Source organism: Piliocolobus tephrosceles, chromosome 9 (genome assembly GCF_002776525.5).
Source record: "Piliocolobus tephrosceles isolate RC106 chromosome 9, ASM277652v3, whole genome shotgun sequence".
Taxonomy (NCBI): domain Eukaryota; kingdom Metazoa; phylum Chordata; class Mammalia; order Primates; family Cercopithecidae; genus Piliocolobus; species Piliocolobus tephrosceles.
The window spans coordinates 66,992,164-67,135,391 of record NC_045442.1 but is presented as its reverse complement, the minus strand read 5'-3'; the positions used below and the strand labels follow the sequence as shown (position 1 = coordinate 67,135,391).

The 143,228-nt window shown below is 45.3% G+C and overlaps 4 protein-coding genes and 1 pseudogene across 14 annotated transcripts in view; 3 read left to right on the top strand and 2 right to left on the bottom strand.

The window, feature by feature from the left end:
- The first annotated feature begins 24,433 nt into the window (after positions 1-24,433).
- PCBD1 (pterin-4 alpha-carbinolamine dehydratase 1) lies at positions 24,434-29,454 on the top strand. Of its 2 annotated transcripts, none has more exons than XM_023205011.3 (4): positions 24,434-24,684; positions 27,321-27,452; positions 28,020-28,100; positions 28,923-29,454. In XM_023205011.3, exons 1-4 carry the CDS (start codon positions 24,472-24,474, stop codon positions 29,019-29,021), a joined length of 525 nt encoding a protein of 174 aa, XP_023060779.2. In that variant the 5' UTR covers positions 24,434-24,471; the 3' UTR covers positions 29,022-29,454. The 2 variants fall into 2 exon arrangements, with proteins under 2 accessions (XP_023060779.2, XP_023060780.2); XM_023205012.3 differs by lacking the exon at positions 24,434-24,684 and adding an exon at positions 24,965-25,367.
- A 2,367-nt stretch (positions 29,455-31,821) lies between these two features.
- SGPL1 (sphingosine-1-phosphate lyase 1) lies at positions 31,822-111,654 on the bottom strand. Of its 6 annotated transcripts, none has more exons than XM_023205015.2 (16): positions 111,515-111,654; positions 93,627-94,232; positions 92,908-92,977; positions 67,160-67,325; positions 60,615-60,682; positions 57,014-57,161; positions 54,183-54,259; positions 52,376-52,504; positions 44,890-44,978; positions 43,438-43,543; positions 41,853-41,951; positions 41,014-41,163; positions 39,415-39,653; positions 37,472-37,618; positions 36,372-36,492; positions 31,822-35,840 (listed from the first exon to the last, which is right to left on the bottom strand). In XM_023205015.2, exons 3-16 carry the CDS (start codon positions 92,932-92,934, stop codon positions 35,700-35,702), a joined length of 1,707 nt encoding a protein of 568 aa, XP_023060783.1. In that variant the 5' UTR covers positions 92,935-92,977; positions 93,627-94,232; positions 111,515-111,654; the 3' UTR covers positions 31,822-35,699. The 6 variants fall into 6 exon arrangements, with proteins under 6 accessions (XP_023060783.1, XP_023060781.1, XP_023060784.1 ...); XM_023205013.2 differs by having other exon boundaries at positions 93,655-94,232; XM_023205016.2 differs by having other exon boundaries at positions 93,659-94,232.
- On the top strand, positions 108,704-109,048 carry LOC111537890 (annotated as a pseudogene).
- An 8,228-nt stretch (positions 111,655-119,882) lies between the features above and the next one.
- Positions 119,883-132,030, top strand: TBATA (thymus, brain and testes associated). Of its 4 annotated transcripts, XM_023204762.2 has the most exons (11): positions 120,701-120,920; positions 121,236-121,471; positions 123,531-123,680; positions 124,637-124,713; positions 125,419-125,514; positions 125,935-126,114; positions 126,876-126,936; positions 127,991-128,072; positions 128,901-129,045; positions 130,693-130,745; positions 131,810-132,030. In XM_023204762.2, exons 1-10 carry the CDS (start codon positions 120,913-120,915, stop codon positions 130,735-130,737), a joined length of 1,080 nt encoding a protein of 359 aa, XP_023060530.2. In that variant the 5' UTR covers positions 120,701-120,912; the 3' UTR covers positions 130,738-130,745; positions 131,810-132,030. The 4 variants fall into 4 exon arrangements, with proteins under 4 accessions (XP_023060533.2, XP_023060532.2, XP_023060531.2 ...); XM_023204765.2 differs by lacking the exons at positions 120,701-120,920; positions 125,419-125,514; positions 126,876-126,936 and adding an exon at positions 119,883-119,954; XM_023204764.2 differs by lacking the exons at positions 120,701-120,920; positions 125,419-125,514; positions 126,876-126,936 and adding an exon at positions 119,883-119,954 and having other exon boundaries at positions 124,634-124,713.
- A 7,205-nt stretch (positions 132,031-139,235) lies between these two features.
- The window catches only part of ADAMTS14 (ADAM metallopeptidase with thrombospondin type 1 motif 14), an 88,110-nt gene continuing 84,117 nt past the window's right edge, over positions 139,236-143,228 (bottom strand). For both annotated transcript variants that reach the window (XM_023205021.2, XM_023205022.2), the window contains exon 22: positions 139,236-141,317. In XM_023205021.2, coding sequence (XP_023060789.2) covers positions 140,824-141,317 — 494 coding nt within the window. In that variant the 3' untranslated portion in view covers positions 139,236-140,823. The remainder of the gene's footprint in view (positions 141,318-143,228) is intronic.

Here is a 143,228-nt window from a genome sequence, read left to right as displayed (position 1 = left end):
GGCCTCCTCCACTAGTTCCCCACAATTGCACTTCTGGATTTGAAACATCTCCTGGGTGCTCAGCCCTGAGCCAGACCCTAAGGCAGGGAGGGAAGGAGAGGCAGCTCAGATGGTTGGGGAGAGCCGCTGGGCCAGGTACCATCCCGAGCACTTTCCATACACTAGCCGGGTCATCCTCACATATCCAAGATGGGTTTCAGCTTCCCCATTTTACATGCAAAGAAACTGATTCACAAAGATGCGAGGAGACCACTCCAGCCACACTGCGGCTCAAACCCAGGTCTGCCTAACTCCAAAGCCCATGCACTTTCTTACCTCCACCTCACGGGCTGAGAATGTCAGCCACCTGGGCTAGGTGCAGCCAGGATTCAAACCTCCAGCCTTCAAGGTGCATTCAGGCTGGTTCTGAGGCAGAAGATGCTTGTGAAGCAAAGACCACCGTGGGGACCATGCTACGCCAAGGGCCAAGCAAGAAGCCCAGGCCCAGGGCAGGCTATTCAGGCTGGGGTCGTGGAAACCTTCGAAGAGATATGGTTTGGCTGTGTCCCCACCCAAATCTCATCTAGAATTGTAGCTCCCATAATCCCCACGTGTGGTGGGAGGGACCCGGTGGGAGGTAATTAAATCATGGGGGCGGTTTCCCCCATGCCATTCTCATGATAGCCAGTGAGTTCTCACGAGATCTGATGGTTTTATAAGGGGCTTCCTCCTTCACTCAGCTCTCATTCTCCTTGCTATCGCCATGTGAAGAGGGGCATGTTTGCTTCCCTTTCCATCATGATTGTAAGTTTCCTTAGGCCTCCTCAGTCATGCTGAACTGTGAGTCAATTAAACCTCTTTCCTTTATAAATTACCCAGTCTTGGGTATGTGTTTAATAACAGCGTGAGAACAGACTAATACTTGGGTCAAGAGGAAAAGGTCCCCCAGGAGGGCAAGGGAGTGAGTGAAAGCCTGAGGTGGGCCTGGGAGAACCAGGAGAGGCAGCTGAGCCAGGCTGGGGATGCCCGGGCAATGTCAATGAAGGGGTCTGGTCTACAGGCTGGGGAGGCAGATGCTGAGGCCCATTGCCCTCCCCTCAGAGGTCTGGGCTGCATATGGATGGCCCTTGGAGGCAGTAACCTCTGATTTGATTTGAGGCCACAAGAAATCACCCATCCAGGTGAGAAGAGCCCTGGACGGACTATCACACAACCATGGTCCTGACTAGCTTGCTTCGGACCTACTGTGTGGCTTCAGACAAGTTACTTACCCTCTCTGTGCCTCTCTGTAGGTTTAAGTGGTGGAACCTGATGGAGTCTGAAGGCCCTCCTGCCCTGACATCCTTTCAGTCCCACAAGGGGCCAGGAGGCTCTGGGAGAAGATGATCCTGATAAACCGAGATGGAGCTTTGGCTAGCAGGGATCTCAGGCAGGGGCCCAGATGAGCACACATTTGTCAATGGGGAGACTGAGGACTGTGGGTGAAGCTGAGTCAGGCCCAAGGCTGTGTGGGAACTGAAGCCTTCCAAGTACTGCCCCCAAAAGCCCCTTCAAAGGCTGGACTTGGGGGTGCTGCCATGAGCGGTTCCACCTGTCTCTAGGCAGCATCTAATGCCAGACACACCTGCCAGGGCTATGGGTGGTGCTATGGGCCCTTTGGCTCTCGGCAGGACTATCCCTTCCTTAGGCTGAGTCATCTGGGGTCTTCCAAGAAATACCTCTGAAGGATAAAGGGGAGACAGAGCAGGAATAGGCAGCAGAGCCTTCAGACCCTGGCATCCAGCTGTCACAGCTGCAAGGATGGAGGCAGAAAAGAGAATTGGAAGGACGAGCCTCAGCCTGCACTGCTCTAGGGATGCCTCAGCCAGGTGAGGCAGAGACCCAGGCAAAGACTCTCTCCCAGAGACCCAGGCAAAGACTCACTGGCTATCATGAGAATAGCATGGGGGAAACCGACCCCATGATTTAATTATCTCCCACCGGGTCCCTCCCACCACACGTGGGGATTATGGGAGCTACAATTCTAGATGAGATTTGGGTGGGGACACATCTACAAATGACCTCGCGGGCTCAGCCACCAGCAGGGGCAGTCCAGGGAGAGGAAGCATTGGGAGTGAGTACCACAGTGGGGCCTGCAGGTGCGGCAGCTGGGATGGTCAGCCACGTAGCTTGGCGTGGCCTCTCCTGAAGGAAGGCCTGAGAGGTGTCCTTCCGTGGCAGCCACTCTGACTCTTTGGGGCCAGAGTCCTTCCAGGTTGAACAGGTCCACTCCACATGCTGTGGGAGCACACCCAGGAATGTGAGCCTCCTCCCACACGCTTAGTCCTGCTGAGGCAGCCCTGGCACAGCTCAGCAGCCTCATCTTCTCTCCAGGGACAGACCTCAAGGCAGTGTTGCTGATGGACTGGGCAGCTGGCCTTGAAGAGGACATGGGGTTCCCGGACCCGCCCCCAGCCTCAGGCACACCTTCCTGCAGACACCAGAAGGAGCCCTGAGACTCACCGCAGTGGACCACAAGCAGTAGCCCACTCAGGGTCTCTGGTCACCCCAGATCTCCCCAGCCTCAGCCTCCTACACCACATCTGCTGATGGCTCCCTCCTTAGGGAGTGACATGGTCTGGATGTTGGCTCCCTCTAAATCTCATATGCAAATGTGATTCCCAGTGTGGGAAGTGGGGTCTGGTGGGAGATGCTTGGATCATGGGGGCAGACCTCTCAAGAATGGCTTAGTGCCATCCCCTTGGTGATGAGCGAGCTCTTGCTCCGTGAGTTCACCTGAGCTCTGGTCGTCTAAGAGTCTGGGACCTCCCCTCTCTCTCGCTCCTGTTCTCACCCTATGATACGCCTACTCCCACTTTGCCTGCCATCATGACTGGAAGCTTCCTGAGGCCTCACCAGGAGCAGATGCCAGCACCATGCATCCTGTAGAGCCTGCAGAACTGTGAGTCAATTAAACCTCTTTTCTTTATAAATTACCCAGTCTCAGATATTTCTTTACAGAAATGCAAAATGGCCTAACACAGGGGGCACCCACCTGAGGCGAGGGGTGGCGGCAGGCCCACAGAGTCCCCCTGTCCCCACCTAGCTCTGGATGCTCTCTGCCCATAAGTCATCAAAGAGGGAGTGGGGGTGGAGGGATTGAGACTGTCTGGAGGTGGGTGGACAGAAGTGTTTAGCTGAACAACGGCCCGGAGACGTTCAGCTGTTCCTGACATAGCCCTCACCCATCAGCAAGAACTTCTGCTGAGGCGGCTGGAGCCATCCCAGAATGGAGGGAATGGAAGGAGGCAAGAACCTGTGACCGACGCCTTCAGTGTACACCGGGGGCATGTCGTCCTGAAAGCCAGTGGCCAACTCCACGTGTGCTCAGGGCCCCTGGGCGGTTCCCAAGCTGCCGTCCATGCCTCGTTTCACTCAACAACATTTGTTAAGTGCCTGGCCTGAGCCAGAGGCTGATCGGAGTTCAGGGGATGTGACGGTGAAAGCCCAGATGTGGCCTCAGCCCTGCAGCAGAGGTATCCTCAGCAAGGCCCACCTGCCCGTGCCATGGGCTCTCACGGAGGGTACCCAGCAGGGTGGGCCTGGCTGAGAAGGAATGGGGTGGTGGAGGGAGATGGGAGCCTAGAGGCTGGGACCGTGATCTCAGAAAGACATGGGGTGCCCTGAGGTAGGTCAGTTGAGAGAAACAGGCTAGTTTGAGAGGAGCTTTGGGGGTAGAGTTGGCAGGATGTGATTACCAAATGCTCAGGATGATGGGGGGACATGAGGACAATTCCCAAGTCTTTGGCTTCAGCAATGAGAAACGCCGGCTGTGCACTTAGTAACACTAAGCTACTTAACCCCTCTGTGTCTCAGGCTCCTCACCTCCAAGTCAGTAAGACTACCTATTGCACAGGTTGGTTTTGAGGGTTAAATGGGTATGTGTAATGTGGGTGTAATGTGGGTTAAATGTATATGTGTAAATTGATTAGAACAGTGTCTGGTACCATGTAAGCCCTCGATAAACATAGGTTATTATTATTATCATTGTTGTTAGGAGGACAAGGAGGTGAAATGAATGGGTGAGTGAGTGTGTGGATGGATGGATGGATGGGTGGATGGATGGATGGATGGATGGAACATTACACCATGGTGGGTGTAATGATGGAAGGAAGGAAGGAAGGAAGGAAGGAAGGAAGGAAGGAAGGAAGGAAGGAAGGAAGGAAGGAAGGAAGATGGATGGAAAGATGGGTGGAAAGATGGGTGGAATGAAGGAAGCATTCATCGCCAATTAGAAAACCTTGGAAGACAAAGGACAGAGAATGAGTTTTGTTTGGGACATGTTGCATTTTGAGGGCCTCCACAAGGCATCCCATCAGAAGTGTCTAGGGGTAACTGATAGCACAGGCCTGAATTCCAGGAGCGCATTCTGGGCTGCGGACTTAGGACTATGACCAGCCATAGGACAGGGGAAGCCATAGAGTGGAGCAGGGCGGCGGGGCAGAGGGTGGACTGGGAAGAGAGCAGGCGGCATCCCAGCAGAACAGTCAGGACTTTTTCAGTGTCAAATAACAAACTTCAAATGGCTGAAGGGAAAAAAGCCTCAGTTCATGGAACCGAAACATCAAAATCAGGGAATGCTGGGTCCAGGTGCTCAGTTGAGAGCTCGGGAATCTCTCCTTCTCCATCTGTCACTTGGCTGTGCTCTCCTCCGTGTTAGCCTCTGCCTCAGGCAGGCTCTCCCTACAGTGGCCAAGACACCCAGGCAGCTCCAAGTTGATATCTTACCACATAATCAAGAGGAAGACCCCTTTTCCTATCTGGCAGAAACCTAGGCTGGGCTCACCCTGGCCTGGCCTGGAGACAGCACACCTCTGAAGCCGGGAGGTGGATCAGCTCCACCCAAACAATGAGGTGAGTGAGTGGGGAGGGGGTCCGAGGAAAATCTAGGTGTTGGCAGTCAAAGAAGGTGGAAGGGTGCTGGGCAGGCACCCCCACAGCTGCCCACTTCACCAGCCAGCACCAGCGTTAATGGGGGAATTAAGTGTCCCCGACAAACATGTACCTGGAAGGGTGTGGACTCCAGGAAAAGGTCCGGTTTCCAGAAGAAGTGAGAGGTCACCTGTGTCAGCCGCCACTAGCTGTCAGGAGGGATCATGGCAAGAGCAAGTGCTCCGACCAACTGCTGCCACTGAGGAGAAGCCACGGGGACAGGGATGGGGTCTGCGAGGGTCCCTTGGGAGGGGCAGCAGAAACAGAAGCAGATGAGGGGCCTGGGCAGAAGAGACCAGAGGCAGAGAGAGGAGGAGAGGAGCAAGCAAGGAGGCAGGCAGGACAGGAGGGCTGTGAGGAGCCTGGGGAGGGCAGACGGCGAGGAGGACCTCCAGAGGAGGACCCAGAAAGGACATGAGACCAGGGAGGAGGACAGAGGAAAAAACACCACCCGGTCTCCCTTCCTCCACCTCCCCCAAAGCCCAAAGTTAAAAATAGGCAGTGTGGTGAGCGGGAGACAGAATGAGGGCAGTTGTCTAAAGAGAGAGAAGGCAGCGGAGCCGGGGATGGGGGAAAGGCCCTGCAGGCCTCGGCAAGGATAAAAAATGACAGCGGCAAGGCGCGGCCTCTCTCCCACTCAGGCAGCCTCCCTGCCACCCGTGGGTCGGCCTGCTGGGCTGAGGACCGTCCCACAGCTCAGCCTGGGCCCTGCGGAAGGACTGCAGAATCATAACCCCACCCAAGGCCGCGCAGGTCTGACTCCCTGCACTCAGGATCTGGGCACTCCTACCTGGCAGGGTGGGGACAGGTGAGAAACAGAGGCTCAGAGAGTCCACGACGTGCTACTGGCTCCTGGGCACCGCCAAGGTTGTGGCCACAGAGACGACCCACCGCGGGATTCCCCAGGCTCAGAGTTAAAGTGCAAAGGGTACCCCCTGTGCCAACACCAAGCTTCCAGCAGGACAGAGAAGAAAGGGGGAGTGGGCAGGTCAGAAGGTGATTTGAGGTCACACATCCGTAATGCCTCCCCACATTCCTGCACTGGCAGCCCTAGTGGGGTAACTGAGGCCCAGAGAGAGAACGCTATCTGCCCAGGTGCTCAGGACAGCAAGCAGCAGAAGTGGGCACTGAGAACCAGGAGAACCTTTTGTTCCCGGCCCCACCCGTCCTTACCTGGCTGGGTGCCCGGGCTAGACGCCGCTTCCTGGGGCTCCAGCTCTCGTCATCCCCTGCCCTTCCTGCCTCCCTTCTGGGCACGCCCACGGAGGAACTAATTTGTGGTTGGTTTGTAGAGGCAAAACTCCACATAAACAGACACAGAGCGTTATGAGCCGAGAGGAAGCCCCGCTCGGAGCCGCCGCGTGCCGACATGACTGCTCTCCATGCCCAGCTTCACGGGGTCATTACTTTTGTCAGCAGACAGCATGATTATTGGATAGTGTTAATAATCTCTCACATTTAGAGACGGCCTTTCTTCTAAGGCTCTTAAAGCTCTTCTACATTTGACTTCCCCTTGTTGCCAGGAGGTCGATACCACAGCAGAGAGAAGCATTTATCTCCACGTTTTTATGAGGCCCAGAGAGGGTTGGCCACTTGCCCGGGGCTACACAGCAGATCAGCAACATAACTGGAATTAGTATTCTGGGGCCCAGGAAGGACCACTTTCGGGACATTCTCTCTGGCCATCTCAGGACAGGCCCACCCTTACACTTGTCCAGGGTTTTTATCCAGATTTGACTCCATTTGACGAGGCAGGGTTGTTGGAATTATCCAACAACCTCTGTGCAGGCTCAGAGAAGTGAAGTGATTTACCGAAGATCACACAGCGATGAGCAGGTTGAAGGCTCGAATCCTGGTCTCTCTACTTCCCATCCAGTGCTCTAACCAGGGCAGCAGCTACCCTCAACCACCCCAAAGCTGAGTTGGGAAGGCTCCAGAAGGAGCACTGAGGTAAGCCCAGTACCTAACAGGAGGAGGGAGACTTTTTCGTGTTATACCTGCCTGCAGGGAAATGGGGACAGGGCAGAGCCAAAGCCACTCTGCTCTGGGATCCCACTTCCTGGGGCAGCCACGGTGGCCATCTCCCTCCCTTGGCCCACAGGTGGTTGGAAAGGAGGAGAATAAGAAGAAATAGGACGGCCCCCATGGACAGGAAATCTCGGTGGGTTCATGGACACGGCAGACCCCTCCTCTCTCTGTGCCCCACACCTTCCACTGTCACATGAGGATGGGGCTGGACACGGTGGGATCTAAAGTGCTCTCTGGCTCTGAGGTAGCTGAGGTCTCCGAGAGTTGGGGTCTGGCAGCAGAGTCCAAACCACCAGAGCCCCTCTAGGCATCTCAGGCCGGGGACCCCCATCCAGCCCTTGTTTGTCTGGGTGCTTACTGTGGAGTGAGGGGCCCAGGCAGGCAGGATGCAGGAAGAGGACAGCAGCAGACTCCAGCCCTGGCCCACCTCACCCCCAGCTGGCAGTGACCTTGGGCAAGTCCTTCACTCTCTGGTTGTCTGTCTCCTCTAGAGGATAAGTGAATCTTCCTAGTGGGCTTTCTGGTCCCGGTATGGCTATGATTCCCTGTGGCTCCCACAGGGGCAGCCCTTGCAATTCGGGCTGGTTTGGGGTGTGCAGGAGTCTGATTCAGACATTGAGAAGCATCGATTGCTGGGCCTCATCAGGGGCCACTGGGCTACAAAGAGAGACCAATTAGGCCGTGTCCATCTCCCTTCAAAGCCACAGGACCCAGAGCTCCCGCCCGGGGTGCCCAAGCCTTGGGCAGCTCAGGCGGGAAGGGCTGCTCCTCCCAGGCCCCAGTGAAGATGAACGAGCCTGCCAGGGGTGGAGGGGAGGTGGAAGGTGGGCAGGGCTGGAGACTAGTGGAATTGTTCATGGGGCAGGAGCTGGAGAGGAAGACGTGATTGATTCTCAAGAAAGATGAGGAAAGTGGCTGAGGCGGGGAGGGCGATCCCAAGGCTGCCTCTCAGAAACCTGCTCCCAGGCTCCACAGGGCTGTAGCCGAGGGTGGAGCTACCCCACCTCAGCCCTCACATCGAAGCAGGCGTCAAGTTCCGTGGGCGCTGCCTCTGGACCAGCCCTGCACAGGTGCCTTCTCCCATTCTGTGGCCCCTAGGCTGCAGGAGGCTGTGCTTCGGAGCTGTGGGACCACCCAACCTGTTTGAAGCCCAGTGCTGCAACTTTGCTCTGTTATTTTTGCTATGTCGCCCCGAGCGATTTCGTCTCTCTGAGCCATAGTCTCTTTGTCTGTAAAAGGGGAAGATAATAGAATCTCCTTCGGGGGGCATTTGTGAGGATTAATTAAGACAATGTGTGCAGAGTGTCTGGCACTCGGTAAGCTTTCCACCCCTCCTCCCTCCACAGCTCAGCCTCAGCCAAGTCCACGTCCTCGCTGCTTCTCCCCCAGACCCTCATCAAAGATTCCTGCGGACGCCCTGCCTCGCCCCTTCTCCCCCGGCTTCCTCCTCCACGCCCTGCCAGGGCAACCCTCCTGCAATGCCAATCTGAACCTGGCCATTCCTGGGTTTGAAATCTGTCAGTCCTGGTACGGCATGGCGTGAAAGGATGGCGTGCACATTGTTCAGGTGTGAGCATAGTAGTGCAGTCTGTGTTTTTAAAGAACCTCTCAGTTTTAGAGATTTACACTGAAATATTAAAATATGAAATGCTATGTGATTTGCTTCAGAATAATCTGAGGGTGGGAAGGAGTGGGCGGCCAAGACCAGCCTGGAAACTGTTCCTGGTGGAGCTGGCTGGTGCGTCTGGGGATCATTATGCCAGTCTCCCTACTTCCGTGTGTTTAACAATTTCTGTCTACAAAAGGTTTGTACAAATGTGGAGGGAGAATGGATGAGAAGCTGTTAGATCCTTGTTGGTGCCAGGTGCTGGGTACATAGGGGTCCATGAACTCTTCTTTGTACTTGGCGCCTATTTGATAGTTTTCATAAGGAAATGGTTTTTTGTTTTTTAAAAAGGAAATTCTGTCTGTTCTCCCTGCTGCACCAGGATGGAGCTTGTGTGTGTGGCTCCAGGGCCCTCCACGAGCCATGGCCGGTCACCCCAGCCCCTTGCACCCTGTGCTCCAGGATCCAGGACATAGCCAGCAACCAGCCACGCCCACGGTCACACCTCCATGCCGCCTGCTGCGCCCCCTCAGAGTGGCACACCTCACAACCCTGTCAGCCGAGAAGGCAACTTATTCTCTTGCTTCAGCTCAAGAGTTGCCTCCTCTAAAGAGCTGGTCCTCATTTTCCTCTAGCCTCCCCCTAGGCAGAGCTGTCCACTGCCTCCTCGAAACCCCCACAATCCCTTCGGCCTGGGACACTGCGGACACAGGCTGCAAGGGGTGGGGCTCATCTTAGTGCACCCAGGTCCCGGCACGGGGCCTGAAGCTCAGTACCTGTCCATGAGGATTGAAAGGTCTCGCCTAACTCAGGACTGAACCTTGGCTGAGTCCCAGAGAATGGGTCTGGTTTCCTGAGGTGGCCCTGCCCCCTTCTGGTGGACAGAAGTGTTGCAGGGAGGGTGGGAAGCAAGTTGGCCCAAGTCCAAGTCTTCTTCCTTCATGGAGCAGAGCTGGGAACTGGGCTCCCCAGGGGAACCTACACAGAAACATGCAGAGCCTGTTGCCATGAGCCTTTCCAGCCTCTTCAGTGCTCTCAGGTCTTCGCTTAGAGAAGCACACCACACCCTCGCAGACCGGCTGGCCTTTGCTCAGTCACCTTCTCTGCCCGAGTGCCCATCCAGGTCATCCTCCACGCCCGATCTTGCCTCTGCCTGGCCAGCTCCTAATGAATTTTCAAGCTTACTCTAAGCACCCCCTCCAGTGTGAGTGCTTCCCATGTGTAGACTTGCTGTCACTCCACTGCAGCCTGGTCTCATGGGCTCTGTTAGAGCACTTGTCACCTGTAGCACTAGTGTGATCATCTCCTTCCCTAGATCAGAAGGTCCCTGAGAGAAGATGGCAGGAACACACTAAGAACTGAAGTCATGTGTTGAGTCTCTATCACTATTGCCAAAAGCTCCCTCTGCCCTTCTCTGATGGGAAGGCAGTCTGGCCCATCAGAGAGGAAGAGGTGGCAGGTTCTGCCTCCCTAAGGAGGAAACTGGAACTTACCATTTCTAATGTCTAGACCTGTGCTGCCCAATAGGGTAGCAGCTAGTGACTTGTAGCCATTAAGAACCTGAAATATGGCTGGGCGCGGTGGCTCAAGCCTGTAATCCCAGCACTTTGGGAGGCCGAGATGGGCGGATCACGAGGTCAGGAGATCAAGACCATCCTGGCTAACACTGTGAAACCCTGTCTCTACTAAAAAATACAAAAAAAAAAACTAGCCGGGCAAGGTGGCGGGCGCCTGTAGTCCCAGCTACTCGGGAGGCTGAGGCAGGAGGATGGCATGAACCCGGGAGGCGGAGCTTGCAGTGAGCTGAGGTCCGGCCACTGCACTCCAGCCTGGGCAACAGAGTGAGACTCCATCTCAAAAAAAAGAACCTGAAATATGCCCTGTGACTGAGGAATTTATTTTGATATTTTATTTAATTTCAATTCATTTTAATTTACATTTAAACACTGATAAACAATTTGACATGTAAATCTACTTTTTCAACCATAAATTTTATGAAATCTAAATGCAGATCAAGTGTTTCCAATAAAAATTTAGTGTTCCAATTAAGGTGTGCCATAGGGTAAAATACACAGTGGATTCTGAAGACTTATATGAAAAAAGGGAATGTAACAGCTCAATTTTATATCAATTACATGTTGAAATGATAACATTTTGGATATATTGGGTTAAATAACATTCAATAAATTAAAAGCAATTTCATATATTTTTCTTTACTTTTTAAGAATGTAGCTATCTGGCCAGGCACGGTGGCTCATGCCTGTAATCCCAGCGCTTTGGGAGGCCAAGGCGGGCGGATCACCTGAGGTTGGGAGTTCGGGACCAGCCTGACCAACATGGAGAAACCCTGTATCTACTAAAAATACAAAATTAGCCAGGCGTGGTGGTGCATGCCTGTAATCCCAGCTACTCAGGAGGCCTAGGCAGGAGAATCGCTTGAACCCGGGAGGCAGAGGTTGCGGTGAGCCGAGATTGTGCCACTGCACCCCAACCTGGGAACAAGAGTGAAACTCCATCTCAAAAAAAAAAAAAAAAAAAGTAGCTATGGGAAGTGTAAATTCACATGCGGAGCCTGCATTTGTGGCTCCCGTTATATTTCTATTGGCCGGTGCTACAGTGGACCAGGGCCCCACCCTCAGCACTCCCGGTATTTCAGGCTGAACAACTCTTCCTTGTGAGAGGCTGTTGCATGCACTGTAGGATGTTCAGCAGCGTCCTTGGTTCACTCACTAGATAAGAGCAGCACTGCCATCCCCAGTTGTGACAATCAAAAATGTCTCCAGACCTTGCCACCTATTCCCTGGGGGACAAATTCACTGCCACCCCAATGGAAAGCCATCGCTCTGGGCCCTTCTGATGGGCAGTCGTCACAGTCCCCTGTGAGAGATGGGTGGAAAGAGCCGGGGATGCAGGGAGGGGAGCAGCAGCCCTGGGCAGCTCTGTGGGCCCAGGAAGGGGGCCAGACGTGGCTGGTTTCAAGGTTCACAAGGCAGGGGCTTGACCCTGCTATCCTGATCCACAGGCTCTGGGGCCGATGCCCTGGGAGAACTGCAGAGAGGGCCCCTGAGGAGCAGCCTTGGTTGCCAAGGGATAGGGGCCCTCTCTGGGGGCAACTGCATAGAAGGCTGGCGGCTCAGAGAGCTGCCACCCCTGGACAGGAGCCTGGGAGACTTTCCCTGAGCAGAGGCACAACAGGACCTGATGGCGGCAGCCTAGCAAAGGCAAGGACAGCAGTGGGGAGAGGCAGCGTGGCTCTGGGTTCCTTGAGAGTGGAAGCCCTCCTTTGGGACTGGGAAAACCCTAGGGTTCACGAACCATTTAGAGAGATGGGGTAGGAGGCCCCCAAGGGTAGATTGTATACATCCAGCCCATAGCAGGGCATGGGGGTTCGACCACATTCTAGTTTGAGACGATTTAAGTAACACTGCTTGCCTCCCAAGGGTGTGGAGCACTTCTCTCTGCAACAATCATCGTGATCTCTCCCTCCCCACCTTCCCAGAACCTGACACAGAGCTTGGCAGGTAGAAATAACGTATAGTTGAGGAAGGAAAGGAAGGAGGGAGGGAAGGAAGGGAACGTGGCTTTGGTCGTTATGCAACTGGGAGACAGTGCATGAAGCAGACAGGCACCGGAATTGTGAATGTTAGAAGTTTAGAATGGGAAGGGATCTAAAGGCTGTCTTGTCCAAAGCTCTGCCCCATACACACGGCAGTCTCTACAGCAGCCCTAACAGGATCTGCGGATTCAACAGCGGCCATCAGCACTGCGGAGCTCCTTGCCCTTCCCTGGAGGCCCATCCCGTGTGCGACAGGCATGACTGGTTCAAAGTTTTTCTAATCCACTGACAAATATTAGAACTAAACAGAGAGTTTATCAGCATGACTGGAGACAAGACACCATATCAGAATCCACACTTCTCCTGTATACCTGCAAAGGCCAATTAGAAATGTAATGAAGCAATCATCCCGTGCACAGCAGCCAACTCTAACTATAAAACACCTGAGAATAAACTGAAGGAGACATGTCCAAGTCCTGTATGAAGAACACAGTAAAACTTTACTGAAGGGCATAGAGAAGGCCTGAATAAATGGGGTGATATATCACACTCCAAGATGGAAAGACCTGATAATATGAAGATGTCAATTCTTCCCAAAAATTCAGTGCATTCGCAATCAGAATCCTAAAGGGATTTTTACAGAACTTGACAAGCTGATTTTCAAGCCCATCTGAAAGAGTAAACAAGCAAGAATAGGCAAGAACATTTTGAAGAAGAAAAATGAGATTGGACTTGACGTACCAGATATCAAAATGAACTATAAAGCTAGAGAAATTAAAACAGGATGAAGTTGATGGATCAAAGGAACAGAACAAAGAACCCAGAAACCAAGCTATGGGGATTATGGGAAATTAGTATATTACAAAAGTAGCATTTCCAATCAGTGACGAAAGGATGGCCTATTCTTTGTATTTAAAAAATAGTATGAGATTATTGTTTATCTATTTGGAAATAAAATAATTGTTACTTTTCTTATTCTTATTATATCTCACATCATACCCAAAAGTAAATTCCAAAGAGATTAACAAATCTTTTACCAACTTTTTACCAACTGAAAAAGTACTAAGAGGCAATAGAGACAGCTATTTGTTAATCTTGAGGCGAGAAAGTCCTTCCTAAGCAAAACCATAAGGAAACCATAAAGGAAAAGTCAGGCAGACTATCTAAGAACTAAACATTTCTTCATGTCACCAAGCTAAAAACCAAACGAGATTAGGAGAAAATATTTACAACATAGATAATCAACAAGGGGTTGTAATTCTACAAACCAATAACAAAAAGACAACCTTTAATTAAGAAGAAAAAAAAAGCAGGTTAGGATAGGGAGGGAGGAGAGCTGAGTAAGTAAGCACGAACGAGCAGGTTATCACTCAGTCCTGCTGGGGACCCTCGGAGCGATGGTGGAAACACACCAGAATCCTTCCACCGAGGGGTGAGGAAGTGGATATGCATCCACCAACCCCCATCCTACATTGGTTGAGAGTAGGGTCTTAACTCCCTGTCACCTGCAGCCTGTCCAGCATGTGGGCAGAGCATGTTCGATGGACAGAGAGGGGCAGAAAGTCTTGTTCTTGAAGATCACCTTCAGGGTGGGGTTGAGAGGATACAGTGGGCAGTGCCAGACACTCAACATGAAATGTCTCATTTAATCATTACAACCTCACACAAGGCTGCTATTGTTATTATCCCAATTTTACAGTTGAGGACACTGATATTGCAAAAGGCTAAGTAACTTGCTCAAGATCCCACAGTTAAGTAGGCGGAGGAGCCAGACCTCAGGGCAGACGCTGCCTCCAGAGGCCGTGGTGACCTCCGCCTGGCGACCTGGGGTGGGTATAGAGCAGGGTGGCAGAGGGGGTTTTTACCTTTCTCTTTATACCAACCATATGGGCCCACCTTTTTTTTCTTTCTTTTTTACTATCAGTACATGCTCCTTCTATAATTCGAAAAAAATATTTTATAAATCTTTTTAGATCCTTATCGTGGGACCTGGCAAGAGATTATACTACATAAACGTTAGTGTTTCAGGGTTGCACTGTTGAACAATATTTCTTGAATACAGTTTACATGGTGCTGAGTAGCTATCTCAGCTCCCTGCAGAAATACACAAACATGAATTTGGGAAACATTTGTTGAGAATGTATTAAGTGCAGGGCGGATTTCCAGACGCCCTGGGAGATTCAAAGATATGTCATTCTTCACCCTTCAGGAGCAAGGGAAAAAGGAAATGAAGCACTGAGGAAAGAGACCTACAGGGTGGGCAGGAATCGAGCGGGTTCAGCAGTGAAGGCTCCCAGGCAGGAGTGGGATTCCTGGGAAGCAAATAAAGTCTGAGCCTCAGGGGCCTTCACCTGAATGGGTCCTGCCTAGGAACCAACATGGTCATATACTTCTGCAAAATTTTCCACAGAAAGATACTTTCAGTGTAGGCCCAGTGACTAGGTCGGGCCCAGTTTGTTTTTCCACTCCAACTTTCCCCATGTCACACCCCTCCCGTTGGGTGGTATCCGAGTAGATGCCAGGCATGTTTGCAGACCTGGCGGAGGGCCAGGTGAGTTGAGGATATACTTCATTTGGGTTTAGAGGGATACGTTTATGACATTCTCTGTCACTACCATATCTAAGTTTGTTGCTAGCCATCATGGTTATAGAAGTGCCTTCTAGGAATATACACACTTATAAGATATGTCCCATGGCCTCTGGCAGAGAAAGATGAGTAATGCAGGGAAACAAGGCTCCATATGTACAGAGCTGGCATCGGACCTCTGGAAAATTCTCCCAGTTATCAGGTGTGCAATATTTCTAAGCAGACAGTTTCATTTTCATCAACACCTAGTCAAAATAGATGGTCCCTCTTATTAGGAGTATTCTTTTCTTTTTAAAAAAAAAAAAAAAACAGATTCTCACTCTGTCACCCAGGCTGGAGTGCAGTGGCGAGATCTTGGCTCACTGCGACGTCCACCTTCTGGGTTCAAGCAGTTCTCCTGGTTCAGTCTCCCACGCAGCTGGGATGACAGGCACCCGTCACCACGTCTGACTAATTTTTGTATTTTTGATAAAGACAGGGCTTCACCATGTTGGCGAAGCTGGTCTTGACCTCCTGACCTCAAGTAACCTACCTGCCTCAGCCTCCCAAAGTGCTAGGATTACAGCGTGGGCCTGGCCAGAAATATTCCTAATAATGTAATATATTCAATGGTAAATACACGATCACTTTTTTCTTTTTTTAATTGCACAAAAAGAATGTATCAGAATTTCACCCTTCATTAGGTCCAACCAGCAAGCACGTATGTGTGTGCCATCAAGTTTACACAATTCGAACTATCAATAATAAAAATAATCAGTCTTCCTTCTAGCATTCATTTCCTTTTCTGATTATCAAAATTTACCATCCTATTCTCTCTTTAGAAGTGTTAATGCCCAATCATCATCATATGAAGAGGCCATGAAAATGTCACCAAAACCGTAGGAAAGGAAAACTTACAGGTGTGTGTCAGGCAGCTCGTAAAAATATTATTTTTCTGAACTTTGTGATGTTTGTAAAAGTTCTTTTGAACTTACAATTTGTTGTTAATTCCTTTCTCCTTCTAAGTAAATATTTATATTTGTACTTTAATTTGTTTTTGTAATTTGTGTTCTTTCTCTTAAAGAAGGCGTCCAAAATTCCATTAAGCATCAGGCTCATACAAAATTCTGGGTCTGCCCCTGCCCCTCGGAAGAGGTGACTATTTAATTATTTTAATGGAGAGGCAAAATTCTAGGGGATAGAACGGGATGATCAGGAGATGGCCTAAAGAAATCTAGATATTACCAGCCTCTAGACTCCACTAGGGTGGCCCAGAACTCCCTTGGGGGACAATAGTTTCCCTAGACCAGACCACACCCTAGAGCTTCACATGGCCCATGTCCCCATTCCCACGATGTGTAGCCTGAAGGGTGACTTCTCTTTCTACCTGGGCCAGCAGCAGATTTCACTAGGTGCTTCATCACAGGGTAGTGGCTCCCTATGAAAGTCCTTCATGTCATTCATCAAATGCAGAATTCCAGCACTCGGCTTTCAGGCACATGGTAGATTTGCACTTCCCCACTCTCTTTGAAGCTAGGCACAGCCATGTGAGCTAAAACTTAAGATCCACTGCTGCTAACCCCCACATGTTCCCACCCCACTTTTGCAGTGATTATGCAAATATATGAGAGATGAAACCTCCATCAACCTGGGTTCCTGTGTAACTACAAGGCATAGGGTCCCTCTGTCTACCTGTATCGAACATGTTATAAGAGAAAAAAAGAAATTTTTGTTGTGTTGAGCTACTGAGATTGGGGGTTACTTGTTACTGCAGCATTACCCAGCCCATCCTGACAGACAGAGGCATCAAAAGAAGGAAGTTGAGGCTACTTCAGCACAACATGGGGCCCCAGACAACTTGAACACTCCTGTTCAAAAGAAAAAAAAGGGAAGACTGCACTTAGCAGTTTTGGGCCCACGGTAATTCTAAAATCCAGCAGGGCACATGTTGCCAGTTCCCCAGTGATTGATAGCCCAGTCCTGCTCCCTGGAAGTGATTATAGCTCTTGGCTCAAAAAGCCAAGCTCTTATCTCTGAAATCTGACTTATCTTTTCTTTTAGATATGTCCATGTTTGAAGTGGAGTAGCTTTTCAGTCTGATTCTGAAAGGTAGGAGGTACAGTGGACTCTTTTTGTTTTGAATTGTCTCTGTCTTTAGTTCAAGTTGGCAGTGCCAGTACCAATACAATTCTACTAAAAGCTTTGTGAGGTTCCTATAGACCTTATTGAGGTTCCTTCTATTGGACAAGAATTACAGCCACAAATCTCTTGAAGAGAGGCCCCTGTGTACCTTGGTCCAAGAGTCAGGGTGTTGAGAAACAAAATTCTTAAGGTCTTTAACAGCCCTCCTGCCTGGCAAAGTTGGTCTAGGAGGCATATCAAGAAGATTCAGAAGCCCTATTGTTTACCTGAAAGTATCTGTAAGACAGAATCTTAAATCTTTCTAAGGTCATAACAGGAGCCTTACAGCTTTCCCCTTGACTTGATCTTTACCATGAAGCCACTTCTTACCTTTAGAATCATTTGCTAACTGAGAAGATAAAAAGGCTCTCTTTTTAGTTCATTGCTCTCTGTCTTCTCAATGGTATTCTAGGCTGCTAGAAGCCAAGCATGAGTTCAGTAGGTACCACTCGTCTCTTCCAAGTTACTGAAGAGACAGTGTTCCTACTTGTTCTTGAATCTTTTTTTCCAATAATATTTTCTCACTGTCTTTTAAAAAACTTTTATTGAAATATTACCTATATAACAGTACATTATTCATAGGGATTCAGCTTGAAGAATTTTTGTAAACTGACAGACGTACATACCCAAAGACCAACTTTGCCAGATGAAGACACAGGGTACTACCAGAAACCCATTCATAGTCTCTTTCCAGCACTAACTCCCCAGTGGTAATAATTATCTGCAGACTTAGCATGATAGATTAGCTTTCTTTTTAAAGTCAGATTTGTTGAGATATAATTTACATATTCATCTTTTTGACAGAGGCATCTAGTCATGTGATCATGCCACACTCAAGATACATAGACTGTTTTGATTAATTTCCTTTGTGCCCCTCTATAGTCAACGCCTTCCCTCCCATCCCTTCTTGCCCCTTGCAATCACTAATCTCTTCTCTCCCTATACCTAGTTTTGTGGCTTTCAGAATGTCATATAAAAAGAATAATATAGGCCGTGCACAGTGGCTCATGCCTGTAATCTCAGCACTTTGGGAGGCTGAGGTGGGTGGATCACCTAAGGTCAGGAGTATGAGACCTGTCTGGCCAACTTGGCAAAATCCCATCTCTACAAAAAATACAAAAATTAGCCAGGCATGGTGGCGCATGCCTGTAATCCCAGGTACTCAAGAAACTGAGGCAGGAGAATCACTTGAACCCAGGACGAGGAGGTTGCAGTGAGCTGAGATCGCGCCATTGTACTCCAGCCTGGGCAACAAGAGAGAAACTCCGTTCCCCCTCCCGCCCCCCTCAAAAAAGAAAAAGAATAATACAGCACATAGCCTTCTGTGCTGTTACTCACAGCATAATGCTTTTGATATCCACCCATGTGGTTAAAGGTGTCAGTAGTTCATTTCTTTATATTGCTGATTAGTATTCCAGTTTATGGACATACGACATTGTGTATTCATTCATCTATTGATGGACATTTGGATTGTTTTCAAGCATAGCTGCCACAAACATGAGCATTAGCACATAGGCTTTTGTGTGGATGTGTCTTCATTTCTGTTGGAGTGGGGTTGCTGATACATAAGTAAGTGTCTGTTTCACTTCATAAGAAATTGAAATTGCCAAATGGTTTTCAGAAGTGGCTGACTTGGCTTCAGGTGGGACCTCTGACTCAGCAGATTGTCTTGTTTTTCCAGCAGCTGAAGCAATGGGCTGCCACTGCTGAGTGCTACCGTGATATCAGCGGATCCTGACATGATGGGCAGCTGCAGGCTCCAGTGGCCTTTGGTGTTTTCAAGAGTGACCGGATTCCAAAAGCTGCAGCAGAGAATGATTTCAGTGAAGAATGTGCTCGTGGGCTCTGGACACGGAAAAAAAAGGATGTAGAGACACAGGGAAGGAGGACGTCTTCCATGTGAAGACGGGAGCAGAGATAGGAGTGATGCTGTCACAAGCCAAGGAACTCCAGGAGCCACCGGGAGCTGGAAGAGATGAGGAAGGGCTTTTCCCTAGAGCCCTCGGGAGAAGCATGGCCCTGCTGACGCCTCCATTCGGACTTCTGGCCTCCAGGATGATGAGAGAATAAGCCACCAAGTTTGTGATCATTTGTTATGGCAGCCCTAGGGAGCTAACACAGCAGACACTAGTCAAATAATCACAAAATATATAGAAAATTTAACTGTACTAAAAAAAAAAAAAGTGGCTGAAGCATTTTTCATGTCCACCAGCAAAGTATGAGACTTCCAGCAATGCCACCTCCTCATCAGCACATGGTAGGGTCAGGTGGTCTTTTATCCAGTCGTTCTGGAGGTGTACAGTAATCTCTCATTGTGGTAGTAATTGCCATGTCCCCAGTGGCCCAACAGGAAGGTGTCTTTCTTCAAATTTTCCATACTCTTGCCCTTCTCCTGGTGGTGACTACCAGGTTTGCTGCCCACCGTCAGGTTCGTGGTGGGGAGGTAAGCATAGGCTCTCAGATGCCCGGGATGCTGGATCTTTCTCAGCCTTCCCACCTATCCGCCTCAGTGCAGTGGACCCTGCCTTATATCCGGGGCAGGTCCTTCATGGGAGAGCTTCCCACTCTGCCCCAGAGGAAGCTGACCTGGAATGATATTAACATAGGATCTTGGTCCCAGTACAGTTTCCTGAACCTCCTCCAAGGGTAGGGGAGTTCTCCTACCAGAAATGAAGCCACCATGGGGCTGTGCCCTGGGAGTGACAGGGTTTGTTGGCCTCAGCTTGTGGCTTAAGACTTTTGCATCACTGAACAGGGGACTTAGGACAGGGGTTTGGGCACTTTTCCCACAGCAAAAACAGCCCTTTCAGCCCCCACACCACTGAGTGGGTCCCTCTCCTTCCCTTATCCTTCCCCGCTCCCTCACTGGAGGAGCACCCTGCGAGCATGCACACAGAAGAGGCGGTTAGTGTGTACAAACTCTCACCTTGTCTGGGCCCCCTGCTATCTCAGACCGACATGCCAGCCCACACCTGGCTCCCAACAATTTGTTAAAACTGAACTGATTTCTTTCTTCTTACCCACTTTAACGAAGGCTGCCCCTTCCTCCAAGTGCCGCCCAAGTGAGCCAGACTGCACATCCTGCCTCTCCTTGGAGGGACCTGCCCTCTTGGAATTCAGGATACTTGGTTGCCCTGTGAGCTCAGCTCCCTGGTGAGCTCAAGAAAAGTGATGCCTTTGTAGTGCCTGCAGTCTTTTCTCATTGTTAAGTATGAGAGCAAGGCTTTCTGCCTCCTGGGTGGAAGGCGAATACTTCTTGCTGTCCTTAAATCTTTCCTTCCACTGTCACCACCCATTCTCAACCTAATGCTACATGTTTTAGGTTGCTTTTATGGCAACATTCCACTTCCAGGCACCAATTTTTGTTCCTGCCATTTGCTCCTATTGCTGCAGAACAAATCACCATGCTGAGTGGCTTAAAACAAAAATTATGATTGCTCATGGTTCCATGGGATAACTGGTCTCACTTGCAGCCTCACGTGGGATTGAAGTCAGATGTCTCCTGGGGCTGAAGTCATCTGAAGGTTTGGCGAGTCTGGGCATCCAAGAGGCTCACTCACATGGCTGGCGAATGGTTAACAGATCCCAGGGTTTCTTTGGCCTAGTCTTAGAAGTTATAGCTGGGTGTGGTGGCTCACACCTGGAATCCCAACATTTGGGAGGCCAAGGCCCAACATTTGAGCCCAAGAGTTTCAGACCAGACTGGTAACATAGAAAGATCCTGCCTCTATAAAAAATTTAAAAAATTAAATTATCCAGACATGGCGGCTACTTGGGGGAGCTGAGGCAGAAGGATCGCTTAAGCTCAGGAGGTCAAGGCTACAGTGAGCTATGATTGTACCACTGCACTCCAGCCTGGGTGACAGAGCAAGACACTATATCAAAACAAAGTTGCATGGTGACATTTCTGCCATATTTGATTGGTCACACTGGGCCATCCCAGATTCAACATGGGTGAGAACTATGCAGGGTGTGAATATTGGGAGTTATAGTTCATTGGGTGCTATCTTTGGAGACTAACATCCTGCCTAACACTACATACCAAAAGGGAACTTTCACATTTAGGTCTTAAATCTAGCTAAATATAAAGTCAACAAAAGAAAAGGGAGTATATTTTTGTAGCAGGGTGAGGAGAGGACTTATCAAAGAAATTTTCAAATGCACAAAATTATAAGGCAGAGGGAAAAAAGATAAATCTTATTACACCAAAATATAAGATTTCTGCCCATAGACATCATGGATCTCATGGAATAAGTTAGTATACAGATGGCAGAATGGGAGGAGATATTTGCAATATCAAAACTGACAAGCAATTAATGTCTAGATTTTATATAAACACCCACAAACCAACTATAAAAAGAGAGCACTGTAAATTCTCAAAAATTGGCAAAGGATATTAAAAAGCAATTCACAAATAGTAACCCCCAAATGGTAACAAGCATATGAAGAGGTCCTCAAACTCATTAGTCATCAGAAAACAATGTAGGGTAAAACAATCGAGAGTAGCAGGAGGCAAACAAATACCTAAGCAGATAGGGCGGGTCCCCAGTGAAACCCCACATTCAAGCCAAAAACAGCCTGGACTGCTGGTTTGGGATGAAACCCCTCAACCCAGGGTGAGAACTTCTGTTCCTGTTTGCCCACTCTTTCCTGATTGGTTCTTTCTGAATAACACTTTTTAACCAATCAAATGTTGCCTTTTCTAATACTACCTACAGCCCCCCCGCCCGATCCTGTGCCTATAAAACCCCCTAGACTCAGCCACACTGAGAGAGACAACCCGACCTTCTCGTTCCCTCTCCACTGAGAGCTGTTTCATCACTCAATAAAATTCTCCATCCTCATCACCCTTCGATTGTCAGCATGACCTCTTTCTTCTTGTATGCAGGACAAGAGCTCAGGACCCACCAAACGGCACCCACAAACGCTGTAACACTGGCCCTCTGCCCTCACTGGTGGAGGCAGCTGCCCCACAGAACAGAAGCAGCAGCAGGGCCAAGCTGGTCCTGGAGCCACAGGCCAGAGTGGAGAAAGGGGCTGACAGAGCTGCTAACATGCTGCTGTCCATCAGGCTGCAGGTGGTGGAGCTAAAAGAGCTAATTAGCTCTGTAACACTCCTCTCTGGGGCTTCAGGCACTCCTGCCTGGGTGCTGCCACAGTCTCCTTGGGGTGACACACCTGGTCTGGCTATGGGCGCCGCATGGAGCCTGCTCCCGTGTCATGGCTCGATGCAGCTGGCCAAACCCTGCATCAGTCGCTCACATGCCAGGGGCTGAGCATGCAGTTGCGGTGGCCATGTGAGCCGTGGGCCGGAATGCAAACCAGAAGTGGCCTGCAAGCTGAATAGATAGGGCACTCCCTGCTGCAACCCCAGCAAAGGGGTCAAGAAAAATCCTGCATCACAATAAACTCTCATTTTATAGCTATTAGCCTGACAAAAAAAAAGCTGGCTAACAGGAAGTGTGAGTATGTATGTGTAAGGTGCATATGGAAATAGTACCCCCTCACACTGTGCGGGCGAGAATGAGGACTGCTGTCCCCATTCTGGACATTATCTGGAACTATTTTGAGATACACACCCATGGGGGGAATTGCTGGATTCATAGGGTATGAATATACTTAAGAAACTGCCCACAGCCCCGGGAGCTATTAGAGATGTCCACCACAGCAGCATTGTTGTTTAACTCTGTGTGTGTATGTGTGTGTGTGCCCACATACTCATGGGTTTGGGAGGTGGTGGTAGCAGCAGAAAGTTGGAGGGAACCTAAGTATCCATCACTGATAGAACAAGAAACCATGGCAGACTCTCATTACAAAATACTAGGCCGCAGTTAAAAGCTACAGATTGAATATACGTATAGCGACATGGGTAGATCTTAATTTTCCACTAAATACTCTGTTTTGTAAGAAACAGACTGGGAAATGTAACATATTTACATAATACCATTTACATAAATTTAAAAATACATATAGACGAAACAATACCACACATTTTGCAAGAACATGTGCAAACAAAAATACACATTAACACATTAGAGAGGCTGCTATGGGCGGTGGCAGCAGGCAGGGGGGGAATAAAAATGGAGTACAAGAATAAAAGTTAATAGAAAAAATGTAAAATGTGAGAGGACTTTTCTAACCTGACTCTAAGACTTATTATAAAGCTATAATAATCAAGACAAGGTAGTGTCCTGTCATGATGGACAAACAGATCAATGGAACAGAAGAAAGGGCTCAGAAATAAACCGACACATATATAGTCAATTGATGTTTTACAAAGGTGCGAAGACAATTCAGTGGAGAAAGGAATAAATGAATCTCCATGTGCAAAAGTGAATCTGGATCTATAACTTGAAGCATACAAAAATATTTACTCAACGTGGATCACAGACTAAATGTAAAACCCAAAGCTCTAAAACATAGGAGAAAACTTTTGTGATCTCGGGTTAGGCCAAGATTTCTATGCGTACAACATCAAAATAGAAATCCATCAAAGAAGCATTTGATAAATTGGATTTCATCAAAATTAAGAATGTTTTCTCTTTGAAAGGCAGCGTAAGATAATTCAAAGAAAATATTTGAAAATCACTGCCTGATCATGTCCTTATATCCAGAAAAAAACACCCTCAAAACTCGATAAAAAAACAAACAACCCAATTTCTTTTTTAATGGGCAGGAAATTCAAACATGCTATTCACTAAAAAAGACTTATCCTTAGCAAATAAGTACATGAAAAGATATTCAATATCATGAGTCATCAAGGAAACTCAAAACCGCAATGAGATACTGCTACACACCAATCAGAATGGCTAAAATTTAAAAGACTGACTATATCAAGTGTTGGTGGGGACATAGAACTGCAACCCTCATACACCGCTGCTGGGAATGTAAAATGATACAATCACTTTGCAAAACAGTATGGCAGTTTCCTAGTAAGTTATAAAAGTCCACCTACCATATGACCCAGGCATTCCATTCCTAAGTGTTTACTCAAGGAAAATTAAAACGTATGTACTTTCGAAGATTTGTGCACCATATTCATAGCAGCTTTATTTGTAACAGCCAAAAGGTAAACAATGCAAATGTCCAGTAGTGAATCGCTAAACAAATTGTAGTCTATCTGTACAATGCAATACTATAAAATAAATTTTACTTGGCCATAAAAGAAAGAAACCATTGATAGAGGCAACAACATGGCGGAACCCCAAAACAGTTATCCTGGGTATATACTGTATGGTCCATTTACATAAAATTCTAGAAAGTGCAAACTAATTTATAGTGACCTAAAGTACATCAGTGCTTGCCTGGGCAGGGGGTTTCGAGAGGAAGGGATTACCAAAGGACATGGGAAAACTTGCAGGGGTGATGATATGTTCATAATCTTGATCTCAGTGATGGTCTGACGAGGGAAACACTACAATTTATCAAATTGTACACGTTGAATATGTGCAACTTATTGCATGTCAATTCTATCCAAATAAAAGATTTTTATAAAGAAATAAATAGGTATTCTGGCACCCAGGGCCACCGAGCTGTAAGCGGCGGGGTGGGATTCCAACCCTGAAGCGGGCATTTGGAGCCCTTATGCTTCACCCTAGCTCCCTGAAACAAGCTCGGAGGACTGGCTCTGAGCAGCGAGGAAAGTACTGGAAGGAAGCAGGCCGAGCGCGTCCCTGGCTGGGAACGTTAATCATTACCAGAGGGCGGCCCGAGCGCGGCCCCGCCCCGGGACGGCCGCCTGCGCGCCCGGCCGCCGCCTGCCCTCTCCGCCGGCCACCTGCTGCCGCCCGCGCCATGGTGAGTCCAGGGGTGCGCCGTCGCGATCGGGGCAGCGGGGCCGGGGCAGCAGCGGGCGAGGTGGGAGCGGGACGGGGCGGGGGAGGGTCTTTTCGAGCCCCTTGCGGAGCCGCCGGGGTCCGAGAGTGGGGTCTCTGCCCGGGTCCCTGTCGCCGGCGGCGGGGAGGGGAAGCTGAGGCCCTGAGAGGGGCATGGCGGGTCCCGGTCCCAGCCAGTTGGGAGGCCAGGCCTGCCCTGACCCAGGCCAGTGCTTGTTCCGGGACCCTGCCGGAGGCGGGGCCTACGACCTTACGGGGCCGGGGAGGACCGTCGTGGGAGAGTCCGCAGATCTCGTCCCCTTAGTGGCCCGATTCGGCTTTATACTGGGGTGGGAGCGAGAGGCAGGCTGAGTTTGCGCGCTCCTTTGCGTGCCTGTCCGCTGCCCCTTCCCGCTCGCACTCTGGATACAGGATCTGTCGGCCTGGGACTCACGCTCTGAGCCCATGTGCTGTCCCGGGCTCCAGAGCCAGCCCCCGCGCCGGTTTGAGGCCCTTGCCCGGCCACGGGGACTTGGTGGCGCAGGAGCAGCCCTCCTCCCGGGCGAGCTTCCCCCACCCACCCCCGGGGCGGGGGCGGGCTCCTTGCTCTGCTGTAAGCTCGGGAGCTTCATCAGACTATTTCTGGCCCACAGGCCTTCGGAGCAGGCAAGACTGGGAGGGCCTTTTGATGGGAGAGGAACTTGGGGGAGGGAGGATGAGTGGGGCTGTTTGTGAGGGGCGCTGAGGCCCCCAGAGATGCAGGCTTGGGAAATCGGCAACCGCTCCCCACACCTCGCCAGAGGAGGCAAGACCTGGCGGGGATTTACTAAGCAAACAGGGCACCGTCCCCCTCTCCAGAGCCGGCACCTGGAAGGTTTGTCTGTTCAGCCCCAGGCTGTGCGACTTGGGGGTTCCAGAAGGCTCTACCGAGAAAGGGAAGCCTCGTAAGAGCTCACCTGGACTCACCCACCCCTTTAAGAGCCAAGGAAGTAAACAGTGGGCTCTGATGCTTTGGCCGACTTCTGGTTGTCTGGATACACGGACCAGGCTGTCAGCCACGGGGAGAGGGCCAGCTCTGGAGTAGAGACCTCCCTACTGGGCAGATGATACAAATCGCTGCTGCCATTCAATCCCTGTAGCCATCTAGAGCCAAGGAGAGGAGAGGGGCCAAGCTCCCTCAGTCCAGAGAGAGCTCACGTTTTCAGGAGGGAAACAGGAGGGAAAGAAGACGGACTTAGGAAAGCACTGCGATGCTTCAGCTACCGCAAATGCTACCAGGCCCATCACAAGCCTACTTGCCTTAGGAGGTATTTTTTTGTAATGCAGATGACATTTACTTTATAGCAGTGGAGTTTCCTAAAGTGTCCCATTGGCACCTCATGATGATCTGTGGAGGTAGAGGTTCTGCCAAGAGAGGTACAGCCACCTGGCTGGTAAATGGTGAAAGCGGGGCTCAAACCTCCTGCCAATCAACACATGGTGTCCAGTCTGCAGGCTGCCTCATAAAAGCTAAATTAACCTCCCTCACATTCCCTCCCCACCCCTAAGTATTTCTTTTCAATTCAGCACTCTATTTCTGCCCTGGGGTGGTGCTACTCTAGAAGCCTAGGTTCTGGGATCCGTTAAGCTCCTAGACCTGGATCCTCCTAGGATGAAACTGACCCTTGCTTCCTTGAATTCTCTGAGGTTCCACTCATGGCCTGAATTGTGCCAATCTGGGCTGCGTTGAGGGCACTTTGCACATTAGGTAAATAGGACGGGGCACTAGGTTTGCCAGCTGCCTTTGGCCAAGTTCCTTCCACTTTGGGGACTGAGTTCTGTGGCCTGAGCTTCCCAACCAGCCAGAAAAGAGATGGAAAACCAGAGAACCTAGCCCTGGCGGCTTAGGACCAGAGGCTGCCTGGGAGCATAACTGAGGACCTACTAGAGGTAGTGCCAACATGGTCAGCTACAGTGTGACTAAGAATGGGCTGGACATTTATTTTAAATGCAGCTCCTTTGTCCAGCCCCAGGGATGCTGACACACAGACAACACTGCGCCATTACTGGCTAGGGGTGGGCAGGAAAGAACAGCAGACAAGTGGTTTCCCCTCTCTAGGCCTGTTTCCTCTTCAATACTCATGAAAGTTACCGTAGGGACGTGGGGTGCATATGATGAAGTACATAATAGGAAAAGGAAGGGGGGACAGTCATGGTACTCTTCCTCAGAGGTTGTGGAGTAATATATTTGCATCTGGGATTTATTGTGCTTTTATGCCCTCACTGATGTGATAGATCTCATAGAGGGAAGGTCTGTAAGGCTTTGAGGGCAGGGTGGGGGAAGAGTGCATCTCTGTCCCCGTCATATGAATTGCATTGCTTTTGGGATTTCCTTTCTCTGTGTGGAGTGTAAAACCCAAGACCTGAGAGCCTATCAGCGGACAAGCCTGGACCCCACCTCCTGGGCAGAGTGCCATCCTTGAGGGCTTCCAGCTTATTGCTGAAAGACCTGCTGCCCTTGGTCACCCACATCCAAAGCAGCCAGTGGAGGCTGGCTAAGTTCCCCTAAAGGCTGGAGCCCCTCTGTTTTGACCTATAAAAAGAAATGCTCTTGGGCCTCTGTTTTTTCCCCTCTTCTAGGCTGGCAAAGCACACAGGCTGAGTGCTGAGGAGAGGGACCAGCTGCTGCCAAACCTGAGGGCCGTGGGGTGGAATGAGCTGGAAGGCCGCGATGCCATCTTCAAGCAGTTTCATTTCAAAGACTTCAACAGGGTATGGCACCAGGGCGGGACAGAGTTTTCTGAGACTGGGGCTGATGGGGTCACCTTACAAAGCATGTTCTCTTCCTTCACGTCTCATTAGCCAAGACTCTGAGACCCCACACTCATCCAGTTATTTGGATATCTGTGCCGGGGGGATATTTGTTTTCCTGCCTAACTCAGAAAGTATCATGTTTGGGGACTGGAGAGTAGGAGGATGTGTCTTGGGCTCTGCCTTCCTGGAACCTGTAGCAGCAGTCCTCTGAGGAGATAGTTTAAGTAGAAAACATGCACAGCTGAAGACATTTGAACCGACAGCCAAGACTGGCCAGACCAAAAGCCTGTTGTGGTGTTTCTACCTCGTTGGCGTCCTAAATAGCAAGACTTTCTTCCTACTGCAGGGACAATCTCTAACTCAAGCCCGAGACCAGTGACAGAATGTCAAGGGGGATATGATTAAAGATAAAGGAGTCTCTTGGGGGGAAGTTAACTCATCCTCCTTTGTCTAGGCCTTGAATTGGTGATGTCCAGAAGTCCTTTCTCTTAAAACACTAACCTGGCTCTCACTCCACTTAAATAGGCCTTTGGGTTCATGACAAGAGTGGCCCTGCAGGCTGAGAAACTGGACCACCATCCTGAATGGTTTAACGTGTACAATAAGGTGAGTGATGCTGTGTGCCTCTGTTGTGCTCTGCCCCCATCCAAATACTGCAAACTCTGACACATTCTGAAGGCTTTTGGACTTAACAGTGCAGCTTCCTGACCCATAGGTCATCCACTCATCTCATTTCCAATCTCACTGAGATTGCACATGCCTAGAATCAACAAAAATACCCCTGGAAAAAAAATCAGTCTACTATAAAGAAATGCAAATTAAAAGATGCATGAGATAGTTGTGGTTAAAGTAGACATTAAGTAGACATTAAGAAGGCAAAACCCAAGAAAGGAAAAGCTGTGGGAATCAGGCATACTTATTCAGTGTTCATAGTTCTAAATGGCTTTAATCTTGCTGGAGGTATGGAAGAATGAAAAAGTAATAAACTTGAACTAAGAATACACACACATAGCTAACCTATCAAATTATTTGCTTAATGAATGGAAACAGCCATTAAATGTCTACCATGTGCCAAAAGCTCTGCAGTCTCTGTTTATAAAAACAGTAAGGCTGGAAGAGGCCATCTGTGAATGTATAGTGTTCAGGAGCTGGCATTGGTTTTTGGTTTTGTCTTTAGCTTTTAGGTTGCTCTTGATAGTTGGATGTTAAGTTTTTATTCTATAGCTGAAGTCACGATTATTTTTGAAAGACAGCAAAGGGGAGATGTAGAAGACGTTGTTACAGACATGTCAGGAAGGAGTCCCCAGGAGAGACTGTAGTGGCCAGCTGCTATTCTGGAGCTCCTAGCGGGGCTGAGCCCAGCAGCTGGTGACTCCCTCCTGTTCTTAAGTAAAGTCAGCAGAAGCAGAATTTCTGGTTTCATTTCAGGTTCACATCACGCTGAGCACCCATGAGTGTGCTGGCCTTTCAGAACGGGACATAAACCTGGCCAGCTTCATCGAACAAGTAGCAGTGTCCATGACGTAGACCCTGCCCTTCCTCTTTGAATTCTTCAGGGGGAAGGGGTGACTGAACTGAGAATCTAGGGAGGGAGCTGAGGAGCCCTCGGCCTCCCCCTCCTCCCCTCCCAAGACCCAGCTGCCTCCATTGAGGGGTGAGTCCTTGCTGTGGGATGTGCCAGCGTCCCCACCAACACCAGGAATTTAGACCTTTTCCCTGCACCACTCTCTTCGTCCTGGGGGCTCTGTTACACTAATTTGAATAAGCTCTCCCCTTTCTTTTCAACTCCCCAGCAACAATGATTTTCTTGCCAGGCTGTATCTCCCTAATTCTTTTCCCAGGAAGCTGTGATACAGGGTGAAATAAAGTCTTGTCTTAGAAACCAGGACCCTGAACCCCACACTATGTAACAGAAACACATGTGCTTTTATGTCTCAAATAAAACTATTACATCACTTGGTCTCAGACTCTAGAAACGTATTTTCCACAGGTCAATCCAAATTGGAGTCAATAGGCATTTAAATGAAAGCACTTCCTCTGTGCTAGGCACTGTTCAAGGTGCTGGGAAAATAGAGTGACCAGACCACCTTGCCTTCAGATTCATTATCATCTAGGGGATATCATTTGATTATCATCACACAGGAACACAATTAACTATTACCAATTAACTAGTACTAATTAACTATTACTAGGGTGAATTAATGCTAGATGGCAGGATAAGAAATGAGCTAAGGGGAACACAAGTGATTAATGGTGAAAAGGGCAAATCTGGAGGCTTTAAGTTATGCCTTGAAGATCTGAGTAGGATTCTTGAGAGGCAGAGATGGCTGAGAAAACACCATGAACACAGATAAGGGTGTGTAAGGGCACAGGTATTATATGCATTGTGGAACCTATGTCTAGAAAGGTAGTCTGGGGCCATATTACAGGTTGAACATTCCTCATTTGAAAATTAGAAATCCAAAATCTGAAACTTTTTGAATGCCAACATGATGCCCAAAGGAAATGCTCATTGGATCATTTTAGGTTTCTGATTTTCAGATTAGAGATGCTCAACTTATCAGTATAATGCAAATATTCCAAAATCCAAAATCTGAAACACTTCTGGTCTCACACCTTTCAGATAAGGGATACTCAACCTGTGTTTTCTTCCTGGCTGTCATGGCTAATTTTACATGTCAGCTTGATTGGGCCATGGGGTACCCAGGCATTTGGTCAAGCATTCTGGGTGTGTCTGTGAGGGTGTTTCTGAATGAGGATAACATTTGGTTTTTGTTTGTTTGTTTGTTTGTTTTGAGGATAACATTTGACTCAGTACACTGAGTAAAGCCGACTGCCTTCCCTAACATGGGTGGCCTCATTCAACCAGCCAAAGGCTTGTATAGAATAAAAGGGCTAAAAAGGGCTGACCCTCTTCCAAATAAGAGGGAAGTGCTCCTGCCTGACTGCCTTGAGGTGGGACATTGGTCCTTTCCTGCTTTCGGACTTAAACTGAAACATCCACTCTCCTTGGGTCTGAAGGCTGCAAGCCTCCGGTCTGTAACAATACCGTCTGCTTTCCTGGTTCTCCAGCTTGCCAACCGCAGACCTCGGGACTTGTCAGCCTCCATAATCACATGAGCCAATGCCTTATAAGAAATCTCTCCCTTTGTGTATTGGTTCTGTTTCTCTGGAGAATCCTAATACACAGGCCTATCATATCAGATACGGGAGATCTCAAATCCTGATGGTCTCTTCAGATTTCTTAAAATCTTAGCAAAGTTCTTAGGGCTTGCCTGGTTTTACTCCATAAGAGAGAAGACATAGGCAGCTTAGAGCTGGCAGGCTATTTATCACTGGAGCAGTTAAAGAGATGATTTGCAAAGTCAGTTCCCCAGCCAGGAACTCTCTGGGACAGAATATTCCCACGCTGTGTCATGAAGAAGGGGGCACTGAGAGCAGCCTCATCTCTACCCCCACGTGCAGGCTACACAAATTTCACCTCACATATGTCATTATGCAGAGAGACTGAGAAGCCTTCTTCCTAATAGTTCTCACCCGTGTCTCCTAACCCAAGTACTAAGCTGACTTGTAAATGCCAGGGTCCCTTGGAGCAGGAATCTAGCAATGTCACAACTCAACCTAGATGAGTTGGTCCCCCAGCAAAGGCCAGGAAAGGGGCAGAGGCTGGAGGTTGAGAAATAAGCGTAATGTTCTTGTTCATAAGAGGGATTCGTAGCACCCCGTTCCTAGCATATACGCTAGTAAAGGATTATCAATACCTATGTTGATGGCAAACAAGATTCAGACAGTGGTCTCCCATCTGTTCCACTTCTGACTTAAATTTTTCCAAGTGTGCTTTGATTTGATGACTGGCGGATCGGAGGACAGATGCCAGATGCCGAGGTATGGACTATACTGTTACATTACATTCCTGCCTCTGCTTATTTTCATGAGTCAAGGGTTGAAAAATGTTTGCCCAGTGCAGGGACAGCTCATGCCTGTACTTCCAACACTTTGGGAGGCCAAGGAGGGAGGATCATTTGAGCCCAGGAGTTAGAGACTAGGCTGGGCAACATAGAGACACTGTCTCTACCAAATATACAGAAAAATTAGCCAGGCATGGTGGCACACCTGTGGTCCCAGCTACTCGGGAGGCTGAGGTGGGAGGATCACTTATGCCTAGGAGGTCAAGGCTATAGTGAGTGATGATCATGCCACTGCCCTCTAGCCTGGGTGACAGCAAAACCTCGTCTCCAAAAAATAAAGCCAACCTTGGCAGCACTACAGCTGTATGAAGCACATTTATGTGAGACAAAGACACAGGTAACACTTTTTTTTTTTTTAAAGAAATAAATAGGTTTATTCTAAAGTTAATCCAAATAATTGAAATTATAGGCAAGGGTATTAAGAAGAGAAGAGATTATAAGACAGAGGAAAGCATAAAAGAAAATAAGGCAATTAAAACTTCAAGAAAAGGTTCTCAAAAATCTGACTTTGCCTACCCAGGTATAGTTGGTGGCTATCAAATTAGGACTCAGTAATTACTTGTGTCACTGGCTGAAAGCTGCTCATTGCTGCCAAGAACCTACAGAGAAGGCCAAGGGGCTTACGTACAGCTGTATGGAACAGCAATAAGCACCCCAGACATGACTTCCTAGATGAGCCAGGCCTCCTCATCCAAGCATATCCTGGATCCTCTTTCTCTCTGGTTTCCAGGTACTTAGGAACTAGGCCATTTGGCAGAAAACGGTAGCAAAAAAGCAGTCCTTGGCTTAATTCTGGCAAAGTCTGAATGGGCTAAAAGTCAAAAGGAAAAGCTGGGTTATCTGAATGACAGCCTTCAGATCCTGACTAACCCTTTGAAAAACTTCTCATTTCTTATTCATAATAGAATAAGATGTCCAGCAGTTACATGTGTGTGAAGATTATCTGAAGAGCTCTGTCAGCCCCTAAACCAAATGCAGGGCTTGAGGCCAGTGCCCTTTGGTTAGACAGAACCACATTGCCCAGATGGCTAGAGACGACCCAGACAGCTCAATCCATCATTAAGTTATTGTAAGCAGCAAACTGTAAGCATAAGTGGATGATGAAGATGGAAAAAAATGTAAGATAGGGCCTGTCCCTGGCAAACTAAGAGCGTGAATTTCAGACCTCTCTGAAATAGGTACGACTACCACTCCCGGTACAGGGACCAATCAGCAACCTATTAAAATGCCTGGAAATGAGACGGATTGCTGCTTAACTGTCTCTTTCATTGGTCGTGGTATCAGTGGGCACACACGACCATTTCACCACCAGGGGGCAATCTCTCACCAGGAGCCCATTCAAGCATGGCCACTGCCCCATTTGTGATCTCGTGTGCGCCCAAGTAATCAAATGAATGCAACCATCCACAGTAATTACAATTGGGGTCATTTAACTATTTAATTGCTTTTTGAAATTATTGCTGAAATTAGGAAAGGAGCATTGAAATGGTAAGGGGGAGGTTAGAGAAGACAGAGATTTAAAAGAAGCAAGTACCATTTTCCAAGTATAAAACTCGTAATATTAAAAGTGACTCAGCAGTGTATTCACATGACTACTTAAGTCTGATGCAGAAACAAGACAGTACAGATTTTGCAGAGGCCGACGTGACATCTGCATACGACATGATACTATTAAGACTCTCTACCCACCTCTGACAGAGTAGCTGCTATATGCACACATACACAAAAATACAAAATGAAAAGCCTACAAAAGTCTTAAGTCAAACTAAGGCTCTTAATTGTAAATTAAAGTGGCTACAGTAGGTCCCTTTGAAAAACACCATCTCCCCTGGCACCAATGTTGTCACAGCACAGAGGAAGCGAGTGGCTCAGGGTCTGGTCCTGGGGAGACACTCTATGGGGGCACATGCTTCTCCATCTTGGCAGCTGGCAAGCCACAGTGGTGTCTGCTGGGTGGCTCTGGGTTCCTGGACCTCATCCAACATAATGCACTGACCACACAGCTCTGACCACAGCTACTCTCAAAGAGGCGCCTGCCAGCTCTCCCTTTGACACACACACACACACACACAGACACACACACACTACCCACTCTTGCATTCCACAACACACTGCGGGGCAAACAGGAAACACACACACACACACACACACACACACACACAGGAAACACACACACACACACACACACACACACACACACACACGAATGCCACACCAGCCCTGAATGGCATGACCAGCTAGTCACAGTTGTTGGGTTAGTAGTACAGTGCTCAAGAACGCTTCAGACTAACATGCCAAGGAGCCTGAGGAAAAGTCTGGTAGTCATGGCTCTCCCAGCCAGCATTCCCAGGGGAGGAAACTAGAAGATACCAGCTTGGAGAGGCTGAATATTCACGAGTCCCTGAGATGGGGAAGGGAACAGAGGAAAGTGTCTCCTGACTCGTCTTAAGTACTGCCCTCCCCAAATAGAAACCTCAAAGACTGATCCATTTCCCCTAGGGCCTGGGCCAGGAGTAGATCACTGCTCACTGCTGTGGAGAAAGGCACATGATATGATGTTATTAGAGCAAGACAATGGCTCAGCCTAGAGGAGAGTTCCCTACAGGGGAAAGAGGGCAGGAAGTGGGCGCAGGGTTTGGTCCTGTCCCTGCACCGCCCTGAGCAGCGAGTCTTGGGAAGGGATTACAGACCCTGGGCCATAGGCTGCTCGCCATTCTGCTTTCCTATCCTGTTTCTCTCCCTGTACTGCTCCCTTTTAGCCAAGGCTGAGAACTGTCCAGCAACTGAGGCAAAACTGCCATAGTACCTCTGAAAGCTGAATCAAGGGGGAAGAGGCAGAAGAACACACTACTAGAGAAAATCTTCCTTGCTATGGGTGCTCTTTCACACCCACCTAGGGTAAGTCAAGGCAACTTGTGAAGGTGCTTTGAGCTGTTCCTTCAAGCAAACATATTTTCATTACATAATGGCTTAAGGGTGCAGGGAAGGATCACCACCAACTTTGGTGACATATTTGAATCTGGGTGTTCATCCTACTCTGATATTCAGAAAAGCATAGAAAAAGGCCTGGTGTCTGCTCATCACCAGCCCAGGACAGGGTTCGGATGTGTTCTGACCACTGCCAGTTCAGGAAGGCAGCACCATGGCCAAAAGCTCCTCCATTATTTGGAAACCATGTTTTCTTCCTAGTCCATGGTAACAAGAACAAGCCAACGGGAGCATCATTCCAAACAATAATCTCCAAAGATGGTGGCAACCAAGTGTCAAATGGGGACTGCAGGCACAGAAGAGACCACCCCAAACCCTGCCTGGGTGGATGAAGCAGGTTATGTTAGAATAATCCTGTCCTGCAGAATAGGGAACAGCAGCTTGGTCGATCTGTGTCCTGGAAAAAGAAATGAGTTGCAATAGAAGTGATTCTAAGAGAGACAATGAACCTACTCTTAAGAAAGAGAGGGCCAGGCACGGTGGCTCACACCTGTAATCCCAGCACTTTGGGAGGCTGAGGCGGGGAGATCACCCGAGGTCAGGAGTTCAAGACCAGCCTGGCCAACGTGGCGAAATCCTGTCTCTACTAAAAAAAAAAAATAGAAAAATTAGCCGGGCATGGTGGCGGTCACCTGTAATCCCAGCTACTTGGGAGGCTGAGGCAGAAGAATCACTTGAATCCAGTGGGTGGAGGTTGTAGTGAGCTGAGATCGTGCCACTGCACTCCAGCCTGGGCAAAAGAGCAAAACTCTTATCAAAAAAAAAAAAAAAAAAAAAAAAGAGAGAGAGAGCTGATAAAGCCTCCTGCTTAAAGTACACCTCACACCCAGCTGGGGAAACATCTGTTACGTAAATGCCTCCTGCCTGAGATAACAAAGAATATCTAGAATCTCATAAACTGTACCCCAGCTTCTCTAAAGAATCAGGACAGGTCAGAGCTACCACATAATGTTTAAGTGAAGCTGAAAGGTAGAGTTTAGAAAAGGAAATAGTTAAAACAATTCCTAGGGTAACGTTTCTAACAAGGGCAAAATCATTATGTAATGGAATTCTCTGGGGTCTTCAAATTAAAAACCATAAAAGGAAGACAAGAGGAAGAACAAGAATCCTAAGGCTCAAGCTGTCTCATGGCGTATCTTGAGTTGTGCTCTATGGAGCGAGACCAGATGTCAAAGTTGTGCACGGCCTGTTTCATACCCAAGAACCTTCTGAAGGCTGGAAGCCCCTTGAGACTAGAAAGCGTCCAAGCTCAGTGGGGTTTTGGAGAACCATTCATCTGGCTGCCCTGGGTGACAGTGTCCGTGCTGTACAAGCTGTCCAAGAAGACCGAGGACAATTCTGCAACCATATTCCTGTCAACAGTTGTCTGGGCCATGCCATAAATGGCACCCTACAAATCCAAACAAAGAGACATTTATTAGTGAGGCCGGGTCCAGGAGCAAGAATAAAACTGCAGCAATGAGCCCCTTCTCCCTGAAGCCTAGCGTCACATGTGCGCTGCCTCACCCCATTTCCACCTTAGGCATCCCATCATTCTATCAGAAAAGTAGGTGGCGTAGTCAATTTTTCACAGGGACTTTCCAGTCGGTCCTTTTACATAAAGGGACTAGCCTAAGAAAATTCCAGAGAAAACATGTTTACTATCTTCCCTGTGTCAAAATTTTCTTTTCAAATGGACACTACCACCAGCTGCTTTTATATAGAAGTCTCTAACTTACAAGATGCTTTATAGTGTAGCTCATTTGAGACTTCAGCAACCCTAAGGGGTGGGTGATGCAGAGATCAGCTCCAATTAACAAATAAAAGATGTCTGTGGCAAAGGGGCAGAGCCAGGAACAGACTGCAAGTCATTTAATTCTTTCAAACTCTCCACCAACACCTAAATTTCCAAGAGAAGAAGAAAAACTCCAAGTGTCCCTACCATTCCTGTGGTCTTCGCTTTAGGATTCTTCATGATTTGAGTGACAGATTCTCGAATGTCCTTTAGGAATTGTATAGCTACTCGTTTCCGGGCGTGTAGTAATGTAATGCAGAAATGAATACTAGGAAAGAAGAGACAGAAAGAGATGAACCTTGAAGAAAGAAAAAAGATTCTAAAATAATACAGCCCCATATACGGGAATGTCCTAGTTGCCCTTTCACATTATTTCTGACAAGTATAGTCATCCAAGTTGTTCCCAGTCCCGGGAATCTGGGCTGTCTGATGCTTGGGGTGTCAGACATGGGCTGGCCTCAGAGCTTCTAAGCGTGACTGAGAACCAAGCTAAGAGGATGAACAGGGTTGGCTGCTTTGTCCCACCCATCCCCTCACAAATTCCACCACCACTGCTTCAACCACGTCGCCGTCAATGAACACTTTTATCTTAGATAATCAGCCCCCATGTGCTCTCATGGGGACAGGGTCACATGGCTGGGGTCTTAAAGGACTTCAGAGCACAGAAGAAATTCTACCTCACCCTGGAGGAATTTAGTGGGGTTTAGTGGAATTGTGAAGAGGGAAAAAGACAGTCCAGATGGGACTGGCAATGCACCAATGTGTGGAAGGCTAAGTTGTACACAGAGGACATAAACAGACCTATACTCAGTTGGAGTGGTGCATTTACGCAAAGGTGTCAAGGAAGATTAGGTTAGAAAAGTCTACTAAAGAAGGCAGTAGCAGGTCTGAATGATCAGAGACCCCTTGGGAAGGTCCTGAACTAAATATTAGCCAGGCAACAAGTATTTTATAATGGCTGTGTACAAGATGGATTGGAGAGTAGAGAGGCTAGAGAGCGGGAGAAAAACCTCATGACCAACCACTGGTCTAGGGAGGTTGTCATCTAATTCTGCCAGAGTTTAAAGCTAATGGTCTTGTTCTTTGTATCTAATAATTCCAGGTGATAAGAGGGAAATCCTTTAGATATTACAGTTGCTACTAAAGTGCTAGCCTCTAGCAGTCAAACTCTATACTTCAGGTTATCGTACCCAAGTTCTTCCAAAGTCATGGAGCAAAATAAGGGAAAGAGGCTTCTTCAAGCTTACCTGGGTGGGAACTGCAACTGGTTCAAGTTCCACCCCTTCGCAGTCATCAGGTTTGATAGTCGGTAGATGTCAAAATCACGGGATCCCAGAGCAATGACTGACAATTGGGGATTCCCAAAAACAAAGATGCCTTTGATATTTTCCAGTCTTAAAAAAAAATAAGTAAAGGAAGGAAGAAAAAGTAAACTCAGTCACATACAGTCCTCTGGTCACTATCTCTTTAATCATTCAAAGTCTTCCTTATAATGAATGCAATCTAACCCTTCGGGCTTTAGTCTTCTCATCTTCAAAAAGAAGAAGGCTACACTGGGATCACTGGTTCTTACTGAGATCAGAATCATAGATGAAACAATAAAAATATTCCAAGGCCCAAACCCCATCTAGATCTAATGACTCAGATTCATTGACTTCAAACCTGTCTACCCAACTACCAATTATATTCCCCTAGATGTTTCTGAGACACAAAAGATGTACTAAAAAAAATTTCTGGAAAAATAATCTGCTCATCTCCACAGTTCTAAAAAGTCATATGTAATCCCTAAAGCAAGAAACAGCATAGCAGGTCTTAACAATGGCCCTATCAGAGCTATAGGAGGACCTTTTATATATATATAATTTTTATTTATTTGCTTATTTGAGACAGGGTCTTGCTCTGTCACCCAGTCTGGAGTGCAGTGGTGTGATCATAGCTAACTGTAACCTCAAATTGCTGGGCTTCAAGCAGTCCTCTTGCCTTAACCTCCTGAGTAGCTGGGACCAAAGGTGCACACCACCACATGTGGCTAATTTTTATTTTTATTTATTTTTGAGATGGAGTTTAATTCTTGTTGCCCAGGCTGGAGTGCAATGGCGCCATCTCGACTCACTGCAACCTCCGCCTCCCAGGTTCAAGCAATTCTCCTGCCTTAGCCTCCTGGGATTACAGGCATCGCCACCATGCCCGGCTGATTTTGTATTTTTAGCAGAGATGGGGTTTTTCCATGATGGTCAGGCTGGTCTCGAACTCTGGACCTCAGGTGATCCCCCCGCCTCAGCCTCCCAAAGTGCTGGGATTACAGGCATGACTCACCGCACCTGGTCTCATGGCTAATTTTTAAATTTGCTGTAGAGATAATGTCTCACTATGTTGCTCGCGTTAGTCTTTAATTCCTGGGCTTAAGAGATCCTCTTGCCTTGGCCTCCCAAAGTGCTGGGATTATAGGCCTGAGTCACCACACCTGGCCAAGGACCTTTTTCAAATGAGAAATGCCTGCTGGCAGCTTTCCTTCCCCCTCAGTATATTTAAAGAGCCTCCCCAATCCAACTGACACATAGAGAGATGGGCAGATAGGATGTTAACAGATACATGAGACAAAGCATGGAGCCTGTTCTGGCTTTGGCTTAACCCAGGATTTCATTGTCCTCCTTTCCTCTTTCCTTCTGACCCATTTCTAATTATTTTCTTTTTCCAATGATTCTTCAAGTATGATTCCTGGAGCAGCAGCATCAGTATCTCCAGAAATGGAAATCTTTAGACCCCATCCCAGTTCTACTGAATCAGAAACTCTAGGGGTGGGCCCAGCTATCTGTGTTTTAACAAGCCCTTCAGGTGATTAGGATGCATGCTCAAGTTTGGGAATCACTGTTCTAACCATTAAATTGTACAATGGTTAGGGGAAGAGCTGCTTTAGGGGAAGAGCTGCCAGTTGTTAAGACATTCATAGAGATGAGACAACCTACAAATGAGGCCCCCGTCTCTGAAGACCCTCCAAAAGTCAGGGCAGAGAAAGGGAGCTTATCCTCCCAGGCCAGCACCACACTCCTTAGCTGCTGCCCTAAACCCTCTGTCTTGTGGGAGACAACAGGTGGGGTAGGGCTATGGATACTTAGCCAGGCAGGTGCCTTGAGCCAACTAGGAAAAAAAAAGCAACAGACAAGGCAGAACCCCAGTCTTCCACACATACTCTGACTTGAGGAAGCGTGCAGTTTTGATGATCTGTTTGGTAGCTTCAACATAGCCGTTCTCACCGAAGTGCATCAGGGCAGCCCAACAGGCTGCACTGATGCCACCAGGCCGTGAGCCTGCGATGGTTGGGGAAGCATAGATGCCACCCTGCCAATCTGTATCAACGAAGAACTGATAGTTCCTGTACTTCTTGTCACTATACAACACCAATGATGAGCCTTTCGGGGCGTAGCCATACTGTGGACGAAGCAGCAGACAAGAAAAGTGAGAGTATAGTTCTGTCTGGCAGACCTTGTCCTAGAACTCTCATCATGCAAAGGAAATCCTATATATTTCTCAGTTTCTCTGTAATGTTTCCCACTCACATTAAGGATTCAAACTTAAAATGCTAAAGGGTAGTAGAAACTTAAGAGATGGAGTTTAAATTCTCTATGTTAGGAAAGAGGAATCTGAGACCCAGGGAAGAACAGTGCCCAGTTAATCGGTTTACTCCCTCTCTTGCCCAGCATGTGGTTTACCTTATTTAAAATATTTCTCTGGGGGCCGTATGTCAGGATGATAACAAGAATAAGTTTGCAGAGGAAGCCATGAAGGGATGGAATTTGACACTTCGAGTTAAAATCACCATCTGACCCCCTTCCCATCTTTTTTGCTTAGTATTACTAAGAATATTATGCTTATAAGAACATAATGGTGCTCAGAATCTAAAAGCTACTTAATCCAGCTTTAAAATGAACTATGTAACTGGTTTCCTTATAGAACACCTGACCCCCTAATTAACTCTTACTAAAACTAACATGGAACTAATTTCATTACCTGAACCATCCAGAAACGGATGGTTATGGGAAAAGGACACAGGCGCTATCTGGGTGGTAAGGAAAAAACAGATGCTGACCGAAAATCGGCTGCAGATCACACAGATTTTGAAAAACAAGTCTTTAATACACTTGAGTTTAAAACAAGCCCTGAAAATGCAATCAAAACAAGGTACACATTCCTGAGGCTGCTAATACTTCTTCCACATCTGGATGTATATTCAATAGCGTTATCTACTGATCTAGACTTTGTCTCAGTCCACCAAGGGTGGCAGGCATGGCCATCTCAAATACTGAATGTTCCTGAGCACACAGGTTCTTCCCGTTTCCCAAAGGACTCTTACATCAACATTCGCTTGTCATGTAGGCTCAGCCCAGTTGCACAGCAGCTCTAATGTTATCTACCAGCATGGGAACTCTACTACCAACCCTCACACTCCTCTACCCTCCACCTCAAATCAGCTCAAGGCTTCAGGGAGCTTTTTAAACAAGGGCCACTACACTAGCATGCTCTAGTTACACACAGTCAGCGGATACAGAAATTCTCCTAGCCAATTTGAGATAAAGGTAATAGTTTCATTTTCACTACTGCTTGTCACCTCTACCACTATACCCCATCACCTGAACCAGCTGATCTGGTAACGGCAAAGAGAGAGTTTAAAACAAGCCTCTGATGAGAATTCTATAGTTAATTTTACACTTTGGGGGGAAGCTACCAATTTATTTTACCAATAATAGTCAAAATAATCAGCTGCTAACACTTGATCTCCTCCTTAGCTCACCTTATGGGTGTCAGCTGAAATGCTGGTTACACCTTTCACCCGGAAATCAAATGGGTGCTCCAGTGGGTATCCTGCTTTCTCCATAAAGACGATGAGGAAGCCTCCCAGACAAGCGTCAACATGAAGGGGTATTTTGTATTTGACAGCCAGCTTGTTCCAAAAAACAAAGAACATAAGAGAATTTCCTTTATAGCCCTATGATAAAAACTGCAAGACATGGGTGGAAAGATGGGCTATAAACACAAGGCTGTTTTGTATTATGCCTCCCATGTTTTTAAAAAATGGCTATTTTTAACATTCCCAACAAAATTTATCTTTCAAATGTATTTTCCCTTCAAAATAATTCATCTGAAATATGGTATCTATTTTGTATTTAAATATGCATGACCTCAAACTCCCTGCAAAATCAAGCAGGAAATGAGTAGAGCTCTGATTTAGGCTGCCTCTGGCACAAGGGAAAGGTCCTGTTCAGTCACTACAAGATGAGGCGCGAGGGAGAGGGAGGTGCTGAGGGGCAGCTTATGGAATATCACCCTTTGGTGGGCACATTCCTACATGCAGATTATTTCCAGATCTCAATCTAAAAGGCAATACTATTTCAGAATATCCAGTTTAAAAGGCCTCAGCCTTGTACTATCCTCCCCCACAGCAGAGACTAGCAACTTTTAGAGGCTTCGAACAGAGCTGCAGGGCTTCCCCTAGGGCTGATGAGAGCCACTCATCACTACTGTGGTCGAACATGAAAATAAAAATCACTTCTATTTGCCAAGTACTGCCCCATTAGGCTTTGTTTTAAAATATCCATTTGCCTGCCATAGCAGCCCATTTCTCTCATATACCTTGGCCACTTCAGGGACAGGATCTATCACACCATGAGGAAACTGTGGGGTAGAACAGACGAGCATGGCAGTGTTCCTGGAGATGGCTCTTCTCATTGCCTAGGGATTTAAAGTTTAAAGGAAAATGAGAATCTATGTCACAATTACTCTTCTCTTCTGCTGCCAAGAGCAATGTGGGCTGCCAGCTTAGAGTTCCAGTTCCACTAGTACCCCCTCCTTCACCACTCCAACTGGGAGAAGACTGCATCCCACCATGGTGACAGGACACAGGCGAGTCTGGGTAAGTCCATGTGGAGAATAGTCTGAGCACAAAATAAGAAAAGAATCGCTGTGGGGGCGAAAACAATATTGAGCTAAGAGGCCAAAGAGCCAAATGTGAACCCCAGTCCACAACCTATCAGCAGTGAAACCCTCAGTACACTACTTCAGTCTGTTAGTCTGTTATCTGTGAACTACAAAAATGTAACAGCTTCATCAACCTCTCTGGAATGTCATAAAGCTCAAATGGGATTCTGACAGAACACTGAAACTAGAAAATTCCTCTACACAAATGTGAGACATAAAAATAATCACTATTATAATGACAATGGTATTAGTTCAAGCCAATCTAAACCACAGTGAAAGTCTTTTTTTTTTTTTCTTTTCTGAGACAGGGTCTCACTCTGTCACCCAAGCTTGAGTGCAGTGGTGTGAACACAGCTCACTGCAGCCTCAAACCCCTGGGGCTCAAGTGATCCTCCCACCCCAGCCTCCCAAGCAGCTGGGACTACAGGTGCACACCACCACATCCAGCTACTTTTTAAAATTTTGTGTAGAGATGGGGTCTCACTATGTTGCTCAGACTGGTCACGAACTCCTGGGCTCAAGGGTTCAAGTAATCCTCCCTCCTCAGCTTCCCAAAGTACTGGGATTACAGATGTGAGCCACCATGCCCAGGCCATGGTAAGAGTCTTAAGGGAATTGAGTCCACGTTCATTTTAAAAAAAGAGAAAAGAAAGGAAAAGTGATGGTGCTGACAGCAAAACCTGTGTCTCTTAAGTCCCAAGTTAGTGACTAGATCACCTCCCTTTCAGAATTCATGAACCTATGAAAAGACTGAGGCCAGGAGCGGTGGCTCACGTCTGTAATTCCAGCACTTTGGGAGGCCGAGACAGGCGGATCACGAGGTCAGGAGATCGAGACCATCCTGGCTAACACGGTGAAACCCTGTCTCTACTAAAAATACAAAAAAAGAAAATTAGCTGGGCGTGGTGGCGGGCGCCTGTAGTCCCAGCTACACAGGAAGCTGAGGCAGGAGAATGGTGTGAACCCGGGAGGCGGAGCTTGCAGTGAGCCAAGATCGCGCCACTGCACTCCAGCCTGGGCGACAGAGCGAGACTCCGTCTCAACGAAAAAAAAAAAAAAGAAGAAAAAGAAAAGACTGAAGCTACAGTCAGTCACCACTATCAGTGGTTTTTCATATTCTAGCTGCCACAATCAAAGGCAGTCAGACCTGTCTGAGTGTGACTGTAAACGGCTACTCAACAAGAGGACCTTTCTGCCATCAGAGCCCAGCACAGACAGTGGGCCCTCCAGAGGGACTCACCTGCACATCCACCTCCATCATCTTTGTCAATGGGACCCGCACAATCTTCATCCCAAAATAACTGGCTGCTTTGTTAAATGCAGCATGGGCACTTTGGGGAGCCACACTAGATGACAGGGAAGAGAATAATAATGAAATTCAGGCCAAAATAATAGAAAACATCATTAGCAGCTAATCTAAATTACCAGGAGTAAATTCTGATTATTTTCCCCCAAATAAAAAGTGTTCATACTGCTTTCTTTTGAAGCACACCCAAAAAGAGGCCCACTGATTTTCTGCAGAAACTTCCCTCCTATTTAGGAAATCATTCTGGCAATAGGAAGAGGGCTCAGAAGTGATCCCACAGTGAGGGATCCAAAGCATAAAGCAAGGCTGGCAGGCAGAAAGCTGGGGGACAGAGACTTTGGGTGAGAGCAACACAAGGCAGAGCTGGCTAACAGTTGCCTACCAAAGACAGGCACCTCAGTGAGAATGAGAAGAAGGCTTCCCGGCACAATGCATGTTCAAGCAGAAATGTGAACACAGCGGCCAAGCATCAGCTCAGTGGCCCCTTCCAACTCTGAAAGACCACAAACCTGAAGAAACTAAAATCCCCATTTCTCCTACACATTTGAAAATAGTATTTCAAATAGTGTTGAAAGAGAAAACGAGGTCACGGGTATTTGCTTTAAGACTTTCCTCAACTAGGCCATTCATACAACAAATCTGTTCCCTTTAAGGAGAAAAATCTCTACTACTGAGGAAGTTGCAAGCACCAAAGATCAACGTATGAAGAAAGAATGGTAGCCTGGTTTATTCTCTTATGCTACATATGAACCACAGCATGAGACCATATGCAATAAATCCCCTTTGTCAGTGATACTTGCAGTAAAAATATTAAGATGTAGGATAAACATACTGTACAAGGGAACAGTCTAGGAAAAATAATGTAACCAAACATCAAATTTATGTCCAAAGAAGGCAATGTGAGTAAATCTCAAAAAGATATTTTTATTCTTCCTCCCAGAAAACAGCCCTCACACTAAAGTTTTCCCAGAGAGTACCCTGAGGCAGCCTATAATATTAAGTAACTTTCTAAGATAAGCAGAAGTAAAGTACCTAGAGAGCTTTCTTTAGGCTCCAAATAACTTGCAAATACCACAGGATTCAAAGATGTAGCCCTCAAACTCTCACTTTTGGAAAAAGGATCTTATTTTTGCTTGTAGTATATTACTATGTATGATCTGGGGGTGGGGCAGGATGGGAATTATCTTGAAAAATAACTGGCTGATCCATTTAGAATTTTACTGAATGTAAAAGGATAAGGGCAGAGGGGCTAGGACAGGGCGGAAGGGGTCCAGAATTACGAGAGGAAGAGAAGGAGCAGGAAAGTGGATTACCTGGTTTAGTTTCATAAAGCAGTACTCCAGACAGACAAATTCAGAAGGGGACAAAACAGCCACACATACATACATTTCTGGAGTTTTGATCCCCTTCTCGAAGGCCAGGTCCCGATATGCTTTGCAGGCCATCAGTATGCTTTCTGTTCCCCCAGAAGTCACCTATAATAAAGAAGAGATGCCATCTGTTGGGGGAGTCAGGGATGCCCCGATTCTTCATGCCCTGATCTTGACATAGAAACAGATAAGGTCTTGGATGCATGCTGCAAGGCAGACACTGCCATGTCTTCCAGAAGGAAAATCTGGCTTCATTGGCTAAGCCTAATTTTGGCTCAGGAGAAGAATGAAAGCTACTAAATAATGAGCAGAAACTCAGCACTGTCTAGACAAATGCACATTCGCCCAGATCCCACCCATTCACAATCCATTTATGTTTGTGTATTAATTTTTCAATTTTCAGATAAGATACAGCATTTTATGTCATTCAAAAATATCAGAATTTTAATTTAAATTTTCAATGCCTGCTAAAGAATGTGAAATTGTGATTACAATTCTAGTAAACTGTGCAATACACTAAGAAGAGACATTCAGACTTTCCAAAGTAAACTGCTGGTTTTGACAAGTTTGAAAGAGAAAAGCAGAAGTTTCTACTTGATGGAAGTTTGTTGCCTTGTTTGAAATAAAACAAAAATCCTAATCCTTTTTAAATGAAGTAAAATGTTTTCCTAATGTTTGGCCTAGCCCCTCTGATAAACACATTTCTTTACCAGAGTTCATACAAAAGACATAGGGGTCTTTTTATTCATCTTATTTTCCCCACTGGACTATATACATTTATGAAGGTAGGGACCAGTCTGTTCATGACAACATTCCTAGCACCTGACATAGTCGCTGACACCTAACAAACCCTCAATCCATTTTTTTTTTTTTCTCTTGAGACAGAGTCTCACTCTGTTGCCCAGGTTGGAGTGCCGGGGCATGATCTCAGCTCACGGCAGCCTTTGCCTCCTGGGTTCAAGCGATTCTCCTGCCATAGTTACCTGAGTAGCTCAGATTACAGGCGTCCACCACTATGCCCAGCTAATTTTTGTATTTTTAATAGAGACAGGGTTTCACCATGTTGGCCAGGCTGGTCTCAGGCTCCTGGCCTCAAGTGATCTGCCCACCTCAGCCTCCCAAAGAGCTGGGATTACAGGCATGAGCCACTGCACCTGGCCTCCACATTTCTTAGTGTCTGACTTGACTCTCAGTAAACCTTGACCAACACAGGCATGTCATAGCCATCTGGCTGTTTTTTTTAAAAAAATAATATATGAGAATGAATCATTCCAAAACAAACAAAAAGCCACAGTACTAAACTAGCTGGACAACTTCTTAGACTTACCATCTCTGAAGATTCATACAATCTTTGAAAGGTTTTTTCAATTTACAGGTGAGAAAACTGAGCCCTTGAGGAATTAACAGTGTTTCACTCAATGTCATACATTAGCATCTGTTGACAAGAAGTAAAACTTTCTACATTTTCATATTTAGTGTAGCTTAATACAAGATGGAATCAGATAAAGTAATCACTGAACTTTCCTAAGATAATATCCACATACAGGACAAAAATACCATTGGATACAAAATCCCTGTGGCCAGGAGTTATATGGAAGATGAACTGAGAAAAGTCATTTTTTGACTCAGGAAGTCTTTATGAAACATGTGACCATCACCACAAAATAATGCACCGAACTTGGGCATGGGACATTTGTTTGTAGATCACTACATTTCTATGTTGCAGAAGACAAAAGTACTTATAGCTGAAGTCAGCTCTGCACATCAGCATGTCCTGGGGGTTAGCATAAAACCTCAGAATGTCACAAGCGGAGCCAAGCCAGCTGTGAAGAAAGTCAGGGAGGGACCAGCAAAGTCCAAGTCTCCAGTGCGTCAATCTCTTCGTAAGGTCCAGTAATGACCTAAGCAATAATATTTCCAAATTCCTAGTCACCTGCTTCATGTGTCCTATTTTTAGTTCAATAACTAGTCAAAACATCATTATTTGTTATGCAAACACCAGTGTACTTTTGACTGTAAAAGTAGGAATACCTAAATTCAACTTTTTTGTTTGTTTATTTTGAGACGGGGTCTCACTCTTTCACCCATACTGGAGTGCCATGGCATGATCTCAGCTCACTGTAATCTCCACATCCCAGGCCCAGGAGATCCTCCCAACTCAGCCCCCTGGAGTAGCTGGGACTACAGGCACACGCCCCCAGGCCTGGCAGACTTTTGTATTTTTTGTAGAGACGGGGTTTCACCAAGTTGCCCAGGCTGGTCTCAAATTCCTGGGCTCAAGTAATTCAGTTGCCTCAGCCTCCCATGGTGCTAGGACTATAGGCATGAGTCACCATGCCTGGCCCTAGGTTCTACTTTTAATTTGTATTTCTGATTCTGTGTTTTAAAATGCTATTACTCTCCCACTTCTTTCTACCTCCTATACCCAAAGAAAAACAGGAATTTTCACTGTGAAGTAAGAAAATGGAGGCCTCAGTAACTATTTGTTATGTTATTCAACTTCTTTCAATATGTATAAACACTCTCACTTTAACATACGATACGTATTTCAGAAAACGAGAACATCATCTTCTTGGAAAATGTTCTTTCAGATGCTGTTTGGATCTGACGACATTAGCACAAGCCAAGAAGAGTGTTTCACACGGTAACCTAATTTCTTTTAGTATGTGAAGTTACCTCTATCATTGTAACTGAGACAAATAAAGTTAGGAAAGATAGTTTAAGGTTGAAGAACAAAGAATGAGGGAGCTTACAACTCTCAGCTAGGAACAGCCTAAAGACTGCCCAGCCATTTGGTCTTATCTTCTGGCTTCCCACCTCTGAACACTGAACTCTTTCTTCACTAAAAGCAGCTCATCCAGAGAGAAAAATAAGAAGCTAAGGGAGGAGTGGGGGAGACAGAGTGGGAGAGGGAAAAAGACAACACCAGTGCTGATTCGTTATTTTACAAAAGTCTAAATAGTAGAAGAGGCTGGGAATCAGACTCTATCCTTCTTCTGATCCCTCACACACGTGCTGAAGAAGATCATAATAATACAGATATGGTTTAATTGCAGCAATGCAAAAAACCCCTAGGCCTGGACTTCTGGAGTAAGATGGGAAGAAAAAAAAAAGGTGAGGGCAGGGAGAGAAAGAGAGTCAAAACCTACAGTAACAACAACCAAACAAGGAAAGAGAGATAATCTAATGCAATAAACTTCGAATATTGGCAATCAAAAACAAAAGAAACAGTGAAACAGCAGAGAGCAGAAGTAAAACACTAGTTTCTAATCAGCCCTTGAAACTACACTGCAAAGTCAGCAAAATCCTGAGAATTTTCCTTCATACCCCCAAATCTGCAGAGAGGCAAGCTGAGGGGGTTTCCTTATCTTCTTCCTCTTCTCATGAGTGAGTGGTAAACATGGCTGCTAGGGAGAAATGAGCAAAACGGGAGACAGAACATCAGGATTGGCTCTTTAGAGTGAAGACTTCAGTGAATTAAATAATCAAAGGGTATTATCTCTCCCAAATAAGAGAGTGAACTCTGATAGGTAACTGAAGAGAATCTCAGAACAGACCCAGATATTCTAATACAGATAGAACAAAGCTTTGGCTGAGCTTTGCCCCCAACCCAATGGTCTCAGACAAGAAGCACCCACAGTGCATAAGAAAAAACAATGTCTGGAGAATGCCACCCCAGGATGAGAGAAAATGGCAAGGCAACTATGCAAACATACTAAAAGGCAGGGGAAAAGGTAGTATGTAGCACGCAAAATAAAAACCCGACTCAGAAGGAAACAAGCTAAGGGACAGAAGGAAACCCCTTATAACTTTCTCACTATAGGAAAGTATCATAAGAACATGAATTTAAGAAAACAAAGAGTTCAAAACCTAGACCATGAAACAACAGAATGAGCTACAGACCTAAAAAAAAAACAAAGCCAGTAGCATCCATACAGAACTAACAAAGACATTAGGAACAGCAAGGAATAAAATAAACATTGCCGAGAATAAAAACGCTGACTTCAAGGAAAAGGTCTGAGATAAGTTTATTGAACGCAGATTAAAAAAGACAGATTGAAAGACCAATGCCACTCCACATGTGGAGAACTGTGTTCAATCTGGCCAGAAGCAACCAAAGTCATTCAGAGAACGACTACAATGACTGGAAGTCTGTGAAATCATATGAACAGCTGAGTAACCCAGAAAAATGTGGGGCAGAGAAGATTCAGGGACAAAGGGGCTTTCAAACATACAAAGGTCTATCACATGGAAAAAACAATTATGGAACTTCTATTTTGAGCAATATAGATTATATACCTTGAGCAACCCTCCTAACTGAAATAAAAAAATTAACAAAACATCAAAAAAAAAATTTAAAACCTATCATTAAGCTAACATAAAGAAACTTTTACTAAACCCCCAAACAAAGCAAAATCAAGAATCCTGCAAGATAAGTAAGTGGCAAAACTAGATTTCACCCTGAGGGTGGCACCAACCCCTACAGACTTCAAACTGCTACAATGACAGATGAGCAAGGGATGGACCAGAATATACATTAGAGACTGCCCAAGGTAAGGAGTCCAACAGGAGATGGCTGGAAAAAACCACACTCTCAAGTGTACAAGAAATCAATCCCACTACTACAAGAGGAAAGAAAAAGAAAAACTGTTTTTATCAACCCTGATGTTCAAGTAAAGAAAAATAGTAATCTTTCAAGAATGTGTACCAAGGAAGCCTTTATGTGAGTTTGAGGTCAGAATTCACACTACCTCTGTGGTACAAAATGACAAGCTAAGGATTTGACTTAATTTGGTTCCAGTGTGGTGGCAATCCCCAACAACTCACAAAAGTATGACAAATCTTCTCTGAAAGAAGAGAACTTCCAGACTTAACTTCAATCTAGGCCTCAAAGAATCCCTAGGTTCCCAGAAAAATAAGTGGCTCATAAAAAAATAAATAAATAAAATAAAATAAAATAAAATCACGAATATAAGGAAACAAAGAACCATGACTGAAGCCAGCAGAATGAGGTAACGCTCATGGATATTGGAATTATCGGACACACAATACAAGATATTTACGTGTAATATATTTAAGTAAACAAAAGTTAAGCCAAGGAAAGGGACTATAAAAAACAACCAAGCAGATTTAAGAAAAAAAAAAGACAGCCAAACGTGGTGGCTCACACCTGTAATCCCAGCACTTTGAGAAGCCAAGGCGGCAGATCGCTCAAGCTCGGGAGTTCAAGACCAGCCTCAGCAACATGGTGAAACCTCATCTCTATTAAAAATACAAAAATTAGCGAGTCATGGTGGTGCACGCCTGTAGTCCCAGCTACTCAAGGGGGCTGAGGTGGGAGGGTCGCTTGAGCCCAGGGAGGTCAAGGCTGCAGTGAGCTGAGATGGTACCACTGCACTCTGGCCTGGGCAACAGACTGAGACCCTGTCTCAAAAAACAATAATAATAAAATAAAAGGAGAACCACAAAACAGAATTCTTAAGAATGAAATTAGAGTAAATAAAATTTAAAAGCCCAATGGGCTTCTACTTACCATCAGGCTCTAGCAATTTTCAATTTACAGCCAATCTTTCATCTACCCCCAACCGCCCTAGCCATTGTTGCTATTGAGAATATCAGTTGTCCTAACAGTTATGCCTTTATAGGTAATCTGTTTTCTCTGGCTGTTCTCAAAAACCAATTAGACGCGTGTTAGCCTTCTCATTCTATCCTTTGCATCTCTTAGCCTCTCTTTCATACTTTCTATTTCTTTGTCTCTCTGGACTGCATTCTGGTTTTTTTTTTAATCTGTCTTTTTCCATAAATGTGACTTTGGAGCTATGTAATTATTCTACCTAGTTTTAAAATAAACCAGGTCTCCTTGGACAAATGGCTGACTGTAGGCCTGGAGCAGCAAATGGACAAAGTGAACCTGAACCTGGAATATTTTGTCAAAAAAAAAAAAAAAAGGAAAGAAAGAGAAAAAAGGTTTTCAAAGATTACTTGGGTCATGTAAATGGACCTTGGAGCCAATATGAAGATGCTCCCACTGGCCAAAGATGAATGAAGTAATTTGTGCATCAATCTGAATAACAGCTACAATGGATTGAGGCACACACACCATTCCACAATGTATCCATCTGTGTCCTGTGGATAGGCATTTGAATTATTTCCAGTTTTTAGCTACCATGAATAACACTGCTATGAATATTAACGTCCGTATATCCTGATATTTATGTGTACTAATTTTTCTAGAGTATGTCCTGAGTAGCAGAATTTCTGGGTCATAAGATACACATATCTTCAGATTTACCAGATAAGGCCAAACTGCTCTGTGGCTGTTTACTCTGTGGCCTCTTACATGTTCTTCAAGAGTCTAATGGTACAGGAGAACATACTGTAAGTACATTATTATCTTCCCTCTGAAAGCCACCCTGTTCACCTCAATACTCTAAGGGAAACTGCTGCTATATTATGGGTGGTTCTGTTTTTAACAGTTTCAGTATTTTGTTTTCAAAATGAATGCCAGGCATATCACCTTTATTACTACTGAATACTTGAACATGATGATTTTCATAGTGCCAACATATTACAAAAACAAAATAAAACAAAAACAATGCTTCCTGGAAAAAAAAACAAAAAGAAACTAAACTATCAGGTGTTCTTGTCTTCGAATGGGCCCTTCAATAATTCTATCTGCAATCTTTATAACGACTGTGAATACGATGAGTATCTGATAGGATTAGCACCTCTAAGACACCATTACAGCATATTGAATTAAATCTATCTATCCTACATAACCTGAGATTTCATTTTTTCTAAAGACAACAGATTTAAAGAGAAGTTTATCTATCACAGTTTAGAAAAACTAACAACCATCTACTTGAAAGAACAGGTAAAATAAAGAATCTTCATGTGTTTCTTTAAATATAATGATGTCCTCCTCCTTTCTTTATGCCTAATAGCAACTAAATGAGGTTCCGTTTACAGCAAATAATAAATTAAGCTTTGGCTCAGGTAAAACCAGAAGTATATTAAAAACACTGCTGGATGGTACAACAGAAGTGTACATAGATAAATGGGGGATGGCAGGTGTGCGGGTGAGGGATGAGGGAAGAAGCGGGTAGGGAGGGAAGGAGTGTAGAGAGCAGATACAGCAACATATTTACATTTAGGGAATCCAGGTGTTCTTTAAGCTATCCTAAAAACTGAATGTTGGTTCAAAGTTTTTCAAAATAAAAAGGTGAAGAGAAAAATATCTAGAAGAATATATACCAGAATGTTGACATTCTCTGGGTTACAAAATTACAAGTAACATTTAAAACTGCAGTTAATTAGGATCTTTCTACGATGATCAAATATTCCTTGTGTAGTAAAATGATCTTTCTACAATGATCAAATATTACTTGTGTAGTAAAATTTTTTAATATTTTTATTTATTAAAATATAATTAATATTTATTTAAAACTCTTCTATTTTAACCTAAAAAATAAGGGTATTGGATGCCCCTTGCATATACTTACACATCCACACGAATCTGGTCCCCCATTGAACAGGGAACAAGCTATCCTCACAATTTCTGCCTCTATCTTGCGTAGTCCTGGGAAGATATCTGGATGCAGGGGGTTACTCCATGCAAAATCTCCATAAGCCTGTAAAGAAATGCAAGCAGAGGTGAAATTAAAACTATTACACTATATAGGACAAAGAATCATGCACTAAACAACAGTTTCTAAGTATTAGGCACAACAACAGAAACTGGAAAAAAACGTAAGATATATTCCTCAACCTAAAGAAGATCAAAACACAGCAGAGGAGACAGACATGTAAATAAATAATTTTACAATGTGGTGAAGAAAGAAGTATAAATATGGTTAAAAGCGCAGACCATAACACTAAACTGACCCAGCAGGAAGCCTAAGCTTTGCCTATTATTTTCAGCTGTGTAGGTCACATAATCTAAGGTTGTTTCTTCATACGCAGAAGAAGTTATGGTAGCTATCTTCTAGCGTTCTAGCAATCATTAAATAACATAATGCATGTGAAGCACTTAGTAGAGTGTCTGGCACAAAGCAGCTGTTGTTATCGATTGCAATACCAGGTTTGTGTACAGAGTGCTAAGGGACCCTGAAGAGGGAACAACATTCTGAGTGGTCTAGAGGTGTCTGCTGAGTGGAACTTTGAGAGATGAGTAGGAATCATCATTTGGAACAAGACGAATGATGGAAGGGAAGGAAAACAACATGATAAGAGCACGACACATTTAGTAAAGAAAAAAGGCAGGATTAGTGTTTACGTGGGAAATAAAGAGAAGTAGTTAAGAAAAAATAAGTGGCAGCTGGCTCATGAAGAAACCTGTATTCTCTGCTGCATAAGAACCTGAGTTTCATCCAGTAGATAATGGGAAAGTACTTAAAGATTTTAAGCACAGAAGATCAGAGCATTACACCAACTTACGCAAAATCTGTCATATGTATTAAGAGACACTTCCATATTTTTAATAATTGAACACAAAGACCTTAGAGATCATCAGTACAACCCCAATTTTAAATGATGAAGTGGAGTTTCCAAAATAAAAATGACGGCTGAGTGCAATGGTTCACACCTGTAATCCCAACACTTTCAGAGGCTGAAGCAGGTGGATCACTTGAGGCTGGGAGTTCAAGACCAGCCTGGGCAACAGAGTGAGACCCCATCTCTACCAAAAATACATAAAAATTAGCTGGGTGTAATGATGCACGCCTGTAGTCCCAGCTACTCAGGAGGCTGAGGTGGGAGGATCACTTGAGCCAAAGAGGTCAAGGCTGAAGTGAGCCATGATCACACCACTCCACTCCAGCCTGTGTGACAGAGTGAGACTTTGTCTCTAAAAATAATAAAATAAAATAAAAATAAATGTGATGAGAAATGGAAGCAGCTAAGAATGAGAATGATTTGAAGTTACATAAGACCACTGCTCATCTCAGGTCACAGGATTTGAGAAAATTATGAAAGAGTTTCCCTATCCTATCTCTCCTTATCAAACAAAATCTGTCTCACTATAACAAATCTCATCTGACAGGACTATCTTCCCCAGTAGTCTGCCTTCTAGACAGGACATCTGCAAAGACTGAAAACATAAATAACATTTTACTATTTGACAGACTGAAGATGTCTTTGATAATATTATACATATTTGCCTATGTTTGTGTGAAGAGAAACTTTTATGGTTTTATTGTAACAATAAGCTTTCCTTAAGTAGTTTTTCTAATTACAAAAGGAAGGAGAAAAAAGGAGGTCATGTAAAGCGGCACAGACCTCATAGGTTTTCCTCAAGAACTGGACGCTCACCTTCACAAGGAGCTCGGTGAGCTTCTCCTCCCCACTGTACACTGTTCCAGAGGCTCTCCCCTCTTGCCAGATGGCGTCTGCAGAGAAAGGTAAGGTCATTAGGTCAATAAGCAGGAATCTCTGGGAAGACAGGTTCTCATAAAGAAGAAACAGAAAGAAACCCCTCTGGGTACAAAAGAAAACAATGTTGAGTGGAAACCCAACAGCATTCTTATAGCAAGTCAAGAAAAAAGTTCAATAAAGAGTTAGCACAATAAAATAAAGATGAAAAATCATTATTATCAGCAATGTGAAAAAGATATTAATAGCATTTAGGTACAATAAAGGCAGTCTGATAACAATGTTGTCCTCATCCTCAACTACCTTCTAACAGCAGGAACATTTGCCTTTGTCTATACTTATTTTTCGTTCTCTATATGGCTCTGGAGTGGCCTTTTTCTGCAATAGCTTCCTTCTTCTCTCCCTTCCTATCCAGTCCTAGGAATTTTGAGAACTGTTATGCACAGAGTTGGCAGAAGAAACCAAGATGAAAAGTGTGAAATTTCAGCACACTATCATCACAGATGAAACCAGCAAACAAACCACAATGAGGAATAAACCATGAGCACCCTGGTCTCAGACACCGGCTCCCTTAAGCCAAGCCTGGAAACCCACATAGAACTAGTTATTTGCTTCCAGCAGCACATGCTGTAGCATTCAAGATCAGGAACACAGTCAATACTGGGATAAACCTCCTTTATCCCAGTGTGGAAAGAAAAGTAAAGTTCCTGACTAGAATATAAGATCTGACTTTTCACTTTCCTCTCTCCCCGAGACAGTCTTCATTTTACCCACAAATCTGTTATGTGGGTGTCTCAGGTCCTTGTGCTACAATGCAGCTGTGCCCTATTGAAAGTGGGTAGTAAGAAAGCTATTACAGAAACACACCAACTAAAAACTGCATGGAGCCATGGGCTCTCCAAAGCAAAGATCTTCAGCTCTTGAGAACAGAAAACTAAGTGGTAAATATACAGACAAACTCATTTTCACAGCAATCTGCCAAGCTCTGGCTTGCTGCCTGTTTGACTTTCACTCTTTCCTTAGAGGACACTGCTCTGTACTATACACAGCTTCAGACCAGTGGTCACCAGCCTTTTGAAAATAAGACAACTGGTTTCATTTCCTGTTCTTTTACTCATGCTAGAGAATACAGCAATGGACAATGACTTAAACATTAAAGAGAAGGCAATATGGTGGTGGCGACCAGCTCTCATAATCATGGAAATCTTTAACACACAGGTTTTAGAGTGCTAACCCCTCCTGTATTCACCTACATCCTAGATTATATCAAATTTTGTACTATTCAATGTCAAGACCTCAACACATGTCACTTAGAAACTGTAAGAGTATTTGTCAAGGCCGGGTAGAGTGGCTCAAACCTATAATCCTAGCACCTTGGGAGGCCAAGGCAGGCAGATCACCTGAGTTCAGGAGTTCGAGACCAGCCTGGGCAACATGGTGAAACCTTATCTTTACTAAAAACAAAAAATTAGCTGGGTATGGTGCCGCATGCCTGTAATCCCAGCTACTTGGGAGGCTAAGGCACAAGAATTGCTTAAGCCTGGGAGGTGGAGGCTGCAGTGAGCTGAGATCGCACCACTACATTCCAGGCCGGGCAACACGGTGAGACTCTGTCTCAAAAAATAAAAAATAAGGGTATTTGTCAAAATGCAACATGGCTCCTGGATTGGCTCCTAGAATAGAAAAAAGAACATTAGTTTAAAACAAAACAAAGCAAAACAACAAAATAAAAACCCTGATGAAGTAGAAATAGAATTTGTAGTGTAGTTAATAACACTGTACCAATGTTAATTTTTTAGTTTTGATAAACGTACCATGGTTATAGAGGATGTTAACATCAGGAGAAGTTGGGTATAGGGAAATCTCTATCATCTTTGCTACTTTTCTGTAAATATATCAAACTAAAAAGCTTATTTTTAAAAAGTACTTGTAATATGATCTTAATCAGTAACAAACATGAATCCGTTTGAGTTAATAATAGCAATAATGGTTTTTACTGAACATTTACCATATGCCAGGCACTATAAAACATTTACACATGTATGATCTCATTTAATCCCCACAATCATCTTTTCAAGTAAGTACTGTACTACTATTACTATCCCCATTGTAGAGATACAGGAACTGTGACATACAGAAGTAACTCGCCAAAGGCATACGTTAAGTGGCAAACCAAGATATGAATCCAGGCTGGTTCCAGGGTTACACTCGTAAGCACCAAGCTATTTGGTGTATTTATCCATCCCATATGTGCTCATGCATATATGTGTATACACACAGACAAACACTATTAGCATTCTCAGAAACAGATAGATATACATATACAGATAGATGTAAACTATACAGACAACTCTACCTATAGCTACATGCAGAAAGATAGATACCATCTGTTTATCTTTGATGGTGGAATTATAGTGACTTATTTTCTTTTGTGCCTTTATGCAGATTTCACATTTTTACATGAATCTGTATTTCATTTGTATTATATATCTTATATTCTCTCTTCTTAAACACTAACATAATTGTTTTATTCATGCTTACAAAAGGAAATAAAGCCAAGTTCCACTGTCTCTGAGATTTGCTTGCTTTATGGATGACGGATGAATCTAAACATAATTTTAAAAATATGAAATTCAACCTGTGAAACACAGTAGGTCCTCCTAAACACGTAAGAACCAATGATGAGTTATTCTTAACCTATGTGAACAGTAAACAATGACAAAACAGTCACTTTAAGGAAGTAGAGAGCATGTCTATGCCAAGCATCATACCCATAGAGCTGTACTCCTTAAGTTTCTCCAAAACAGCAGATGAGCTCAGACCCTGGGAGGGCAAAGCTTTCACATACTCTTTGTCCACTTTCAGGAATGACATGTTCTTGCTAATATCATCCTTGGTCTTGTTCAACTTGTCTTGAATCTCCAAAGGTAAGAAAGACAAAGTTATCCCGATGAAAGCGTACAGCAGAGACAGCAGAATCATTATGACATTCAAGCAACTGCTCAGTGTTAGACACTGCACAAGTAACTAGACTAACAATTTTCTTAAAGATATATGGTGATATTCTGACTGGTCAGCTACTTTCTGGCATGTACAACAGCCTCTTAAAAATTTGAAAAGCGACGTTTCTCTCTAAAGGTCAAGAAGCACTCAGCCGGGTGCGGTGGCTCATACCTATTATCACAGCTGTTCAGGAAGCCGAGGTGGGCGGATCACTAGAGGTCAGGAGTTTGAGACCAGCCTGGCCAACATAGTGAAACCCCGTCTCCACTAAAAATACAAAAATTAGCCAGGCATGGTAGCAGGCATCAATAATCCCAGCTACTTGGGAAGCTGAGACATGATAATCACTTGAACCCAGGAGGTGGAGGTTGCAGTGAGCCAAGATCGCACCACTGTACTCCACCCAGCCTGAGCAACAGAGCAAGACTCTGTCTTAAAAAAAAAAAAAAAAAAAGCACCCAATTTCCCCATAACCCTTTTCTCTGCCACATTGACATCACTGCTGCTTCACTTGGTTGGCATTGCTAAAGTCAACACATCCTTGAGGGCAATATTTGGACTTTGATCCTGCCTTGGCAGCAGCTACAGTGTGTGTGTAAAAGAATCAAAGGTAGAAGTAGGAACAGTAGCCAGAAAACTGGCCATGCCACAGTAAAAGGGATTCTGGTCCTCGTGCAAGTGATAAGCTCCTTCAACAGACATGCACACGGCACACTAGGAATTTGGAGGCCCCATACAACACAAGCACAGGGCATTCTAAGAATTGCCAGGAACACTCCAATGTATCTCCTTACGCTGCTATCGACAGCTTGCACTGTCTGACCCCAAAATGTTAAGAGGAACTAAGGCCCTTTCTGCTAGGCAATTTATCAACTACGGTTCTCTTCTTTTCCATCCTCAAAGCCACAGCTTCTGAGCTGTTTTCTTTTATTCACTTACTCAACAAATATGTAGGCTAGGGATACATAGTGAACAAAACAAACTTAGGCAATGGATCACACAGGGGAAAAAAACCCTCCTGTCCTCATGACATTTATTTTCAGCAGAAGAGACAGAAAATAAGTCAGGTAACAAAAAGTGCTGAGGGAAAAAAACAGCAAAGAGGCAGAAGGGCAGGGGCTGCTGCTTATAGCAAAAGACTCTTGGGTAGTAGGTTTGGGGAGAGAAGCTACATGTCACGATTTGTTCATGTCACAGTGCTATTGTTTCAGCAACATATTTGTTATAGAACTCAAGAACTCGCTCCACACTAAGATTTTCTCATCTCTAGCCATGGATACTTAGAATACAAGAGGATCTTCTTAGATATGGCCCTCAATGAAACCACAGGGAAAGCCACTCCTTTCAGGCATGTCCGCAATAGTCTAACAGGCCCACATTGGCAGGGAGCAGAGGCTACACTCCTGAGCAATGCCCGGGCATGCTATGGACGTGAAGATTTTTTTTAAGTTGTAAATTTAAAAATTAATTCACATAAATGGTGACTCATGCAACAGAACAGGCTATGAAAGCTGAGCTTCCATGCATAGAGTATGCTATTGCCATAAAATAAAACACAAAAAGTGACAGAGAGGTATATTACAAAGCACAGCAAGGACTTCCTTACCCCCAATTCTTGCCTCAAAGCCTGTATTATGTTGCCCAATATAGTTTCTTCAAAGCATTTATTTCAAAATAAAATTCCACAATTTGTTTACTTCTTTACTTTCTGTCTTAACCTAAAATGTAAGTTCCATGGGAGTAAGGATTTGGTCTTGTTCACTACCATATCCCCAGCATCCAGAAAAGTACTTGAAACTGGGCAGGTGGCTCAATAAGCATGTGTGAAGTGAATAAATGACAGAGGCATACACACATGTACACACACACACACACACACACACATACACATACACACATGTAACTTTTTGTCTCTAAGCCTCAGAATCTGCTTCTGAAAAATGAAGAGTGATTAGATAGTCCTTAGCAAGCTAAGGATCTTCCAATTATGTTACTTTATAAATTTAAGAGTGGGTTCTGGAACCCTAGCATTTATTTGTCTCAAAGTCTGGAAACTGAAGAAGCGAGAATGAAAAAAAAAATCAGGAGATAAGGGGAAATCCTAATGTTCTTTGTGCTACAGTCCATCTTCTACAATACCTTCTCTGTCCCCATCCCTTATATTCCATAAGGACTAGATTTACTTTTAGGGATTAATATAATTTGGAGAGCAAACAGAAGCCTATGTGCTCACATTCCCCTTCACCACCTGTTATTGCTTCCACTCCCCTACAGGAAATGAACCTGAAGATACATATCTCTGTCTGAATGGATTTCAGCCAAAGGTTAAAGATAACTGGCAAACTTTAGGTCAGGGGTTGGCAAATGAACCCTGGTATAGCCAGGAAAGGGAACTGAAAGCCAAAAGTAAAAGAAAACTTGGAAGGCAGGTAAAGTTGGGAAAGACCAAAGGGGGGTTAGGGGAGGGCACGGGAGGAGATGAAGATTCCAAGGACTCATATGCCTTCCTTAGAGCTTGTCAAGTGGCCTGCCCTGTTTATCTTCATCTGTGACAACCTGTGGGAGGCGCAGAGGTGACTACCTTATCCTCAGCATGGGTGAGGGCAAAGGTGACATAACGAAGGGGACATACTACAATACAGATAATTGCAAAGAGCAAGAGACAGCGCTGTGCAACTTGGGATCAGCAAACTACAGCCAGGAACCAACTAAGGCCTACCTGAATTCGTAAAGAAAGTTTCATTGGAATACAGCCAGGCTCATTCCTGAACCTCTTGCTGCTGTCCGTCTGCAAGGGCAGAGGTGAGGAGTTGCAACAGAAATGATATGGCCTATAGAGCCCAAAATGTTTCATATCTAGCCCTTTACAGAAAACATTTGCCAACCCCTGACCTAAACCATGTGAGCACCCAACTCCTAGATAAATATCTAAAGTCAGCCAGCCACATATTGTTTCAAAGCACCTAACAATACAGTCAGATTTTCTCATTTCAAATTCTTACTTCCTTAACAGGCTTCTCATCTCTCTTTTGGCCAGTTACGCTGGAGAAAGGGTTAAGTCAGGGCTCTCAACCTTGGCCATTTTGACATTTCCAGCCAGATAATTCTGTTTGGGGGGCAGGGGGCTGTCCTGTACATTGTATGATATTTAGTGTTTAGCAGCATTTCTGGTCACCATCCATTACATGCCAAGAGCACCACTCCATCTAAGCTGTGACCATCAAAAATGTCTCCAAATGCTGCCAAGTGTCCCCTGGAGGTAAGGGACCAAATCACCCCTCCACTTTGAGAATATCAGGTTTAATAAATAGAAAGAAAGAGGCATGATTATCAGGAGGGGGAAAAAAATGACATACAGATTCTACTTACCTTACGGCCAATAATGGGCATCTTCCTGGTAAGCTTAAAACATTTCTTTTTAAACCTTGACCATAAACCTAAAAGAAACAAATGGTTCTCTTATTCAAATAAATTTCCATGGATATGACCTGCATATAGCAACCACTCAGTGTGTCTTCCATAACCTCACTTGCCTTCCAATTACAAAAAGTTTCTTTCCTTTAAAAAGTTAAAAAAAAAAAAACTTTTAAATTTATATTTGTGAATAAGTACTATATTTACGATTCAAAATTTTAAAAATACAAACGCATACACACACAGTAAAGCAGTGAAGCTTCCCTCTCTCAAACCTATCCCCCCGACCCTCATGCTACCTCCCAGTTTCTTTATGCATACATGTGCAACAGTAAAGCTATAATATTATTTGTCTCCCTTTTTTTGCACAAAAAGTAGCACACTCTAGCACTGTGGTAGACCTTGTTTTTCCACTTAGAAGTATTATCGTAAAGATCAGTACATCCTCATTCATTTTTATAGCTGCAGAGTATTCTATTATATGGATGTGCCAAAATTTATTTAACCTGCCCCTTAATTATGGATATATAGGTTGCTTTTAATATTTGCTATTACAAATCAGGCTGAAATAAATAACCTTGTAACATACACCACACTGCACACCTACAGGATAAACTCCCACAAGCAGAACTACTAGGTCAAATGACATATGTATTCCAGAATTCTTGACCTTCCTAAGGTTTCTAGATGTTCAACATTTCTCTTCCTTCCCCCAAGACTAATGGCCAGCCCCTGTTTTTAGCTTGTTTTTCTTGGATCTATGTCCAGCCTCTCATCCAACACAGATTGTAACATTTTCTGCAACACAGATTGTAACATTTTCTGGACCTACAAATGCCCTCAAAATTGTGGATGCTAGCCAGGCACCGTGGTTCACACCTCTAATCCCAGCACTGTGGGAGGCCGAGGTGGGAGGACTGCTTGAGCACAAGAGTGTGAGACCAGCCTGGGCAACACAGTGAGACCCCATCTCAACAAAAAGAAAAAAAGTTTGAAAAATCATAGATGCCAGAGTCCACTCTGTCAGGCAGTACACAGAACAAATAGGGAATGCTAATCCTGTCAATTATAATAATCATAAATACATGGCATCTAAATAGACTAATAGACCTTCTGATGCACTCACAATCAATGTATCTTGACTGACTGTGACAACAGCATTCTGAAGCTGGCACAGAAGGCATTATATACAATCCACAAGTGACATAAAAGGCAATGGAAGATCAAAGCATCAAAACTTGCTCAAGGCCACAGATAAAATCAGTGACGGAGCAAAGTTTTAACTGAGGTCTTGGTATTTTCAGTCCAGGATTCCCAGGACTCTACACTGCTTCAAATGTACCACAGGAATTTTCTGTCTGAGTCTATAAGAATGTAAGCCTGGCTTCTTTATCCAAGGTGTGAACTGAATATGAACTTCTACTGCATTCCTAGGAGTCTGGGAATTCCCACTTTCCTGGCCAGAAGGAGCTCCCTCTTCACTCAACAACCACGGGACGCATCTGTACCCCCTTTCTGTATCTACCACATCATGCCTTGTATCTCTGCTAGCTGTTTTTGCTTCAGCTGCATCCCTCTTTCTAACTCTTCCTAGAGTCTACATTCTGTAAACACCTGGGACAAAACCAGGTAACTAAGACACAGACTGAATAAGAAGACAAAGGGACTGAAACCACTTGTTTGTGGTTACTTTTTGTTTAAATTTTGGAGTATTTCCTTCTAGCCCTATGTTTACATGCTGTAATACATACCTGAGATCCTGTATAATGTAAAATAACTGTATCCTCCTCACGGATAGCACTTTCTACATTATTAACAATTCTTTCTAAACATATTTTTTAATGTTATAATAGTACATCAAATGACTATAATGTAATATTGGATATTTTAGCTTCTTGTTATTCAACTATTTCTAACTGTTAAAGCTGTACAGATTCAGAACTGCTTCCATATTTGATGAAGTAATTAATGAGGTAAAAAGAAGTCTAAAAATCAGCAAACTCGGCCAGCTGTCCAGAACTATAGTAATGTGACTAAGTGGAGGATAAAAGAACAAACTAATTTTGTGGAAGTTGTGAGAAAAAAGATGGTAAAGGATAAAAAGAACAGAATACAGCGTCAGAGATGAAGAAACTAAAAATAAAAAGATCCCATGGTCATGACCTAAAAGGATTATCTCAAAAGTCCCCAGAGGTACAGAAAGAAAAGTAATTAGAATTTTTTAGTGGGATTGAGAGTAAGGGGAAGAAGGAAGATTGAGAGATGGTCAAAAGGACAGAAAATTCCAGTTAGACGGAAGCAGTAAGTTCAAGAGATCATGGTGACATAGTAAATAAAAATGTGTTGTGTATGTAAAGATTGCTAAGAAAGTAGATTTTAAGTGTTCTCACCATTAAAAAAGGTACATGAGGCTGGGTGTGGTGGTTTACACCTGTAAATCCAGCACTTTGGGAGGCCAAGGCGGGTGGATCATGAGGTCAGGAATTCAAGACCAGCCTGACCAACATGGTGAAACCCTGTTTCTACTAAAAATACAAAAATTAGCCGGGGGTGGTGGCATGCACCTGTAATTCCAACTACTCGGGAGGCTGAAGCAGGTGAATTGCTTGAGGAGGCGGAGGCTGCAGTGAGCTGAGATTGCGTCACTGCACTCCAGCCTGCATGACCAGAGCAAAACTCTTGTCTCAAAAAAAAGTACGTGAGGTAATTATGTTAGTTTGATTGAGCCATTCCACAACTTACACATATTTGAAAACATCATGTTGTACACCATAAACATACAATTTTTATTTGTTAATTTAAAAAAAGAATTTAAAAAGTTTAAGATAACAAAATAGAAAACGCCAGTGTAAGGACAATGCATGGTTCTTAACAGTTTACAAATTCCACTTATGCAAAAGATGCCATTCAGTCCTCATATTACCCATGACAAGGTAAAGCAGCTATTATGATGTCCGTTTTATTGCAAGGAAATAGGCTGAGAGAGCTTAAGGGTGTCGCCCAAGGTGGCACAACAAGAAACCAAGAGTTTATCATTTCCTCCATGACATAAAGCTGATTTCTGTTGGTAAACCATGGACAACCCACAGTTAAAATCAATGTTAAAGTAAAAGTAATAAACTGTGAGCTGATAATCACAGAGCAGACTGAAGGAAGAGGCTGCTAAACCCCTGCCCAGCTCATGCCGCTGCCCACTTTTCCTCTACCGCAGGCTCCATCCTTTGTTCCAGAACTACTCTCCTCCCTCAGGAGGGATTCAGTGTTGGAAGATCAGCAAAATTCATCACCAGTCCAGACTTCAGACTCCTCTAGTGCAGCGTAATTAAAAATAACTCGACTGTTCAGCAACACATGGCAAGTGAGCAAGTGTTAAAAAGTGAATATTCTATCAAAATTATCCCTGATCTCTGGAGGGAAGACATTCTTATCTGTGTCTAAAATTCAAGTTGGAAGTTACCAAATGAAAGTGTGCTGTGTGTGTATGTGCTAAATTGTACAAAATTGTCAACATTCGACGATTTTACAAAATTACATTTTGCATGGTTCAAACTGGATTCAGATATAGAAACAGAGAAAAACAAATAGTGGTATCCTTCAGTAGTAAGATTTTAATCTTGTTCTTATTATTTATTCATATTGTCCAACTTTTCCAGAGTGAATATGTACTGCTTTTGTTTTATAATACATCTTTAGAAACAAAACAACTCAGCTGGGCATGGTGGCTCATGCCTGTAATCTCAGCACTTTGGAAGGCCGAGGCGGGCGGATCACCTGAGATCAGGAGTTCAAAACCAGCCTGGCCAACAGGGTGAAAACCCATCTCTACTAAAAATACAAAAATTAGGCAGGTGTGGTAGTGGGCGCCTATAATCCCAGCTACTCAAGAGGCTGAGGCAGAAAGAATTGTTTGAACCCAGGAGGCAGAAGTTACAGCGAGCCGAGATCATGCCACCACACTCCAGCCTGGGTGACAGAGCGAGACTCCGTCTCAAAAAAAAAAAAAACCTCAAATGGCTTGGAGTTCAGCCCACAAGGATTTAAATGGCGTATCTCATCAGTATACTATGACTAACAATATTCTCATGGAAAATTGGCCTCTCAGAGGCCAGCATATTCCTTTTTGACCACTAAAAGCAGGTATGTATCAGAACCTAAGATGGCTGTATCTCTACTATTAGCTAAGCAAAATGTATGGCACAGTGAGCTGCAGAACTGAAAACAGAAGTAAATACCTAACCACAAAAAAATGAAAAACATGGGAGGTAATGCATCTTAATCAGCTCAATTTAGCCATTTCACAATGTATACATATTTCAAAACAATATGTTATACATGACAAATATAAACAATGTTTATTTGCCAATTAATTTTCAAAAATTTTAAAAGTAAATACCTAAAGTTAATACTAATCATAGCAAGTAACATATAAATCTCAGATCTCTAAGCTTAGCTTGTTTCATAAATGTACCACTTTTGAATGGTCGTACATTTGTAAAACAAGGTGGTACAATAAATAAATGGTGATTGCCAGGGGATGGGGAAGAGAGTAATGGGCAGTTATTATTTGATGTTTATTAAAATGGAGTTCCAGTGGGGCGATGAAAAAGTTCTGGTAGTAGTGATGCCTGTACAACAATGTGAATGTACTTTCTGCCACACGACTAACTGTACACTTAAAAATGGTTAAAGTGGTAAATTTTATGTTATATATATTTTATTATAATAGAAAGATGGATAAGCAGAGACTGATTTTTTTTTTTTAATGCAAAGTTAAAAAATAAAAAGAAAGTACATTTCTTGCTACCCTCAGAGTCCTATAAAATGGGCCGCTTACTCACTGAATTGAATACCTCCTAGGAAAGGAATAAGCATGAGCAGAAGGACACGAGCTACATCCATATCCAAACCATTGAGCAGATGCAGGGGAAGGGCTGGCCAGTCTAATTTCTCAGAGTTTATCAGAAAATCTTGCAAGGACTAGGAGCAGCAACTGAGGACAAGGTTTTTTTAAAGCCGGGGTGAGCTACAGATTTAGACAGGAGAGTCACGTCTCATTTTCACTTTAATTTAAAAACTCTAAGCAGTTGGAACTTGCTTCTTGGTTGTCATGTTTTGCAATGTTTACTGTGCCATAAACGGCTAAGAAGCTATTTGCAGGGTAAAGAGATAAAAATGGAATCTGGCTTCTAAATTGACTTTCCTTGAACAAGAGAAGAAAAGCAGAAAAAACACAGTAAAAGCGCCCTTTTAAATAGGTGTTATCAGGGAAGCAAAGTGGTGGGGAAATTTCAAGCAAATGAGAAACAGCTAATGATTATCTTCAATGTTACTGTTTACTTATCTCAAGGAAGTTAACTCCGATACCCTACTAAGAGTGGGGAAAGGGTGCAGGGGAGTGTTACAGAACATCCAGCACCAAATCTACTACTTGTGTTTAGGTACTAACAACACTTACCAAGCGCAGACTGCAGAGGAAAATAACTCATAAGAAAGGTAACACGCAACCAGGTTTCTAGGTGGGAAAAAGGTGGGTGGGCAGGAGAGGGGCTTAATCCTAAGCAAAGGTGGAAGATTCAGAAGCAGATCACTGAGACTGCTCATCTTCTGCACCCTGAGAAGTGGCCTCTTCTTCCCCATGTTGATCTGGCACTGAGTCACTTCTAGGACGCTCAAAGTATACAATCCCCTGATACCAGAAGTTCAACTCCAAGAGGAGAGAGATCTGGTACCACTTGTGCAGATATCCCCACAGCCTGATCAGTCCCTGGCACATAACAAGCACTCAAATGGTCACCATATAAGTGCTGTTCCAATTTCACCCAATCTTTACTGAAAAGGACAGCACAAAATGAAAGACAATAAATTCCTGCTCCGGGAACTCCAGGTGACATAACTATGTTCTAGGGAAGAAACTGGTACCAAAGGTTTAAGCCATACGGAGATATCTGTGATCCTTACAATGATTAATTCTAAGGTGTTTTTACATAAACTACAAATCCAAAAAAAAATCAATGTAAAGAGTATTAGTTACACAAGAGTCCTGTTGTAACGTGACCAATCAGAAGACAAAGTACCACTTCACATTTAAACAGATTTTAAAAATAAGAACCAAACCAGGGCCGGGCACGGTGGCTCATGCCTGTAATCCCAGCACTTTGGGAGGCCGAGGCGGGTGGATCACGAGCTCAAGAGATCGAGACGATCCTGGCCAACATGGTGAAACCCTGTCTCTACTAAAAATACAAAAATTAGCTGGGCGTGGTGGCACATGCCTGTAGTCCCAGCTACTTGGGAGGCTGAGGCAGGAGGAACACTTGAACCTGGGAGGCAAAGGTTGCAGTGAGCCAAGATTAGGCCAGCGTACTCCAGCCTAGCGACAGATTGAGACTCCGTCTCAAAAAAAAACAACCAAAAGGCAATAAATTAATCCTATCTGTCAGCAATTAGTTTGAGGCTAGTGACACACCACTATACCTTTACAGAGGAGACAGCATACTTACTCTCTGGCTGGAAGACAAACTCATATCCCCAGACTATCAGCAGGGTCCACACGACACTCCATGCAATTAGCTGCCAGGGCTCATACTTGGTGCAATGCCCATTTACATAATTCTTGGCTTTTGTGGAGTATACTTCCAAAATCTCTAAGTAGGGCTCAAAGGCCTTCTAGAAATACAAGAGAAAAATAGAAATATTACATTTAGAGAGAGAAAAGAAGTCTGTTCTTAGTTTGTACTTCAACTCGCATTTTTCAAGGGCAAGGTCAGCAATAATCTTATTATCATCTGCAGCCCTCAAGGCTTCTGTACTAGTCACTCCAGCAGCACTCCACTGCCACTTAGCAGCTAGTGGACTTTGAGACTATTTTTGATCTTGTGCCTATTTTATACAGTAAAAGGGTTAAGCTAGATCGTCCCTTCAGCCCTAAAGTTTCTATATGACTGCCAGAATCACTGTTCCACTCTCTTAACTCAAACTAATACCCCCAATATGAATGTCATTTCTCTTCTCTATTTGAATCTTTCCTATTCTCTACCCTAGTAGTCAGCAAACTGGTTCTGTAATGAGCCTGATACTAAATTATTTTATATTTTAAGTGTTGCAAAGCAAAGGTCCTCCTTTACAACTACTCATCTCTGCTGCTGGAGAGCAAATATAGTCACAGTTAGTGTGTAAACAAAGGAACATGGCTGTGTTTCAACACAATGTAATTATGGGCACTAAAATTTGTATTTCATACAATTTTTGTGTTCAGAAAGTATTCTTTAACAATTTTTAAAATGTAAAAATCATTCTTAGCACAAGGACCATATAAAAGAAGGCAAGAGCCAGATTTGGCTTGTAGGCCACAATTTACCAATGCCTGCTCTAAGGCCTTACTTGACTCTTAGCAACCATATCTTATCATCATGTGTATTCCTCACAACACCTGGTACAAGCAAGAAAAAACATGTCCTCTGTAAACTTACCAGAGTATCTCATTCACAAGAATTCCTCTCTCCCTTTAAATTATCCTCCAGTACTCATTTGTGATAAGTCCTATACAGAGCTTATCACAACCTGCCTTGCAGTCTACTCATCTGTTTCTTATCTCCCTGACTATATGGTTAGGTCCTTGAAGACAGACCAGTTCTATTCATATGTACAATCCCCTGCAATGCCCTGTACAAACTAAGGTCGTTTTATAGTTTACTATTCATTCACTGAATCAACATTGATTAAGCATCTCCAGGGTTGAAGGCAGTAAGCTGGGGAAGTGTTCAGGTACGTATCATAGTTCCAAGTCTATACTGAATTTACAGTCTAATGCAAGAGGTAGATGTGTGTCCATACACACACACAGGCACGTACATACATAAACAAATCACTAAAACTTCTCAAGGGAATAGTCACAAAAAGCATATAAGTGCCAAGATGAAGCACTGAGGAAGGACTATCTAACTCTGAAGAGAGAAAGATAATGACAGAGGGTAAAATTTAAGCCGGTTAAGAGGGTGAAAGAAAATTCTCTAAGTAGAAAAGTTAAAAGGAAAAAAATCACACCAGAAAGAGAGGATAGTAGCTGCAAATGCATAAAAAGAGTCTGCATATGGCAAAAGTTCTATGTGGCAAAGTATAAGCTACATGATGGCAGGGACCATTTCTGTCTCATCCAGTGCTAAATCCCCAACACATGGCAGAGTGCCTGGCACACAGTTTATACTGAATACAAACATGGACAGTGGCTGACAATGCCCAAGTAACAGTGACCAAGTAAATGAGTGAACACTTAAATCAGAGACCCGAGGCTGGGAGAAGTATGCTAGGTTCATGATATGGTTTGGATACCTATCCTCCAAATCTCATGTTGAAATGTGATTCCCAGTGTTGGAGATGAGGTCTGGTGGGAGGTGACTGGATCATGGGGGCGCATCTTTCATGAATGGTTTAGTACCATCCCCTTGGTGATAAATGAGTTCTTGCTCAGTTAGTTCACATGAGATCTGGTTGTTTAAAAGTCTAGGACCTCCCCCCTTTCTCTTTCTTGCTCTCACTCTTGCCATGTGACGTGCCTGCTCAAGTTTTGCCTTCCACCATGATTGTAAGCTTCCTGAGGTCTCACCAGAAGCAGATGTTGAAGCCATGTTTGTACAAATATGCAGAAACGTGAGCCAATTAAACCTCTTTTCTTTATAAATTACCCAAACTCAGGTATTTCTTAACAACAATGCAAGAATGGGCTAATCCAGTCCATATTTAAAAAGGACTTAGAAAAACTGATATATAAACTGATAGGAACTTTTTAAAAGCAATTTGCAATGTATACAAATAAACACGTTCAAGGATATTCATTTCAGTATTCTCTGTAATAACAAAAGGGAAAAAATAATGTAAATGTCCACCCACAGAAGAATGGTTAAATAAACTGTAATACGTGCATTTTATGTACCCATACTATGAAACATTAAAAAGAAGACAGATCTACATGAACTACATAGAAAAATTTCCAGAACATAGTATCAGGTAAAAATAAGTAAATTACAAACAGCAGCAATAAAACAAAACAAAGGGCATGGATTTTTAAGTACATGAGTAATTTTGTAGGTTGTGGGTATAGATCATTCAAAATTTTCAAGTTCAAGTTCAAGAGACTGGTTAACTATGATGCTAACAGTTAATATCACTATTAACTACGGTAAGACTAGAAGAGGAAGGGAAAGTAAAGAAGGTAGAAGATGTTTTGAGAAAAAGATAATGATACTGACTTAAATATACTCCTATTGGATAACCACATCCAATGTTCTAGTAGGAACATGAAAGCTTAGAAAAAGGACAGATACTCAACAAATGTTTGTTGAAAACATTTATACCTCCAACGGACTGAATGTTTACATCCTCCTAAAATTCATATGTTGAAATCTAACCCTCAAGCTGATGGTGGAAGAGGGAGCCTTTGGAGGTCTTTAGATCATGAAGGCAGAGGCCTCATGAATAAGATTAGTGACTTTATAAAAGAGGCCCCAGAGAGCAAATTTGCCCCTTCTACCACGTGAAGACACAGTGAGAAGACATTTTCTATGAACCATTTTCACGAAGGCCACCTTCCAGGAAGAGGGCCTCATCAGGCACCATATCTGCTGTTGCCTTGATCTTGGGCTTCCTGGCCTCCAGAACTGAGAGAAACGGATTTTTGTTTATATACCACCATGTTTATGGCGTTTTGTTATAGCAGCCTGAATGGACTCAGACAATACTCTTAGTAATTAGACTGTGGTATAAGGTAATTAACAGTAGACAACTGTCAGGGCTACCCTTGGAGACAGTTTATCTGCAATTCCCCAATAGTTCTTGATGGCCATTCCCCAGAGCCCACTGCTGCATCAACTACCTCAATCCAAAGCAATGGCAATACCAGCCAAAACCTGGGAAAGACCAGAGAAGTCTATCATCAAAAGTATGTCATGATTTCTATCATTATAAAGACTCATCTAGTGTGAAAGTTGTGGTCAAACCAGATGGTTAAATACTGTGTATGAACGAGATGATGAAAGAACAATCATTCAGATTAGCTTTTCTTCTGGTGATACTAATTCTTAATTCACCCAGAAAACAGAGGTTACCAATGTCAAAAGATGACTATAGATAATATGAACAATTCAAAGCACTGAATAAAAGAGTAATATAACTAGGACTAGGGTGACAGCAAAGAACCAGCAAATGCAAACTAATTTTTAAAAGCCTTAAAATTAAGATATAAAGACATTCCTCACTAACATTTAAAAAATTATATTTAGCAAGAATATATTTTCTTTGTATGTGCTTTGATTCTTACAAAGATAATGGCAATTCTTAAATTCAAAGGGGATCCTTTAAAAGGAGATATATCTAAATTCTTTAACACCAAAGACAGAATGACACTGTAGTTGGATGGGTCCTGACAAGCTTTTTGAGTAGTCAACTAGTTGATCACAGAAATTACATCTCCTGGCATCATTCTAAGGTCCTCCTAGGTTACTACAAACAACCTAGGCTCAGTCCCCAATGTAGATGCAACTCACAACACTGACAGCTCACTGAATTATTGGGCTCTGTGGCTTAATGTATCGTATCTCCTTGGAATAAAGGATGATGCAGTTCCTCAGGGCCTTGAAAACAGCACAAACCCCAGGCTGGGCCCTGATGCAATACTCCATCCCTTGGGAAGCACAGAATCTAAGAGCTGAAGGGAACCTGGAAGATCAAGTCTAACATTTTCATTTTACAAGCAGAGACCCCAAAGTGAAATGACAGGACTATGCTCATATAGACATGCTTGTGTTTAAGTGGAGTGTAGGAACGCGTGCCTCTTGACTCAGTATTCAGTACTCTTTCAATTCTTGATTTTTAGTATTCATAAGCAGAGGAGTAACACATTACAATCCAGCAGCATCCCAAGAGTTTTCTTTTCACAATTTATGTTCTTGACAGGATCTACCTTGGATACATGGTACCATGTATAACACACTAAAATTATACAGTTAGGTCGTGACTATAGATAAACATCTAGATCAACCTTGTCCAACATGCAGTCCAGGACAGCTCTGAATGTAGCCCAGAACAAATCTGTAAACTTTCTTAAAACATCATGAGATTTTTTTTTGCAATTTTCATTTTTTTTAAGCTCATCAGCTATCATTAGTATATTTTACGTGTGGCCCAAGACAATTATTCTTCTTCCAATGTGGTCCAGGACAGCCAAAAGATTGGACACCCCTGATCTAGATAGAGATGGCACAGAAGTTAATGTGATTATAATTACTATTCCTACTATGTCTTTTTACTTATAGCAGTACAGTAATTTTTTGTCTATATATCCCTGAATATATACTTATAATTCTTAGGCTTCTGTTTATTTCAACTTTATCAACGTATTGTGTCTCTGGAAATACAAGAACTGTGAACGGTCATCCATGAAGGCCACTAGCTTACTGTGCAACTCCAGGTAAATTATTTCACCAACTTTTATGTTTTTATGTAGAAGAAGAAACATTAAGAACAATACAGTCATAAAATAAGCTGCACCTGTATATGTGTGTGCCTGGGTGGGAACAGGGGACAGGGGTTTATCTCCAACCCTTGCTTAATAGAACAGTAGTTTTGGTAGTTTCTACAAGTAAAACATTCCTTCCTTCACTGTTATAAAATTGGAAAGGTATTCCTCTAGAATAAAAAAACAAACAAAAAATTATTTGCCCAGTGAATGAATAATATTTTTATAAGTATAATATTAAAGGAAAAAAACAAACTCTGATAAACCTTAGCAGTAGGAATATTCATAACTTTAAAGAGCTATTGTCAAATAATGAGTAAACTAGCCTTTCTCTTGTTTATTCCATTTCCAATCCAATGATTAGAGTTCAGACGATACCCAAAAGGCATCAAAATAGTACTCAATAATCCTAATCATTAGACAAAAGGCAGCTCCTAGAATTTATGGGAGCTTGGTAGCCCAATCTCTCCAATGACATAAAACTCTTTCAGCCTTCACTTTAAGGGTGCAAGACCTTTTCGTGAATATAATCAACAGCAGAAGGCTACAAATATTGTAAATTTGGGGTATGCTACTTGTTAGACCACTGAGTTTCAAACTGTTCCAATATGTATATTAGATTCTATGTGTATGAGATTGTGTTGTAAATTTATTTTACAACACAATCTAATACATGTAGAAACAGAAAGATATAAAACCAAAAGTTTCCAAAATAATACTTAGCACCTTATTACTTGTAACGTACTCACATTTCTATTTCTTCCTTCTTTCTTGCTAGATCTACTAAACTGATTTTGTGTCCCTCTAAATGGATCATAATCTGCAGTTTTAAAACCAGTGCTTCAGAGTGATTTTACTTCTTGCTTCCTTAAATTTAGAACGTGGTTGTGTGAGGGAGCTAACACTAATGTTATTTTGCACTCTACACAATCTCAGTGCTTTTTATACTTATGATTTATTTTCTTAACATTTTTGTGAGGTCAGGAATATGATCTGAAGTCATGAGTTACTTCCTGACAGTAGAACACAGCTATCCCCAGTGATACTAAACTCTTTTAATCTCCAAATCACTTAAAGAGAGCAAAAGATTCCAGAAGCAAACCTCCAATAGTAGCACTACCCACCCCTTGCTACCTCCAAAAAAATCTTAAGAACTGGTACTGCTCGTGACCAAATACCAATTAGGCAGTGATTTTTTTCCTTATTAAATTACTTCAGCATCAATTTATACCTAAAGAAACATTCTACAAATGAATATTACTAAAAGAGGAAAGTCCTCTGGCAAACATTTCCAGACCCACACTGGATGATGCATCTTTCCTTGGAGCTAATACAATCCTTTCTCCATTACTCAACAGGGCTAACTACCTGCTATGATTTGAGTGTCCCCCCTAAAACTCACAATGAAATTTAATTGCCATTATAACAGTGTTAAGAGGTGGGATCTTTAACAGGTGATTTAGATTAGGAGTGTTATGTCCTCATGAGTATATTAATGCAATTATCTTGGGAGTGGGCTCCTGATAAAGGATGATGTCTTGGCCCATCCCCTATAGCTCGCGTGCTCACTTGCCCTTCTGCCATGTTATTATTCAGCAAGAAGGCCCTCACCAGATATCAGTGCCATGCTCTTGGACTTCCCAGCCTCTAGAACCATGAGCCAAATAAACTTCTATTGTTTATAATTACCCAATCTGTGGTATTCCGCTATCACAACAGAAAATGGACTAAGACACCATGTATACTTGTTTTATTCAAAAGCAATGGCATCTCCATTCAGGTAGTCCCTCAAAGCTATCTACCATGCCAACCTAGAAAGAGCTCTGCTCTGTAATGTTGTCTCTGCTATACATATGCCTACTGCTGTTTAAGAGTTTCGGTCATTCAACAATTATTTTTGGAGTGCCTACTGCATGAAGGCAATATTTTATAGGGATCAGAGTTCACCCACTTGTTTCATTAAAAACTTTCTCTTCCCTCTAAAACTCAAAGATTTGGTGACCCCCAATTACAGATAGAATAAAACTAATTTAGAAAAAGAGGACATGACAGCATGCACAGGAAGGAGTGAAGCACTTAAAAAGTATTAACTTTTTAATTTGGCCAGGCACAGTGGCTCCTACCTTTAATCCCAGCACTCTGGGAGGCCAAGGCGAGTAGACCACCTGAGGTCAGGAGTTTGAGACCAGCCTGACTAACATGGGGAAACCCTGTCTCTACTAAAAATACAAAAATTAGCCAGACATGGTGTACACCTGTAGTCCCAGCTATTCGGGAGGCTGAAGCATAAGAATCGCTTGAACCTGGGAGGCGGGGGTTGCAGTGAGCCAAGATCGCACCACTGCACTCCAGCCTGGGCGACAGAGCAAGACTGTCTCCAAAAAAAAAAAAAGCATTAACGTTTTAACATAATTAAAATTTTAAAATAAATCTATTTTATAAAAAATAATTTTATCTTTTTAATTTATTAAAATTTAATTTAATGGGAATACATGGCCTTATATAACTTTAAAACTCTAAATGGCTTTCATGTTGTTTTATTTGTACTTTATAACTTCATGAGGCTATTAGATTAAGAATGTACAGGTCATTTACACATTATAAAGTACTTGTAATCCCAGCACTTTGAGAGGTTAAGGCAGGAGGATCCCTTAAGGCCAGGAATTCAAGACCAGCCTGAGCAACATAACAAGATCCTATCCCTAAAAATTTTAAAAACAAACAGACAAAAAAAAAAAAAGCAGGCATGGTGGCACACTCCTGTAGTCCCAGCTACTCGGCAGGGTGAGGCAGGAGGATCACTTGAGCCTGGGCATTTGAGGCCTCATTGAGCTATGAGCATGCTACTGCACTCCAATACAACTTGGGCAACAGAGTGAGCCTCTATCTCAGGAAAGTGAAAGGGAAAGGCAAAGGGAGAAGGAAAGGGAGAGGGAAGGAAAAGGAAAGGGAAAAAGGAAAGAAAAGAAAAAAAACCAATGTGCAGTATCACTTTATAGATGGAGAAAACTGAAGTCAAGAAAGGTTAAGTGACTTGCTGGGTCAAACTTACAGAAAGAGGCAAAGTCAGGACTTCATACTCAGAGCTGAATTCCACAAGATATTGGAACCATCTCTCAGGCTTCAAAACATTATAAATATCTACATACTAATTGGAAAAGTATGACCTAAAAGAAGAAAACCAAAGAACTGTAAGTAAAGCCAAACAGGGGAACTAACAAGATATTCCAATATATTGTCTCTTTACTGTTTTGCTCACATTAAAGAAAAACAGGCTGAAGATCAAAGAAAAACATTCCTGCTGACAGGCTGACCCACTCTACAAATAATTTTTGAACTGCCACAGGCACACAGATTCTCTGCCAAGGAAAATGTGGCAATTTTGCTCAGTGGATTATTGCACAGTGCTAAGTGAGTGAAGGTTGTATCGTCAAAACTGAAGTGCACACAAACCAGTTTCCTCGGGCTTCCATAACAACTTGTGCCTCTCAAACTGACTCCTTGTCTGAATATGGCTTGCTGGGCCACAACAGAGACACAGGGCCCTGAGTGTAAGTCTGTTATTCACTTGAGGAAATGTTCAAAACAGTAATGCCCTAATGATTTCACTGATCTCTATAGCTTCATTATAGAGTCAAGTTTCCGGGAAAGCTACTTCCCTACAGATAGTTCCCCTTCACTCTCCTGTACAATGTCTTCTTCGCATTTCTTTTTTTTTTAGACAGAGTCTTGCTCTGTCACGCAGGCTGGAGTGCAGTGGCACAATCTCGGCTCACTGCAAGCTCCGCCTCCTGGGTTCACGCCATTCTCCTGCCTCAGCCTCTGGAGAAGCTGGGACTACAGGCGCCTGCTACCATGCCCGGCTAATTTTTTGTATTTTTAGTAGAGACAGGGTTTCACCATGTTAGCCAGGATGGTCTCGATCTCCTGACCTCATGATCTGCCCGCCTCAGCCTCCCAAAGTGCTGGGATTACAGGCGTAAGCCACTGTGCCCGGCCTCTTCTTGGCATTTCTAATGTGCCACGTTTCCAGTGTGCCTCAAATCAGGGTATTTCTCAAGAGTCACTCAGGGTCAAACTGCATTAGCCTACTGCATTGTCAGTTAATTTGTCCTAGAAGGAAAGAATTCAACTCTGGTTAGGGAGAATAACCAAATAATTTTAATATATGAACTCTCTATGGTAACAGGTGCTGATAAGAGTACAAATTAGGAGGAGGATATAAGTCTTATATCTCCTACACTGCCTAAAACAGCATCTTCAACACACCAGGAACTCAACATTTATTCAAATAAAGTAAAGTAATTATGATATTGCCTATACTTTTGACAGTTTTGTTTTGCAAGATCCTAGGATGTTTCTGCCCCCTCTCCCACATCTATCCTATTTAAGCTTAACAAGACGCAGTGGCAGTGGGTTGAATCTGCAGAGGAGAATGGCTGGTTAACTGTAACTGGACTCTGCACACAGCGGCGCTCTGCCTACAAGTTCACAAGGTTCATCACATCATAGGCCATCAGAGCTGAATCTGTCCTTCACAGATGAAGACATTGAGGCCTACAGGTCACAAAGCTCGGAAATAGTGGAGCTGGGACTCAAATCTTCTGGTTCAAAATGCATTGTTTTTTCCACTGCCTAGTTTTCCAGAGCCAAACTATCAGTGGCACAAACCAGGAGACCAACAGTTCTCACAGTCCTGTCAGCTAGTTTACTCCAAGAGCCAAAGGAAAGGCTCTCATCTTCACTACATCCCAATGAAGGCATACAGAACTTCCAGATGACCTAAAAGCGTCCTACAAGGGCTGAGCATTTTGGGGAAGTGAACTGCTATCGTACGGCCTCCTCGAACGGCAAACTTCATTCTTCTCTGAGCTAGAGACTTACACTCAAACTAATTACCTGCTTACAAAAGAAAGACGGAAAGAAATGAGTTTGAAAAGTACTTCAGAAGAGTTGTCTTCAAAATCACAAAATGTTACTGTCTGAAGGAAACTTAGAGACCACCTATCATCCAATCTCATTTCAGTGATGAAGAAACTGAGGCCAGAGACTAATACCAAAATGTGCCTTCCCTGGTTTCAAACCAGAGGCACAGTCCCCATGAGAATCTAACTACTTCTTCAATGTTCTTTGCACGAAGCCAGTGGGGTCCATCAATATCATCCAAGAAGCACGATTCCTGGAATGAATCATCTTCCTGGTCAGAATACCCCACCCAGAGGGTCACTGAGTGCAGAATGTGTATTTTGTAAACCTCCCTCAGGTGATTCTGACAGGCAACCCTGCTTAAGAATCGCTTCTCTTCCCCATCCTTTTCTTTCATTAAAAGATGACCCAGTAGCTGACTTAACATACTACTGACACCCAATCACCAAACGTAATGGCTACCCGGTATTCAGGTAGTGGTGAAAAGATACCCACCACGCCTTCCTGGGAAGTGTTAGAAGTCAGGGCCCAGTCACGTCACTCTACTAGATATCAAATCATTGTTCCTGGCTAATATTTTTAATTTGGCCAGATATTAATCAAAATCAAAATCTTCTACCCCACAATCTTGCAAAGACAACAGAATTTGTTATTTGTTTTCCTGAACTATTCAACACTCAATACTTCTTCCAGAAGGACCACAAATCTGAACTTTAAAGCAGGAATGGGCTGTTGAGGAAAAGAAAAATCTGTTCTACCCAGTTCAAATGTTACTCTAAGGACTCAGCTTCAGGTTAGGGAGTGAAGTTAAAATACAGAAGAGACTCAGAGAGTTAGTATATTTATTCTTATCAACTTCTGCACCACCCCCCAAAAAAACACAGAAAGCAAAGCTAATTTAATCTGATTTTCTTTCATATTACAGTCTACAGAACTCAAGTAAACAGTTAAGAAAACACTCTTGTCTTTATAGCCTCCAAAGGCATTAAAGTTTATCATCAAAAACACATCACAACCTGAAAGGGAAAATCTCCTTGGGTCATCAAAGAAGAACTGAGCAACAAAACCAGACAGCCATTCCAAGCAACCAGTAGTGACTATGAGAAATGTTTGAGGAAACTGAATCAGCAATTCTTAGGAGACAAAAAGAAAACCACATACTTCCCCCAAAATTCCACTATGTGAGTCAAGAGATCCAGTATCTGAGAAGTTCGTCTCAAAAAGTTTAAGAGTCTACATTTTCCCTTCCAGCCAGGCCTTGCCAGATATGTACACTTGGTACCATTCCCCAAGCACTAACTGCTCTACACTTAGCACAGGAGTATTCAGCCAAAGCATCTTTCCATCCCTGAAATAAGAAAAACATCTTGGCCACAGAAAGGACACATATATGAAATGTTTCCAAGTCATCAGAAGCGCACTCATGGAAAACTAAAGCTTATAAGTTCCTAAAAGCTGAACCCGAAATACTGCTAAATGGTCACTTTATTAATTTACTTGTGGTCAAGACAAGTGAATGCAGACGCTGATTCTGTTAAGTAACAATTCTGAGCACCTCTCTTCTGAAATACATTTTTATTTTAAAAGTATCAGGAGGAGCCTATACTAGGAGAGAAGACTAAAATGCATAAAACTGAATTCAATAAGCAGAGCAACACACTGAAGGACACAGAGGTAAGAGCAATTACCAGTTACATAGGAAAACAGACTCCCAGCCTAAGGCAAGCAGGTAAGATATGGGGGGAAAAATATATAAATTTGCACATGGAATGTTGCTAAGTTTGCTAGGAACTCCCAGAGTCTCCAACAATAAATAGCTAAATGACTTACTGTGCACATGTATAGAGGTTATATTTCAAAGTACAAATGAGTTTCACCATTCTCTAAAAACTAGAAATGATAATTTTCTTGGATAATAAGCAAGATCTAGTGGAAAAGATCCCGCATTTCTCACACAGAAAGAAGTCTTAACTTCTCTGAGCATATCAAGACTGAGGAAAAAGGGCAGAGGTTAGTTGACTTCTCCCATCCCATACTTATCTTACTAACAGAATTCTCTGTCTTTGTCACGGAGTTAAGACACTTAGACTTTTCATAACCGTTTGTAGAAATTCCTTCCCTACAATAGTCACCCTGCTATTAGAGATGAGAAATACTTAATATTTGCAGAGAAGTGTAACCTAACTAAAGCTATTTCTCTAGAGATTTCCAACATGTAAGCCTGCTCAAAAGAATAAGTAGGGACCTATCCCTAGGACTCTGACCTTCAACCTATTTAAATACCCTTTGGAAAGTGCACCTTCGAAATTACCAAGAACCTACTTTTAAAAGCTGAAGTAAGCAGCTGAGTAAATTTAATTTAAAATTAATATTTGGAAGAGTTTCAAACTTTGTGATATCTGTTGAAAGTGAGCGGGAAAGTGTGCTTCTGTGATGTTACATGTATATATTGGCTTTCATCCACGGTTCCCAGTTCATAACCCCATAGCCCTTGTTACAGTCTTCTGTTATAATGTTGGGGCACCTTGGGCCTCAGGAAACAGAATCTCTCTCGACCTCCTGTGCTCCTTTTACCCGCATCAAGGCAAGACTCCAGTCCAATTGTGGGCCAAAAAACCCTTATTCCTGGGAGGGTTGTGCCCCATATTCTGGGGAAGGAAGCCTGCACAGAAAGGCCAACAAGAACCTGAACAGACAGGCTGTGCTGGGTTTCCGGTCAGTCTATTAGTATGAGATCATGCCTCCTGTGTCCAGTCATATTTCTACATGGTTGTCAATCATGCCTATGTAATGAAGCCTTCATAAAAACCCAAAAGGACAGGGTTCAGAGAGCCTCTGAATAGCTGAACACATGTAGGTTCCTGGAAGGTAGTGCACCCAGGGAGGCATGGAAGCTCCACACCCCTTTCCCTATACCTTACCCCATGCATCTCTTCATTTGTAACCTTTGCAGTGTCCCTTAAAATACACCTGTAAACCTAAGTAAATGTTTCCCTGAGTTCTGTGAGCTGTTCCAGCAAATTAATCGAATCCAAGAGGAGGTTGTGGGAACCTCAACTTGAAGACAGTCAGTCAGACATTTCAAAGGACCAGACTTGCGACAGGTTGAGGTTGGGGAAGTCTCGGGGACTGAGCCCTCAACCCATAAGATCTGATGCTATCTCCAGGTAGACGGTGTCAGCATTGAATTAGAGGACACCCAGTGATGTCTACTGCTTGGCGTGTGGGGAAAAAAATCCCATATGTTTGGTCACGTAAGTCTTCCATGTTGATTGTCGGGGTGTGAGAGTACAGGAGAGAGCGCGCTTTTCCCTACGGCTTCCAATGAAAAATTATGCATTATCTGGGATGCTCCTCCAGGTTACCAGATTCTGATTATGAGGAGGCTGTTTAGAGTTCTGAAAGTTGTAGATAACTGACAGCAGTGCAAAGTAATCTAGATCTCTAAATATACAAATTCTGCCCTGCCAGGGAAAGGTTCAGCTGACTTTCCTCCCCCTAGGACAGAGAGTTGTTTTGCCTCTATTTGCACATTCATTTGATATTCCTGATCTATAAATCAGCAGCCCTTTGGACTTTCCCTTTGAACCAGTTATAACATCTGCCTGGCTTCCTCTTTTGGAGTAAAATAAAATATTCAACATATGTTCATTTTATATCTGTATGAGAGTCAGGATATTAGTTTTGAAAATTATCTTTTAACAAAAGCTAGAGATCTCTGCTGTTCCAAAGACTCCTCTAACCCCCAGAAAATGCTTGCAAACATAAAATCTTATATAATTACAAAGAATTCAGGACATCCCAAAGGCCAGTCACAAGGGTCCATATTCCCCAGTTAATAACTTCTGTTCTACAATAAATCATAGAAATAGCCTCAGTATTACCAAAGGTCCTATATAGGTAAAGTAAGCCCAAGACCCTGTGTCTCCTGTAGGTGAGAACAAGAGACATTGTTAGATATATCCGTTACTTAAAATTCTGTAGGAAAAGCCCTCTAACTGCAATAAAAAGGAGTGCAGCTCTGATCCATGCTCCAACACGGATGAACCTTGAAACCATTAAGTGAAAAAAGTCAATCAGGAAAGACCACATATTTACTTTATGATTCTGTTTACATGAAGTGTCCTGACAAAGCAAATCTACAGAAAGTAGACTGGTAGTTGCCGAGGACTGGTGAGAAGGAAATAAGGAAGTGACTGCTGAGTACTGGGTTTCTTTGGAAAACGTCCTAAAACTGATCATGAGGATGGCTGCACAACTGTGAATATACACACAACTGTGAATATACAAAAGAGCTGTACACTTAAAAAAGCATCATGACCTAACAATTCCATTTGTGTTCACCAAATGTCCCTTCAGCTAAGAAACCACCTAAGATTCTTTGGATTCACAGGCTCTCTTTTAATAAAAAATAAAATTTAAAAGGCCTTCTGAAAAAGTTTCTAAATGTGCCAAGCACAGCAGAAAATGCAATTCCAGAAACAGAGAGTAAACCTCTAGACTCCAAATGAAAGCAACCATAACTACCTAAGAATAACTTCTCTAAAGGTATATTTTTACACGTTTATAACCAGGATTATTAACTGCTAAAATGATGAACTTTTAAAGAATATTATTTTTTTCCTAGCGATTCCTAAGCACATACTGTAGCAACTACCCAGATATCTGAAAAGGACAGTGACCTTTGAGTATTCCTCTGAACTGTCACCTCACCACTACTCTTGTGGACTTTGAGAGTCATGTTAATGTGTTCTACAGAAAGGCAGCTGTGGTGTCCTAGAAAGTCTGGACTGGTAATCAAAACCTTCGGCTCTAATTTTAGCTCTCACTTCGAAGTTGTGTGATGTGTGGCACAACACTAAACCTCTATGCAACTGGATTTTGCTCATCTGCAAAAATAGATGCCATTGGGATAATTCAACAAAAAGTTCAGGAGGAAAAAAAAGATACCACCATCCACTCACAGGGTTGTTGTGAATATTAAATGAGATAAGGTAATAAGAAAATGACTGCAGATAATAAACACTCATTAAATATTTAGTGAACCTGAATTCTCTGATGATAAACATTTTCCTTTTCTCTTCAATAAGCAACAAGGAAAAGCAACCTTCCCAGTCACAAAGAACCTGGAAGAGGCTTTAGGTAGTTTGATTCCCATGCCTATGTTGTATTTTCTTACGGACGGTGATAATAAAACACACCTAGTAATGAGCTATTTCTCAGTTTTCTAAGAAAGATGTTAAGTCAACTCTTAACCTTCAACAATCTATTAAATCAATCAGAAGGCTTCGAGTGCCCTCTGGCCTACCTATAAAAACAGGATTAAATCAGTTACCTACTACCTTTATAGATCATAAAGCTCTGTGTTTTCAGTTATCCAAACAGACTTGTTGGCTCCTGTGGTCATGAATCTTGGGAAAGCATTTGAAAGCGTTTTCAGAAAGGGCTGAGTAACAGAGTCTCAGGCCTTCTTCCACACTGGCCCAATACAGCCAGACAGGGAGCAGACTTACCATGGCATCCTCATAGTTGCCTTACATCCCCTTTCAGAAGAATGTGAAAACAGAATTTTCAATTTGCCTCAATTGTCTCAAAGACTCGGTGCCATTAAGACTGGAACTCAATATAGAATTGATCTATTCCTTTTTAGACCCATCTGCCAAAATGAATTCAAAAGAATGAAATTAAATGCTTCAGCGAAAGCCTCCAAACAACATGGTCCCCCAATATTGAGTATAAAATGTTACTACAATAGCCACTTAAAATCTAAAGCATTCTAGAAGATTATGATTTTAACCTGAGAATTAACTACTACAAATATTTTAAATTCTGCCCTTAACACGACTCTTTTCATACTTAAAAAAAACTAAGGTTGCTTTGTTCCCATCAATTGTGTATTAACATTTATAGACTAGATAAACAAAAATGCAGTAGGCTTTACTCTCTGGGGAAATTACAGAAAAGGAAGGGCATTTCATATTTTAGAATTGCCTGTACAGGCTGGGCACAGTGGCTCACACTCATAATTGCAGCACTTTAGGAAGCCAAGGCTTCTCAATAAGGATGGTAAGAGCCCCAGAATTCAAGGCTACAGGGAGCCATGATCGTACCACTGCACTCCTGCCTGGGCAACAGGGCGAAAACCTGTCTCAGAATAAAAATAAAATAAAATAAAAGTGCCTATACTGCTTCAGGAAAGAGCTCTCAGTGCTCTCCTCCATGTGTGGTAGATGACAGAAATTTAACATTTGCTGCCCAAAGCTAAATCAATAAGTTATATATTAAAACTCTCTGGGAGTGTAAATTAGTACAACCACCTTGGAAATCTGGCAGCACACATTACCACACAGCAACTCTACATTTTATGTTTACCAGGACATGTTCAAGAAGGCAGCAGTGTCATTCACAATAGCCAAAAAACTAGAAACATAAATGTTCTACAACTACAGAACAAATTTGTTACAATACAGATATACATTGTAACACTACACAGCAACAAGAAAGAAAAACTAATGCTACCTAAGAACATGACTGAATCTCACAAACACAATGTTGAGCAAAAAGGTCACTCGCAAAAGAGAATATACTGTATGTTTCCACTTTACGTAAAGTTCAAAATAAGCAAAACTAAGCAAAACCTTTGGTAGATTTCAACTGGGAAGGGACATTAAGAAGCTGGCTGGAGTGCTGGAAATGTTTAATATCTTGATCTGGGAGTATATCCATACATAAATATGTACTGACCTGGAATACATATTTATGTAAATAAATATGTATAATTAAGATTTATGCCTTTTACTGTATGCAAATTGGACCTCAAAAAAAAAAAAGCCCTATGATTTTTTTAAACTCAAAAATGACTCATTCACTTTATGGGATAACAGAACAAATCACTGATACATAAAGCCTGAATAACGAGCTAGGACTGTTCTGCAGTTTCTGCCTATACTAACAGGCAACTCATTCATTTGTCATACATTTGCAGTTTCCTATTTTATGACAAAAAGCTGATGTAGCTATATTACGTTATGTCAAAAAGCAAATTATATGAAAAGTTCAACTTACAAGATGTAATAATTTTAAATCTGAATGCACCTAGTAACAAAACCTCAGCAAATATACAGCAAAATCTATTAATAATAGAACTAAAAAGGAGAAATAATTGACAAGGCATATGACTTGAAGAGGCAGCCACAAAACAGAAAATCCAAGTGGTTGGTAAACATTGAAAAGGGTACTTAACCACATCAATTATCAGGAAATGCATATGGAAATTACAATTATATTTATCTGCTTATCAGACTGGCAAATAAGCTTTATAAATATCAGGTTTGCCAAGTTGGGTGGATATAACTCTCATATATTGTTGATAGTGGTATAAATTGTATTGGCCTCTTTAGAAACGCTTAACACTATCTAGTGAAGTTAGGCATGTACGCCTTTACAATCAGCAATTCCACTCCTAGGCATAAATCCCAGAAAAACTCTTGTACTTGTGATCACTTGTTATATAAGAACGTTCATAACAGTAATGTTTGAAAAAGCCTCAAATTGGAAACAACCCAAATATGAATTAAAAGCCAAATGGATAACTGCAGTTTAGTCACACAATAAAATACTATATATACAGCAATAAAAATGAACTTAACTACATGCAATAACATGGATCTCATGAATACTGAGCAACACAGGAAAATCACAAAAATAAAAATACATATGTATCCATTTACATCAAGTTTAAAAAAAACAAACTAAACTTAGGATGCAAATACAGGTGGTTAAAACTATTTTTAAAAAGGCAAGGGAATAATTATAAAAGTCAGGACGGGGTTATCCCAAGAGGGGAAGAAAGAAAGTATCTGCAACAGGGTGGAGCGTACAGAGTTAGAGATAAATGGTTTATTTCCTAATCTGGTATCGTCGTTTTCTTATTGTTCATTAAAATGTAGATATGTGCTTTCTATACTCTTCTGCACGTATAATAAATTCCAAAATAATTTTTAATTAAAATGGAGGGCAAGCCCTTCTTCTTCCCTTTCCTCTTCACGAATGAAACACGAACCTGACAGGTGGAGCCCCAGGCAGCTACCCTGGCCCCAGAGGGGATGCACTACTGATAGCAGAATGACAAGACAGAAGCAGCCTGGTGCCTCAGAGACCCAGGAATGGCCTTATCGGCATGGCGTGGCATGGCATGGAACTGTATTGGTATTGCATTGTATTCTATTGTATTGTAGTACTGTATTGTTGTGTTGTACTGTATTGTATTGTGTTGTAATTTTTTTGAGACAGAGTCTCACTCTGTCACCCAGGCTGGAGTGCAGTAGTGTGACCTCGGTTCACTGCAACCTCCACCTCCCAGGTTCAAGCGATTCTCATGCCTCAGCCTCCTGAGTAGCTGGGATTACTGGTGCCCACCACCACACCTGGCTAATTTTTGTATTTTTAGTAAAGACGGAGTTTCACCACATTGCCCAGGCTGATCTTGACCTCCTGGCCTCAAGTGATCCACCCACTTTGGCCTCCCAAAGTGTTGGGATTACAAGCTTGAGCCACCGCGCCGGGACAGTTTTCTCTTAAAGAAATATATTTATATCTTCTAAAAAATCTCTATTACTTTAGGTTGTTCTGTTATATACACTCAAAGCTAATTCTAGCTGATGCATTCAATGATCTGGACACACGAAAACTTTTCTAAAACTTAAAGCTGTCCAACAGTGGAAAGAACTCCCTGAGAAAGCATGTAGCCCTCACTCCTGACAGGGCATTGTAGAGGGATCCCTAGGCAGCAAGAAAGCTGGACTGCAGGACTTCTAAAGGCCCTTCAGGCAATTAAGATTCTAAGGCTACTACTGGAACAAAGCAGCTCTGGGCTTGCCAAAGCTGTGGCAACTGTGTGCCTCTGAATCTGTCCTGTTAAAATCAGTGGGAACATTCCCTTTCTATAATAATCCAGATCCTATCCACCTTCAAGATTCTGTTTAAGAATTATCTCCTCACTTGTGCCTTTTAAGACAAACTTGACCTCAACTCCATCATGCTGGGTGTTCTCCCCTCCAGATGACCTCCTCCTCCAGATCCTCCATCCAGCGTTTTCCAGCTCGGCTGTGTGCCTGCAGATGCCACCCTCTGAATTAAATCAACCAGACTCCTTAACCTCTGGTTTCCAGTTGTGTTAGACCAATGGGAGGCTACAGCAGGAGATCAGAGGGTAGGAAAAGTGTTTCCAGTATTTATTCCCCTTGATTCCTTTCCTGCTGGGTCACTGGCTGGCATTCCTACAGGTTACCTTCTCTCTCATCTCAACTCTCTCAAAGTTCCAGAAACTACTCCCTTCCTTGCCCTCTCACAGGCTTAAGAGTGTAATCCCAACTACTCGGGAGGCTGAGGCAGGAGAATCATTTGAACTCGGGAGGCGGAGGTTGCAGTGAACCAAGAGCCATTGCACTCTAGCCTGGGCGACAGAGCAAGACTCCATTTCAAAAAAAAAAAGAGTGATAATGGCCCTCCTGTTGCTAGCAAGCCCCTAGATGTTTCACCTAGATGTTTTCCTTAAATCTGCTCAGCCTTGTAAATAGTGCCTTGGTCCCTTAGTACGCTGTTGGATTATGCCAAGATATGACTGATATATCCACAAACTACTCGCAGTCTTCGCTATTCCATCTTCTCAGAGGGCCCCCATCTCCCCTTTCCCCACAGCATGGTTTTCTCTCAGTAACTGGGTTCTGTACGTTTACGCATACAGACTGATTCACATCAATTCCCTATGGAAATTCTTAAACCCAGGCTGATTCTCAATTCTGCCACCAATGTGTACAAACTGTATATAATATTACATTGTATAAAATCTAATTAAGAAGGTAAATATTACTAAAAATTCCTGACATGGTAGACTGAAAAGCTAAGTCAAATACTGGGATTCGGATTCTGTTTATAACTCCCTTTTCCTTTAAACCAAAGGCTGTGGAAATGATTATAGATCTGTTTCATTTACAACATTGGGAGAATGCCAAATACAGTGCTCACCCTGCAACGGCCACTCAAATGTCAACAAATTTTTTAACGTCCTATCAACAATCCCAATGAATTTTCCCTTTCTTCTAGCAAATCCTACAAACAAGACACAAGGCTCAAATAATAGAACAGAGCTACTAAGGTCAATCTTTCAGTTTATTGCTTAAATACCATTTGAGATTCAGAAAGAAAGCATCCCTGAAAAAGATTCAAGGGTCACAGACAAAGACGCTCAGGGACCTGGAAAGATTCAATTTTTGAATCCCAAAAACAAAACTGAGGGAAGCTTGCTGTTTGCAAATCAAGAAAAGAGTGGTGCAGAAATGTTGCAAAGGAAAGCATTTCTTAAGAATTCTGTACTGCTGGCCTGGCACGGTGGCTCACACCTGTAATCCCAGCACTTTGGGAGGCCTAGGCGGGCGGATCACAAAGTCAGAAGATCAAGACCATACTGGCTAACACGGTGAAACCACATCTCTACTAAAAAAAAAAAATAAAAAAAATTAGCTGGGCGTGGTGGCGGGTGCCTACCCGGGAGACTGAGGCAGGAGAATGGCGTGAACCCGGGAGGCGGAGCTTGCAGTGAGCTGAGATCACGCCTCTGCACTCCAGCCTGGGTGACAGAGCGAGACTCTGTCTCAAAACAAATCTCAAAACAAAAACAAAAAGAAGAATTCTGCACTGCTATAGAAGATCATGCTGCACCATCTCCAATATACATTCCTGAGCACCAGGGCTTGACCCATGGGCAAAATAACCCCAAGTGAGACAATAAAAGACACGTTAACCTCCAAAAAGGGAATCATTCCCCCAGCCATATGAAAGCACAGACTACACAGATATCCAGGTATCTATGGTAAGAAACTTCAGACCAGTTTCTCACCACTATTGATATTCTAGGCCAGATAATTCTTGTTCGCGGGAAACTCTGCATTGTAGGATGTTTAGCTGCATCCCTAGCCTCTACCCACCAGATGCCAGCAGAACCCTTCAGGTGTGACAACCCAAAATGTCTCTAGACATTGTCAAATGTCACCTGGAAGGCAAAATCGCCCCTAGTCAAGAACCACTGCCCTAGATAAGTAATTATCACTCAAACGCCACCTAGCACTACCAGGCTGCACATGCTAATCTTGATTCATCTATGAATACCAGCTAATTTAGTCATCATTTTCCGATGGGACAAGAAAAAAGCCACCTAAGGGGTAGACTGGTTTTATAAAGTACGTTTTTCTTAAAAACTACAAATATTTGGCAACTTGCAAAGTGATACCACCCTTTAGCACCAAGGAGGAGAGTATGAATAAAAAGAATGGTTGCCAAGAGGGGAGAAAGGCTGCTACAAAGCTACCTGACTTGGCCAGGCGCGGTGGCTCAAGCCTGTAATCCCAGCACTTTGGGAGGCCGAGACGGGCGGATCACGAGGTCAGGAGATCGAGACCATCCTGGCTAACACGGTGAAACCCCGTCTCTACTAAAAAAAATTTAAAAAATAAAAAAAAGCTACCTGACTTGAATTCCCTCTGACATCATCACAACTCTCAGCAGATGAACATACTCATTTTATTCTCTATGAGACACAGGTGGAAAAGTATTGCAGTCTATGACATGCCACATACAGCAAATGGAAAAAGGCAAGCAAACGATCCTAATCAAATGAGGACAAAATTGAGGGCAGGAACACACTGAGGGCTGATAGCCTGAGCCCGTCAGTCCGGATTCAAGGCTTGGTATATGTGGACTCCAGGTCATCTCCAGGTTTTCTCTCACAGCATACTGTCCACAGAAGTAGTTTTCAACCCTATGACCCAAAGTCCTTTTTTTATAACAAATATTCTGTAATGCCCTTTTGCTATTCTGAAATAGCATTTAAAGATTATAATACTATATCTGCAGACACAAATTTTAACATTTCAATATAATTCGTTAAATGCGACATAAAGGAAAATAAAACACAATTTTTTTTTTTTTTTGAGACAGTCTCGCTCTGTCGCCCAGGCTGGAGTGTAGTGGTGCAGCCTCAGCTCACTGCAACCTCCACCTCCCGGGTTCAAGCAATTCTCTAGCCCCAGCCTCCCGAGTAGCCAGGATTACAAGCGTGCGCCACCATGCCCAGCTAATTTTGTATTTTTAGTAGAGACAGAGTTTCGCCATGTTGGCCAGGCTGGTCTAGAACACCTGGCCTCAAGTGCTCTGCCCGCCGCAGCCTCCCAAAGTGCTGGGATTACAGGGATGAGCCATCACGCCTGACCCAATAAACAAGAGTTAATAATAAAACATGTATTTTCAGATAAGACTACACTAGAAGAAAAAAGATTCCCTCCTCCCACAGTCACCCACTCCCAAAGTGCCCCCTAGAGGGCGGAGCTATCCTATCCCATCTGCTCCACACAGACCCTCTCCCGTAAGTCATAATGGTCAGCAACCTCTACCCTTACCAGGGGTAAGCATACAAAGTAGGCAAGAGGGAGGGATCTGACCAATTGAGGTCAAACTTGACTCCACCACTCAACTGCTGTGGTTATCCTCTACAGGCCTAGTTTTTCACCTGTAAAAGAATGATGCCAAAAGGTTTTTGTGAAATATAAGTAAGTACAGTATTCCTACACTTAACATGTAATACACGATCAATAAATGTTAGCTATCAGAGTTAACATTACTATTCCTGAATCCACCTTGCATTGTTTCCTAGCTTTTGCTCACTTATTCCATTAGCAGAAAAGATGAGAGACTGGATATCCATTCATCAGAGACACTCTTCAACGGATTCGTGTATAATACAAGCTGCACCACAGGCCAGGTGCAGTGGCTCACGCCTGTAATCCCAGCATTTTGGGAGGCCAAGGCAGACGGCTGGATCCCTTGAGCCCAGGAACTAGATACCAGCCTGGGCAACATGGCGAACTACCATCTCTACAAAAAAACACAAAAATCAGCCGGGCATGGTGGCATGTGCCTGTTGTCCCAGCTACTCAGGAAGCTGAGGTGGAAGAATCATCTGAGCCTCAGAGATCAAGGATGCAGTAAGCTGAGATCATGCCACTGCACTCCAGCCTAGGCATCAGAATGAGTCCTTGTCTCTAAAAAACAAAAAGAAGCTGCATCACATGACTTCTAAGATTATTTCTAATTCTGAGATGCTGCACTGCACTGAGGTTATTTTTTCATTCACTTAGGTCCTTCCTTCCCAGTTGGAGGGCCAAGAATGTGTCTTACATATCATATAAGTTAGAGAAACACCTCACAGAATGATGATTTAGTGTGCCACTGAAAACCCGGCCTTGGTTATTGGTTATTTATCATTTAGTTCCAAATAGTATTATATATTACAGTCAAGGAATGAATGACAACTTTTCCAGTGAAAGCACTTTATGCAACACATATGTTGTCTTCAGAAAGTGATGATTGCCTAGGGTCACTTGCATCTATGTGGATTAATTCCTTACAGCAACAAGCAAAGCAACACTCCTAAACATTCTAAATTAACAGGTGAGGAGGTGAAAGGTGGTGGCAACAGCTAGAGAAATACCTCAAGACAAAAATGATTCCAAAGTTAATATTCTGAGTAAAAGCAGTCATTGTTCTGACTGTTAAAGTAAATGCACAGACCCTAGAAGTAGAAAGCATATCTCTGTGCATGGGGAAATACCTTATATTTAAAACCTATAATTTATATAAACATATCCTTCTGTAAGAGGATAAACAGAAACTGCCAATTGCTACAAGTCACTCTGCATTAACTATCCAAGATGCTCACAGCGGTTTTTTCTGGGTGATAAATTATTGCATGGGGTAGAGGGGAATGAAGGGGATGTAGGAGATAGGGGAGATTACCAAATCCCCTTTCCTTTTGCTTACTTATAGTTTCCAGTATTTCTAACATAGTGGTCTTTTAATAAGAATTCTAAGTTATATAAGGGTATTAATTAAAACTGAAAAATCCATGAAATTTGGGGCAAGAAACTATCTTAGATGAACTTTTCACTGGGATCTGTGGATAACCTAAGTATTCATCTATGTCTCTCACATACTACCTAAAATTATCCTAGTTCCCTGCCTCACATCACAACGGATCAAAACTTAGTTTCTCTCTTCTTTATCCACCCTGCAGACCTTATAGATTATGCCACTACAATGTCAGTACCCAGTATAAGGAAATCTCACTACCAGTTTTTGCCAGTTTCCCAGTGACACCAACCCACCCTCTGGGATAGTGAGATAAAAAGAGAGAAATGAACTGTTTTTAAACCACTGATTTTGCACTCAGAGAAGTGACAAAAACAAACAAACTTGGCTGGGCACAGCGGCTCATGCCTGTAAGTAATTCCAGCACTTTGGGAGACCGAGGCAGGTGGATCACCTGAGGTTAGGAGTTTGAGATCAGCCTGGCTAACATGGCGAAACCCCATCTCTACTAAAAATACAAAAATTACCCTGCATGGTGGTGTGTGCCTATAATTCCAGCTACCCGGAGACTGAGGCAGGAGAACCCAGGAGGCGGAGGTTGCAGTGAGCTGAGATTGTGCCATTGCACTCCAGCCTGGGCAACAAGAGCGAAACACCATCTCAAAAAAATAAAAAATAAACTAAACCTGGACACTTTATCTATACCACCATTTCAAAGCTATAAACTCCCCACAACTCTCATACTAAAAAGCCCATAAGGAATCATAAAAGTCCCAAAAATAAAATGTCATTTTGGTAAACGCACTTAGCAACGCTATTCTTCCCTGCTCAGTAAAATAGCACGGAAAGATCTCAGGAGGAGAGGAAACAGCTCTAAAGCAGGCATACCTCTCTGCCCAACAAAAGAACTTAAATTCAGACTGGTTCAATCCAACAAGCATTTGTTAAACACTTTGTTAAACACATTCAGAGCACCATGCTAGGTGTTTACACATCTCTAAACAAAGAAGACATGTTAATCTGCCTGCCGAGGTACCATAATTCTAATATGGAAGACAAACACTCAGATAAACCAATATATGGCAGACCCTGATAAAACCTAATAATAGAGGTTTCAAAACTGCTCTGGTAGTATGGGAAGGGATGGATTAAAACTGCAAGAATTATGAAAAAGAAAGCCAGGAGAGGTGACTTGTACTCCTAGTCCTAGCTCTTCCAGAGGCTGAAGCAAGAGGATCACTTGAAATGGGAGTTCCAGGCTACAGTGAGCTATGATTATGCCTGTAAATAGCCACTGCACTCCAGTCTGAGGAACACAGCAAGACCCTATCTCATTAAAAAAAAAAAAATTTTTGAAAAAGACTCTTCAATAATTTAAGTTCTACATATACTGTATTGATATATTTAATTCAGCTATTTATTCATCCTGATCATTCATCCAAAATAAAAGGTGGTTGGCCAGGCGCGGTGGCTCCCGCCTGGAATCCCAGCACTTCGAGAGGCCAAGGCAGGTGGATTACCACAGGTCGGGAGTTCAAGACCAGCCTGGCCAACATAGAGAACCTCGTCTCTACTAAAAATACAAAAATTAGCTCGGTGTGGTGGCGTGCGCCTGTAATCCCAGCTACTTGGGAGGTTGAGGCAGGAGAATCGCTTGAACCCAGGAGGCAGATGTTGCGGTGAGCCGAGATCATGCCACTGCACCCCAGCCTGGGCAAGAGAGTGAGATTTCGTCTCCAAAATAAAATAAAATAAAAATAAAAGGTGGCAGAAATGCTCAGCTACCAAAAGTAAGCATCAGAGGTGAAATCTACACACTGGGATCCTTTGGACTAAAAAAAAAAAACGGAGACAAGTGCCTTCGAACCAGGAGGACGTCTGCAAAAGGCTCACCAACATCAGAAGGTCTGTACTAGGCATCTTCCTCTTCCAGCCTCCTCTCCGCGATCCCCTTTTTCAGACTCTGTAAAAGGGAACCAGGTTTGTTTACGTCTAGAGCTTTAAACTGTCTCGCCGGCCCGCCTAGATTCGCCAGAGCAGCCAAGTTATGGTTCTCTCCCTCCTTTGAAGGCTCAGATTTCACTCCCAGATATCACACTCCACCCCCAGCACCCCAAACCAGCGAATCAAAATCCTGCTGCAACTAGGTTTCCCTCCCACAGTTGATGAAACTAATCCAGACCCAGACTCCCACAAAGCATTCCACCCAGGTGGAAACTAGGGGAAACGCCCCGTCTGTGCGCGATCGGGGTGCAGAGCCCAGTCCAGGCCACCTAACCCGGGCTAAAGGTGCCGAGGGTGCCAGGGTCCTGCCTCCTCGCACTCCCTTTAGAAGCAGCACGGCCTCGCTCTCGTTGTCACCCCCCCACTCCTCACAGCCTTCCCCTCCCGTCGGAGGACCAGCAAATCCTGGCCGCCCACGCCCACTCCTACCCCGCGGCAGGCGTGGGCTCCAGACCCGCCCCACCGCGGCCCCGTGCCCGCCCGCCGTCCACTCGCTTGGACCTCGGTTGCAGGTGCCCACGCCTTCAGCCCGCCCCCGCCCCGGCCGCAGCCGCCCCCACCCCGCCTCTGCGCGCCCCCGGTCCACCCGGCCCCTGCCCTCTCCTCACCCCGCCGCGCCTCCGTCCCGACCCTCACCGCCCCCCGGAGCCCGCGACGGCCCCTCCACCTCCTCACGCCGGAACCAGCTTCCCGTCTCCTTCCCTCGAGCACCCGGCCGGCTCCACCTCCCGCGTCTCCCTCAGCGCGCGACAGACTCGCAGGCCGCGAGAACCAGGATCCCGTATTGCCGCCGCCGCCGCCGAGATTGGAGGCCCGGCAGCAGCCGGCCTCGCCCCTCCCGGAAATGGCTCCGGGGGCACCGGCCCGGCTCCCGGACCCTGGCGTGCGCGGCCCCGCTGCCACCAGCCGCGCGCACGCCCGGACCCGGGCCCCACGGCGTGTGCGCGCCGCCTACTGGCCAGGCAGCGGGCTGCACCCAGGCCCTCCCGTGAATGTCTCAACTAGGCCGTCCTGGGGCAGCTGTGGGATGCCGACGGTCACAACTTCTCTTCCAGACTGCCTTTAACAAAAAACTTCCTGGTCACATTTGGTCACTTGGAGCCTTCTGAGAAAGTAGGTCTGCAGGGCATTGTACAAACTAATCCAAAACAGCCACAGAGTTGGGTCTCTTTCCTGGGCCGGGGACTTCATTTTTCCATCGAGGTCAGTGGTGCCTGAAGAAAAGCAACATGGAAACTCATTTAATGGAAATACCATCCTCATCCTCCCCTCCATCACGCCCCCCCTCCCCGCGCCCCAGAGGCTACTCTGCCATCACTACTTTCATGAGCAGTGCTGGGCATCTCCTTATACACAAGTGCAAAGGCCCACTGGGATCACAAAGCTCACCTTCATTTCCAGATGAAAAAACTAAGTCTCAGCTGGGTGCAGTGGCTTACGTCGGTAATCCCAGCACTTTGGGACGCGGAGGCGAGAGGGTTATCTGAGCCCAGCAGTTCTAGATCAGCCTGAGCAACATAGTGAGACCCCCAGCTCCAAAAAGAAAAAGAAGAAACTAAGTCTCAAATAGGTTTCCCATGACTTGTCCATGTTGTCATAACATGGCTTTAGTGGAAGCAGAAGGCAGTGCAGTTACATGGAACCAACTGACCAGTGACCTACATTCAAGATTTTTTTTTCCAATAGATCTTAAAAATGACACCTAGATAGACTCTTGAAATCTCTCAGACAAAAATGGCACTAATGAGGGTACCCAATTCCATCCCCTTGGAAAATGTTGCCATGACACTAAAATTAAGGCATCATCATCACTACCATCATTATCATCATGTAGTGCTTTCGGGATGAAATGTACTATCACAGCTGCCCTCCTCTGCATACCCCAACAGCACTTCCCAATTCCCCCGCCAGAATGGTTAAGGCCCTGAAAGACTATGAACAGGTTATCTTTAGGCCTCCCCACCCCCATTCCGTCAGAACTCCCAGACATCTCTACCATCCAGAGCCCCCGACTCAAGCATGAACACCCCCATGCCCTTACCCCTCTCACTACTGTTCCCCAGCAGACATGCATCCTCAGTGTTTAAGGGTCAGAAAATGTTCTGGGGCCTCCTGCCAATGCCTACTCATCAAGAGTTACTTTAGGGTTTCAGGCATGCCTTCCCATTCTCCATCTCCTACCCTTCTGCTTTAACTCTTCGTCAGATCCCCCAGGAACTGCACACCTCGTCTCCGTCTCCTTGTTAGTTACCACCCCCACATCCTTTAATCTAGAATCTGTGTACCCAGATGACTAGAGGGCAGGGTCACATCTGATTCCTCCCTATACCCTAATACACAATATGCAGTCTGCTTATTCTTCCCAGATGCACAAACCGATTCAATCATATTGAACGGATCGTTACTCTGCCAAGAACTATGCTAGGCACCTTTACGTACAAGCCTTATTTATGGCCTGACTTGCCCAGATCAGGTGACTCTCATCATCCCTCAACCTGTAAACAAGGACACCAAGACCAAAGAAGGAAATGATCCTCCCAAAGACACACAGCCATGATGGGGTGGAGTTTGCATGGGCGTTTGGATGGGAAGCCAAGGCTTCAGGCTTTGTAGGGAGGACATCAAATATGCTTGTTGGTTAATTAGTATCAAAAAATGGTAGAGCTAGAGGGGTCTTCAACTATTCGCCAGCTCCACCCCAGAGAATACACATGAAGAAACTGAGGTGCAGAGAGAGATGTGACTCCTGGCAGTTCCTGGCAGAGCCCAGCCTGGAACATGGGTCTGGGTTTGCAACTCTGTGAGCCCATGCAGCTCTGTGTGTGTGTGTGTGTACGTGTGTGTGTGTGTGTGAGACAGAGAGAGAGAGAGACTTCAGACCACCCTGCTCTCCTACCCCACACTCTCTCTGACAGCAGAATGACATTAGGAGGTACTTAGCTGGCTGGTCAGAGGCAGAGGAGGGCTGTCTGGAGCTTCCATTCTGAAAGTGTGGTTTCCCTGAGAGCAACATTGGCTTTACCTGAGAGCTTTTTATAAATGCAGGTTCTTGGGGCCCCACTCCAGACCTCCTGAATCAGAATCTATAGCTTAACAAGGTCCCCAGATGATCTTAATCCACAAGAAAGTAAGAAGTACTTCTAGACACTCCGTTTGCAGAGAAAGCACAATTTTTGTTTGCTTATTTAGAAACCAGGTCTCAATATGTTGCCCAGGCTGGAGTGTAGTGGCTATTCACAGCCATGATCATAGCTCACTACAGCCTCAAATGCTTGGGCTCAAGCAATCCTCCTGTCTTAGCCTCCCGAGTAGCTGTGTCTACAGACACATGGCACTTTGCCCAGATAGAAGGCATGATAGTTGTATTAAGCGTGTGGGTTGTCTGGGATGGCGTAAGGAGGCTGATGAAGAACGAGTTTCTGTGGGGCTGGGGAGGGAACCAATGCTCCCCAGTTGTCCTTTGGTACCATAATGGTGCCTTCCAGGATGACAAAAGGTTGTTATTTAGGTGTCAGCGAGGCACTGAAATTCCTGCAGATGACAGAAGGCTTGGGACGGAGGAGGGAGGTGTGGAGCAAGATGGCCCGGGATTTTTTCCCTCTGTGACTTCTTTAATTTAGGCTGGGAGGATCTCCCTGCAGCGCTTGTGTCTGCCATCATTTAAACAATTCATGCCAGCAAATCTGGTTCTGCTTAAAATGGCAGCCATCCATGGCCAAGTTAGTGACAGCCTCCCCATCGTGCATGAGCACACACTCCGGCTCTAAAAAGCAGGCGCACACACTCTCCTGCCTCCATTCTTGTTCCCGACACCCCTTGCTCAGCCAGGGACCTTCTTGAAAAGCTCACCTCAGGACAGGGGTGTGGGCAGGTCTTAGGAGGGTTGCAGCCTCTGGGTCTGTCCTGGAAAGGAATGGCCCACAGGAAACCAACAAACAGTACCTGGAGCCCAGAATGCCCAAGAAGAGGCAGAAAAGCAGCACATAGCTCCAGCAGCAGGCTGGACTGATCACAGCAGAACTGGCTACCAGGGGAGGAGAGGCCAAGGGCCAGACAGACATGAGAGCACCCACAGCAGGGACCAAATGCCCCAACATTGCCAACTGGAGTGAGCAAGGGGCAGCGAGTCACCGAGTTATCACGGGCCTCCTGGCCTCACCCAGGTACGTGACCCAGTTGCCAGTTTGATAAAAGCCAGAGTGGCCAAGCCCTCAGAGAGCCAAGAGTTATTTCCCAAAGAAACTTCATCTTTCCTAAAGAAGCCCACTGATAGGGTTTGGCTCTGTGTCCCCACCCAAATCTCATCTCAAATTGTAATTCCCACGTGTTGAGGGAGGGAGGGTGATTGAATCATGGTTGTTCTCGTGGCACTGAGTGAGTTCTCATGAGATCTGATGGTTTTATGAGTGTTTGAAAGTTCTTCATTCTTCTCTCTGCTGTAGCCTTGTGAAGAAGGTGCTTGCTTCTCCTTCACCATCCGCCATGATCGTAAGTTTCCTGAGGCCTCCCCAGCCGTGTGGAACTGTCAGTTAAACCTCTTTCCTTTATAAATGACCAAGTCTCAGGGAAGTTCTTAATAGCAGTGTGAAATGGACTAATACACCCACCATTGTTGCTATCCAGGCTGCACAATCACTCCTAGCAAAACATCAAAAACTGAGAGCAGCTGTTTCTCAAACACCAAATAAATATAAACTTCCTTTGACAAAATAGCTTTGAAGGCAGGGAGACAGGTCTCTACCCAGGAATCATTGTGTGGCCTACAGGAAAACAGTAGATTGAAGGCAGGGAAACAGGTCTCTACCCAGGAATCAAGTTGTTTTAACTGTCCAAGTCTGGGCTTCCTCCTTTGTAAATTGCTGTGGCAATTGTAAGAGATATATGTGTGTGCCCATCACATATGGGGCCTGATCCACCATAAGCGCTCCATAATTATTACTATTATTATTATTATTAATTTATAAAGGCAATGCCTCACTATGTTGCCCAGGCTGCTCCTGGGATCAAGTGATTCTCCCACCTTAGCCTCCCAATGTACTGGGATTACAGGTGTGAGCCACTGTACCCAGCCAAGAATTATTGGTCTAACACCCTCCACATACATCCAGGGTGTGCGCAGATAAGATTCCAGTCTGAGCCCGTGATTGACTAAGCCCAGCCCAGCCCTCTCACCTTGTTGCTATAGGTTGATTTCGATCCCCATCAGGACCTGATCCTAGCAAGTTGATTAGTCCTTCCAACATGACCCTTGCCCTCTCTAGGGCATGCTAGGCCTTTGTAAGGCTTTCCTGAGAGCTACAGATCTACTGTTTTCCTGCAGGTTTTATTGCTTGTAGATCAGTAAGTCCTAAACCAACCAGATCCAACACCCCTGTTTATAACAAATATTGCTTTGTAACTCTCTTTTACTGTCTAGAAATCAATGTAGCACTATAACTTTAAAAGGGAATGTCATGATAATAAAATCATACATGAAGTTGGCAGAGACATGGACTTACAATGGATATGTTTGCATTATGGGAAGGCAATATTTAATTGAATAGTGCTGTCACTGTTTTCTTTATATTTGACATTTTGAAATAAGGACTCAATTAGGATATTCACAGAACTAGATACAATCATCATGGATAGGAAAGCTGCAGACACAGACCAGTATAGAAGTAGTGTCTTAGCGACTCAATCACTATGTGAGCAGCATTGCCATGGATGATGTGATTTTACAAAACTGTGGATTAAGGTTGATAACATTCCAGACAAAATGCAGGACAATTTACACGCCGCTCTCAACATACTAGTTGTACTCCAGGTAGGTTGTATAATAAAATCATGTGTTTTTTTGTGTGTTTTTGTTGTTGTTGTTGTTGTTGTTTGAGACACAGTCTCACTCTGTCACCCAGGCTGGAGTGCAGTGGCACAATCTTGGCTCACAGCAACCTCCGTCTCCCCAGTTCAAGGGATTCTCTTGCCCCAGCCTCCCGAGTAGCTGGGATTACAAGTGCCCACCACCACACCCGGCTAATTTTTGTATTTTTAGTAGAGACAAGGTTTCACCATGTTGGCCAGGCTGGTCTCGAACTCCTGAACTTAGGTGATCCACCTGCTTCGGGATTACAGGCATGAGCCACTGTGCCTGGGTGGTTTTTTTAATTTTAAACATACATGTAAAGAGAAGTTGATTATGGCTCATGTGACTATGAACTAGCTTTTCCCCTCTATGAATATTCTGACAGTGCATTCCAAAGATGTACAGGACTCAGGACAATTCTTCATTGTGATGGGATACATCCCTCACTAAGAGTAAAGCGGGACCTGCCCCTTGCCCCTGCCTGAAGCGCCTGGAGGAGAGAGAGAAGTCATAATGGGCCTCATTTCTGCCCCAGGGACCGCATTATTCTCCTCACTGAATGCCAGAGCCACCGGCCTCATCATTATGACAACCAAAAGTTTTTTTTTAATTTCCAGGATGCTCCCTAGGGAGTTCGGCTGCCCCAGTGAGAGCTTCTCTTGTAGACTGATGACAGGGATACACTCCAGCACAAGCCTCATTTTAGTATCTATGGCTGAGGGCTTGTCAAGCTAGAAGGGACTTAAGCATCATCCAGGTGCCCATCTAGCATGGACTGTCAGCATCTCCAAAGAGCCTTTCAAAATCCACATGTCAGGACTCTCCTGCAGATGGAGTGAATGACGTGTGAGGCCCAGTCATCTGTATTTTGTATATTCCTGGATAAGAGCTGCAACATTCTATCCATTCTCATCTCTTTCTAAGCCTTGGTCTTGCAGCTAATGGGGGCAGAACCTAGAATTCCTGACATTCCAGCCCCAGAAGCCCAGACCCAGAAAACGTAGTGAAGCTTGTGGGTTCTTGTGGGGCTGTTGGGACACTGTGCTGTGGGGCTTTGGATGCACCATTAACTCTCTCTGGGCTTCAATTTCCCAATCTCAAAGTTGGGTAGAGAGGGGAAGCTGTTCCTCACCTCTGTCAGTCTAGAGTTCTCTTTGGCCCACTGGGGTTACCCTTCCCAGAATCCTCTGTTTGGTAACTCCATCTGTCTGCCTCCAGGTGCCCAGGAAGGGCCCTCTGTCATGTGGTTACTTGGTTGGGGAGTGTTTGTCCTGGCCCTGCTGTGAAGGATGACCATGTTGCCAGAATGCCCTGGGGGGCCAGGCCCTCTCACCACCCTCCTGAGTGTTGACACAGATAGAACATGATGAAGAGGCCAGGCATTATATAAGTCCTGGGTAGACAGAGGACCAGTGGGGTAATTTCAGCCATTGGCTCAGGGTTGTTCCCTGCCTGGCCCTGCAGAACTGGTTTCCAGGGTTGACTCAGAGGGGCGTGGGCAGCACCTGTATCCTAAGCTCAGAGGTCAGGGTAGCTGGGTAGGGGCACACTAATTCACAAGGGATGAAGAGCTTTTTATGTCTTAAAACTGAATGAGAGGAATTTTCTCTAGTCAGTGACTAAGGGCAGAATCTTCTCTATGCTTGGGGGCAAAGTGACCTAGGCAAAGGGATCAAGGACAGCTTGAGCTGAGAACACAGCAGGAGCAGGAGCTAGCCAGGCAGAGAGGGGCAGGAAGAGCGTTCTGGCTGAGCAAGTGCAGAGGGCCAGTGGTGGGGTAGGAGAGGCCAGGCCAGTGTGGCCAGAGAAACAAGCCTGAGGGGGACAGAAGGGGAAAGCTGGCTTGCAGGTCAGTAGGGGCAGGCATGGCAAATACACATGCCTTCAGGGGCCCAGGCAGGTAATGTGACTGCTACAAATTGGGAATGTAGGCTTCAGGCTACATTCATTCAACATACATACATTCAACTGTTCAATGCCAGGTTGCAATATTCAAGGCCTGAGATGGATCATTGAGCAAAACAAAGAGCCCTGCCCTCATGCAACTTACATTCCAGCAGAAGGAGACAGACCAATAAACATAATAAATAAGTAAAGTGTATGCTAAGTTAGGAGATGCTTGGGGCTATGGAAAGAGAGGAAGCAAAGCAATGTTAGGGAAGCACAAAGTATGGGGCTTGGGACAAGATGTCATGGATACTGCAACTGTATTTATTTATTTATTTTTGAGATGGAGTCTCGCTCTGTCACCCAGGCTGAAGTGCAGTGGCGCCATCTTGGCTCTCTGCAGGTTCAAGCAATTCTCCTGCCTTAGGCTCCCAAGTAACTGGGATTAGAGATGCACGTCACCACACCCAGCTAAGTTTTGTATTTTTAATAGAGATGGGGTTTTACCATGTTGGCCAGGCTGGTCTCGAATTCCTGACCTTGGGTGATCCACACACCTCAGCCTCCCAAAGTACTGGGACAACAGTCATGAGCCACCACACCTGGCAATTTTAAATAGAATAGTGGGGTAGTTCAGCATCTCAATTTTCCAAGGAAAGACAGAAATCTAGATTTTTAAAAATTCTCTCAATTTTAAAATTATGATGTCCTAAGAGCCTGCCAGAGTCAGAGATTATTCTCACTCTCTTTGCAAGGGTTACTTTGGTTCTTTATGTCAAACAGTGGGAACAGTTCAGCACTCCAAGAGACAGAGCCAACTTAAAGGGCTTGTCATTTGACTCCTAGATTCAAGCTTCAGATGTTACCAACAATGCTTTTCAGCCATCTGTGGAGAGTGCTCCTTTTTCCATATGCCCAAGTTGCTCAGAACTCCCATTTTCTTGAGGCAGACACAGGGTTTGCCTGCAGCCCCTCTCCTTGCCCAAGCTCTAGCAGGAGGACTGTTGCTTCAAAGGGGAACAATGCAGTCCCTGGGGCAGAAATGAGGCCAGTCATGACTTCTGTCTCTCCTCCAGGTGCTGCAGGCAGGGGCAACAGGCAGGTCCCTCTTTATTCTTAGTTAACAACAGGAAATAGCAAGCCAGCATAATTTCTGGACAAAAAGAGCACATAATTTTATAGGACCATGCAGTTTTCTTGTCGCAAGGTGCATAATTTATCTTGTGACCTTGTGACACAGTGTAACTCACTGAATCACCTCTGTTTGTTAATTCCATCTTTTTCCTCCCAGGATAGAAAGGGGGAAAAAATCTCTAGTTGAATGGTGATGGTCAAGAGATCTAAAAGATCATTAAGTGTAATACCACCAAGGAACTCCCAGAACTTTGGGCAACTCATTCAGTTGTTTTGAAGATTTTTAAAAATTGGGATATACTGTATGTACAGACACATCCACAAATCAAAGTGTAGAGCTAGATGAATATTGACAGAGTGAACACCATTGTTCAGCACCACCCAGATTAAGAAACAGAATGTCACCAATTCAATTGTTTTTTAAATAAATGCAAATGCAGATGGCAAGCCTCCTGTCTGAGACCTCCGGGTCCTGTCGGAAAGTGTTTTGATCTCCATCCAAAGAACAACAGCTATTGAGGTCTTTTCACTCAAGGGACTGACAATATCACATTTGTGTTTTAGAACAATCCCTCTGCATGGTATGGAGAATGGCTAGGAGAGAATTCATATGGGCAGACAAGGTACTCAGCAAAGAATGAAAATAATTGGTTCTAGGATAGAACAATGGCATAAGCTTAGAAGACGGACCTTTGGAAAGTGACAGGGCAGATTAAAACAAGACTCCCAAAGCCTCAAACTACCCTGTGCCTGGCAAGCAGACTCCCACATGTACCCTCAAGCCAAGATTCCCAGGGAAGAAGTCACATTCAGAGCTCAGGGCAAACTAACCCGTATCTAGTGGGCTATACCTTTAACTTGTTGCAACTGGATTGGAGAACCTTTCCCTTAACCCCAGGATTCTTTCTGACTTGAAGGTTGGTTGGCAGAAGTAACCAGTAGAGTGACTGTGTTCATGCTGATGCTATTTCAATTTATCCCAAATGCTATGGGTTGAACTGTGTCCCCCAACAATCCATGTGGTGAAGTCCTCAATCCTAGTACCTCAGAATATGGCCTTACTTGAAAATAGGGTCATGGCAGATGTAATGAGTTAAGATTGAGTACTACTGGAATAGGGTGCACCCCTAGCCTAATATGACTGGTGTCCTTATAAAACGGGGCAATTTGGACAGACATGCATAGAGGGGGAACACATGTGAAAATGAAGGTAGCAATCAGAGTGATAACTTTATAAGCCAAAGACCATCAAAGGTTGCCAGCAAACCACCAGTAGCTAAGGGAGGGCCATGAAACATGTTTTTCCTCATAGCTCTCAGAAGGAACCAGCCCTGCCAACACCTTGATCTCACACTTCTATCTTCCAGAGATGGGAGACAATCCATTTGTGTTGTGCGGGCCACCCAGTTTGTGGCACTTTGTTTACAACAGCCTGATTAGCAAGCTAACATGAATAGATTCTCATGCTAGCCCCAAATCTCAGTAGGTTGGCAATGGAGGAATGGAAAGGGCAGGGTGACATGACCATTCTCAGTGGCCTCATGTTCCCCCTGAGCACCCAAGTGTTGGGGCAGTGGTGGGGACTTGGAAGCCTGCAGAGCCCTCTGATAGCTGCTGCCAACTGGCTTTCTGGGAGACAAAGCAGCCTCAAGCTAGTCCTTGTGGGTCTGCTTGAGGGCACTGCTACACTCAGTTTTAGTATATAAACCCACACCTGCCACTTAGGGAGAGCTGTTGCAGGAGTGCTGCAGAGGAAACCACTCACTCAGACATGTTTCAAATGCCCACTCTTACTATCCACTATCCATTTAATTCAAGTGTGTCAAATGTTTAAACCATGTGCCCTGGCTGCCCATCCAAACATCTAACTCAATATTCCTAGCTATTGCATCATCTTAGAACAAATTCAACTCATTTCACTTGAATATTCATGTGAATCCCTTCAATACACACATCATACAAGTCCTTTAAAACAAACTGTTTATAGCTAGAAGCCATCTCCTGACCTCAGCTGTCCCCCTCCAGGGAAGGCTTACAAAGTTTCTAGTTGGGAACAGATGGCCCTTTGGAAATTGCCCAATGTTGTCTCAGGACATGACCTCACAAGAATAAAAACAAGTCAAAACCCAAGGCCTGTTGGCAGAGAATCATTTACAAGACAAGCATAACTAAGTCAGCAGAGGTTACCTGGGCCTCACCCCAGCCTACATGGAAAGCACTTACTTGGTAAGTGCTCCGTAAATGGCAACCCATGGCAATAATCATCTATCAATGACTGTATTGATCTATCTGTGAATTAGATCACATCTGGAGAAGATAACCTTGAAGGGAAAGACACCATAAGAAGCCCAGTTAACTGAATGCCTTTCTTGAACTTGGCCACAACGACCCCTATGATCAGCCGCAGCTTTTCTCCACCTTCATGTCCCCCATTTCCACCTCACTCTCAGACTGTATGTCCCAACCATACTCACAGTGACTATCTGGGATGATTTTGAAACTAAGGACATATTATTAGGTTTTCTGGGACAGCAAGCATAAATTGATCTGTTCTAACAATCTGGGTCTTCTGGTCTCCCTAGCAATCTAGAACAACTTGGAGTTCCCATAACATGCCCTGGGCTTTTATAGCTCCAGACTTTTGTATGTACTATTCCCTTTTCTTGGAACATCCTTCTCTCCTTGGTCTACTTTGTAACCTTTCCCAAGACTCCTAGGTAGGCTCGAATTCTCTTTTCCTGTGTCTCCATTTCCCTAACCCTTAGCACATTAAGTCTTAATTTCTCTGGCTCACTCAAGACCAGTAACCTCTAGACAATGATATTATATCTTTTCAACTGTATGTTCTCTAATCTATTCTATGTTACAGACATTCAACAAATGTGTATATAATCAATGATTTTGTGGTTATCTAGAGAAGAAGTGGATGTGAGAACTAACCACAAATGTCTGAAGAGTTGTCATAGTGAAGAAGACCCAGACTTGATTTGGGTGGCCATAAAGGATAGAACAAGAATACTAACCAGAAGCCTCAAGGAGGCATATTTCAGTTCAATATTAAGAAGAACTTTCTAGGCAAGAGACCTAAACAGAAAATGAACAGGCAGCCTTGAGCAGTAGAGAGCTTGTTGTCATTAGAGGTATTTAAATGATAAATGCTAGCAAACTCTTGGTAGGAATGAGGCAAGGATTCAAGCATGTAGTAGATGAATGATCTGAATGAATACCTGAGACTCTATGACTCACGTATTCATCTGGGCATCAGGCACTGTGTCAAGAGCCTGATGAATTAACACAAAGCAAACATACCCAGGTTACCACCACATAGATCAAGGCCCTATTCTTGGTAGTGAACAAGACAAATGTGGTCTCTGACCTCTTGGAACTTACAGACTTGCAGAAGAGATATATAAAATTGTAAGCATTATTGGGTTCTAAGAAAGAGTACAGAGGAGAACTAGGTACAGGGACCCAGTTTTGTTCCCCTAAGGCCATTTTGTTCTATGACCTTGGATGTTCTGGAGAGCTCAGGCTTATTCTCTCTACTCTGATGCCTGCTATTCCAGTTGAGTGGCTGGCTTAGACCAGTCTATATCTGTCAGCTCCAGAGCTGTGAGTCCTGGTAAGATGACAGGTAACTAGGTAACTTTGATCATCCCAGGGGAAACAGGTGAGTGAGCCATGTGGGGTCTTTAACCATGCCTCCATTCTTTCCTTTTCTCTTTTCTGAAAGACCATCAGAAGGCTAGTCATGCAGAGCTCAGGACAATAAAAGCACAAAGAATGCTATGGTAGATGTACCCAAAGAGCCTGGCAAAAACTCAAACTCTCAGAGCAGCCAACCTTCATCAAAGGACTCAATGGTACTGGCTGCAATCCAGAACTCCATGCACAAAGCAAACCAGACATAGCAGGTGAGCCAATGGCATGTGGTCACAGAATTTTCTCCTGTACACTGATGGGGAGTGGCATCAGGATAAAATAGCAGCCATTCACAAAATATTAGCTTGATCTTGGTAAACACTAATAATTAAAAAGCAAATACCATGCATCAAACCTTTTCTGTGGATCACACTCTGTGGCTAGATGACCTTATATGCATTATCTTATTTAATCATCAAATAACTACATAAAGTTAGAATAATTATTATTTCTGTAAATGAGGAAACTGATGTCTGGAGTTATCAAAATTTGGTTTAAGATCACATAGAGAATGGCAGGCCTGAGTATCTCTGGAGCCCAGGCTTCTGGCCTCTGTTCTGTGGAATCTTTCATGGGGTTTAATGAGAGCCCGCCAAAGCAGAGTGGGTTTAAATGAGCTACCCTCTCTGACCTCCAAAGGCAGCTGAGTAAGTCCTCAGCAGAGTAGCAGTTTAGCAAGAGACTTCACTGCATAGGCAAAGTCAAAAGGAAAACAACAAGCTAGAAAAAAAAGTATTTTAATTACTCATACTACAAAGTGATAATTTCTCTAGTAAATAAATCCATCTATCCATATACGAACTAACAAACCAACAGAAAAATGAACAGAGGTCACAAAAATGTATACAAATAACATTTAAACACATGAAAATTCAACCTCACTCAGTAAAGAAATGCAAATTAAAGCTATACTGGCCAGGCATGGTGGCTCACGCCTGTAATCCCAGCACTTTGGGAGACCAAGGCAGGTGGATCATGAGGTCAGGAGATCAAGACCATCCTGACTGCTTCCTCCTGACTGGGTGAGAGTCAGCCACCCCCTCCCACACGTATTCTACATCAGAGCTCTGATTTCTCCATGAGACAGAGTGCCCAGGGGGAGGGGTGGGCTGCACCCTTGGTTGTTTAGACAAATCAGCCATTGCAGCCCATGGGCTTTGGAGAGTCCAAACCGACAGGGGCAGAGGCAGTTCTCCAGCATGACAAGGCTATTTTGGCAAGGTGTGGCCAGACGGCTTCTTTAAGCGGGACTCCAATTCATCTATGTGTACTGGGCAGGATCTCCCAACGGGGGCCTTCCAGAGGAGGGGCAGACTGCCGTCTTTGCTGCTTTGCAGCTTTGCAGTTTTCAATGGTGATACCTACAGGTACAGGAAAAACTAAGGCAACGAGGGTCTGGAGCAGATCTGCCAGCAAACCACAGTAGTCCTACAGTAGAGTGGCCTGACTGTCCTACAGTAGAGTGGCCTGACTGTTAAAAGAAAAACAAACAAGCAGAAAACAACAACAACATAAAAAAAAAGACCTCATAAAAACCCTGTCCAAAGGTCACCAACCTCAAAGATCAAAGGTAGATATGCCCACAAAGATGAGAAAGAATCAAAGCCAAAAGACTGAAAACTCAAAAAGCCAGAGTGCCCCTCCATATGACCACAGCAGCTCTCCAGCAAGCGCTCAGAACTGGGCTGAGGCTGAGATGGCTGAAATGACAAAAGTAGGCTTCAGCATGGATAAAAAGGAACTTCATTGAGCTAAAGGAGTATGTAATACTAAGAGAACCAAGAGCTAAAAGAGCATGTTGTAACCCATTATTTGGGTAAATAATGATAAGAATCATGATAAAACAATGAAGGAGCTGACAGCCAAAATAGCCAGTTTAGAAAGGAACATAACTGATCTAATAGAGCTGAAAAACACACTACAAGAACTCCACAATGCAATCACAAGTATTAATAGCAGAATAGACCAAGCAGAGGAAAGATTCTCAGAGGAAAGACTCTCAGAGCTTGAAGATTATCTTTCTGAAATAACACAGGCAGAGAAAAATAAAGAAAAAAAGAATGAAAAGGAACGAATGAAACCTCCAAGGAATATAGGATTTTGTAAAGAGACCAAATCTATGACTGGGGTACCTAAAAGAGACAGGGAGAATGGAACAAATTTGGAAAACATGATTCAGGATATCATCCAGGAGAACTTCCCCAACCTAGCAAGAGAGACCAACATTCAAATTCAGGAAATGCGGAGAACTCCAGAAATATACTCCATGAGGAGATCACCCCCAAGACACATAATTATCAGATTCTCCAAGGTTGAAATGAAAGAAAAAATGTTAAGGGCAGTCAGAGAGAAAGGCCAGGTCACCCACCAAGGGAAAACTGTTAGACTAACAGTGGACCTCTCAACAGAAACCCTACCAGCCAGAAGAGATGGAGGCCAAAACTCAACATTCTTAAAGAAAAGAAATTCTAACCCAGAATTTCATATCCAGCCAAACTAAGCTTCCTAAGCAAAGCAGAAATAAGATCCTTTTCAGACAAGCAAATGCTGAGGGAATTCATTACCACCAGACCTGCCTTGCAAGAGCTCCTGAAGAAAGCACTAAATGTGGAAAGGAAAAACCATTACCAGCCACTAAAAAACACACCAAAGTACACAAACCAGTGTAAAATGGAAGGCTATTCCTTTACCCACCCACTTCTTTTTAGTCCTGCCAAGCCATCCCATTTCATTATTAGATTGCGACTTACAAAGTTACAAGCAATTTACAGCTAAGACCTCATCTTCTAGCAGCTGTATTAACTCACACTTCACCAAAAGAACCACTGCAGTCTATAGAACCTCACATTCTAAAACAAGTGCCATTTGAGGTTTGGAATATTTTTATTTCTGGTCATTCAATATCAGCTGCCTTCATCATCATTCAGCTTAAAAATCCCAATAAGTTCCCCCAGAACCCCCCAATACCCCTTGAAACTACAAGCACAACAAGGGTTACAGCTCCTAGTAACAAAATTTTCAACCCACGGATTATTGCACCCATGCAACTCACCTTGCAACACTCTCATTTTAGCTGTAAAGAAACCAGATGTCCTCTCTCCAGTCCGTGCCTCCAAGATGACAAAGCAAAGGAACAACAGTCTCGCCAAAAAGTACCACAGCCACATGCAGCCTATTCGCTGCATGAACTGTGCCTGATGCGTGCCCAAGGACAAGGCTATTAAGAAATCCGTCATTCGAAACATAGTGGAGCCCGCAGTAGTCGGGGACATTTCTGAAGCGAGCGTCTTCAACACCTATGTGCTTTCCAAGCAGTATGTGAAGCAACATTACTGTGTGAGTTGTGCAATTCACAGCAAAGTAGTCCGAAATCAATCTCGTGAAGGCTGCAAGGACCCAACACCCCCACCCTGATTTAGACCTGTAGGTGCTGCCCCATGACCCCCGCCAAACCCCATGTAAGGAGCTGAGTCCTTAAAGACTGAAGACAGACTATTCTCCTGAGAAAACTAAAATGGAAATTGTACTTAAAAAAAAAATGGCGCCTAATAACTAGTACAGGACCTTAGAATTGTTAATGAAGCTGTTATTCCTATTCATCCTATTGTCCCAAACCCTTACACTCTTTTTGGACAAATTCTCTCCATCACAGCTTGGTTTACTGTACTTGATCTTAAGGATGCCTTTTTCTGCTTTCCTGTATACCCAGACAGCCAATTTTTGTTTGCTTTTGAATAGCAAGACTCAGATACTCAAGTAGCTCAAAGTTAACTTAGACAATTCTGTCCCAGGGATTCAGAGATAGCCCCACCATTTTGGATAGGCCCTAGCTAAAACACTGTCTACCCTGCAGTTTCTCCCAGATAGCAGTCTACTCCAGTATGTGGATGACCTGCTAATCTGTAGTCCTAACAAGGTTGTTTTAGGACAAAATACAATATTAGTACTACATAAACTTGCTGACTGTGGCTACAGAGTATCTCTTTCTAAGGTATGAATATCCACACAAAGGGTTCAATTTTGGGTCTTATTTTAACCTTGAGTACAAAGAGCATCTCAAGCATTTGTAAAAATCTTATCTTAAACGTGACAACTCCAGAAACTAAACAACAGCTTTGATCCTTTTGGGGTATGGCCAGGTTTTACAGAATATGGATTCCTTCCTTTGGATTAATAGCAAAATCTTTATGTGAATCCCTCAAGGGAACTGAGGAGCAACCTCTGTCCTAGACTAATGTTATGAAGCATGCTCTAAACACTTAAAACCGGGCTTTAATCTTAGCCCCAGCCTTAGCCCTAGCAGATCTGACTAGGCCTTTATTTTTGTATGTACACGAATGAAGGGGAATAGCTTTGGGAGTCTTAGCCCAAGATCTAGGGCCCTTTAAGTGCCCTATAGCATATTTTTTGAAAACTTTAGACCTAGTATCCCAGAAAGGTCATTCCCCATCACCCCAGCCTAAGAGCATTAGCAACAGTGGCCCTCTTAGTCCAAGAAGCCTCAAAAATATATTACCTGCCCCACCTGGGCTCTCACGACTTTGCAGCACTGCTAATAATTATTTAAGCCCTTTTCAAACTTCAGCCCTATCCCATCTTAATAATTCTCTTCATTATGGTGATTGTACTCTGGCAACAATAGCTCATACCCAAATCAGTGTCTTGAACATAACTTCCAATTCAGAATTCCATTCTGGAAGATAAAGGGCCCTAGGACTTAGTGTGGCCAGAATTGTGGGAGCTATTGCAACTCTCACCCTTTTACTTACCATGAAATCTCAATATGGGAACTTACCACCTCCCTTGAAATAGCCTTAGCAGAAACTGACACAAGTCTATCAGCACTAGAAAAGTCTTTACACTCACTGGCAGAATGGGTTTAATAATAGACAAGCTCTAGATTACCCCCTAGCTGAACAAGGAGGAGTCAGTGCTGTCATCAAGAAAACCTGCTACACCTACATTAATGCATCTGCAAAAGTGGAAACTAAGGTCCAAGACATTTTCAAACAAGCCAAATGGCTACACACACTTTCCCAAAGTAACCAAGACTAGGCCAAAACCTCTACTGACTGGTTTCCAAAAATCACTTGGCTTCTCACATTCCTGGGAACTTTATTCTTTGTCATTCTTCTTTTAAAATTTTGTCCCTGACTTTTTAAGTTAAACTTTTTGAGTTTAACTTACATCTCATTAACTTTATATCTTTCAGATTACAACAATTTCACCTATAGATGACTATGTAATCCCAATCCCGGCCTCCTGATGGTATCTGACCTTCCCCACCTCTTCATGAATGAGTTTTCCATGACCCTTCATTCCCTTCATGACAGAGAGCAAGGAAGGGAAAAACACAACCTATACCTTCAATGCTCCCTTTCGGTAGGGATTAGCCAGATGGACTCAATGCCCCTTTTCACTGTGGCATTTTCCCTTTCTTGAGACCCCAGTAGGCAGCAGGTAGACACGAGCATGGGGGAATATAGAGGGTCAAAGATTTGACCAAAATATTTGTCAGGGGAAAAATGAGGAAAGCAAAAGTCGCCTGGTGAGCCTCGAGCAGGCCCCAGAGAAAAAAAAAAAAAAAAAAAAAAATCCTTATTTGAGGAATTTAGAAGTATAGTGAAAGAAGTGAAGACCACCCGGTGAGCATCAAATAGTCTATTCGGAGGCAAACTCCTAATCTAGGAAATTTAGAAATAATTAAACTTCCCTAGTACCTAAAGTCGTCATCTGGTTCCAGGTCTCTTTCAAAAAAAAAAAGAAAAAAGATTGTAAGTAAATAGAAATTCTACACATCTCCAGAATGCCATGCCAAAACTCACTGTGCAACCCTTCCTGACATTAGGGCACCAAAATGTCAACACATGTAATCATTTATCATGACCTACGTGGCTAATATTGTCCAAATGACCCTTAAGCTCCCACCTTAAGGTCCATAAATGCTCCTAAGGAAAATCCACCTTGATATGCTCAGTCCTTTCTTGCTGAGGTGCCCCACTGCACTCCTCTGCAGCGTTCTTTCTTTGTAATCAAACTTGCCTTTTTCAAATCAATACTGCTGTCGGTAAATTCTTAACAGCCCGTAAGTCAACCACTTCCTGATGTAGGGGCTCTGACACCTCACCCAGCACAAATCTGCTGTAAAAAAATGATTAGAGGAAGTTCTCTAAACAGAAAGGAAACAATAATAGAAGAAAGTCTGGAACATAAGGAAGGAAGAACCCAGTAAGTAAAAATATGGGTAAATACAGTGGACTTTCTTTCTCTTGAGATTTCTAAATTGTGTTTGACAGTTGAAGCAAAACTTACAACACTACTTGATATGGCTCTAAATGTATGTAGAGGAAATATTTAAAACAATTATCAACAAAGGGAGATAAAGGAACATAAAGGGAAGTGAGCTTATGTACCTCACATGAACTGGTAAAACAAGGATACCAGTAGACTGTGATACATTATATATATATATATATATATATATATATCTAATATAATATATAATAAAATACCTACAGCAGCCACTAAAAAACCATACAGAGATACACTTGAAAACATTGTAAATAAATCAAAATGGAATTCTTAATAGAATGTCCAAGAAACCCACAGTGAGACAGGAAAAAGAAAAAAAAGAACATAAATTGGTAGAGTGGATTTTAAAACTTGATACAACTCTATGCAGTCTGTAAGAAACTCATTTCAAATATGATGACACAGGAACATTGAATGTAAAATGATGAAAAAAGATAAATCATGCAATCATTAATTAAAGGAAGGGAGTGGCTAAATTAATATCAGATAAAGTAGACTTCAGAGCAAAGAAAATGACAGAGACACAGAGGATATTATGTAATAATAAAAGCACCAGTCTATCAAGAAGATCTAGCAATCCTAAATGTATGTGCACCTAAGAGCAGAGTCATAAAATGTGTGAAGAAACTGACAGAACTGAAAAGAGAAATAGACAAATTCACAATTATAGTTGGAAGCTTCAATAACCCTCTCAACAATTTATAGAACTAGACAAAAAATTAGCAAGAATATACAAGAACTCAACAACAATTTTAACTAATAGACTTTAACATTTATAGAACCCTTCACCCAATAACAGCAGAATACACATTCTTTTATAGTGCCCATAGAATGTACACTGACATAGACCACATCCTGAGCTACAAAACAAACCTCAACACTTTTAAATAATTAAAATAATATAAAGTACCTTCCCCAAGTATAATTGAATCAATGTTGAAATCAATAGCACAAAGATAACAGGAGGGTGGGCATGGTGGTTCATGTCTATAATCCCAGCACTTTGGGAGGCCAAGGTGGGTGGATCACTTGAGCTCAGGAGTTCAAGACCAGCCTGGGCAATAGGGCAAGACCCCATCTCTACAAAAAATACAAAAATTAGCCAAGCATGGTGATGTACACCTGTAGTCCCAGCTACTTGGGAAGCTGAGGTGGGAGGATCACTTGAGCCTGGGAGGTCAAGGCTGCAGTTAGTTGTAATTCCACCACTTAACTACAGCCTGGGTGACAGAGTGAGACCCTGTCACATTTTTAAAAATAAATAAATGAAAAAGATAACAGGGAAATCTGCAAACATTTGGAAATTAACACGCTTCTTAAAAAAATTCATGTTGGTCAAAGACGAAGTTTCAAGGGAAATTTTTAAAATACATAATAATTGAATGAAAATGGAGACATAGCACATCAAGATTTGTGGGTGACTGCTAAAGTATGCTGGGAGGAACATTTATAGCACTAAATGCATATATTAGAAAAGAGGAGGCCGGGCATGATGGCTTATGCTTGTAATCCCAGCACTTTGGGAGGCCAAGGCAGGTGGATCACGAGGTCGGGAGTTCAAGACCAGCCTGGCCAAGATGGTCAAACCCCGTCTCTGCTAAAAATACAAAAAAAATAGCTGGACGTGGTGGCAGGCACCTGTAATCCCAGCTACTAGGGAAGCTGAGGCAGAGAATTGTTTGAACCTGGGAAGCAGAGGTTGCAGTGAGCCTAGATTATACCACTGCACTCCAGCCTGGGTGACAGATCAAGACTCCATCCCCCCCTAAAAAAAAAGAAAGACAGAAAAGTGTCCAACCAATAATCTAAGCATCCCCCTCACAAACCTGTAAAAAACAGTGCAAAATAAATCCAAAACAAGCAGCACAATGAAATAATGAAGATAAGAGCAGAAATTCATGAAATTGAAAACAGAAAAAAATAGGAAAAATATCAATAAAACAAAGAGCTGGTTCTTTGAAAACATCAATAAAATTGGCAAACTTCTATCTAGCAAGACTGGCAAAAAAAGGGAGAGAAAGAAATCACAAATTAATAATATCAGGAATGAAATAAAGGTGTCACTACATATTCTACAGATATCAAAAGGATAATATGAGAATATTACAAAACAACTCTACACAAATAAATTTTACAACATAAGAGAAATTGGCCAACTCCTTGAAAAGCAAAATATTATAATCACCCAATTTGAAATAGATCTCTTGAATAGTCCCATAACTGTTAAGAAAATTAAATCTTCAGTTTTAAAACATCCAAAAAATAAATCTCCAGGCCCAGGTAGTTTCACTGGAGAAATCCAGCAAACATTTAAAGAAAAATTAACATCAATTTTACACGATCTCTTCCAGAAAATGGAAAAGGAGGTAACACTTCCCAATTCATTTTATGAAATTAGTGTTATCCTGATGATACACAAAACACAGAAAGATAGTACGAAAAGGAAACTACAGATAAATATTCATCATAAATATAGGTGCAATAAACCTTAACAAAATATTTTCAAGTAGAATCCAGCAATATATAAAAAGAATTATACACCATGAGCAAGTGGGGCTTATTCCAGGGATACAAGGCTAGTTCAATATTTGAAAAATAAATGTACTGACAAGCAAAAGAAGAAAAATCACATGATCATATTAGTTGATGCAGAAAAAAAGCATTTGATAAAATTCAACACCCATTTATGACAAAAACGCTCAGAGAAATAGGAATAGAGAGGGACTTTTTTAACCTGATAAAGAGTATATATAAAAAACCTACAGCTGACATTATATTTAATGGTTAAAGACTCTGTGTTTATTTCCTAAGATTAGGAACAAGGTAAGGATGTGCACTCTCACCACTGTTATTCAACTTAGTATTGGAAGTTCTAGACAGTGTAGTAAAACAAGGGAAGAGAAGAAAAGAGAAGAGAAGAGAAGAGAAGAGAAGAGAAGAGAAGAGAAGAGAAGAGAAGGGAAGAGAAGAGAAAGAAGAGGAGAGAAGAGAAGAGAAGAGAAGGCATATATATGGGAAAGAAAGAAAGAAAGAAAACTGTCCATATTTGCAGATGTTATTATGATATGATATTATTATCTATGCAGAAAATTCCAGGGAATCTACAACGTATCTCCAGAAACTAATAAGTGAGTTCAGCAAGGTTGAAGGATACAAACTAACATACAAAAATTAATAGTGTTTCTATATACTAGCAATGCACATATGGACATCAAAATTTAAAATATCATACTATTTACAGTTCCTTTAAAAAAAAAAACTGAAATAGGTGAAAATCTAACAAAACATGTCCAGGGCTTTTATGCTGAAAACTATAAAATGCTGATTAAATTAATCAAGGAAGATTGAAATAAATGGAGAGACATACCATGTTCATGGACTGGAAGACTCAACATGGTAAAGACGTCCATTCTCCCCACATAGATACAGAAGTTTAACCTGATTCCTATAAAAATCTAAACAAAAAGTTTGTAGATGTCAATAAGATTATTCTAAAATTTGCATGGAAAGACAAAGGAACTAGAATATCCAAGACAATCTTAAAAAACGAAGCTGGAAGTCTTATACCACTTATATAGACATCAAGATGTATTTAAAGCTACAGTAATTAAGAGAATATAGTGTTGGCACAATGGTAGATGGAAAGTCCAGAGACAGGCCCACACATATATGAATACTTGAATTTTGATAAAGATGGTACTGCAGAGATAAGGACAATGTTTTAAGTAATGGTACTGGGTTGAATGGATATTTATATTGGAAAAAATATATATAAATTTTGACCCCTATCTTACACCAAACACAAAAATCAATTCCATATTGATTGTAGATCTAAACGTGAACAGCAAAACAGTAAATCTTCAGAAAATAATAAAGGAGAATTATCTTCATAACCTTGGGTAGGCAAAGATCTCTTAAGACACAAAACCCACAAACCATTAAGGACAAAATTGATAAATTGGGTTATGTTAAAATTAGGAATTATTTTTATCAAAAGACTGCATGTAGACACAGACAAGCAAGACACAAAGGAGAGAATATATTTGCAACACAAATAACTAAAGATTTCTCTAATCATTAATTTCCCCATCTATAGGATTACAGGAGGTAATGTATCTAAGAGGTTCGCACAGTGCCTGGCACATAGGGAGTGTTCCATGAAGTTTATATTGCTTCTGCTGTAACTGAGTCATCCAGGCCAAGGACTGTACCTCAAAGCACTCCCAGGCTGACAGATCTCTCTCCAGTTTTTGACACTCTACAAAGAAGTCAGAAGAGTTTCCTCAGCTCTTCTTTTACAAACCAGTGTTGAAGACATTTCCTAAGGAACACTTTCATCCCCCCCAGCTGCAGTCCCTATGCAGACTCCCATGCTAGATTGTAAATAACATAGTTGAAGCATTACAAGGCACCAGTGGGGAGGATGAGAGTGGGTTTTCATCTCAGATGAGTCAGCTCACGTGGTGGGAAATGCCCCAAGAGTGCTGAAAGCAGGAGGGAGGAGTGGCTTGTCATGGTGAAGAAAGCCTCTCTTCTCCCAAACGCTGTATCATCTATCTTCACAGCTGCCAGGATGCCCAGAAGTATGGAACAGGGGGTTTTCAGTATGATTTCAAAAGACTCACTTCGTTCCTGCAGAGACAGGCCCAGAAAAAGCCAGGGAACATCCTGACCTGCAGAAGGATGAGTGGGCATTTGGAGTAGGCCAAGACCCAGAGGCCAGCCCTCAGGGGGGCCACCACAGTGGTATGAATCCCCACCCCTTAGCCAGAGGGGCAGAACTTTTGAAGGACTTGGTTTGCCTCTAGCTACCCACCTTCCTTTTCTTGCTCCCCAGAGAAAAGACACAGAGTCTGGAAGCCTCAGAGCACCAGTATGAAGCCAGGGGTGCTGACAGCAAAGGCCCTGGGAAAAGCCCACCCCATCATTCTGAGGGACAGCACCCGGCACTGTCTGCAAGCCTTCCCATAGCTTACAGAGCCTGTCTACACCCTTCCCAGCATCTGATCGAGTTACAGCCCTGTCGGCCAAGAACTATCCTTACCCCCATTTGACAGGTGTCCAAGTTGAGCCTCAGAGAAATAAAGTGAACTATCCAAGATAGTTCTCAGATGAAGGTCTCATCCCACTACCACCATCAAGTTACCAATAATAATGATGATTCTTATCCTTTTTGAGCATCTCTTGTGTGCCAGACATATGACTAAGGGCTTCACCTCCCTTAGTTTGTCTTCAGAACAACCACAGAAGTAGGCGAGTATATCCCATTTTATAGACCCAGAGAAGGCAATAATAGTAAGAAATTATACTTGGGGCAGATAACTGTTTGAAACACTTTAATATTTATCAACTCACTTAATGTTCTCAAACATCCTGTGAGAATAAGTGCAGTATCATCATCTCCATTTTAGAGATGTGGGAACAAAGGCTCAGAGAAGGCAGGTGCATTGTCTGAGGCCTCACAACTAGGAAGTAGCAGAATAGGGACTCGAAGCAAGGATTCTTCCCACTATTTTGCATCTGTGGCATTCCAGGTGATTTACCCAAAGTAACAGGTCTATGGGATGTTGAAATCTGATTAGAACACCTGTCCAAATGAAAGCCCAGAATCTTCCCACCCAGCTATCATGCGGAGAGAGGGACTGGGGTCCCTCTGGGTAACATGGTTTGTCACCTTTTCTCCTTCTAAGAGCCACCCCCCAGAGAATGAGCCCCCAGAACCAGGATGCGCGGAAGCTGACCCTTGTGTGGTGGGAGCAGGCCAGGTAGGGCTGACAAAGCTGGGACGCAGCCCACCAACGGTCCTCTGCCAGTGTTCCGCCTCCGTCCGCTGCTCGCTGGCTAAAACCAGCCCCAGACTCTCCTTCTCTCCCTTGGCCCCCATTGAAAGTGTTGGATGAGAAGCAGCGAGGAAGTCAGGAGGGACAGAAGGTGCTCAGCCCTTGTCTACCCTTCCAGGAGGGGGAGACTGGTGGGGGGTGTGGTAGAGGGGTGCTGGGCAGAGGTTCTGGAGTTGTGGGAAAGGGGTAACCTAGCAACCACTGAGGTCACTGTCACAAAGCAGGCAGACTTGCACACAGAACCCACAGCCTTCCCCTCAATTTGTCCTCTTGCGCCTTCCTGCTGGGACAGCAGGGCTTCTCGCACACATGCTGTAGCAGGCACTGCCTTGGTGAGTCCAGGGACCTCTTGGGAGAGGAGATGGACACTGGAGAGCCCAGAAGGGCAGAGGTAGAAAGGGAAGTTCTGTGGCTGGATTGGTGGGAGCCCTCAGACCCCTCTGCCTGGCCGGCTGGAGCCCCAGAGACAGACAGCAGGGACAGAAAGCTCTGGACAAGCCAGGCTTGGCCTACTAGAGTCCCTGTCGGCCTCTCTACAGCTGCTGTGGGTTATGACCCCCGATGGCTTATTAGATCAATTTAATGGATCATATCGAACATTTAAGAAATGAAACCAAAAATGGGGTAAAAATATCAGTATGCATCATATGTAGTACTGATAAATATTGCTTCAGGATATTATTGTTTTAGTTTCACACACACATACAAACCCATGTGTGAATTGGGTCATGACATAAAGAATTCCTTACTGTCATTACAGCCAAACACATTTGCAAGTCTCTGTTCTAAAGAGTACTTTTTCCCATAGGCAGGAGGATTTGGGGCTTCCAGATACCCTGTTCTCAAGATTGTAGCCTCTAAGTACTCTAGAGCCCAGTCCTTGACATCAAGGATGTCTGAAGCTTCCTTTTAAGGAGAGAAAAGATCAGCAAACTGTGAGTCAGACTGCCTGGGCTCTGGTTCTTTCTATGTGACCTCAGCAAGTCTCCCCTGTTTCCTCCATCTCAGACAACACCAACTCATCCCACTACCTGACGAAGGCTGGCATTGGGAGATCTCTGGGGTCCCTTGCAGATTCTGTGACTCTGAGGGTTAATTCTCAGAATGCACTGATGTCCTGTCCCAACCCCATCCCTAGCACTTTGGCTAGATATATATATTCAGGTCCATAGATTTAATCACAATTCTTGGTTTTGACACCTATCATCTTTCATCTATGTCATTTAATTAGTTTATTTAATAATTTAGTAAACACAAGCAAATACACCACCCAAACCAAGAACAAGAACATCACCACTAACACATCTCCTTACATGCGCTTCTCCTGCACACCTCCCCTCCCCGCCTTCCCTTGGAAATAATCACTGTGTGAATTTCATGCTTAGCATTTCCTTGTTTGATGCTGTTGTTGCTATTTTATCCCACGTTCTTGATCATTTTGCTTTGCTTTTAAATTTTTATTTTTAGAAAGGATCTCAGGCTATGTGGTCCTCTGGAACTTGTGGTCCTCCAGAACACACATGAACTAAACCACTGATGAAAGAGAAATAATATGTTTTTAAACACATCATTTATACAGTTTAGTAGTTACTTTAAATTATCCACACATTATATATAGTGGATGACAACAATTGTGTTGTTTCAAATGCATATATCTTGTTATACTGTAGCCTATTAATAGTAGTTAATAAAAAGCAAATTGAGTTAATAAGATTGCATAAATATAACATCCCAAAACCAAGAACTGTAAGGTTTCTCATACTGATTATAAGATTCATTCATGTTGTTACATGTAGCTGTGGCTCATTTATGGCTCATTTATTTTCATAGCAATAAAGTATCCCACTGTCTGAATGCAGCACAGCTTACTTATCCATTCTTCTGCCATCAGACATTTGGGTTGCCACTAGGTTTTTACTATTTTGAACGGTGTTTGTATGAATATTCTTACAAGTAGCCCCTGTGGTACGTCTGTGAGAATTTCTCTTATACCTGGGAAAGAAATTGCTGAGTGATACAGCATGCAAATGCTCAATTTTATAAGATGTTACCATTTCTCTCTCCAAAGTGCCTATTCCTGTTTACACTTCCACCACCAGTTCGTGAGAGTTCCCGTTCTGCATCTTCAACACTAGTATTAAGTGCACTGGCCTTTAGTCTATTAGAAAGCATACAATGGCTACAGATGTTCAATTGGCTGAATATCCACTGATGAGGTGAGGCTACAAATGCCCACCCTGCTGACTGAGGAGGGCTTAGGGTAGGGCAGGGTGGAAGACAAAGGTGGCCTTGGGGGATCTCAACAGATTAGGAGTCCAAGAGAGGTGGTTCTTACTGAACTGCTGCTGCCAGTCAGCCAGACCCCCCAATGGATCCTCAGGCCCAAGTTAGCCCAGGTAATGGGCTTTGCCCCTCCTGGGCAGGGGCCAGAAGCACTGAGCAGAGGAGTTCCAGGGGTCTCAGCAGGTGATTTCCTCTGTCACTTGGGAGTAGAAGAGGACAGCTAACTGCAACTTTCAGAGAAGGTTTGCTTTATTTCTTTAAGCCCCAGATCCCTTAGAGGCGAATGGAGAATGGAACAGGAAACTCAGGGGCCAGGTCAGTGGAGTCCTCAGAGGGTCCAGGGGCAGCACACCTTGCTTAGCACATCCAGAGTCCATCTGTACTCCAAAAGGACTCCCTTCAGCCAGGACCACCGTGAGAAGGGCATGCAGACAGCGATCAGGCAGGTGGTTCCAGCAGGCCTCCGGTGGAGAGTGGACCACCTTTGCTGATGTTGACCTTCCTCCAAGGGCAGATGCATAGCGTCCTCAGGAAGGGGAGGGGTGGGGGTAGAGGACAGAGGACCTGAGCTGGCTTGTCTCCAGCAAAGCAAAATAGAGCTTGAAGCTTCCCTCAGCGTCGCAGCCCCAGTAGCTGCTGCATCATCTCTTCCTCTCCTAGGAGAGACCCCCATGGGAACAGAACTTGCTGGTCTGGTCTGGCCTAAGCTTCAGCTCTGGCTTCTGGACGCTGAGTCTGAGCCAAGGCCGCTCCTGAGTGCATGCGGGAGGATGGCAGCCTATAGCTGGCCTCTGGGCTATCCATAGCCTGGCTTGGGGGAGGCCCTTGCTGGGACCAGCCCCATCCCCAGGGATGTATATAAGGTGACTTTGCTCCATCCTGGGTATTTTGATGAGTAGGTGGGTCTGCAGCTTCTCTTTCTGGTTTCAGATATGGTCTCTGGGAAAAAACTGGGGTGCTAGAAGAGTCTAAGTTCCCTCAAATGGATGCCAGCTCCCTGATAAGGAAGACTAACCAGGACAGGATTGTACCAGTTGGGAAAGGACTCTGGGGGAGGCCTAGCTTTCGGTGCTATGGGGGTGGTGGTGAAACTCAGGAAACCAGATTTCAGAGCTCCTCAGGAAGGGGCCTGTCATAAGCACTGAGCTCTGAGCCCAGGTGGGCCCACTGCCAGAGGAGGCTCCATTAGCTTCTCCTGAAACCCCCTCCTTCAGTCCAAAGGCTAAGCTGAAACCCGAGAAGAAGTCAGGACACAAGCCAAGGAGCCCCGGGGACAGTGGGCCACAGAAAGAACTGGTGATCCCAGGGATTGTGGATTTCGAGCGGATCCGCCGGGCATTGAGGACCCCCAAGCCCCAAACTCCTGGCACCTACTGCTTTGGACGCCTCAGTCACCACTCCTTCTTCTCCCGGCACCACCCACACCCTCAGCATGTGACCCACATCCAAGGTAGGGCCCAGCTGGTTGGGGTGGGAGCAGAGGGAGTATCACAAATTGGTCTTGAGAACTGGGAAGGAAGAATTGATGACAGAGCCCGCTTCCACGCTGGGGCCCAGAGAGGATAGGGGCCAGGATCCCAGGGCTGCCAAGAACCCAGCCAGGACTGCACTTGGTGGGCAGGAGAGAAGCCCTCCAAGGGTGGGTGACAGGTTCCCTACAGGATTCCCCTGACTGCTGGGTTCTCCCATTTTACAAATCAAAGAAAGGGGTAAGTTCTGTCCTGGAGCAGTGCTCTGTTCTCTAAGTCCTCTAACTTAGGCCATGTCAGCCACTCAGCCACCCAGCCAGCCATCAAATATTTCTTGAGTGTGAACTATGGACTAGGCACTTTTTTAGGCCTCGGGGATACAACAGTGAACAAGACAGACATGGTGGCCGCCCCCCTGGACTGACCTCCAGTGGGGAGGGATGGGAGATGGGGAAGGTGTCAGGTGCCCAGGGTGCAGTGGGAAGATTGCTGTTTTTAAAAGGTGGTCACAGAAGACATGGCCATTAACATGACGTTTGAGCGAAGGACTACATAGGAACTGTGCACACAGCAGGGGCAAGGATGTCTCAGGCAGGTATATCAGCAAAAACAAAGGCCGGAAGGCAAGAGTGCTCCCACTCTGTTCGAGCAGCAGCAAGGAAGCAGAAGCTGGTCTGGCTGGAGTAAAGCAGGAGAGGAGAACGGAGAAGGCATCAGGGAGACAGTGGGCCCAAGTCAGCTAGGCATCTGGGCCACTACTGTCACCATTAAGCCACCTTCCTGAATCAGCTGGAGCCCTTAGAAAGCTGAGAGCACGGAAGTGAGATGTTTTAGCAAGGTCATCCTGGCCTCTGTCTTAACTGTGGCTTGGACCAGGGGCTAGAAGTGGAAGACTCCATGGCTCTATCCTGGAGATATATGGAAGGTAAAGTCAGTAGGACTCGGTAATTGATTACAAGCGGAGTGAGAGGAAGAGAAGAGGCAAGACCGACTTAGATTTTTGGCCTGAGCACCTGGGAAACTGGAGTGCATTGACTGAGACAGGGAAATTGGCGGAAGGGCCACTGCAGGCTGCGAGGGAGTCAGGGGTTTGGTCTTGGATGTGGGAGATGGGTGACGTGAGATGCTTTCTAGACCTTCAGGTGGAGGTGCAGGGGAACAGTTGGATCTGGTGTTCAGGGCAGAGACACAGACGTGAGAGCCATTCGAGAGGGGGTGTTTTCAGTGGTGGGCCTGGGTAGGATCACCAAGGAGTCCATGTAGGTACAGGAGAGAAAAACCTGGGGACAGGTCCCTGGGGACCCCAAGATTAAGAGGTTGAGAAGATGAGAAGTCAGCAGAGGAGATGAGGAGAGGTAGTGAGCCGGAACAAGAGTGAGGGGTCCTGGCACCAAAAGGGAAGTGTTTCAGGGAGGGGAGAGCAGCTCTGCTAGGTCCTCACCAGGCCAGTCTTCAAGCCTCACTATCAATACTGATATAATAATCACCCAGGGTTAGCCAGAGGGGTCCTCACGTGTAAACGGCCCCTACTACCTCCAGGCCACCCTGCATGTAGCCTTGTACAGGCTGACTGATAGCAGTTTTCTGTAGAGGGTGTGGCTCAATCTCTTTCCCTGTGACTTGAGCCTGGGCCTCGCCCATCACGAACTGTGACTTAATGCCCTTGCCCCAGCATTCTCTTCTTTAAGCTGCCTACCTACCCCTGTGTACTCACATCAGCAGTTTGTTGCCCTGTCATGGGAAATCAGAAGATCCTCGGGACTAGGGCCCCAGGAAGCCTAAGTTCTTATCTCACCTCTGCCCAACTCACAGTGTGGCCCTGAACAGGCCCTTCCCCTGTCCATTCTAAGTTCCCCCTGTGGGTGAGGTGGTCTCTGGTCTAGGTGGTTACAAGGCCCTCCCAGCTCTGATAATCTATCAGCCTGTGGTTACTGGAAGAGGTGGAGCCGGAATCACCCTGCCCTTCAGCCTCTTCTCAGCCTCCTGGAGCTCTTAAGGTCCACCTAAGCCTCCCTTCCCATAGCCTCTAACCCTTTGCAGATCTCACCGGGAAGCCTGTTTGTGTCGTCAGGGACTCTCCAGCCCCCTTGCCTGAGTCAACTGTCTTTTCCGGCTGTCAAATGGGGATGCCAACCATCTCTGCCCCCATTGGAGACCCACAGTCTAATCGGAACCCCCAACTTTCTTCTGGTGGGTACTTGGACCATACCTCCCTCTACCCTGAGGCTCAGGCCTCTCCCCAAGGCTGCCTCCCTTGGGTGGGTGCCCAGAAGGAAAGGGCCATCGCTCTTAGGTCAGTGAGGTCTGTTGAGGGAACCCAGTTTTTCTCCCCTTTCCTTGGACAGCCTAATCTCTGCATTACTCCCCATCCAGCAAGTCCTAGCCAGCAGAAATGCACCCCTGCTTGGATTTGAGGTGCTTGAGAAGTAATAACATGCAGAGGGCAAGCAGATGTTGAGCCTGCAGTCGTGTGACTGGCAGCTGTAGGCCAGAATGCTATAGGAAATATTTAGTAACTGGTGTACTCAGGCCTTGGCCAACCAGAACGATCAGCCACAGTGCTGGCTTGGCATTCCAGAGGTCTCCACTCTGCCCAGCGTTATCCTTTCCTTGACTGAGGAGCTGGAAGCCAGTTTGGTGGGGACAGGGGAGAGATCCTGGAGAAGGGACTGGGGCTGCCGGTGCAGGGCAGACAGACTTGGAAGGCTGGCTGCGGCTCTCTTTGCCACCCTCTCCAGGAATTAGTTCTATTTCTTAGTAACAGGCCCGTTCGTATCTCCTCAGCTTCAGTCTTGGCCTCAGGAACCTAAAAGAGACCAAACTAGATGAAACCATGTGTATCTTGGCACAGGTAACCAAATGTTCTCCAGCATCCTCTAAAAATGCACAGGCTAGGACATCAACATCAGCCCTTGCTAGAAGGAAAGCAACCCCCCACCCCCGCACCCCACCTACTGCCACAACCACCACCAATGGTGTGAATCCAGAGCCTTCTCCCTCCAGGGCACTGCCTGCCCCTTTCCCTTTAAGATCCAGGCAGGGAGGCCAGGAAGGAGAGCAGACTCCTCTACCAAGGCCTGGTGGCACAGGGAGGGGAGGAGGGCCCCTGACTTCAGTTGGCAGGACCTTGTCCCCTCCTCCAGAAGCCTGGAAGAAGGAGTTGAAGGATCTGGCTTCCCGGGTGGCCTTCTTCACCAAGGAGGATGAGCTGAAGAAGAAAGAGGTGGGTGCGGAACACAGGAGCTAGTCTGGGAAGAGGTGAAACAGATCCTTCTCTGAGTAAGGAGATCCCTCCCGAGTCAGTTCAGCCTACCAGAGGTGGGGTAGAGGGGACCGATTCTTACAAACATCGGGGAAAAGGTCACAGTGAGGGAGAGAGCACACCTAGGTGGAGAAATCCAAGCAGGGGTTTTAGGACAGGCAGCACTTGGGGGCCTGCGATATCTAAGTGAGATGTTCACAAGGGGACTGAGGAGTTCCAAGCAGAGGCACCTAGCACAGCAGCTCAAAAGCCGGCAAACTCAGGGCATCATCAGAAACCAGGCTATAAGTCGGCAGCAATGGGAAAGGTGGGGGGGGGGGGGTGGTACAAACTTTGAATGTAGGGAGGAGCAGCTTGTTCTTAATCTCCAAACTTTTTCGTATCTAATCACATAAGGAGCAGAGAATCTCAGAAGGTTTTCCAACATGGTAGGGGTGACCCCGTGGGTGCCATTTGATGATAAAACAGTAAACTCACCTGAGAGGCAGCTCGAAGGTGACTGGAATTGCTCTTAGGACAGTCTGCTCCTGCCCCTTGTCTTGAGCAACCAGAGTGGGCAGGCAGAGGCCCGGCTTCTCATTCCTGCTCACAGCTAACTCACTGTGGCACTCAGGACAACTCAGATAAGCTGTGTGTCTGTTTTCCTATCTTTAAAATGGGGGGAAGGATACTACCAGTCTTAACTGGAATTGCAAGAGCGGGAGGCCCCAGGCCCCAGGCCTCTCTGGGACAGACCTGGGGGCAGCTGAGCTGGGAATTAAGGTAGGCGGTGGGCCCTTGGTGCAGGATGCTGTTTTCAAATCTCTGATGGCTATGGGCAGGAGCAGCAGGGAGGATCTGCCTGGGAGGAAGACGCTGCAGGCATCCAGCGATCGACCCTCCCTTACTGAGTTCAGGAGGAAGAGTTTTTGCTAGTTTGAGCATGATAGCTGAGAGTGGAAGAACCGGCTGCCAGAGAGTGGGCTGGGGATGCCCAAGGAAGGGGTCTAAGGCAGGTGGCAGGGAGTGAATGGCGGAGCTGGATGATACCCTAGGACCCTGGCAATGCTGTGATGCTGGGATGTGGGGGGCAAAGTGCCCTGGGATTGTGACCCGGCATCCTGCTCCTCTGTTCCCCTCGGCCCTCTTCCTCCCCTCTTGCTGACTGCCTGGAGTCTCTGGCCACTTTTGTCCCAACAGAAGGAGGAGGAGGAGGAGGAGCCTCTGCGGGAGCAGGGCGCAAAGTACTCAGCAGAGACTGGGAGGCTCATCCCGGCTTCCACTCGGGCTGTCGGCCGCCGCAGATCCCACCAGGGCCAGCAGAGTCAGTCTTCCAGCAGAGATGGAGTCCAGGCCTTCCTCCTTCAGGATCAGGAGCTGCTGGTGAGGACCCAGTTCTGCTCCCAGGCTCCTGGCTCTCCACATTAGCAGTCCTACAAACCGCTTTAGGGCAAGGCCCCTCCCAGGGATACTGATGCCTAGGACTGTTAAGACCAGAAAACTCCAGCCCTGGGGAGCCAGCAGCCAGGGCCATGACCCCCTGCTGCCTCTAGGTTTCCATGTGAGTCCTTGCCCCTCCCTGGGCCCTAGTTCTGTGATCTATCCACTGGAAGCATGAACGCATTGCTATCAAGGGTCCCTTCCTGCTGTGGCATTTGCTGAGTTAGTGAAGGGAGCTGCAATGGTGGGTTGAAGAAGGAGGTCCTACCCACCACAGCAGGCCACACCCCACAGGCTGCACTGCTAGGCCCAGCCTAGTGTCCACACTCAGAGAGGGGCCTGGCTTGCGCTTCAGTGAGCACAGAGCCCACCATGCTCATGTTTCCCCAGCAAGGCCTGAGATGAGTCCATGCCTCATCCCAGTGGGTGAAGGCATCAGAGGTCCCTGTGAAAATGCATGGATGTCCTCCAAGAAAGGCCAGAGGTAGAGCCAGCATCCTGCCACCTTCCTTGTGACCAGCGCTGTCAGGCACACACTCCCTCTGAAACCTTGCCACAGTGCAGCAAAGTGGATAGAGCAGACAGGGCCTGGCACCCCCATGCCATGGATGGGGAGGCTGAGGCCCTGCCAAGTGATAGTCCCTGGGCCAGGTCCCCTGAGACGGAGCAGCATAGCCAGAACTAAGGTGCTTTCTCCACCATAGGGCAGCCTCACCTCGCCTGGAATTAGGTTCTCGGGTCCTGTGGGGAGGGGGCACAGGGCAGGTAAGTTGGATACGGAGAATGGGGAAGGGCCCAGGGGCAGGTCAGGGTGGGTTAGCACGGCGGGTGGGCATCTGGGGACGAGGGTGGGCCCCTAAGCAGGTAGAGGCCTGGGGAGAGGCCCAGCCCAGATTCCACTCTGCTGAGGATGAGGCCAGCCTGCTGGGGACCAACAGGCCCCTCCAGGTCCTGGGATGACTGACCGCCAAGAGCTGAGGGGACCTCACTTCCCTAGGACTCCAGGGCTTCCACCTTTCACCTCGGGCCCCAACTCCAGCCTGCCATAGCTACAGCCACCAGCAGCAGTCTGGTCTAGGGAGCCCCCATAGCCCATCTGAGACAGAGCTGGATCTTTTCCTGATGCTAACTGACTGGGGAACGCAGGGGAAAATGAGCCCAGAGGTAGCAAGATGTCAAAGGCTGAGGATGCAGCAAGGAGCCAAGCATGCCCACAGCTCTGCACTGCAGGAGGGAGCCCGGTGCTGAGCAGTTTGCAGAAATGGCATGTGCTGCCCCTCAGGCTGCTCTCTGGGCTTCCCCCACCCCTTTTCCAACATTCCCAGACTCTGGGACTTTTGGGATGTGGCATACCGTGGGGTTCCTGAAATCCCCACACCAAGGCCCTGGGCATGTGGGATTTGGTGTGTCTCTGAGGAGCTGACTGGCCAGCTCTGACCTTGGGCTTCCCAGTGAGGGGCCCTAGGGACTAACCAGCCAAGCAGGCTTCAGGGATGTGGGGTCCATAGAGCCTTCCGCTGAGGCCGCGTTCTGCCACCAGCTTCCTGCTAGCATCCCCTCTCAGGGCCTCGGATTCTCCACCTGTCCAGCAGGAAGTTTAAGAATCTTCCTCCCGGACTGTCGTGAGAGAAAGCACTCTGTTAAGTGCAAAGGCCAATGTGGAGGAAAGGCATGGACCTCGTGGGAGCAAGTTTAGCCCAGCAGACACCTCTGAGAGCCCACTTTGGGGGAAGGGTCCCCTTGGTGCCCTCCAAACCTACATGTGCCTGTACTCCGTGCCTGTACTCCTGGCTGGAATGTGCTGGCCTCCTGCCCACAGGTCCTGGAGCTCCTGTGTCAGATCCTGGAAACAGACTCACTAAGCGCGATCCAGTTCTGGCTGCTCTACGCTCCGCCCAAGGGTGAGGACACAGCCCCGCAGTGCTGTCTCAGTGGAGGCTGCCAAGGTCCTGCCCTTGATCTCTGGTTCTGCAGTACTCAAATGTCACTCAGCTCCCACCCTGGAGGGGGCCTTCCACGGAGGCTTCTCTAGTTGGTTAGCCCCAAACTAACCCTTCCCAGCTGGACAGCATCTCTGCTTCCTCCTCCCCAATTCCTCAGCAGGATTTCCTTACCCCTGCTCCTTACCTCAGCTCCTCTTTCACGCTGACCCCAGGCCTAGACACCGGGGAGGAAAAAATCCAAAGACTGTACTTAGCAGACACAGCCCCTCACACATTGCAGTGGGAGACCCACACATACAAGTGCAAGTGCACACACATAGGGCTACATACGTGTATACACATAAACACATGAATACACATGGACACACTGGGACAGTGGGTGGGGGGGTGCGTCTGAGTAGAAGGGTGAGGAGTGATGAGAACCAGGAAGCTAACTGGAGAAGACTTCCTGGATAGGAGAGTGAAGGAGAAGAAGGATGAGGAAAGCACGTGCCCAGTAGACTTCCCAGGGTGGGCCTGGGGATATGGTGGGCAGGAGGGCCGGGCCAGCTAGGGCCCAGCACAAGGCATACACATCCTTATGTGGCAGGACAGGGATGTGAAAGGGCTAGGGGCTCTGCACACATGGGCCAGGAGAGAAGGGGGAGCTCTCCCGAGGGGACCCGAGGGCAGAAGGTGGGATGCTTAGAGAAAGCTGCCCTGGATGAAGGCCCTGCTTCTGGCCCCACCACAGGGGCAGGAAGGGGCCTGGGGGCTGAGGACTCTGCCCCTGGGTTGTGCTTTCAGAAAAAGACCTTGCTCTGGGACTCCTGCAGACAGCAGTGGCTCAGCTCCTTCCCCAGCCCCTAGTCTCCATCCCTACAGAAAAACTCCTAAACCAGCTCCAAGATGTGCAGCAACCTCCTCAAGAGAAGCAAGAGCCACCCTGCAGGTGGGCCCTCACCCTGCCCCCGCCCTTCTGCAGCCTTCTGTCCTCCCAGGTGAGGCCAGTGGCACCTGGAGAAGGGAGCCTGGCGCTGGCCAGGGCCTGGGCTAACTGAGTCTGTCCTGGAGGCAGAGGCTCAGCCCCTCCCCCAGGGACCTTCCAGTGCTGCCCAAGCCGCTTCAAGGCCAACACAGCCAGACCAGCCCCCGAACTGCCAGGGGTGGGGAGACCCCGAGGGGACCACCAGTGTCAGTTTTAACTAGATAGGGCTGGTCTAGCCACACCTAGCCCTTCAGAAGCTCTCTGGTCTATGGGAAGACATGAGTGGAGACAAAATGCTAACGCAAGGCAGTGCTTTTATACTAGTACTAAGTGCCATGGTGGCTGGAAGAGAAAGATTAATTACAAACTGGGGTAGGCCTCACAAAGCAGGTGAGTGGGGCCTGAGAGTCAGCAAGGCCACACTGAGCAGCAATAAGTTTGCCTGACACCGCTGGGTGTTCCACGGTTTTCTAGTCCATCCAACAACCCACTGAGGCAGTATTAGCTCCATTTTACAGATGGGAAAACTGAGGCTCAGGAACAATAGAATGGCCTTGCCAAAGTAACCTGACTGGTCAGCAGAAGGGCTGGGATTCAGACTCAAACCCGACTGACTCCCAAGGCCAGCAGCACTCAGAGTCGCCCTGGTAGCTTGTTAAAAATGCAGACCCCTAAAGATTCTAACGTAGCAGGCTGGGGTGAAGCACGGGGGCCTGTATTTTCAACAGTCACCTGAGTGTTTCCAACAGAGTTTGGGAAATACTGATAGGAGAGGTAGGATTTGATTGAGCAAATGAAAGCGTGGGAAAAGGTCATCCTGGGAAGTGGGACCAGCCGGGGCGAAGGCATGGAAGTCAAGAAGGTATACAATTGGGGAATGCCAAGTTTGGGGTGTCTGGAGCATGGGTGGGCTTGCTGAGAAGAAGCAAGGGTAGGGGTGGACTGAAGTTTCTTGAAGGCATGGGTTCTTGCGTGGCCTTGGACTTGGTGTTCCCTTCCACTCTGAGAGAGCAGAGGAGGAACGGCACAGTGAGGAAGACAGGCTCCACTGTGACCTTGGGCAAACCACCTCCCGGCTGCGATCGTCAGCTTCCTCCATCTCTCTAAAGAAGCCCCTCCCAGAGTTGTGGGAGGGAAAATTACATCAGGCACATAGAGGGGCAGGGGGAGATGTAAAGCCCAATACAAGACAGAGGAGCATCTTTCATACTTTTAATTCATTCGAGACGCAGGGTTCTTGTCTTGCCCACTCAAAGGGAAGTCCACAAGGAAACCAGTGGAGGGAGTGAGTGAGGGCAAGGGAAAGGCTGATGCAAAGTCCATGCCTTGTCGCTCCAGGGACAGGAGGGCCTTGCTTCCCAGTGGAACTAACTGCAGACAGCAGGGACGCAGTAGTCTGGGTCTGGCCTGGGGTGACACAGGAAGGCCACCTGGGTGCTAGCCATGGACAGATGTTTTCTGGTCCTCCAGGAGGGGTGACTCTTGCTTCTCCCTGGAGCAGACAGCTGATTGCACCTGCACCACCTTCCCCACCTCCCTGTCTCCCCTGCCACATGTGGGGTCGGGTTTCCAGCATGACCTTCCAAGCCCCTTCTTTGTATTTGGTCACAGTCAATCCCCGAAGAAAACGAAGATGTCACCTTTTTCAAAAAGTGAAAAACCAGGTAAGATTCCAAGTAGTGGGTCATTGGGGGGCTCACCAAGGCCCACTCTGGCTGGATTGCTCAGGGGATTCCAGTCAACTTGGAGATGAGTCCCTGCCCAAGGAAGCTGCTCATTTCATCTATTCATTCACTTATTCATATTCATTCATTAACAAATATTTATTGAGCACCCGCGATGTGCTGAGCTCTGGGGATCATTGAAGAAGAATTCAGACAAGTTCCTGCTGTCACGGAACTTACATCCCAGCAAGGAGGAGTACAGACAACAAATTAAAACACCTGGGGAGGAGTGGCGACAGATACTGTAAGGAGAATAACAGGGCTCTGTGGTCAGTAGTGAGACAGACTGGCAGGTGGGGAGAGGGCTCCTAGAGCTGAACAGCAGGAAAGATACAGCTCTACCCAAGTCTAGGAAGAACCAACCAGCAAAGCTCCCACCTCTTGGTGTGCTGGTGGAAAAGCAAGCAGACCATGGTGGCTGGGGCCTTCTGGGTGAGGGACAGTGGTAAGGAAGGGATGAGACAGGTGGGAGGAGCTGGCCCGCGGTAAAGGCCAGGTGTGTGCATGGGTGCATAAGGGTTATGAGCAGGGTGCGCTTGCCCCCTCTGGCTACTGTGTGCAGCATGGACTATGGGGAACAAGAATAGGTGAGGGAGACCAGGAGAGGCTGCTGCAGTCATCCCAGTGCCTTAGACTATAGTCGGGGGCAGGGGTGGCAGCAGGCTGGAGGGGAGAGAAGAGGAAACACATCCTCAATGTATATTATTCTCCCTGATTAGACCATCAAGAGTCCAGAGTGCCTGGCAGAGAGGCACAGAGTAGGTATCTCATTGATAATTTGTTACTTGGATGTTGAAAAGAGAGGTTGGATTCCATTCGCTCCATTCCTCTCAGGTTGGATTCCCTCCTCAGTCACTAGCAGAGCTGAGAGCAGAAGCTGGGCATGACTCAGGCCTTCCCCCTCAGCACTCACACATCCACACATCCACACATCCACCTGCAGCTCCCAGGTGGGTGCCCCGCCTTCCCGGTCCTCTCCTGCCTGCTGTCTCTCCTCCCACTAGAGTACATTGGAGAAGCTCAAGTCCTCCGGATGCATTCAAGCCAGAACACAGAGGAGAAGACATCGAAGCCGAGGGCAGAGAGCTGAGAGACCCTAACACCTTCCCCTGCCTTGCTCAAGAGCAGCCCTAAGGGTTCAGGGGTGTTTCTGTCTCCACCACCTTCATAGCAGTACCTGATTCCCTACCACGAAAAGTCTACTGAATAAAACCTGTCTTCCCTGGGAAAGGACAGTTCTGCTTTCCTAGCAGTGGGAGGCCTGTGCTTGGGGTCACTGATTCCAGGAGAGAGATGGGCTGCACGGAACCATCCCCACTCCCTACTCCCATGGGAAAGCCCAAGTGCTACCTCTACTTGGGGCTTCCCTGGTTCTTTTATGTTCTAGAGAACTGAAGGGCAGAAGGCAGTTGGGGCACCCTGAGAAAGGGGCTCTGCCCCTCCTGGAGCTAAGACACATAGGACTCTGGGTAGGATAGAGCAGAGGTTGGGGAACATGCAGGCCTCCTTAGAATGATCACTGTTGCCAATTACTGAGTTTCTGTTTTTGTGTGTGCTGCCCACAGAGGCAGCGACTTAGGTAAAAGCTGGTGATGAGCACATAAGTGCTTTATATGCAGTACATATCTACACACATGCAGGTCAAACAACTTGTCCAAAGTCCTACAGTTTACTAGTGGCAGAGTCAGGATCCAAAGCCTGGATGTCTGGCTCCAGAATCCCTGCTCCTAAAAACTGCATTCTGGCTGGGTGCGGTGGCTCACGCCTATAATCCCAGGACTTTGGGAGGCTGAGGTGGGTGGATCACCTGAGGTCAGCAGTTCAAGACAAACCTGACCAACATGGCGAAACACCATCTCTACTAAAAATACAAAAAGTATCCAGGCATGGTAGTGGATGCTTATAATCCCAGCTACTCAGGAGGCTGAGGCAGGAGAATCACTTGAACCTGAGTGACAGAGGTTGCAGCGAGCCAAGATCATGCCAGTGCACTCCAGCCTGGGCAACAGAGCAAGACTCCGTCTCAGAATTCAAAACAAAACAAAACTGTATTCTACTGCCTTACCCATCCTGGCCAAAAGCTGTGGTTACATTTCTGAAACCATAAGATCTAGAGAAGACTCTCAGGGAAGTCCAAATGTCTTCCATGACATTTCTGCAAATTCCCTGGAAAACTGGGGTGGGAGGAGGCATTGAGGATTTACAAGGTCATGATCCCCTGTGGCTCTGAGCTGCTATTTTACTGGCTTAGATCATGAAGTAAGTGGACTTAGTTCCATGGATTGTGGCTCCATTCTATTCTTGCAACACTACCCTACCTTACATTCACTCAGATGGATTCTGTACCTCTGGGTTTTCCCAAATACTCCATTCACACAAAACTTTTCTGTGCAGCAGGCTTCAATCAAGATTAGTGGATGGATAGGGATTTGCTGTTAAGTAAACAGCTTCACGTTCAACATTAAGCCACTTTGTTTTCAAAGGCCCTCGCCCCTCTTCCACCGGGGTTGTCTCCCCAGTGGCAGCGCATGTAAGAATGTTGTGGCCATGTTCAGGAGAGTCTCTAGGCCCTGCTCCCCAAGGTGCTCCCTGTCCTCTTGGGTATCCGAGTGATTTCTCATTGGGGTCAGGATGCCATGGCCACTTCCTAGTCACTCCTAAATTTTCTGTGTCTCCAGGCCCTGGAAGTTCTCTTCTCCCTTTCCCCTGATTCTCTCCCTGAAGTATGGAGACAGATTTTCCCTTTCATCTTTTCTCTGAAGGCTTTAGGTCCTTCTTGGGACCCCATCTCCTTAGCCATGGAGGTAGCCCTTGTTCTTGGCTGTCCAGGAATGTGAAACCTAGCACTGTCCAACCAGAACCCCCCGTCCCTTCGCAAAGTGAAGCAACCTCATTGTCTAGGGTGATTCCTAAGGTTTGTTGTCTCACAGTCAAGGAAATCAAGGACACGGACACACAGAGAATGAGGTTAAGAGTGGAAGTTTTAATAGGTGAAAGGAAGAGAAGAGCTCTCTGCTGCAGACAGGGGTCCCAGAAAAATGGATTGCTGGTTCCATGGTGATATGCAGGGGGGTTTATAGATGAGGTTGAGGAGGCGGTGTCTGATTTACACAGAGTGGGAAAGATTGGTTGGACCATGTGTGCCTTTGCATAGGGCACGAAAAACTGGTTAGGGCTAGGTGTGCCACTTGCATAAGGTGATAATTTCTGGCCACCCTCACCCTAATCTTTTATTACACAGGACTCTGCCTGGCCTGTGCCATGTTGTCCATTCCTTTACTGTACACATGATAACAAAAAAAGGGAAGATGGAGCCTCCATGTTGGACATGCCTAGCTCCCAGGTAGTCCTTTTCTATTGGCACAGCTGCCAGCAGCATTCCCTGTACAAGCTTCCAGTTTGCTTATCTATGCTTGCAGCTCGATTTTTCAGGCTGCTCTTTGTTAGAAAAAAAAATTTATTGGGCTGTTTTTTGTTAAAAGGGAAGCTCTGCCAAGGACTCTTTTGCCCTCACTATCAGCCTAAATAATTTCTTTCTACCTCCTGTATCAACAGGACTGGTCAGGGGTAGGATAAGCATGTAACCCAAGCTGGGCCAATCACATTCTGTCCTTGGAAATGTTTTTTGTGGGGGAAGGAAGTTTGGAGTTTCAGAGGATTCCATCATTGTTCCATGGGGACAAAGTCCTGGATATAGTCACACTCAAGGCTCCTGATTCTTCTCCACCCTTCCCCATATGTGAAGCAATGAAATTCCTTCTCCATCCAATAGTTGATTGTTATATGTATTTTTCTACATAAAATTTATCATCGTAACCATTTTAAAATACACAGTTCAGTGGCATTAAGTACATTCACATCACTGTGCCACCATCACTCCCATCTGTCCACAGAACTCTTCATCTTGCAAAGCTAACACTATGCCCATTAAACAATAACTCCCCATTCTGTCCTCTTCCAGTTCCTGGCAACACCATTTTATGCTCTGTCTCTATGGAATTGACTGCTCTAGGTACCTCACTTAAGTAGAATCGTACAGTATTTGTTCTTCTGTGACAGGCTGATTCATTTAGTATAATGTCCTCACTATTCAGCCATCTTGCAGTATATGTTAGAATTTCCCTCCTATGAGCCTGTAAAATCAAAAGTGAGTTAGTTACTTCCAAGATACAATGGAATTACAGGCAGTGGGTAAATGCTTCCATTCCAAATGGGAGAAATTGGTCAAAACAAAGAGGCACAGGCCCCCATGCAAGTCTGAAACCCAGAAGGGCAGTCATTAAATCTTAGAACTCCAAAATAATCTCCTTTGACTCCATGTCTCACATTTAGGCTACACTGAAACAAGAAGTGGACTTCTAAGTCATTGGGCATATCCATCCCTGTGGCCCACTTGGCTGTTTTCACAGGCTGGCATTGAGTGCCTGCAGCTTTTCCAGGCACGAGGCACAAGCCATCAGTGAATCCGCCATTCTGGGGTCTGGAGGACGGTGCCCTCTTCTCACAGCTCCACTAGGCAGTGCCCCAGTAAGGACTCTGTGTGGGGACTCCAACACCACATTTCCCCTCTGCACTGCCCTAGTACAGGTTATCCATGAGGGCTCTGCCCCTGCAGCAGACTTCTGCCTGGACATCCAAGCATTTCCATACATCCTCTTAAATCTAGGCAGAGACTCCCAAGCCTCAACTCTTGCCCTCTGTGCACCTGCTGGGCCAATACCACATGAAAGCCACCAAGGCTTCTTATGGCTTGCACCCACTGGAGCAGCAGCCTGAGATGTATTTGGGGACCTTAGTCATGGCTGGAGCTGGAGTGACTGGGACTCAGGGTGCCATGTCCTGAGGCTGCACAAGGCAGTGGGGCCCTTGGCCTAGCCCATGAAACCATTTTACCTCCTAAGCCTCCAGGCCTATGATGGGAGGGGCTGCCATGAAGGCCTCTGAAACTCCCTCGACACATCTTCCCCATTGTCTTGGCTGTTAACATTTGGCTCCTCTACTTATGCAAATTTCTGCAGCTGGCTTGAATTTTTCCCAAGAAAATGGGTCTTTCTACCACATGGTCAGGTTACAAATTTTTCAAACTGCTATGCTCTGCTTTCCTTTTAAATGTAAGTTCCAATTTCAGACCATATATTGGTGAATGCATATGAGTATATGCTGTTAGAAGTAGCCAGGACACCTCTGGAACACTGCTGCTTAGAAATTTCTTCCACCAGATATCCTAAATCATCTGTCTCAAGTTCAAAGTTCCACAGACTTCTAGAGCAGGGGCACAATACTCCCCATCTCTTTGCTAAAGCCTAGGAAGAGTGACCTTTACTACAGATCCCAATAAATTTCTCATCTCCATCTGAGACCTCCTCAGCCTGGAATTCACTGTCCATATCACTATCAGCATTTTGGTCACAACATTCAACAAGTGTCTAGGAAGTTCCAAACATTCCCACATCTTCCAGTCTTCTTCTGATCCCTTCAAACTGTTCCAGCCTCTTCCTGCTACCTAGTTCCAAAGTTGCTTCCACATTTTCAGTTATCTTTATAATAAGCAATGCCTCATTTCTCTGGTACCAATTTTCTGTATTAGTCCATTCTCACTTTGCTATAAAGAACTAACTGAGACTGGGTAATTCATAAAGAAAAGAGGTTTAATTGGCTCACAGTTCCACAGGCTGTACAGGAAGTTTATGGAACTGGGGTATTTGGTTAAATAAATGGTCATCTAGCCATACTGTGGGGTACTGTGCAGTCATTAAAAATGATGTGGCTGGGCATGGTGGCTCATGCCTGTAATCCCAGAACTTTGGGAAGCTGAGGTGGGCAGATCACCTGAGGTTGGGAGTTTAAGACCAGCCTAACCAACATGGAGAAATGCCATCTTTACTAAAAATACAAAATTAGCCAGGAGTGGTGGCGTATGCCTGTAATACCAGCTACTCGGGAGGCTGAGGCAGGAGAATCTCTTGAACCTGGGAGGCGGAGATTGCAGTAAGCCAAGATCGTGCCATTGCACTCCAGCCTGGGCAACAAGAGGGAAACTCCATCTCAAAAAAAAAAAAAAAAAAAAAAAGACGTAGTTCAACGTAGTCAACGTAGTTCACGGTGGAAAGGTGTTCGTATTATATTATTGTAGGGGTGGTAGAAGCGGGAGCAGATCCCAGATGACGTGTATGCATATAGTATTAATAATATCCACCCAGTGTGTGTGTGTGTGCGTATAGACACGCACAATCTTGCACATGCACACATCTGGAATGGATAACCAAATTATTAACAGTGGTTATTGCTATGTAGAATTATAGATTTTTTTCTCAGGTTGTAAAATTTTTCAATAATGAGCATATATTTCTTGCATAATTTTTTAAAGGAGAAGATTTGTGGTGTAGGCCCCAGAGATTTCTAATCCGTGGCAGCTGGGTCCCTGGGACTGTCCCAGCTACATTTCCACCCCTTCTTGCTCTTTCCCTCCTCCCCCACACCCCTACCTTCCCCCAAGCCTTCAGTCTCCTGAAGCCAGGTAGGGAGCAGGGGCTCTTTGGAAGAGCCCACAGAGTTCCAGGTCGGATGGTCCAGGTTCTGTGCCTTCCTCTCTTCCTCTGCCTGCTGTGTCACTTCAGGTGGAAGGCCGGGAGGTTCACCAGGAGGGTAAATCAAGAGAGGGCCCAGAGGCCAGTCTATTTTCCAGGAACATGACGAGGCTCCAATTGCCCCTCTTCTCCTCTGGAGGAATGGGAAGGTAAGTCTCCTGCTCTCCCTGAATCCTTGCCATCCCCCTGATCCCTTCCCCGCCAGGAGCTCTCAGGCCTTACTAGCCCAAATGAAGTCATAGGCTGGAACCTCAAGGAGGCCATCTGGACACAGAGGACAACCATGGTGAGGACTTCCCAGGCTCTTTGGACAAGAGGGTAAGGAGGACTCTGTGCAGCACTGTCCCTACTGACCCCAAGGGCAAGGAGATGCTGGAACTTCAGGGGGCTTCCTCCAAAATGACAGGTATGCTGGCCCCTGGCTATGGCTTGAGGAAGCTTGGCAGACCAGGGCAAGGGCTCTGGAAGGCAGTCGGGGCTGATAGGCTAGACTCTAGGTACCTGGCTGTCACTGTGGCAGGGCTCTGCCAAGCATGGGGCAGGTGTGGATACAGCCTTGAAGTCAGAGCGGCCTGGAGAATCCCCTCCAGGGAAGAGACAGGCAGTCTGGCACCCTGGCACCTGCACCCACCAGACTCCAAACAGGAAACAGTTTAGGGCAGGAAGGGGTAAAACCATTCCCATATGGCCTTTCCCAGTGGGCTCCTACAGGAAGTGAGGGATGCTTCGGAGGCTGTGATGGAAAGAGAGCCCTTGGTGCTGTTCCTCTATCTTCACCCGTGAATCCTTTCATTTTCTCAGTTTCCACCAAAACAAGCAAAAATCCTGACCCATAAAAAGCCCTTAATTTGAGGAGTGGACATTTCCAGATGTTTGGGACACAAATTTAATTGAACCTTAGACATATTAGACAACCTGCATCCTAAAAAGCCCCCAGCCAAAGATAGATGGAGAGGCTGCCCTCTCCATGTTCCCACCCCCACAGGGGTAGGAGTCTCCAAACGATTTTCTCCTCGGCCTTAAGGGGAGGAGTAGGCTCTGTGTAATGACAGGAGGCCCTTTTGCCAGCTTCACCTTTTCTCAGTGCCCAGCAGTGTAGATTCTTTTACTCCATGATGCAAATTCTGCCACTGCTTAGAAGGCAAAAGTGGTTGTAGTCATTTTGCCTTCAATGATGATCTCTTTGTTCGGTGGTTGCTAAGATTCCTTCAGAGAGCCCCTCTTGTTGCTCTTTTGTGTTTTTGAGACAGGGTCACGCTCTGTCACCCAGGCTGGAGTGCCATGGCGCAATCACAGCTCAGTGTAGCCCTCAAACTCCTGGGCTCAAGGGATCTTCTCACTTCAGCCTCCTAAATAGCTGAGACCACAGGCGTGCAACACCACGCCTGACTAATGTTCTTTTTATTTTTCGTTGAGATGGGGTCTTGCTATATTGCTCAGGCTGGTCCGGAACTCCTGCCTCCAAAAGTGCTGGGATTATAGGCATGAACCACTCTGCCCCACTGGTCTCTAGTTGCATTTAAACAGGTTGAGAATTTCACAAATTTGAATCACAAAAGATTTTTTTTCTCCTGAAGCACTAACCTGAAATAAAGCGTTGTCCTGCAACTTGGGCCTCAGGGAAGCAGGAGATTCAGTAGCCAAGAAACCAGTGGCAACCCTTTGTCCCACCTGGCAGTGCTGCAGCAGGGCATGGGTGGAAAGGTGGAGGGACAGGAGACAGCCGCAGTGAGCTGTGCCCCTACACCCAGATGTCTTGCTACAGCCCAGCCCTCAGCCTTCGAGCTCTGGCTTCATTATCCCCTTCCCATAAATCAGAGAGAAAAAGAAACACACACACAACTTTTTGGGGTCCAAGGACGATGTTAATAAATACATAAAATTTTAAAGATCTGGATTTCCAAGGCACAAGAGTTTAACACAGGCCAGGTTGGTTCTTACAGGAATGACTCTGTGTGTGCCCCGGCATCCCAGGGAGGGGAGAGCAGCAGGGGGAGGGCAGGGAGCCCCCCAGGACCTCCACTCTCCAAATGGGTTGCAGGCCAGGGACCCACTGCTTGTGTTCCTCCAGCCTGGTTCAGAACAGCCCCCTTGCCTCGGGGAAGGAAGAAGTGAGAAGCACCTCTATCACCCGGCAGGAATTTAGGAGACATCCTCCAAGACCCTGGAGGTGTCCAGGGACCCCTGCCACTTCCTGAGAGCCAGAGGATCTAAGGCTGTTACCTGTCCCTTGGAGGTAGCATGGCCAGCAGCTGAGCCCAGCTGAGGCCCTTACAGCACCGTGGGTCAGTGTGTCTTCCCCACCCCAGCACTGTGCCAGGGGCTGGCACCCTGCCCTGGGGCACTTGGCCTGGATGGCCCTTGTCATCTCCAGGGCCAGGCTATGAGTGGACTCTGGTCCTCAGTCCTGGGATCCAACCACGCCTGGGAGAACCACACACTCTGGCCCAGCTTCAGCCAGGTAGGAGACGAAGATGCCTGACTCCAGCAGTAGTGATCTTTGGAGAAGGGCAATGATTGAAGGGACAGCCTGAGAAATCGTGTCCCCTCTGTGTCCCACAGAGTCCCCTTCCAGGCTGAGAGTGATAATTGAAGTTGCCATCCTGGTTGAGCCAGGGGGTGAGCACCAGTTTGGAAACCTCTGGATGCTGAGGACTTGGGGTCCAGGGTGTCCTGAGCACCCTTCTCTGGTGGGCTGGGGGTGAGATTGAGGGGCCAGTCTATAATCTGGAGTCACCAGAAGTAACACAAGTGACATCTGCAGGGCCAGAGTATGGCCATGAGCACCATCTTCCAGCCAGCAAAGACAAACTGGCCTCTGCTGCCTGGCCTCGGCTGGTGGAACTGCATGGAGCTCTCGGCTTCCAGGGCTGGGCCTGCAATCACCTTGTGTCCCACCCGCCCCAGCCCTGCAGCTGGGAAGCCTCATGCCACATTCCCAGGCCCCCTTCCTCTGGGCCTGGCTGCGAACAGCCTCCCACCTCCCCTGGCCCTGCTTTGCCTTTCTGGGGAGAGGGGCCAAATAGGCAGGGCCTCCACAGGGGTCCTCACAGTTCCAGAAAGGCAGGCAGCCCTGACAGCTTCCAGCTACAGACCAGCCGGGATTCAGACCTGCCAGGGCCCAGGGTCTGTGAGGAGGGGGCAATAGTTGACCCTGGTCCCGGCAGGAGAGACCAACAGGGGCCCTGAGAAGGTCAGTCCCACCGGGGGCAGCTTGCTGAGGTATCTCCAATTAGGGCTTTCCCTGATCTTTGTCTTCCTCCCACCCCACTTTGTGGGGTAAAGAGCATCATAGCCCCAAACGAGAAGAAGGCGAATGATTTAAAATGAAGTCTGTGCTTGCGCCTGCCCTGCGGTGTGTGTCCTCTGAGCTGGGGGTCGCGGGGCAGTACACAGAGTGTTAACGTGCCGGTGGGATGGCAGGGCACAGCTCATGTCACGGGGGAGGCAGCAGGGAGGCTGGTGCCTGGATGCCTCAGGTCTTCTCCGGGCTGCCCTTTATCCTCGGGGACTGGCGTAGGTGTCTGAGTCCAGCCCCAAGGCAGCCCCCCGGGGGTGGTAGGGGAGATGCTCCAGGATGCTCCAGGGATCAGTGTCTCAGGGGCAAAGGGGTGCTTGGTCCCTGGGGACCTTGTATCCAGAGCTCCTGGGAGCTGTGTGGCTCCGCCATGCTGATGGTCCTCTGATCCCGTTGGCTTTCCAGGAGGCTCCACAGCATCTGGAGGGGCCTGGGGTCCTGGTAACGGGCTTCCAGGAGTGGAGGAGGGGGGCAGTGAGGTTGGGCCAGGGTCTGGGCTAGGGTTGGGGCCCGAGGCCTTCTTGATGCAGGACACACAGCAGAGCCGGTGGTACCCGGGAATGGAGCAGTAGCGATCGAGCACTTCCATCTGGCAGAAGACGGACCTGTCTCCTGTGCAGGGCTCCGCTGCACACACAGCACAAGGATGGAAGCAATGTGGGGATGCCTGTCAGTCAGGTGGCCCCGCCTCCCACTCACCCACTGACTGCCGGCCCTCCACCTCCCGCCCCTGCTGGACCCACTGTAAAGCTTTTTCCCAGAGCTACGGAGCCGCCTGATAGGAGAGTGAGCCCTGACTACGTGGAAGAGGAACTAAAATCCTCTAGAGCGGCAGATCTCAAAGTGATGTCCCCACACGCAGCATCAGTGTCACCTGGAAGCTTGCTGGCAATGCACATCCTCCAGCACCACCCAGTCCTACTGCATCAGAAACTCAGGCTGGGGCTCAGCGCTGTGCTTTCACAGCCCTCCAGGGGACTCCACGTGTGGGCGCATCTGAGAACCCTGGCCCTTGACCATTCGCCCTCAGCCTTGCTGCACACTGGAATCCTTGGGGATGCCCGTCTCCTTCACCCACACACTGGACAATCTAGGGTGTGGCCTACCACCAGGTGGTTCTAACTTGCAGCTGCTCTGGATAGAAGTGGGAACCCTAGCCCCTCCCAATCGACCCAAGATGCCTGACCCACTCCAGCCAGGGTCAGGCTAGAGCCCAGGCAACTCATGCTTGGGACAGACAGACTGACCATCCTGCCACAGTCAGCACACATCGGGACATTAAGACTGCTACTTCTTAATTTGGAATCAAGCAGATTTCAGTTCAAATCCAGGCTCTACCACTTAAAAGTGTGAGGCCTTTGGCAAGTCACTTAAACCCTCCAAGCCTCAGTTTCTTCACCTATAAAATGGGGCTGATGCTGGCCCTTACCAGTGAATAATCACATTGCAGATAACATCTTTAAAGTACCTGGCAAAGGTAAGTGTTCACTACACTAGTTGGCTTTGCCCAAAATACCACACCTTTCTGTGATAACTCCATGTAGGTTTCTCCAGACAGAATGTGAAGGCAGGAGCTTTGCTTTCTACTAATTTTTTCCAGAGAGAGAGAGAAAAAAAAGAGGGAGGTGGGAAGAGTGGGAGGAACAGAGGGAAAGAGAGAGACACAGGTGGAGGGGCAGGTTTAGGGGAACAAGAGAAAGAGCAGAGAAAAATGGAAAGCCAGTGGCCTCTAGATGGCGCCAGATCTCTGGCACCAGAATCAGGGCCGCCGCCTCTAACTTTGGGAAGGAAAAGGGCAGGAAACCCAGGGACTCCCCCATTGGGAACCTCAGCCTAGGAGCAGAGAAGTAGGAGACTGGAGGTAGAATGTCCTTTGAGGACATCTAGTCAGAACCCTTATTTTACAGATGAGGTCACTAAGCTCAGAGAGGTTAAGAAATTTGCAGCCAACTGGTCCTCTAACTAGGAGTTAGGGTCTTTGATCTTTCTGCTACTCATCTTGCCAGACCCTGGTCCTCAGGAGGGTAAGGAAAGAAAAGAGAGATGGAACCTAGGAAAGGGGTGAAGAATCTACAGGCTGGCATGTAGCAGATGCTCAGTAAATATTTATCTGTGGGTGGATGAATGGAAAGATGGGAGGATGAACTGAATCATGGGGCTGAGAGAAACTGCTAAGCCTATGGTTACTGGAAGCTGATAGCCACACAGGAGTGCATGCGCTCTCTCATCCAATTCTCTCACCAATCCTATAAAGGCAGCTCAGATCTATAATTGCTTGTTTGAAAATCTTGAAACCAGATATAGTTCAGAATTCAGAACTTTGGGGATCAGAAAAGTAATATTCTGTGTTTATATTATAGAACATCCTCAGTGGAGCCTGAGATATCACCTTGTAACTAAATATGGCTACATTTCTATAGCAAAAGAATAAATGATCTCATTAGTTCAGGTCAGATTTTGCTGCCAGGTAGGTTTGCACCAAACTTAGAAATAAACATTTTGGAATTGCAGGTAAGGGGTCATGGACCAGTAGAGCCT

What these genes read in the sequence shown, in the direction of transcription:
- PCBD1 (XM_023205011.3), top strand. Translation starts at nt 24,472, where the DNA reads ATGCTTCACCCTAGCTCCCTGAAACAAGCTCGGAGGACTGGCTCTGAG. An exon ending in CTGCTGCCGCCCGCGCCATG is followed by an intron (nt 24,685 to 27,320) that starts GTGAGTCCAGGG and finishes CCCCTCTTCTAG; the next exon opens with GCTGGCAAAGCACACAGGCT. An exon ending in ATTTCAAAGACTTCAACAGG is followed by an intron (nt 27,453 to 28,019) that starts GTATGGCACCAG and finishes CCACTTAAATAG; the next exon opens with GCCTTTGGGTTCATGACAAG.
- SGPL1 (XM_023205015.2), bottom strand. Translation starts at nt 92,934, where the DNA reads ATGCCTAGTACAGACCTTCTGATGTTG. An exon ending in TGCCCATTATTGGCCGTAAG is followed by an intron (nt 57,162 to 60,614) that starts GTAAGTAGAATC and finishes TTACCTTTGGAG; the next exon opens with ATTCAAGACAAGTTGAACAA. An exon ending in TTTCAGCTGACACCCATAAG is followed by an intron (nt 39,654 to 41,013) that starts GTGAGCTAAGGA and finishes CTTCGTCCACAG; the next exon opens with TATGGCTACGCCCCGAAAGG.
- TBATA (XM_023204762.2), top strand. An exon ending in GCATGTGACCCACATCCAAG is followed by an intron (nt 121,472 to 123,530) that starts GTAGGGCCCAGC and finishes AACCCTTTGCAG; the next exon opens with ATCTCACCGGGAAGCCTGTT. An exon ending in GAACCCCCAACTTTCTTCTG is followed by an intron (nt 123,681 to 124,636) that starts GTGGGTACTTGG and finishes CTCCTCCAGAAG; the next exon opens with CCTGGAAGAAGGAGTTGAAG.